Source organism: Sphaeramia orbicularis, chromosome 16 (assembly GCF_902148855.1).
Source record: "Sphaeramia orbicularis chromosome 16, fSphaOr1.1, whole genome shotgun sequence".
NCBI classification, from domain to species: domain Eukaryota; kingdom Metazoa; phylum Chordata; class Actinopteri; order Kurtiformes; family Apogonidae; genus Sphaeramia; species Sphaeramia orbicularis.
In genome coordinates, this window is record NC_043972.1 from 21,723,766 (window position 1) to 21,847,780 (window position 124,015).

General features: G+C 37.7%; 6 protein-coding genes and 1 pseudogene across 9 annotated transcripts; 4 read left to right on the plus strand and 3 right to left on the minus strand.

The window, feature by feature from the left end:
* Positions 1 to 461: 461 nt before the first annotated feature.
* LOC115435457 (gamma-aminobutyric acid type B receptor subunit 2-like) lies at positions 462 to 13,281 on the minus strand. Its single transcript, XM_030157881.1, is given in 18 exon segments — positions 462 to 903; positions 2,139 to 2,268; positions 2,445 to 2,538; positions 3,168 to 3,290; positions 3,905 to 4,132; positions 5,661 to 5,771; positions 6,255 to 6,380; positions 6,665 to 6,763; positions 7,763 to 8,118; positions 8,421 to 8,501; positions 8,589 to 8,649; positions 8,743 to 8,985; positions 9,589 to 9,777; positions 10,457 to 10,522; positions 10,723 to 10,824; positions 11,356 to 11,526; positions 11,976 to 12,113; positions 12,823 to 13,281. Coding segments are annotated over 18 exon segments (2,721 nt in total). The 5' UTR covers positions 13,069 to 13,281; the 3' UTR covers positions 462 to 746.
* Positions 13,282 to 15,671: 2,390 nt separating this feature from the next.
* On the minus strand, positions 15,672 to 18,277 carry rpp25l (ribonuclease P/MRP 25 subunit-like). The gene is made up of 2 exons (XM_030157874.1): positions 18,209 to 18,277; positions 15,672 to 16,992 (listed from the first exon to the last, which is right to left on the minus strand). Exon 2 carries the CDS (start codon positions 16,990 to 16,992, stop codon positions 16,324 to 16,326), a length of 669 nt encoding a protein of 222 aa, XP_030013734.1. The 5' UTR covers positions 18,209 to 18,277; the 3' UTR covers positions 15,672 to 16,323.
* A 1,425-nt stretch (positions 18,278 to 19,702) lies between these two features.
* Positions 19,703 to 33,330, plus strand: mtx1a (metaxin 1a). The gene is made up of 8 exons (XM_030157866.1): positions 19,703 to 19,839; positions 24,090 to 24,159; positions 24,243 to 24,322; positions 27,052 to 27,144; positions 27,230 to 27,412; positions 30,056 to 30,132; positions 30,528 to 30,685; positions 32,833 to 33,330. The coding sequence occupies exons 1-8, from the start codon at positions 19,759 to 19,761 to the stop codon at positions 33,063 to 33,065; spliced, it is 975 nt and encodes a 324-aa protein (XP_030013726.1). The 5' UTR covers positions 19,703 to 19,758; the 3' UTR covers positions 33,066 to 33,330.
* Positions 33,331 to 37,298: 3,968 nt separating this feature from the next.
* On the plus strand, positions 37,299 to 54,676 carry thbs3a (thrombospondin 3a). Its single transcript, XM_030157823.1, has 23 exons — positions 37,299 to 37,740; positions 39,288 to 39,494; positions 42,164 to 42,417; positions 42,964 to 43,066; positions 43,205 to 43,231; positions 43,323 to 43,405; positions 44,258 to 44,309; positions 44,390 to 44,538; positions 45,010 to 45,147; positions 45,816 to 45,890; positions 46,239 to 46,391; positions 46,502 to 46,612; positions 46,731 to 46,838; positions 47,685 to 47,844; positions 47,928 to 48,046; positions 48,402 to 48,454; positions 48,535 to 48,716; positions 49,730 to 49,908; positions 50,469 to 50,517; positions 50,601 to 50,797; positions 51,141 to 51,313; positions 53,859 to 53,998; positions 54,273 to 54,676. The coding sequence occupies exons 1-23, from the start codon at positions 37,653 to 37,655 to the stop codon at positions 54,332 to 54,334; spliced, it is 2,862 nt and encodes a 953-aa protein (XP_030013683.1). The 5' UTR covers positions 37,299 to 37,652; the 3' UTR covers positions 54,335 to 54,676.
* Positions 54,677 to 60,566: 5,890 nt separating this feature from the next.
* hjv (hemojuvelin BMP co-receptor) lies at positions 60,567 to 66,115 on the plus strand. Of its 4 annotated transcripts, none has more exons than XM_030157850.1 (5): positions 60,567 to 60,885; positions 61,383 to 61,563; positions 62,156 to 62,515; positions 63,927 to 64,444; positions 64,665 to 66,115. In XM_030157850.1, exons 3-5 carry the CDS (start codon positions 62,419 to 62,421, stop codon positions 65,286 to 65,288), a joined length of 1,239 nt encoding a protein of 412 aa, XP_030013710.1. In that variant the 5' UTR covers positions 60,567 to 60,885; positions 61,383 to 61,563; positions 62,156 to 62,418; the 3' UTR covers positions 65,289 to 66,115. The 4 variants fall into 4 exon arrangements, with proteins under 4 accessions (XP_030013710.1, XP_030013711.1, XP_030013712.1 ...); XM_030157851.1 differs by having other exon boundaries at positions 62,160 to 62,515; XM_030157852.1 differs by having other exon boundaries at positions 61,383 to 61,503.
* A 13,189-nt stretch (positions 66,116 to 79,304) lies between these two features.
* LOC115435337 (CD82 antigen) lies at positions 79,305 to 86,741 on the minus strand. Its single transcript, XM_030157664.1, has 8 exons — positions 86,650 to 86,741; positions 85,566 to 85,644; positions 84,222 to 84,334; positions 84,061 to 84,135; positions 81,946 to 82,044; positions 80,948 to 81,142; positions 80,209 to 80,292; positions 79,305 to 79,502 (listed from the first exon to the last, which is right to left on the minus strand). The coding sequence occupies exons 1-8, from the start codon at positions 86,713 to 86,715 to the stop codon at positions 79,305 to 79,307; spliced, it is 909 nt and encodes a 302-aa protein (XP_030013524.1). The 5' UTR covers positions 86,716 to 86,741.
* A 24,567-nt stretch (positions 86,742 to 111,308) lies between these two features.
* Positions 111,309 to 124,015, plus strand: part of LOC115435458 (mothers against decapentaplegic homolog 4-like) — a 14,887-nt pseudogene continuing 2,180 nt past the window's right edge.

Here is a 124,015-nt window from a genome sequence, read left to right on the forward strand (position 1 = left end):
AATAACATGAACAAACTGAAATTTCTTAAGAAAATTAAGTGCAATTTGAACAATAATATGTCTCAGTTTGTCATTTTCACATGTGCATTACAATGTACAGATCACAGTGGATCTACAAATACACAAAACATTTAATAACAGGCAGAATATTGTTAAAATTAGACTTCAGACATTTCAAAATGTTCATATTTGTTCAGGTTATTCGTGTTTTTGTGAAATGTTAGTTTGTTTTAGTGTAAATACAGTAAAATGGCATGAAAATTTTTAGATTTACAAAGAGAAAAATTTGGAGTTGTGAGTATTTATAGGTTATTCTGATAGTATTTTAATGATCCGACCCACCGGAGATTAAATTGGTCTGTTTGTGGAACCTGAACTAAAATCATTAATATCTTCAGTGTAATTTTTACATTTCACAAATTCATCCCAGGGGCCAGACTGGACCCTTTGGTGGGCTGGATTTGGCCCCCGGGCCGCATGTTTGACACCTGTGCCTTAAGTTATTATTGGAATACCCAAGACTGCAGTCGGATCCACTCCATGATCTATTCCGCACTTCATCTAAGAAGGAGCCACAATTTTTAAAAAATTTCTCCTGTCTGTTATTGATCTTAAAAAATCAGTTGTTCATAGCTGGCAATTTTAATCATTCCATCCATCCATCCATCCATCCATCCATCCATCCATCCATCCATCCATCAGTCTTTTTAACTGTTTCCTTGTGTTAAACCTGTGGTCTGATTGGCTCAGCAGTGTCGTCTCTGCAGGTTTGAGTCAGTGTCACAGTAAATAAAGGCGTCTTCCCTGCTGAACAGGTCTGAACTGCTGGAAGTGACGCCACCAACGAGGGGGAGATACGAGTGATGGAGGATCGGCAGCTGAACCGAGAGACGGCGGTGGACACTGTGGTGAAAACGGAAAAACAGAAATACTCAATTGAAGGAAGTGGAAGGATGTTTATGTGTAGCATTAATATCAAATGAAGTATCAGACAAAAACATCTTCAGTTTCAGCTGTATCACTGTTTACTGAATATGAGGTGAGGAAACAGAAAATGGAACAAATACAACATCAAAATATGTAGAAGAAATCTGAATTATTTCATATAATAAAAAAAACAAGCAAATAAAAACGTCACAGTATGAAAATCTGTAAAAACACAGACTCTTTACACTCAATGGTGGATCTAGATGATAGTATGTGGGAATTTTCATATATATGTTTTAACTAAAGAGCTACAAAAATTCGTACATTTTCTGCTATCATACCCTGTATTAACCTTTAAAGATCTACAACTATTTTCATGGCTACTTCTAACTTTTCTCCTCATTTAACCCTTCCTAAGTGATTTAATACTACTTATTATAATACTATCCTCTGCATTTTCAGCAAAAATTAGGCATTTTCCTGTACTTAATTCACTGATTGTGTAAATATTAACAAAAGCTCAAAGTAAATTCAAATGTTATTATATTAAAACAGAAAACTGAAGAAAATATAAATGCCTACAACCACTGCCATTTGTCAAACTACATGGGTTTAACTGCTGAATATGACAGTGTTTCCATGTTCACTACGAAGTCTCTGAACATCCAAATGGGGCGTAGATGATGTCGCTGAAAAGCTGAGAAACTGCATTTTACCTGAATAATATAATATAAATACACAAATAGATTAGTGCTTCAAAAGTTAATAAACATTTTAGATAAGTAGATACTTTTGGTGGCAGCTGTTTAGGTCTTTGAGGATTATCATTTATTTTAATTAAGCAGAGAATGTTGTTTTAAACTAAATGAAAGATTGGAAACTCAATAATATGATTCAACATTATACAATGCAAACCTTTAACTCTACAGCTGACCTGTAAATAGAGTTATTATTTAAAGTACATTTTCAGGTGTTTCTTTTCAGATGTTCATGTGCACAGATGCTGAACAGTCACTTCAGTGGAATTATTTTGTAATTCCCAACTAAATCTCATTCTTAATACTGGTTTTGGTTGACTGAATGGTCCGGAAATAAATATATTTATTTCATTATATTTATAACAAATAAACTTTTAGATCTGTTGGAAACTCTTCTCATTTCACATTTATGAAAAGACATGATGTATGTGTTTGTGTTTGTTTTGGACTCACCTTTCAGGACAGTTGATGTAGTCTGGATCTGGCTCTGGACTTGAAGGCCTCCTCTCTGAGTCTCTGTTTGAAGCACAGACCTGAACCACATGAGTCCACATCCCTGATCTGATCTCAGATTGGACCAAAGCTGAAAAACAGACATTTCACATCATAGTTACTGCTGTTCTTCCTCTTATCTGAAGGCAGACACCAGTAGTTCATGTCTTTTACATGTGATGTAGGTTGGACTTGTGGCTGTAGTTTGTGTAGTTCCGGCTATGATCTTAGAGGGCAGCAGTGTCATCTCTATGTATATTTATTTACCGTAGTTTGCATCATCTGTTGAGAGCTGACGGTTTTGATCCAGCTTTGACATCTCACACAGCTGCATGGAGATGGTTTCAATTTCGACGTTCAACTGTCAACGACATCAGATATAAGAGTGATAGATTAATCATTAACAGATTAAATCTTACTTTTGCTCAAAACGTTCTGGGAGTGTGACTGAGAATTGATCTGCTCATGTTTTCAGCTTTTTATGTCACAGAAATATATCCTCCTGAGACCCAGGGGAGTAAAAGTTTTAGATTTTTTACATTAAACAATGATTCAGTACTATATTTTCTCTGGAATGTCCTTAGCAGTTGACAGTGTTGCACTGCTGGATCTCAGGAGGACAGGACTTGATGGATAAAGTTTGGTCAAATGCTGTACTAATGTACTCTGAATATTATTATAATGGTATTATTAATGCATATTTTTATTTTGTTTTTAGTCAGATAACACAACAGGCACAATCTCTCATTCTGCATTCCTGTTTCCAACCCACATTAGCATTAAAAAAAACCCCATTACATTAACAAAACACAACAGAGGAAAAGAAAAGGCAGAAAATTAATAATTATATGACAGAAAAAAAAAAAAAAGGAAAAATAATATCTTATTATTAATATTTTTATAGCACACAAGTGCATGTTTTATAGGTCATGTTTTTAGATCAGTGTATTTCTGTCTGAGCTTGTTGATCTTGTCCAGGTGTGTGTTCACCTGAATGGCTCTGGTCTTCAGGTGCTGGTTTAACCTAAGCAGGTCTGCATTTTTATGCTGCACCTTCAACGGCGGCTGAACCTGAACCTGAAGCTCATCTCTGTCTGACCACATGAACAAACACTGAAAAAAAAACAGGACATGAGGATTATTCAGAACAGGGGTGTACGGCCCATGGACAAAAACTGGGACAGCAAAGGGTTAAATCTGTCCCACAAGATGAATTTTGAGTTGGAGAAATTCAGGGGCCACATACACATACATCCCAATTTGATCTGAAATGAGTCACACCAGTAAAGTAATATTATTATAACCTATAAATGATGACCGCTTGATATTTTTCTCTTTTAGTGTGAAAAACCTAAAATTACATGAAGAATATATTTACATTTACAAACCAATCTTACATTAAAAATATGAATAATCTAAATAACCATGAACAACCTGAAATTTCTTGAGAAAGATATGCGGAATTTTAACAATATTAGGCCTGTTTCTAAAAGTTTTGTGTCTTTGTAGATTAACTGTTATCTGTAAGTTGTAATGCACATGTGTAAATGAGAAGCTGAGGCACAATACTGTGAAAGTTGCCCTATTACTTATTATTATTATTATTATGGTTATCATGCTGTTAATTTACTGGTCTGGCCCACTTGAAATCAAATTGGGTTGTACGCGGCCCCTGAACTATAATGAGCCTGGTATAGAAGGATATGAAGGTGAAGACTCTGACCCACCTTTGGACCAAACAGAGACACCAGGAGGAGGAGGTTACAGCTGAGGATGAGAGAACTGATGAGACAGAACTGAAGAGGTGGATTATGGGATGTCGTCATAGCCGCTGACAGTCCTGACAGACTGAACAGTGTTAGAGCAGACATACTGAAGGTCAGCTGTTTACTGGAGACCAACATGTCATCAGAAAGTCCAGATCTGACACTCCAGGCCACAAAACACCCCAGACCCTGATAACGAAACACAAAAGCACAGCTTTAGCATGAAAATGACAATAAATAGGTGTTCAAATATTAACAACATTTTTGATTCTGTAAAACAACCAAAAAATACCCATTACTTTGCCAAATGTAGTATTTTATCAACCCTCTAAACTTAATAGAAATGGAAACCACTGACAGCATAGGCTGTTGGCTCCAGGTTATATCTATTTTTGGTTGTTTGACTGTAATTCTTGTCATTCTTTGCAGCTTCTGTGTGTCTTTCTTATTACATATTTTCATATTTACCCAAGAATAACTGTCTGAGCTATTGCACATCCTATAATGACATCATCTAGATGGTTTGTTTTTTTGTTGTGGAGCTGTTTTTTGTTTTTATTTTTATGTTTTTATTTTTTGTTTCTGATTTTTGGCCTATTTATTCTTTTTTTCTGTTGTTAGTATTACCATTGTTATTGTAATTGTTTTGTGTTGTGTGCTGTTGTTGATTTTTGTGTTGTTGTGTTGAGTGTATGTACATCCTGTTTGTTGAGTGAGTTGTGGGAAATTGTGGTGCTTTATATATGTGTTGTTGATGACCCCAGGAAGAGTAGCTGCTGTGGTGTGCAGCAGCTAATGGGGATCAAACTAATAAACTAAACTAAACATACTCAAGCAAATTTAGGTACAAAAAAAAAGTCAAACAGGAGGAGGCAATAATATCTTTAGAGATTATAAAGTCATAAAGAAACCAGAAAAAAGATTAAACTTGTAAAAAATACAAGGAAAAAACTCAGAAAGCGGGAAGCGTTTATTGTAATTTATGGCATGATAATCTCAGAGAACATTACATGTTTTTGTTTGTTTTTACACAGTTTGTTATACAAATTTAATCTTGTATTTCTTGAAATTTTACCTGCTTGAAAAAATGTTTTCATTCATCATATCCTTCATTGCATTTGTACTTGTTTGTACTTACCAATTTGTACTAATTTTACTTTTTGTTGTTCTATGACATATGGTTTGTGTTTTTAATGCATGTATGTATGAACATGATCTGTAACCATTTCTGTGAGATACTAAACAACCTGAGGCTCTTTTGGATCAAAAATTCCGACGTTACATTATGTCAGTACACTTGTGTGTTGTTAAAGGCCAATAAAAAGTCTTTGACAGATATCAGTAGTTTCTATTTAATATAAGTTTCTATTCACCGTGACATCTCATTAGCAGAGGGAAAAAGTACAGATAGATCTGAAAATTTATTAGAGGATGTAAAAAAAATAAAAACAATGAAACCAGAATTACTTATTGAGTAAGAATTAACCTCTGACCAAGATTCCTGGACAGATAAAGCATCATGGGATTTGTAGTTGGTGAAGTGTAAAATACATTACTGTGGAACCCAGTGGAACCTGTTGTAAAAAGCAAAAGAAACCTTACATGATAAAAAGCTACATTGTCTGTTTTGTTTCTCAAGTGGTTCCAGATGTCAAGTATGATCCTATAAAATCAGTGTAAATGGAGTGTAAGATGAGCTGCAATGTTGGGTCCTGACCAGGAGGGGGCCTTTGTATCCGCACACAGCTGTTAGCCACAGTTCCATGTTTCTGCTGCTGCACTGTTTGGAGAAGGGCTGGATGATCAAGTCCTGGTCAGAGTCGTCACTCTGAAAAACGCACAACACAGTCACACTTAGACTGTTATAAACTGCCATCTTAGAATAAATAAAAGATGTGCACTCCCAGTAGATCAGTAAGTTGGTCTTAAGAAAATAACACCAACAAGGACTAACTCCCAATTTCTGGAATTTTATCTAAAAATTTACATCTGACGAAAGACAGAGTCACTAGCTTAAATGTCCTAAGTCTATTATTTCTGTTGTAGAGATACATGATGTTCTTCAATGGGAAACGTTACAACTGTTGACAATTGGATTAACAGCTAACAACAGCAGAGGAGAGAAGAGATTTCAAGAAGAGCTGTTACTCTTAAAATGTCACACCTCGAATAAATCCTAAAAATGGCAGTTATATCAGCATGCAGATTTTTGTTCAATCTCAGAAATTATTGCCTCTCTTCCCAGAATTTCCTTGAAAAACAAACAAAACAAAATCAGATCTGAATCTTCCCACTCCTCCTCCTGTTGTACCTGAGCGTTGTGTTGCATCACCACCCATCTGAGAGGGTCCAGGATCTGCCAGGAGGTTAAAACAAACACATCCAACAGGAGGATCCAGAGGAGGACACAGCCAGATCTCTGAAGACCAGTCTGCTGCTGCAACACACATTTAACAACCTTTAAAACCATGTCAGAAGACAGAACAAAATCCTAAGGGTGAGTCAATCTTTAATAAAGAACAGATGAAGGAAGGGGATTAAACAGTAGAATGGGAGGAGTACGGTGAAGATGGACAAAGATCTGAAATAAGAACTAAATGAACTTGGGCAATGAAAACATAGAACGCTGGGAACAATGAGCTTTTCCTGGAGAGGTACAATGTGAATTTTTAATATCATTATTTTTCATGTTAAAATGAGACTTTAGGAGCTTTGTTTTACCTTCTGGTTCATGAGTCCCAGTAAATAAAGCCTCCATGTCTTAGTGAACAGAACAGCGAATGCCACAGTATGTCCAACCGACAGAATCCACAGACGCACCTGCAGCACCAAACCAACCAAGAAATTAGTAAAAAAAAATGTTAGATAAAGAACCTCTTTTTCAACACACTAAATATTGTCATTATTGCCAAGAGTTGTCAATAATACTGTTTCTTTGTGAATTCATCGTGAATTTCATCTTTGACCTTCAATCACAAAAATACTTCCTCAGTCCCTGAGTCTAAATGAATGTGACGTGGAAAACCCGTTTGTCAAAAATAGATTAAATCACTATATTTTAATACCAATTTACTGTAACTTAATACTAAGTCCTTATCCTAATAGAAGTAAAAACTCACACTTGGGGTCAAAAAATAAGAGTTGAGTCAACCAGTCTTCAGAAGCCTTTTTCATGTGTTTATTCACCAATCAAACACACGGGACGCTCCTCTGGAGAAGAGCCGACGTAGCCCTAAACTCACAGCCTTTTATACCCTTTTGCCCATCCTTCTAGAAGGTTTGGGGTATTTTTCCACTGGCAGAAATTATTTTATGATTTCAATCGCCTTCAGAAGCTCTTGTTTTCTTATTAAAATTCTCTTTGGTCAGGCACATCTATTTTGTTTGCAATACCTGCCACATACACACACACTAGGTCACACCAAATCATTTACTTTCTTATATGTCTCCAGTTCTAATCAACAGCACAGCTGTGCAGGGGCACGTGCCGAAGACATGTGCCAACTGTGCCACTAGCAGGTCCGGGCGTACTGCCAATGGCCTTGGGCACACTGCCAACGGTTACATAAGCCCACACCTGCAGGCCACACAACTCATATCTTCAGACTCAGAAATCATTTCATGTCTCACACAGAAATCATGTCACAGACAGAGAATCCTTCTGTCACAAATCTTCTACCATCAGTTACATAAGCTTGCACCTGCACAACGTCATGTCACACACACAGAGAATACACAGAGAATCCTTCTATAAATGTTTGCACCAAATATGATAAAACTGTCAAGCTGTTCCTCAGATTATATTATAATTTTACTCACAGAGCAGAGGAGGTCAAAGGTCCAGTCTGAAAGCAAGGCTTCATCCAGACCAGAGATCAGGACTGAGGAGGAGCAGAGGAGTAGACCCAGCAGGAGCAGCTCATCCTGGAACCCACCACTTGATATGACAGCAACAACAGAAACAACACAAACAGAGTGAGTGTGTGAGCTCTGTCAGGTCTGTCAGGTTCATCTGCAGTCGTACCAGTGTTTATACATGATGACGTTGAAACAGATGACGCTCAGAGTGAGGAAGATGATCACAGCAGCAGCTGAAGACACAGTGGTGTACACCAGGAGGCTGACATATCGATGCTCCAGACGGACCTCGGTCTGGTCTCTGGCTGGTCCTGAACCTGAAGGAATGACATCTATAAGTTCACATGGCCTCTAAAGGTATCACAAACCCTGTTACCAGCAGCAGAAACCATCTCACTAAATGTGATGTATTGTTATGCTGATGACACACTTGTTTATAAGACGATGATACTGGTCATTTTTAATCCTACTTTAGATATTCATATTTTGTATTTTATCAGAGTAAATAGTCCAGGAAGAAAGCCTCTCTCCTCTGAGTCCTATGTTTTCTGTTCATGATTCCTAACAAATGAATAAATGAAGTGAAAATGTAAAATCTGATACGAGTTAATTTTCTGACCTTTAAACTTGAGCAGGTTGTTCGTCAGTTTTAGTTGCTGGGTGCTGGTATTGAACTCACCCACCAACACTCCACCACTACCTGAGGACATACACATATGTTAACATGTATTTAGTACGTCCTTATGTACACATCACATAAACATGCATCAGAGTTTGGCAGAAATACCTTGAAACTGGATCAACTCAATGGTGCTCATTCTCTCCCCATTCCGAAAGAACACTGGACCCTGAAAGCAACACTGTGCTATTAAAATTGTTTAATTTTCATTTCCACATTGTTCCAGGTGTGTGTGTGTGTGTGTGTGTGTGTGTGTGCTCACCGTTACTCCTTCAAACTGTGTGTGCCTCAGGGCCTCCAGGAGCCTCTTTGCAACATTCTCTTCGCTTACGCTCATGTTTCTACGGATGCTGTATTTTTCCTGTTGTTTTACCGTCTCCATCACATGACTCAGAGCTTTGGCAGCGACCCAGATGGCGTCATAGGCAAAGCCATGGAGGGGGCTGACCTTTGACCCTTCATGGACAAGCTGCCTGAGGTAGGCCTCCTCGTATTCCTGAGGAGTCTGAACAGAAGTAGATCATCAAAATTGTAGTAAAACTACAAAACCTGACAAGTCAGTTGACTAGAGATACAAGGGTTCATAATAATATTGTTAAAATGGCACTTGATTTTTTTTTTTTTTTTTTAAGAAATTTCAGGTTGTTATTCACATTGTTGTTCACACGTTGTTCATGTTATTCACATTTTTTAAAGGATAGAAACATTTTCATAATTCAGTTTGACTGATTCACTCTAAAGCATGGAAAAAAGTTTTGAGTTGACATTATTTATTGGTTTTTATGTTATTATTTTACTGGTCTGGCATGTTTGAGGTCACAGTGGGCTGTGGGTAGCCCCTGAACTTAACTGAGTTGGGTTAGAGGATCCAGAGGTTATACTGATCCATTTCCAAGAATCAACAAAATGTTATTTCTCTCCATCTAATGGAGCTAAAAGTTGACTGTTTTCAAAGCTTGTCATGGTCAGTGGACTCATATTTATATTATAAGCAAGTAGATAAAATAGACGTATGAGTCAAAATATTAGTCAAGATTCCAAAAATTGTAATAGAATTACAAAAGAATAAACCCTGAATGATGTGGATCTGAATAATAGATTTTCTGACCCGTCCAGAGATGCCCAGTTTGTTGGTGTTGCTCAAAGGTCTGATCTGCAGTCTGATGGATCCGTCTGCAGCCATAACCAAACTGTTGGCTGTACAACCAGAGACCCGCCAGCCCAGCGTCCAGTCGATGGCTCCTCCTCCTGAGATGATCCACTGATATCGAGACCCGAACAGGTTCAGCCTGTATGCCTGAAAAAAATCACATAAAGAACATCACTGTTTGTTATAGAATTTCAGGTTTCAGGTCTGGGTCTAGGTCTGAATTCAAGCTCTATAACCTCTTAACCCCCTGGTCATTCTGGAGGCTTGAATCTATTTTATCTCTTTTTTTGACAGCGATACCGGATTATAAACCAGAGAAATGACAACAGTAAACAAAAACTGCTTTTATTGCCTTATTTTCATCTCACTTAACAAGAACAGTGAAGCTGCTCTATAAGAAATACAGTGGTGAAAAAAGTTTTTGGACACCCATATATTCATATTGCATACATAATCACTCAAAGTGATTGAACTCTGCCAAGTATTGTTCCATTTTCCAAACCTACATGCTCCCTTCTGGCTGTGCTCTGTTCCATCAAGGTCAAAAGTGGATGTTACAGCAGATAATGAAACACATCTAGGGCATGACATGTTGAAACTGTCAAGAATTTAGATCAGTTGCATTTGTTTGTGTCTGTGTGATGCAGCCACACCTTTTCAAACACAAAAAAGGATATATTTCAAGTATATATTTCAAATATTTCCCGATCATTCTGATTATGTAAAATTTTAAGAGTGTCCTAAACCTGTTTTCTGCTAAAACCACAGAATGAGGACTATATAAGTGCCCACATGCTTTAGGTCACATGGTGTTCAGAATACTCACACAGCAGAAAACCTCTGAGACAGAATCCTCTTCAAATTGTCCAATAAATATCCGGGCATCACTTTCCTGCAAAAAACAAAAACAGATGTAAACTACCTGAATCATGATAACAAACACAACACAGTCTAGTTTACACTTTTTTTGGTTTCCTCCACCTCCTTCCTCTATACTCTTCCTCTGTTTCATGTTCTGCTCTTTTCACTAACTGATTTCTAACTGTCTGTACACAGATGATTTCTGTAAGTCTTGATTTCCTACTTCAGCACCTTTAGTTTCTTCATTTTGCTGCAGGCATCATCTGAAAACCTTTCTGCAGAAACCACGTGAATATTAGCCTTCACCAGCTGTCGGAGCAGATCCTTCTGCATCTGGAAAACAGGTAGACCACAGAAGAAGAAAACAAACATGAGCAGTCGAACGCAGTCATTGGCCTTCTATGTGAAAACATTGTGAAATTTTATTCTATGCTGATGATATAGGTATTTTACTGCAAAGGTTGGATCAGATGTTCTTTAAAGGTTATATTCTGATTTAACCAATGCTGTTTGTAATTGAATGTGTCAAAAGAGTCAATATGTTTTTATTCAAAGGCCACAGTGTAGATCTCATAAGAAGAGTCAGTACTGAGGGGAAATTAAATTTTACATCCAAGGTTTCCATCAGAAATTTTCACTATCAAGTGAAACAGAAAAGCAACCAATCACTATCAATGCTATATGTTTCTTGATAGATGCATATCCGCATTACAGTGTTTTATATAGCTCATTAATGGCAGAGGTGATATTCATACTTCTATTTAACAAGTTTTATAGGTAGGTTTAATCACCAAATAGTTATTTTAAAATTATTTCTAACCTCAAATAAATTCTGAACATGGTAGAATATATTCTGAGTTTTACCTCTGAAGGTCTCAGTCTCTCCTGGGTCAGGATGCCAACTCTGGTCCACCTGTATTTCTGCAGCAGCTTCACAGAGGCCTGGTTCAGAGCCCGGTCTGAAGGCACTGTACTGAACAGGTTACTGTACAACTTCCTGTTAGAAAGATTAGGAGCAGAGGCGGCAAAAGACACCTGAGAAAAGAAAATCAAGGTCATTTAATCAGAGTCAGCATATAGATGATGTAGGTTTGTTTTTAATTTACTAATTGCTCATAATTAGTTCCTTAATTTCTGCTTCAAACAATAACAAACTTTATTCTATGGACAGAAACTCAATTAGACCAGATTAAATGACTGTGAAGTGATGCTTTTGGGCCAAGGAGCTGGTGTGAAGCCGATTAATATAATGCATTTTTGCACAGTTTACCACCTGTACATGCACAAATGACAAATAATCTTTCAGATATTCTAATTTATTTATATTTGACACATTTTACCTACACTTAATTCAGACATTAATGTATAAACAGGAATCTTATCATAAAAATGTGGCAAAAAAAGAGGCTGATCTGAAGCTGAAATGCTGATATGACTTCCTGGTGCTTTATGAGCTACAGGTTCTGATGACCTGTTATTCATACCTGGACCAGGTTCAGGGCTACCAGGGATCGACTGATGAGCGTTGTCACGGATTGACAGACTCCTCCAAACAGCATCAGGTACTTTGGCCCCGCCCACATGGCATCGAACAGGGCTCTGAGTCCACGAGGAGCATCACACTAAGGATACAGAACCAAAACATTGAACACTGAGCTGCTTTAGAGGGTAAGGTATGTGTGTGCAGTGAGGGTGTTTTAAGTTTGGACTTCTGTTCTGTAAAGATGGTGTTCCAGTCTTTACAGAACTGCAATAGATCCATCCACAGTTTCATCTATAGATGTATTCTGTAAACCAACATTTACTCAGATTTTTCCCATTAAACCTGAATCTCATTAAAAGCTTAAACTTCTCTAGTATTTAATGAACAGCCTTAAATCCATAAAGATCCAGAATTATTTTTTGTGTTGAAGTCCAAATGATTTTTTCTCTACATTTAACTATTACCAAATGATTTATCACCATTTATTATAATGTTGTCCTCTGCATTTTTTCAGTGAAAACAGGTATTTTTCTATAGACATCTAATGCTGCTAAAAAGCTGAGAACCTGCATTTTAACTCAGTTATTCACATGTATTGATAGGATTAGTGGTTCAAAAGTTTCACATTTTAGATCAGCAGATGCTTTTGGGTCTTTAAGGGTTAAATATACTTTCTTGTTTATTTTTGTTGGGCTCAGTTAATCACATTTATGGTACACATGCTATTTATTTATCTTATTAATTGATTTTTTTTCATAAAACTCCCTCCAGTGATCCACAATAAACATTATATCTTCTGTCTGTATGTGGTCTTCTGTTCCTTTTTTGGACCTGGATCTGAACCTCACCTGTGAGTCCAGCAGTTGGAGCTGGATTTCGTAGTTCCCCAAAGGTGGTGGTTGTTCCTTCAGGTCCTGCAGAGCCAGTTTAACAGCTGGGATCACAGAGGCTGTCATGTTTTCTATCCCTGATCCTGGACTGACAGGCATCATCCAGAGAACAGGCAGAGGGTGTCGGACCTGGGCCAGGACCAGCTGGAACATGGGTCCGACCAGCATCAAGCTGAGAAGCAGTGGACGTCCACTCAGCTCCATGGCGTCCTGTGACTGTGGACACTTTTCCTGTGAGTGCTGTGGACTGAGTTTAATCCTGTTTAAGCAGCTGAGAAACGAGATCAAAGGCTCACCCGATCTACCAGATGCTCACACAGATCAGTTCACGGCATCCACACCACAAAATGACACAAACAGGTAGTGACACCAGACCCAAACAAACTATGTGTGGACGAAGACTCTGTTCATGTGGGACAATGTGACCAACACTGAGATGTAGACATTTCAATAAAAGGTCAAAAACACAAGTACATCTTCTCCTCCTGCTACAGAAAATAAAACAATTAGAAAGTTAGATAAGAAAGAACATAATAAATACTGAATCAATTAAAAGAATATAGACTCCAGAGCACATCAGAAACAACTGCGTCTTAGTTTATAGGGGTTTGATATGGTGACAAGGACAATGTTTTTTTGTTATTTTTTTTAAACAAACCATTGAACTAAACTGGAGGAACAGTGTTGCAATGATATGTTATACATATGTAATATGATTATATGTAGTAATCAGACTGAGACTGGGTTCATAGAACTGGGCAAATAAAAACCACTGGGTTAAAAAGCTGAAATGCAGCCTGTGGAAAGTAAGGGGATTGATTTTTGTATTAAAGGAGTTTATGCATATTATGCACATTATGCAGTTTATGCCTATTTCTGGCATATATATATATATATATATATATATATATATATATATATATATATATATATATATATATATATATATATATATATGAAAGTTTGAACTTTAGAAACATACGTCAGATGTTAAGATGACCATTACAAAGTTTGAAGCACTTGGTCTTTTCTATGTGATGAGAATGTGTCTCATGTATTGCAGATGCTTGTTATGCCTTTTAAACAATAATTAGGAACTTCTTGAGGATGGTGGGCCGTGAAGTCCAAGGAGATAAATGGACTGCAAAAACTGTTCACCACAACACACAGCAAGATGCCAGTAACTGTGGGAATTTGGTGTTAAAGGTAAAGATTTTAATTGAGTGTTTGTAGTAAACAGGTTTTTTTCCTTTATGTTAGCCAGTCATATGTAACTGAAATGCCATTTTGCAGCTTGCAGAAGGGTTTCTCAACAATGGAAACATCACAAGCAATCAGACGCACCCTGCAAATGTTTTAAAGGCTTGATGGGAAGTAGCCTGTGTCCTCCTACAGGTTGGAAGTCTGTGGAAAGAAACATGAAGCCATCACAGATGGGATAAATACTGAGACCAAATTTCCCTCACAAGATCAAAATAGTGTATATAGTGTGTAGATAGACTGCCTTGGCCCACCACCAAACTAATCCAGTTCATTAAACATCTCCTTAACAGAAAACCTTCTGACTGCTTCAGTGAAGGGGGTTAAACTAATTGAATTTGTCCTGCAAAAGTGGCAGCAACTGGGTTATTCCATCTGAGCATCAGAACAAAGACTGTAGATAAGAACAATGTGGTTTTCTGGTTTTTACACCAACAGTGACTTTTACCTGAGTTAGTTAATTTCAGCAGAAACAAACTGAAGACTTTTCTATTAAATTAGCTGAGGATTCTTGAACCTTATATCGATATGACATTTCCACAGGGTTTGCATGAATCTGTTCTGATGTGTCATTAACTGTGTGTTGATAATGTTCAATAGGCCATTATAAAGAAAAAAATCAACACATGCACATCTGCTTTTAGGCAAGTTATTGTTTAGTCTTTAGTGTTGCATAGTCTTACTTAGCTATTTGTTTTACTCTTTTTTTGTAAACTTGTTCAATAATTTAATCTGTTGTCATCTCCATCACCATTTTCCAACCTGTAAAACACAACCCCAATGGTTTGCACTTCAGTTCAATGGAAGGGCCATGAGTCAATGCAACTTATTGTTTTTGAATAGGTACACTAAACTTCTCCAACATCCAACAGCTGATTTGGGTGAGTACTTTCCTCTCATTGGACATCATTTGTATCATTTAGTCTCATTGTTTCCACAAAATGTCAAGCGAATTTGAGGCAAATATGTGAATATGTGTTTTCATAAACTGGTTCATAGTGAACTAGAAGCACTCGGAGAGCGCAGACCTCCACCAAGGTTGATCAGTGGCCCCCCCTGTGGGCCCCCCCCCCACGCCAAGGAGGTTATGTTTTTGCCAGGGTTTGTTTGTTTGTTTGTCTGTCCGTTAGTGTGCAACATAACTCAAAAAGTTATGGACAGATTTTGATGAAATTTTCAGGGTTTGTTGGAAATGGGCCCCCCCGTGGGCACCCCCACCCCCGATCACCACCAAAATTTAATCATTTCTTCCTTATCCCATTTCCAACAAACCCTGAAAATTTCATCAAACTCTGTCCATAACTTTTTGAGTTATGTTGCACACTAACGGACAGACAAACAGACAGACAGACAAACAAACAAACAAACAAACAAACCCTGGCAAAAACATAACCTCCTTGGCGGAGGTAATAATAATCAGGGCTGTCTTGTGTTGTCAGTAGGTGGCACTGTAGGTCTGTCTTACAAAAGGCTCTAATAAACATATTAGAGGATGCAGAACATTCAGTTGTTTTCCATCTAAAAAGACTGTGATGTCTTTTTGTCAAGGATGAGACAGAACAATAATTCATCTCATCAGTCGAGGTGACCTATCACACAATAAGCTTTCCACTTTACCGCAAATATCTGGGAATATTTGGCAAACAGCTGATGAGTCAGCGGATCAATCATGTGACTTAAATGTTTGCTATAACCTCAGTATCTATTTCAGCTCTTTAATTTTAACTTAGTGACATCTTTCTACATCAATACAGTTTTACAACCACTTGAAGTATTATCATTAATAAAAAAATTTATAAAAGCTGTCTGTCCATGCTGCTGCAGCAACACAGATGAGATACACACTTAATCTCTTCAAGTTTGGCACTTAACAAGAAGACATGTTTAAGTAAGTATGAACATTTGATACTGAGCCCTAAATTGTTTCTGCATTTGCTGTATAGACCTCTGGTGTTCATCAATGTATTCACTGTTAAATAAATGATGATACTGACTATAACATTTTCAGTTAAACCAAATAAAAGTACTTTAATTCACTTATTTTATGTCACAACTCAGAATTTACCAGGTGTAAAAGTAAACCCAGGAAGCTCATCTCTGAGAAGAAAAAACAAAACAAAACAAAATATCCTCTTCAGACGTACAACAAACGTGTCTTGCTTGAGTTCAGTCTTATTACATCCACCTCTCAACACTAAACTAACTCTGTCCTTTAGAGGACTCTCTCGGTCGTCCAGTCTGTCGGTTCGATGCTCCTTTCCCCCTGCTGCTGCCCCCTCCTCCTCCTCCTCCTCCTCCTCCTCTCTTCCTCCGATGCCCCACCCTCTGTCCACTGGCCCCTCCACCCTCCTCTCTGTTGCCACTCTGGGCCCAAAGGGAATCATATCGACCCGGGGCCTGGTATCCCGGCTGTCCTTGGTCCAGTGGTTCAGTGGAAAGGAGGATCCAGATGGAGGGCAGGTTCCTGCTGACTGTCAGACTGTCCAGTCCAGCTGTGGGCTCCAGAGGCTCCCACACTTCCTCCACTGTGCTATACAGCAGCTTTGTCAGCTGGTGCAGCCCCTTCACTCGCCGCTTCACTATCTCAGCACATGTGATGGCTTTGGAAACACCTTTTCCATTCGCTGTGAACACGATCTGTCTGCTCTGCGATTCTTTCTGTTGCTCCACACCGGCTTCCTCCACAGTGGGCGGTCCTTCACCCTCTACTGTGTTGGTTTTCACCTCCATGCGACTCAGAGCGAAACGCAGCAGGTTACGGATCTTGCTGCCATCTTTGACCCGGACCTCAGGGGTGTCAGAGGGAAGACCAGAGAATGGACAAACAGGTGGATGCTCCACCGTCCGAGCCTTCGAGTAGTTCTCCATCTTTGGACAGATGGACAGACAGAGTGTGTTACTGATGTGCAACAAAAACTAGACTTAACTAGACTTAAAATGAAACTTAACTAGTAGTCAAAAATAATGTTGAAATACAAACTGAATAAAGACCATGATGAACATTTGATCCAGAACATCAGGTAAAATCACCTTAGTTTGTGTTTTCTTCCAATGCTCATGGTTCATGATGAACATGAATAAAATGTAAAAATCATATTTGGAGTCATGCGTTCTTCCACTTTGGAACTGAGCAATAAGGCCAAAAACATTAAATCTCAATTTTCTTTCGGTCTACATAAACTCAGGATAAGAACTTGACTGAAGCATTTTTCAAGGTATATGTTACAAAAAATAAACAAGCAGCATTTTTTTTGTGTGTGTAAAATTTTGGTGAACAACAAATGTCTCCAACAGATGCACTGATCTCTGTTTATTAATTTAAAAAAGACCACTTTATCTGCTTTTCCAAATAACTGCTTTCCCTGTAATACCTGAAAATCTCAACTAAATCTAGTCTATTCTTTTAAAGAAAAGTCATGAAACGTTACGTATTTCTCACAGGAACGATACAAATGATCATCTTAAAGAATATGACGTATTGCTGTGTTAAATGTTAACAGTCTCCCAGGAAATTCAGGTGACAAAGAATTTTATTCCATGGTGAAAAAAATATTTGAACCTTTGATATTCACGGAGAGAAACGTCCTTCGTGGCAAAATCCTTGTCAAGTTAAAAACACCAACCATTCACCCAAAATAACAACCACATGTACTGCATATACACCGATCTACTCAATGCATCATAGGAAATCAAGCGGGTATTGAATAAATATCCCTCAGTCTGTACAACCTTAATTCTGAAGGTAAAAAATATTTTAAAAAATTCAACATCTGTAATGGAGATTAGCGTGATGGCTGTAGACTTCGTACAACTCAGCCGACTGATAAATAACAATAGAGTGTATCTTTATTCCGCTATACAGTAGCACAGCACCAACAGTTATATCAAAATAGTTTATATTGAGTTAAAAGTAAACTGAAGGAGTTTTATCTGTTAACATCTCCAGCTACAGGCTAATAACACGATTTGATTACACATCCAGAAAACTGTTAAATGTATAAAACACCATGTTCTCAAATATACGTGAATTTAGCGTCACATGGATTAAATAAAACTGCCTGAAAAAACATATTACAGGTCTTACCAGGCGTTTATTTAGTTACTCAGCTCTGCACATGTTGACTTCACCGACTACACTTTACGGCACCGTGTGTCAAAGCGAAATGCCGTAAATTGCCGGACTTTCTGTAGTTTTCTTTAAGTTCGAGCGCTACAGTGGTTCAGCTAAAGTAAAAACTGAATATAGATGAACAGGATTTGAACAGATATTTATCGGTGCTCATCAGGTAGTTAATAGCAAAAGTTAAGCAACAACAACAAGTCATATTCCAAAAAGTGATATGAAACGTAAACTGACACATGAAATATCGGGTTATTATTTGATTATTTACTTAGATAGTTAATTGATTTTTAATCGGATTTTATTGGAATAACATATATGAGAATATAGAGTGAAAAACGGGAAAAAGAATTGTTTATAAAATTGTTCAGAAAAAGAGGAAATAACTATATAAATGGCAAATTGATCTCACTAAAAAACCAAAATCTAGATATAGGTAGTACGTAGTATGTATACATTTTCCAATCATGTCTTTCAGTTGGAAAAGTTATTTATGAGCACGGTGAAAGTTCATTTGTGTTTGTCCAAAGCTTTTGGTTTGATATTTGTAATTTTGTTGCTAGATACATTGAAAAAGATTTCAAGTTGTTTTGGAGAGATGTGCTTTTTGGCCTCTTTGATATTAATAGAAATAAGACCAATTCTAATGAAACATTCATTATTAACCTTATCATTCTTTTGGTAAAATTCCACATTAACAAATGCAAATTCTCTCATCAAAAAACTTCTTTTATTGCTTTTCACAATGAGATCAAACAGTACATCGACTCAATTAAGTTTTCTCATAATTAAAAGTCTACAAGAACTGTGAACATCTGTAAATATTTTGGCATTTTTTTTGTAAACCCCTACACCCCCTGGCAAGTTATGTGATGTGATTCTCATGTTCTATGTTAATACTGGTAATTTTACATACCTTGCATAGTTTGTTATTATTTGTTGAAGATCTTCACCTTTGTAAAACTGGCAAATGACAAATAAATTATATATATATATATATATATATATATATATATATATGTGTGTGTGTGTGTGTGTGTGTGTGTGTGTGTGTGTGTGTGTGTGTGTGTGTGTGTGTGTCAGGGTAGAGACTGCGATCTGGTAGGATCGGCGATTCTACCAGTAGAGACTCCGATCGTAGTCTCTACCAGTAGAAACTCCGATCAGAGTCTCTACTGGTAGAAACTCCGATCCGAACCCTAACCCTAACCCTAACCCTAACCCTTCTACTGGCAGGATCGGAGTTTCTACCAGTAGAGACTACGATCGGAATCTCTACTGGTAGAATCTCTACTGGTAGAATCGCCGATCCTACCAGATCGCAGTCTCTACCCTTATATATATATATATATATATATATATATATATATATATATATATATATATATATATATATATATATATATATATATATATATATATATATATATATATAAAAGTTCATATGCGTTTTATTTTGAAAGTCCGGTGTTGTAACGTCTTTTCCGGTGTCGAAGGTCACTTTTCCGGTGAAGATGGCGGCGCCGGACGAGTTGTTTTGCTGGGAAGGAGACTGGGGTTTACCGTCCGTCAATACCGACTGTCTGGTGGTTCTGGTGAGTCTCCTGTCGAACCAGCCCGGACCGAGCCGAACTGGGCTAGAGAACTTATTCACGCCCACGAAACCCAGTAAAGATACCCAGAACTAGCTGATCATGTTAGCATGCTAACTGATGAAGAGACACGGACGGACACGATGATCCATGAGACATCTGTCACTGAATGAATTGATCTGTATTGATCACTGCCATAAATATGCCAATAATATGTATTTATGGTCTTAACAGTCAACAGGTTACATGTCGTCAGTTTAATCTAAACCTGTTAATAAAGCCACATGATAAGTTTGTCAGAATTAAAGTTTATCAATGTTTCAGAATAAAAGCTGTTATAGATCAACTGACAACTTCATTTAAACACCGAGAAACATTCAGTCATTCTCATATTTGACTTTTACTATTTTAAGTAACAAGCCAAAGCTATGAAGTATTTCATAAAGCTTTTGACTGTATAGTTTCAACAAAACACGTTACCAAAACTCCTGAAAGTTAAAGTGGTTTTAAAAAAAATGTAAATCACCGAAAATTAATTTAAATAACTACTTTCAAATTAAGTCCAATCAAATTAAGATTGGACAATTACTGGAAAAATCACAGGCTGTGTTTAAACTACAAGGCTCCAGGAGACACGTTTGAGTAATTAGCACAAAGAACTGGGCCACAGGCTTTCATAGCCTTTCGTCACCGTATGGATGTCAAATAACATTTATGCTACAAACAATAATGTTTTCAATAAAATGGACAAAAATGATATGGTAAAGTGAGTCTATTGTTGATGTAAATCTTGAATTTGCCCTTGTGGGACTAATAAAGGAATATCTTATCTTATCTTAGTCTGCTGATGTAACAAAATTGATTTGTACTTGATGTTCATGATAGTCAACAGCTACATCCCACTGAGCATGAGTTTTTATACATCAAGTAGGCTATATTCAATATGTTATTAACCTCATATTAGACTATATTCTGGAATTTCCCTCGGGATCAATAAAGTATCTATCTATCTATCTATCTATCTATCTATCTATCTATCTATCTGAACTTTGCCGATACAAATTCAATCCCCGCTTCTTCTAAATATTCATAAATTCCTCTCTTAGTTTATGTTTATTGATGTGTATTCCTGTCAGAACAGAAAAATAAAAATATGAAAACACGTTATTATACGAAAAGTTGATCATTATTAGTTCAAGATATTTTCTGTCTGATGTGTTTGTGGTTCAGATGCTAGTCTGCCATTGTTTGAATGTTAGGAACATCTTTTAACAAATCTTCACAAAATGTTGCCAGTATTGTTAAAAACGACCTGTTAATAACATAGTTCTTAAAAAATCTTGTTGGCCAAACAGTTTAATTGGGTCTAGCTCTGCTGCCTAAATTGGAATAACATCAGACTGTTTGAGACTTGTTTGAGGCCTTCGCCCATAAATAGCTGTGATACGCTCCAGCGACCCTAGCTGGGATAAAGCGGGTTCAGATAATGAATGAATGAATGAATGAATAGATGAATGAATATTTGAGACAGTGGAGTCTGAAGAACAGATAAATTGAGAAATGCTGTACATTTAATATACAAGACTTAAGTTGTTCTGGTTGTTTCCTCTAGACTGGGTGGCATTCAACTGTTACTGACCTCAGTGGATCATACTGTAATAAGTATTTTTACGCTAAGAATATTTTTAAAAATGCAGTGGAATGTATGGAAAGAAGAATGTGTGGAACTAAATATGTTAATCATAGATTTATTGTTAGAGCATTTCTCTTAACACATCCATGGCCAGTATAATGGAGCCTGTAGTTGACTGAACCCCTTCTTATACTTACTGTTGAGTCACATTCATGGTTGATTAGAATAAGTGATAATTGAATCTCTCCATGTCTCAGTACAACTCTTTGACTTTGTGTTGCACAGTCATACAAGAGTAACTTCAGGACCAAGACACACTATGTCAAAAAATTACGAAAAAAGTTTTTAATTTGTGAAGAACTGTGCATGTACAGTAGCCATATATAGCTGTAGTTATGGATATTGTTCCACTCATACTGGTCTGTCTTAGACCATCACTAGCGCCTCTCCTTGTGTCAGCGATGTTACCATGTGGCTCCAGTGTAGAGCTCTAGATTGGCCAGGAGGTGGAACCATAGATGCATCCTTGGCATCTGATGTGTAAAGTACAAACTGTACACATCAAATAAACTCATTCAGGAGAGGAGTTTTCTATTCTTATCTCTGAATGTGTAACCTGTGATCAGTGATTCAATAAGTAACATGTTTCCTGACAGAGTATCATCTTGTCATCAGTTAACAAAGTTAAAGAATCAAAAACCCATCAAACAGTCTGAGGTGTTTGTGGTTGAGTGGCTGGTTTGTAAAACTTAATAAGTGTTACAGTGCACATGTTAACAGTGTGTTATTGAATAGTGTTTTCCCTTGATTTTCTTAGGGTTTTGATGATGTTTGGGGTAAAGCATTTTGCCTATGATTGTTTGAAGAGGCAAGTAGGTGTTGGTTTTACAAACTGTCAGAACTTGGTAGAAGTTTTAGGCACTAGTGGCTGATAGTTATTATCAGTCTCCTAAATTAGAATTGCTGACTTTTAGGCAAAATTATAGATCAAAAGATAAAAGTCACTCTCACCTAGACTTTTTACAGGAAGTTCTTTGTTCATTTCTACACTTATTGATGGAATACGTTGACTTGCACTTTCAGTTCAACAGTTATCTAGTGTCTAATAAAATAAAAGATTCATTTCAGATTTCAGTATTAGATCTTAAAGTTTCCTCTTCTTTATTTTCGTTTGTTGCTGCTGCTCAGTCATTGTACTGATGATATTTTGTACATTGACCAAAGAAGAAGAAAGTCGTGGATCCAGACCATGAATATATTAAGAAAACTGGATACTGTAGCACCACTCATACTTGATGCCAAATCCCCCCAGTCGTTAGTCATAGAACTGCATTAGAAAAAAATCCCCTTCAGTCCAAAAATGAGTGACCCCACAGAGCTCAGTGATAAAAGAGATGTAATAAAACACTGAGGTTTTTTATGCATTAAGTCTTCTGAATGCCAAGAAAAGGTTTTAAAATGTAAAATGACTCATGAAGCTTGTTATTACATGAAACGGAGATGAAACAGGGGGATGAGCCCTTTGTTTTCAAAGCTCAGTCCGTTAATCAGTCCAAAGAAAACTGGACTGACAGAACGTCTTATGTGTGAAATGTGTCAAAATGCCATTAGACTCTGAAGCTGTTTTGTTAAAAAATACATTTCCATTCCTTTAATGTTGAGTGTTTAAAATATTTCCACACTCAGAGCCTGTCGGCAGAGTTTAATGTGAGTGAGCAGTGAGCCTGTGGGATTGTGGGATGGGGGTTTGGGGGGGTGGGGGGTTATTGTGTGTATTGGACGTTCTCTCTGTGGAACAAACGTCTTCACTCTCATCGTCACAGTCTGACATAACGGCAGTGGGTTTATGAGGAAATTCTTTCTCATATTTTCTGGTTGTAAAAGTTGAACGGAGCTTTTCTTTGAGTTTCCAGTAGATCTGAGTCACTGAACAGGTTTTCCTGAAAGAGCTGAGATCAGCAGTCCAAACACACTCGTAGACTCACTTTTTTATTTATTTAGTTTAGAGCTTCTGTTCCAGAATGAAGAAGAGTCCATTCAGAACTCCAGAGATGTTTACTCTAAGTTAAGACATCACTCCATCCTGTTTCTACCAAATGAAAGCTGTAGCTTTAGGTTCAATTACAGCTCCATCACAGCAAGACACATTTCAGCCTAAATGGCTAAAAACAATAACACAGAGAAAAAAATAATGCTCTGGTGAGCAAATAATCCACTGGTGAAAAGCACACATAAAAAATGTAAAAAGATGAAAAATGTGAAGATACAAGAAAGCAAACATGATGTAAAAGGTATGAGCTGACAGAAGTGTCTTAAAAATGAAAACGATGGCACAGGCGCAACAAGATGTAACTAGATGAAAATGACGTAAAAAGACAGAATGAAACAAAAACATAAGAAATCCATCAGAGAAAAAGAACATTAGAAAGGTCCAGAATTCCAGCAGCTTTTCAGAGATTCAACAGATTCATCTTTGTAATAATGTCATTTTTTTCTGGTAATGTCATGCATACTTTTGTTGGTGTGTGTTCACAAGTTGACAAACAGCTGGTTTGTCAAAAGCAGCTGTTGACGTGCTGATCGTATAGTATGTTACGGTGTATATGTTTTCTCTCTGCAGGCCTACGCCCAGTTTGCAGGAGCTCCACTGAAACTTCACAAGATCTCCAACCCCTGGAGGAGTCCCAGTGGTGAGACAGCACCCACCGTACTGAATAACAACACTATAACAAACCATAACAATATAATAAATAATTATTTTTGTGTTTTGAAGGTTCTCTGCCTGCTCTGAGGACAAATCAAAAAGAGACCATATCCAGACCCTCTGACATCATCATCCACCTTAGAAAACAGGTAACTAAAGCATTTACTCTCATTAAACCTGCTGTGCTTGATATTTTTTAGAGTTAGGAAAAACTTCCATAATTACCTTTCAGCATATTGCAATTCAAGTTATCTGAGAGGATATTAAACTTCAGTATCTACTCTAATTCAGTATTGAGTATTTAATCCCCATTATATGATTGACAGCTTAAATTACAAATCACTGATCAGATTCTGTCAGATGCAACTTGGACATGACTAACTGCTCTACTCGGTGTTATAACATTGAAACATAGAAAAGTCATGTCACATTCCACATTGAACAGCATTGAATAATGTTAGGTCATCTGTATATTTAGTTTGTAGATTTTACTGAGAGCAGGGAGCTGCAGAACGAAGGTGTGTGTTTTCAGATTCTTTGATTTTGGCTCCATTAGACCAAGTTAATGACTTCATACATGCTTTACTGTTTGCTTTGCTGTTGTTTTCTTTTCTGAAATGAATTTACACTTTTGACAGTTTACCATGAGTCATCTTTCAAACTGTCGTGATGTTTGCTGTGCAGACTCGTGCCAATCTAAAGTCATTACATTTATGTTTCTCCACTTAGGCACCACTAAGCAGAACTAAAATGGAATTTTTTTATGGAGACCTAGTACCTCACTGTTGTAACTTGAAATCAAGGTTTGCTTACCAGCCTTGAGTAACAAAACTCTTGCTGTAAGTCAAACTCTGCAGGGAGCCCTACCTGCTCAAAGGCTTTTCATTGATGCAGAGCAAAACCGTGTAATGCTCCAACAGCAGCTGCAGGGACAATATCGTTCATATTTTCTGACAGTGAACTCAGCCGACGTTCAGTCAACATTCAGTCGATGTTTCCCTTCCGTCTCGCTCCTCTGACCCACTTTCTTCTCAGCAGTCATAGCTCCAAACCTTCGTCTGCATTCAGGAGCTAACAGGCAGCTGGAAGCCATTACCCAGCATGCTTGGTGCCTGTGGCTGCGGTAGGTCGGTCAGAAACCGCAGTGAGCGGCTGCAGAGGAAAGTGTCGGCTTCATGCTCCGGTGCACAGATTAACTGTGTTTCAGCTGCTGTTGCTCTGCTTCTGTGCAGAAGAAGAAGAAGAAGAATGAGGCTCGTGATCCTCTTGGACATAGTTCTTTTGGTACAGCTTTCGAAGTATGACCTATGCTAGTTTTGGTGACCTTTGACCTTCCTCGTGACCAGAAATGATGTGGTGAGCAAGTTGTGTTAATCAATTCTTCATGCATCAGGACAGAAACACCATCAGCCAAAACAGTGTAAAGGATAACATTGTAGGTGTGAATGATGGTCAGAGCAGCTGCTCACAGTGAATATGGAGTCTGTAAACCCACCATCCACCTTGTCTTGTCCAGTGTGATGTGGTTTGTGTGTTTAACCCTTCAGGTGTGAAGTCACACCTGTACAAGTCTCTGAGGAGCCAATAAAACCTGAGAAATACCTGGGAGCGTGTGCAGAGCTGTCTCTGAGACCTCCCCAACATCTGGATCTGGATATAAACACAGTGATGACTCTGACGGACACGTGTCAGTCTGACTTTTACAGACATCAGTGTCTTTAGCTTTCTGATCCGATCAGGGTCTCCATAACATAAGATAAAAGCCCTATAATCAGAATTCTTACAATGTTCAAAATGTAAGTTTGACAGGTTTAAAAAAATGCATCACATCATGAAGTTAACATCAGTTTAATTAATTTACATTTTTATTCAATATGGATAAAAAAGATGAAATAAATTCAACGCCAGGCAGTCCTTGTGCAAAGTTAATGCCCATTTCTTACCTCAAATTTTGACAAAGGTTATTTTAAAGGGTAAAGTTTAGGTATACTTTTTTAAATTTTCCTTCATTTAAAGGTGCAGTGTGTAAGATTTACAGGGCTTTAATGACAGAGGATTAGTCTATAATCACCCAAGAATAAGAATCCTTGTGTTTCCCTTACCTTAGAATGAACATTTTATAGCTACAGAGGAGGAGGGCCTCTTTCTTCAAACTTCAGTCATTATCAGTAAGAACTGTGTTGGCAGAAGTTTGCACTGATTGTTACCAACAGATTAGGCTCTAAACTGGAAGTACCGACTGCCAAGGGCAAATGAAAGCAGAAAAATAAAAATCACGAAGACTTACGAGGGCTAGTGTTATATTCAATTCAACATTTATTTTTTAATTACTTAATTGGGATTCTTTTTTTTTATTGAGTCAACGTTTTAATTATTTATTATTTTGATTTAGATGTTCACTCCAACAATTTTCAGTGTCAAATTGTTTTCATGGGGAAGGTCATACTAGCTTTTGATCTTAGAAACTATTGTTATTATGTTGGTCTTCAAAAATCCACCATCGGTCCACCTCTAATTACCTGGATATAAATGATATATTGTGATCAAAATCAGTCCATATGGAAACAAACATAATGTATCTGTGCTGTAATGTGAGCCAGTTCAGTTTAATGAAATCTTAGAATAGAACATGTAGTGCTTGATTGAAAACTTTTTGGAGATTCTATACTGCTTTAAGGTCACTGCACCTTCAGAGATGTTATATATGTAAAGCTGCTATAATAAGAGACCAGCAAACACCTGCCTTTACCAGTCATGTTCTGTCTTCACATTAGGAGCATCAACAGAGTCTGATCTACAGCAACAGGTCTTTATAAAGGTCTTAAACTGAACTGCTCGAAACCTGCTAATTATCTGTGTTCTGGTTTGTGTTTTTCAGAAGTACAACGCAGACTATGACCTGTCAGCGAAGGAAGGTGCTGACAGCCTGGCTTTCATCTCTCTGATGGAGGAGAAGCTGATGCCAGCTCTGGTCAGATTCAGCGACCCATTTCTGTTCTGAATGTGTTCATGTTAAATACAGACAGGTGCCAGATGATCTGTTTCATCCTCTGCAGATCTACGCCTTCTGGGTCGAACCTAAGAACTATGTGGAGGTGACTCGTCGCTGGTACGCCGAGCACATGCCCTTCCCCCTCAATTTCTTCCTACCAGGTCGGATGCAGAGCAGACAGCTGGAAAAACTGCGACTGCTGCGAGGAGACGAGAGTCTGGAGGCTGGAGACGAGCTGGAGAAGGAGGTGAGGCCCGACACGTGTGACGTGAAATGAGGAAAAATCGACTACAGACTACGTTACTACAGAACTGAACAGAAAACCACTGCAGGCAGCAGCGGACGGAACACGTCTGCCTTTAATTGTGCGTCAGATCAGCAGCAACAGTTCTTGGTTTTCCACTCTGTGCTCAGATATGGTTTCCATGTGTTCAAGTCTTCAAGTGGTTGGAACAAATTTCCACAGAGGAAAAACTCCTCAATGGATCTGTGTCCTGGAAATGTGCCACTCAGAGAAGTTCAGAGGTTAGAGAGTGTTCGGGGAAGAGCTCATTCAGAACATCGACTTTTACAAGAAAAATCACAGGCTTAGAGTCAGGTTGAAATCAAACAACATGAGTCCAGGTCAGGGTTGAAGATACTCATCATCACCTCACTGAGCATCACTGGTGACATCTGACCTTTCCTAATCCATCCCCTGAGACTTCCCCTGAGAAAGCAACAACTGGTCAGGAAAAAATATTTATTTTTATTTTAAAGAATCTTTTACATATTAAAGGATATATATATGTACATTTTCTGAACATAAGTTATTTTTTAAGCAGTAGTTTTTTGTTAGCCATGAAATTACATGACCTTATGAAAAGTAATTTTAATTGGTTTGAGTCACAGATACAGTATTTTTTGAGGCCTTGTTGAAACCCGACATTGTCTGGTCCCAGTGAATCCAGTCACATGTTGGTCTCTACTCACTCAGGACACATTCCTACCTGTTGACTTAGGATGTATTCGTAGGCTGTCTTGGACTAATCTGTCCACATTCTCCATCAATCTGAACAGGAATCTGTCCTGAGATGCACTGAAGTTAACACCTAGGGAAGATGCTCTGTGTAACTAGCGTCATATTAAAGTGTTTCAAAGATGTCTGAAATGTTCAAGCTCACAAGATACTCTCTCTACTCACACTTGTTCACCTGTCTCAGTTCTACCTGGTGTCTGAGGCTGTTTTCACACTTGAAAATGTATTTTCTTTCACATTTTTATTTTGAGATCAAACTAATACGTCCTGCCTCTGGATGTCCAAATGGGTCATATATGATGCCGCTGAAAAGCTGAGAAACTGCATTTTATTTGAAGTATATAAATGGATTCATGGGATTAGTGGTTCAGAAGTCATTAAACATTTTAGATCACTAGATGCTTTTGGTTGGAAGGTTAATCTTTTGTAGGGTTGGACCTGATACTAGCTGACATTGGGAGAAGGTGGGATATCCATGTCGCCAGTTCATCACAGAGCTGACTTGTAAAGATAAACAACTGTTCACTCACACATTCACACCTTTGGACAATTTATCTCAATAAATTAACCTACTAAAGTAAACGTGCTGCACACTTTTAATCCCCCTTGGCCAAATATAATGTAAGAGTCTGTTGAAAGTTACTGCCCTATAATTTAGATTAGATTGTCTTTGTGTAAAACTTATTACATACATATTTATATTTGAAAGTGCTCAGATATTATAACTGCACAAGGCCAATGGACCTTGAAAAAGTAGGTCAAGGTCACATATTTTCAATAGGCTTCTGCTCCATGCCAAGATGCATCCAGAGTATAAATTTGGTGCAGGTATCTCACTGCATTCTTCAGATAATGCAATTATGTCATTGAATGGACAAACGACAAGATGATTACTATACCCCTTCGGCCAGAAGTTGGCCAAGAGATAAAAACTAAATAACAAATAAAAATCCAAAAATAATTCATACTACACTGGATCAAAAACAGCAACACAAAAGAAATCTTAAAAACCTTGACATTTTGGTAAGTTAGCCTGTTAAGCATTTTGACCTTTTCATGACCTTTCCATGACCTGTTTAGCAGCTCAGTGACTGGACATTTAAAGGGAAGAATTCAGACTTTCCATACAGACAGATATTTTCCCAGTGACCATAAACTTAAACTTGTTGAATTTGGGGTTGAAAGGGCAAAAACACTTGTTCAGTGTGACCTGTATAACTTATCTGTCAGTCAGTGACCTTTGACCCTGAGGGGCTTATATGCTGCTTGTCTTTAGGGCTCTGTTTGCATCAGTTGCAATAAATTGTATCAGCCAAAGGATGGATTTGTAGGATTTGGTATCATTCAGAAATGGTTGATATTAGTACAACTACTGGCGTAATGGCTTGCAAAACCATAAAACCCTTTTTTTCTTAATCTAACTTGTCTGTTTTTTGCTCTTTATATTTCTGCCATTTTTTCACTCAAAGCAGTTTTAAAACATAAAAAGCAAACCTAATTATTTCACTTTGAGATGGTCAGTTGTTGTAATGAATAATATATATAAAACCCATGTGTAAATGCTGCTGCGCTGACTTTCCTTAAATATTGACGTCTTGTATTAAAAGACATTATGTTTTTTGTTACTTAAGAGAATATAATAAATTCAGTCAGTGCCATTAAAGTATTTAAGTTTAGTTCATAGCCTTAGAGGTGGAGGTGATCAGTGTTTTTACAGAATGAATGTAATCAATTATGGACACATCATTCCTGCCTCAGATCATAGAGAAGCATCACATTTCACACTATTCACCTCTTTTCTTTTGATTCTGTGTGTGTAAGCTGATTGGCTAACGTGTATGTGTTGCATTCTGTGCATGTTATGTTTTTCAGTTGTATCGTGAAGCTGTAGAGTGTATGAACCTGCTGTCCCAGCGCCTTGGATCACACAAGTTCTTTTTCGGAGACTCGTAAGTGTTTTCAGGCTTGTTGAGGAGCCAGGGTCTGTTTTCATAAAGGCTTATAGGATCTTCACTGGGAGCTGATAAACTTCACCGAGCACAGAGGAGACTCTAGATATTTACAAATCCTTCTCCTGAGTTAGATTGTATGGTTTGTATATTTATCCCTTGTGGCCAACTGTAGCTTTGAGTTTGGCTGCAGTTGGCCCCTGTGGCCCTTGTTGATGGTGTCATGTGCTCCAGCTGCATGACGACAACAGCCAGAATCATTTTCCAGAGGGCTTTAAACTAAGTTACTCTATAAATGGTTCATGATGTTGTCCTGTTTCTCAAAAGTCAGACACGTGTGTGTAAGTGTGCACTTCCAGCTGATAAAAGACTGACAGTGAAGTATTTGTCCTCAGGCCTTCTTCTCTGGACGCCTATGTATTCGGTCACTTGGCTCCCATCCTGAAGTCCAAGCTACCCAATGGGAAACTGCAGCAGCATCTGAAGTCTCTGGACAACCTGAACAACTTCTGCACCAACATTCTGCTGCTCTACTTCCCCCGAGACGGACGAGGTGAGGTGGACTGAGCTCAGACCTGTGGAATTCAGCCTGTGAATGAGTCTGAGTGGTTTGAGATCATTAAAGTATCAGTGTCGGAGGTTTTATAGTTGGATACTGTCGACAAATCCCATGGAGAGAATAATGTATGGTGCATATAGGGGATTCTAAAATCTTAGTCAATCATAAAAAGGGACATAATGAATCAATTTTAATTATTTTTTAATAAAGTGTGAGCAGGCAGTGACTTGGAAATAAAGTTCTGTTTACTGTCAAATCACTTCAAGCTCACTTTAGCACAAACAGTGACACTGACAATGAAATAACAAGATTAAGTTAAATGTTATATGTAATTGTAATATCCAAACTATCAATATCATGGGGGAGAATTGAATCAGAACCCACCCACAACTGAAAAAAAAACAGCAATAAATTAACACTGTCTTCACAGACTTTATCACTCACTGAATGAAGTATAAAGATTAATGTTCACACACATTTGTACTACATTGTCATTAAGTTTTCTCCTTCATATGCCAACTCAGACAACAGTGTCTTATAAGTTTCACATTTTGTGTCAGCCAGTAGTTTACTTTCTATCTCTGTTTACTTTTCTTCTCAAAAACTGAAAAAAAGTTGTGTCCAGTGGTAAAAACAGCAGCAATGCTTATTTTTTAAAATTAATTTCTTTGACTTTGAAAGCTGTTTCTAACTGGTTCTCCTTCTCAGTTTGACTTAGCATTTCTTGTCCTCCCCATGGGAGTCACACACTACTCCCTCTAGTGATCACATACATTCACAGTGACATTCCAGCCTGTGGTTGTGATTAAATTCAGTTCACATTTAAACAATACAATAAATTGCTTATATCAATTGTTTACATCTTAACTTTTTATTCTATACTCTAATGATGATTTTAGGTAATTTTGGAATATTTTAAACTATGAATACTACATTTGCTCCTTTAAGTAATAAAGGATCAGCCATGTGATTTAATTATTGTAAGTAAATCCTCTGTCCAGACCAATAACAGCCATGGATTAATGTACCAACAAAACAGGCTACGGCTGCTTAACCTCATGTTATTGGTGTATGCTGTAGAGAGTGTAAAAACATATCACTGAGCCTTGCTGTCAACCCAGATCACATGCAAACACAAAGTCTAATAACGACCATTGCCTTTTACAGTGGAGTTGAATTGACCCTAGGAAAAAGTGACGACCATTGTTTTGTTCATAAAACGACTCTTTAACAGAACGTCTTTGAGCTCTGCAGCATCAGCTCAGTGAAACCTGTTTTCTATCCAGTCAGTCCATCTATCTGCTCAATGAGCTCATATAAACCATGTGAAGATGGAAAATGTTTGGAGCTGATTGAACATGCCTCCTTCGTGTTTGGATTAAACAACTGATGACGCTGTCTCTGTTTCTGACTTAAACTATTCTGGGGTCTGTTCCAGAAAACACGTTTAAGAAAATCTGATGCCAAAGTTACTGAACTCTAAGATGGAAAAATTTGAGTTTCAGAACAGCTGATTAGAGTTTGTTCATTCAGCTGTGAGCTAAGAGAACAGATAATTCAAATTCAATTAGATAAAAACATGAATTAGAAGAACGAAGAGCTGCAGAGAAAAAGATTCAAATAGAGTTTATTTAAAGGCCACAGTGGCAGGATATCACTGGGCTACCTGTACATTGTCAGTTTTTTTTGTAACATCAGAGCTGTAGTGAATGATTACTTTCAATCTTGGTTGGTTGATTTATTGATTAGTTTAATAATTCATAGATGCATTTTTGGTCAATGAAATAAAAAAGGGTGAAAAAGTTTCCCAAAACTCAGAATGATGTCCTCAAATACCTTGTTTAGTTTTAGGACCCAAAGTTATTCAGTTCTTGTCACAGAGTAGGAGGATTAGTGTCCATGTAGGCTGCCATGTTGCTTGGTAATTACTGGTTAACTAAGTGTGTAACATTATGTAACATCACATTACACAGTTAATGACCAGCATCATTGGATCTGGGTATAAACAGATGTATTCCTTGGGTGTTGAAAGTTTGTGCCAAGAAAGTTTTTGATAGTAATTCCTTCTATGCCATAGATGTATCACATTCCCTTCCCAGTCCTGGTTCTAGTCTTTGCTGACTCCATCTCTATCTCCACAGAGACCACCAACCAGAAGCCGTCGACACAGTCTGAAGGCGCAGACTTTGACAATGTCCCCAACAAGCGGAAAAAACAGTTCCTGTCAGCTCTGGTGGCTCTGGGCGCCATGCTGAGCTATGCTCTGCTGACCGGTATGGTGTCCATCCAGCACGTCCACCAGGAAGCACTGGAGGAGCCACCTGACCTGCAGGACCTTGAATCCCACCACCATGAGGATGAGGGCGATGACTGAGGTCAGAGGTCACCACAAGGACTATGAATGAGTTCCATTTGACCAAAGAAAGAAGGAAAAGACACGGGCGTGGATCGATGTGGCGTGTGGACAAGAGGAAGATGTGGTTTTATCAGCAGTTTTGGTTCAAACCTCACACTTTACAGATACATTATTGGCTTTTTTCAGTGAATTAATGTTTTTTTTTTTTACACTGTAATCTGTAAGTTTTTGTTATCATTCATCTGAAATCTAAAATACTAATATAAAATAAAAGTAGAATAAAGGTAAAGATGAAGGAGTTGTTATTTCACATGTAAACATGACAATTTAGCTTTGGTTGTATTGATTGTGAGTTCAATTTTAGAAACATAAATGTCATTTACATTTACAAAGTAATCCACCATTCTTTAACATAATCAACAATGTAAGTACTGGATCATGGTTGTTTGATCATACCTTCATTTTTATTCACAATGAGCAGAAGAGCATCTATCTGAACCTCTCACTGAATAAGTGTCAACTGAACCAAACTCATTTAACCTCTGGTGTGAATAGTTTTGATGTGAGATATTCAAAAGTGAGTGTTTTCCATGGATTTGCAATGCCACGGGTGTGTAAAAGCCTTTATTCTGTCAACATGCAAATATGTAACCTAGTTATACCGAACCCAGTAGGACAGATTCTTGTACCATTGCAGTTCGGAGGAGGGTCTAGTGTGGTGTAAATGTGAAAATACAGAATACAGGCCTGAACTCATGAACACAACACAGCAGCAGGAAACAACAACATCCACATGTGAACAGAATGGAAACTCACTTTAATCTTCCCCGAGCCAAACTGCCCCTCCTGTCCTGACCGGGTCTGGACCCTGGGGATGCACAGCTGCACATGACGCCATCACACAGGAATCTGACTCAGTGTGTGTGTGTGTGTTAATGAGCTGATCTGGAAGCAGTTTGGAAGCTGAATTCTTTGTGGCGACGGTAAAGCGGCAGCCTGCTGCTCGCCAGTGTTCACCTCTGAGTGTTACAGGAAAACAACTTGGTTTAACTCGGAGTGCTGCTGTCGGTGGGTGGGGCCGCCTGCCCCCCTCACCTGCTGTTAAATGCATGTCTCCATGGCAACACTACAGTGTCAGAAACAAACAGCTCCACTGTGACAGACCCAAACCCATTCTGTTCCACTGATTTCACAGCAAAAGATTTTATAAACACAATGTTCACCTCCTTCATCAGGGGCCTGAGGTCTGTCCCAAGGGCCCAGACCCTCAGGGGCCCCAAACACAGCAAGAAAACCAGATCTCTGCCTCCTCCCTCAGGGACCTAGATGCTCATTGGCCCCAAATTCAGCACGAAAACCAGAGCTCCACCTCTGCCATCAAGAGCTCATTGATTAGCTCAGGGGACTGAACCCTTAGGGGCCTCAAATGCAGCAAGGAAATCAGAGCCCCTACCAGGGGCTGTGAATCTGCTTCTAGGATTTTGAACAGTTACGGCACTGTACAACAGATTTTATCTCTAGTGATGTAGCATGTCAGAGCATCCTCTGCAGTAGTCTGCTGTGATGTCTTCACTCATTTAATTTGATTTGAGGCACATTTACCTAAAAAAGTATTAGAAATGTATGAAATCTGCTTGACAGATTATGATGTGTAGTTAAACACATGTAATGACTTAAGCAACAGATTAATACCTAAATGTTTTGGGGAAAGATTTTTCAGCAGAGAATATTTATAGTGTATTTTTACAATAGCAATTGATAATGTAAAAAAAACTAGAAAACTGTCCACAAGCAATTCAGCTCTGACCTGGGAAATACACCAAAGCAACTGATAAAACTGTATTGGCAAAACATAAATCATCATGTTTTCACAGTAACACAATTCAATGAATAGTCACTGTTTTTATAATGTTTGATCACAAAGGTTTTCAGATCACATCGTCCAAAATTTAAGTTCCTGTTATTTCTCCAGAAGATTGTTAAAATAAAGTGTAGGACATGGCAAAAGCAATGCAAAAATCATTTATTCAAATGAAAAGAATTTGTACTTTCTGTTGAGTAGGGTAGGGCTGCATGGCTTTAGTCCTTACCAGGGCATGGCATGCTTGTATCAAATTTGGTAATTCTATGTCAAACCTCATGGGAGCTTGATTTTGAAAATTTGCTGGAGACAGGTTTTTCCACAACTGTGACCATGACCATAATTCTGATGTATTTACTAACTTTTATAAATTTTAACCCATCATTAAGGCATTTCATTCTTAAAAATACACTTTTTACAGATACAATAGGCCTGTTGCACTGGTTACTGTTTTGGTATCTGGATTAAAACTTTTAAAATTATTTATAGTCTGTGACTTCTCATTATCCACCTCAGACTCCATTTGGCGCTTGGGTCTCACCCTCTAGTTCCAGACACTGTTGGATAACTGCAGAACTAAATGGAAGCCCAGAACAAAACATGAATGGACAGCTCAAAGACTCCTGACCTTTGACCTCTGACTTGTAACTAGTAACAGTGGAGACAGGTGTGATGGATAGAGAAGTGTCTTGTTCACTGCTGCTCATTTTTCAATCAATAATTAGTGATTTTCATCTCTCCATTAAAAACTGCTAATTGATCTCTTGATCTTGCAAACTTTAGTTTGGACTTTGGGTCAGATTTTGAGACATAACAGTCGGTAGACATATTGTTTGATTCAGTAACAGTTTCTCGGTGAATTGCAAGAAAATTAATTTCACAGTTTAGACATGGAGTTTTCCACAAACTAATCCAAAAAGATTTGAGCTGTGATGGATCCATAAAAAATGGAAGGGGTGGTGGGGTGCTATACATATGTGATATTCTTCTCCAAATTGTCATATTCCTGCTCAGCAGGACTGCTTGCTTTGTTTACAGAACATACTGTGCACTACAGTCATATTTCACAACAAAACATACATTTTAATCTTAATTAACCCTGAAGCTTAGATGTAAATGTCACATCCCAAAAAGTACTGAGATAATCAGAAATAGGTCAGCCATTAGGCCAACAAAGTTTTAGCTCAATAGGTAATGCTTTGGACTGCAACACTGACAGCTGGGATTTGATTCCCAGTCAAAGGAACAATTTTTTCTGCAGATTTTCAAATGGTGGGTGTGATGTCAAGGGTGCCAGTAGGTAAATCTGTAATTGTTTGAGTGTTAATTTTATTTTATTGAGCCTATTATAAATAATCATCCTTTCATTGTTAAAACACATCTATTAACTAAGAAGTAATATGATATGTGTGTGCTTGTGTGCTTTATCAAAAGGATGGTAAAGCTTTAATATATAGAATGTCATCAATTGATTACCAATAGAAGGGAAAAACAAATATAGTAGCTCAGGATTATAAACCTTAAATTGTAATTTAGTGTCAGAAAGTCTTAATGGGTTGACGCTGAACTTATACACTTTTCCCACATTCTACATAAATGTCTGTTTTTCATTTCTTCATTTGTAACAGGTCAGTACATCTTGTACAGTCTTATCTATATCTATTGTGCCTATTGTCTGGTATTTGGTCTTTGGTTTATATTTTTTGTGTCTTATAAGCCCATGTGAGGGCTGAGCATATTCTTATGCAGGACACAATAATAAAAATTCATTCATTCATTCATTCATTCATTCATAAGTGTATTAACCAGTGGTATCAAAGTTATGGCCTGCCAGCCAAAAACTGTCCCTCCAAAGTGTTCAATCCAGTCCATGAGCTGAATTTGCAAAGTGCAAAAAAATTTCACAGAAGATATTGACAGTCATTGTCTTGGCAAGTATACTGATCATAAAGTTAAATACTCTATTTTTCCGTTCCAAGTGCCTGTTTCTAAAAGTGTTATGCCTTTGTAGATAGACAATTTGCAAATATAAAAATTTTCACAATGTTATTTTACTTTTTATACTAAAACAGAGTTGTCATTATTTATATGTTATTAGTTCCCCCCCCTCCCCTTTTTTTTATTATTATTATTATTATTATTATTTTTTAATGACTTCTGTGTAATTATTTAAAGACTGCATGTAGTGTCTGTCACTGATGAAACTTCATTGCTCATATTAATGCCTTTTATGAAACATTATTTTTTAATGTCTTATTTATTTATTAATACTAATTATAGCTATGAAACTATTTGAAAATGTTAAAAACAACTTCAGTCGTCGCGCGCTTTATGTTAATCGTATCCAGTCACTTAACGCGCACGAGCCGAGTGGAGCGCGCGCCGGCAGCCAGTTTCCAGCTGGGCTCGTGAACCCGGCCGTTAGTCCGTCAGTCAGTCTGTCCGTCGGTCCGCTCCTCAGTCTGTCGGTGCGGAGGCAGTTGGGTCTGCTGTCTCCCCCTCTGAGCTCCGCGTCCCGCCGTCTGTCAGTCTGTACGCCTCGGTCCGTTAGGTTCACCCGCTTCTCCATCCGAACTCCGGCTCAGAGTTTGTTCGGTGCCCGGTTCCAGTCGGTTCTCCTCCGGTAGCCGGCCGCCGGTGTGTGGCTCCTGGAGCCGCTCTTTGACACTTTTCCCACCTTTATCCCCGGTTCTCTGTTGATTCTTCGGGTTTTTCTTCATTCTTTCCCCGGTAACCACTCAAATATGGGCTGGAGGGTCTTGGTCCCGGTTCTGCTGTCAGTCATCGGTGTTCAGTTCACGGCGGGAGTCCCGGACGGACCGGACGTACAAGGTAAGAACCCCTGCACTAAAACACCACAAGTTAAAGGAGCTAAATAAAAGGAAATATCATGGTGTCTAATGTAACTCCTTCTGTTTTATGACTATTATGTCCTAATAATAACCTAGTAATAAATAGTTTCATAATAATGAGTAAGTTTTTCACATTAGTTACGTTTAATGTCATGATATTGTAACATAAAGCTATGATTTGGACAAAATGTTCTAGTGTTATGAGCTGTTATTCACTGTTTTGTGAGAACTTAATTCATGATAGTGATGATTATGAAACAGTTAAAGCAACAAACCCCAAGAGGCTTTGATTTACAGCGATTTTTTTTTTTTTTTACAGCTAAGGGGTTGTTATTCATGACAGGAAGCAGGGTCATTATTTTGATATAGTAAGTCATATTTATGAGATACAACTTACATTGCTTTCATAGTCTTTGGAGACTATAAAAGCAGGAAATGAATCATTATAATGTTAAGTGTAAGCTGACTATGATAGTTCATACAGAGGTTTGTACAAATGTGATCAGCTGGTAGGAAAAGACCCCATATTAAAGGAGAACAGGAGGTGCATGTAAGCATGCTGTCTAACACATTTCTTCTCTCATTGAAGTTTTACCATTAACAAAGTGTAAGGCTACCTCCAGACCAGGTGTGTATGCTCATATCCAGAAGGTTTCATTGAAAACTCAGTCTGCAGTCAGAGGTCAAACCTCCTCTGTGAGTGAGTGTCACTACAACAATCAGTATTTTATTGGTTCTGGTTCATCAGTTAATCTTCACCAGTCAGAAGATAATAAACATGGATGTCATGCTGTATCTCAACCATTCTTGTTGTGCTGTTAATGACCTAGTTACTTTCAGTTTCTGGCAGGTGTTGTGATTGTTAATAGTTGTCATGGTTACTATTGAAACATCAGCAACAGGATGGGAAACGGGTGGTGGATTATCAGCTGTCTTGTTGTTCTTCCTCTGAGGTGTTTGTGTTGGCTTCTGAGTTTCAAGTGTCCAATCAGCTACAGCTTGGAACAGGAAAAAAATCACCTGATAATGTTTTAAATCAGTGTCAGTTTCAAAATAAAAGCCTGAATGTTCAACGAGGAGGTAAAGAGTTCAAATACACCCACATCACCTGTAACCATGGTGACAGCCTATTGTCAATGATAGAGAAACATAAAGAAGTCCAATAATGATAATATTACCTATAAATGAAGGACTTGTATACTGAGTATACAAGTCTGTAAGAAGGTTTTATTAATTTTCCTTTAAATTAATTGAGTAATTTTAGTTTCTACAGTTCTTTAGTTTTATTCTTGAATTTTTCAGGTTTTATGAGGCAATGACTTGATTGTTAGAAGCTGAAAAAGTTTAGATGAAAGAATAAATGTTATCAATTATCTTTTACTAAACCATTGTTTATTGAAGATCCATATTGTACAAAGACATTTTATTCTTCAACATGAGCCATCAACATTTGAGGACAAGACAAACCAAGCCCATCCGTCCATCCATCCATCCATCGACCCATCCCTTTCTTCTCCTCCTCCTCAGTAATTGACGTGTTGAGCCTTCAGGATTCAAAGCAGAGCGTTGCAGCTATAGAGAAGCTCTCAGGTGGTCTGAGCACACTCAGTGATGTGTACGTGGTGTCAACGTTCCGGCTACCAGCGAAGCTGGGCGGAGTCTTGGTGGGTCTCTACAGTAAACAGGACAACAAGAAGTACCTGGAGCTTGCTGTCATGGGGAAAATCAACAAAGGTCAGTTCATCACAGTCTCTTATGATTAATTCTGGGAATTGTAGTCTGGGCTCTGTAGAAAAAGAGTGGTTCATTCATTAAAACCTACAACAAAGAGTTTAAAATAGATGGAATGTTTTTATGGAAAAGAAGCCAAAGAGGTTCTGTCAGTCCTCTAACAGTGGTGTATATACACCTACATTCAACCATAATAGGTCCATAATAAAAATACCTTGCGAATGCTGGTCCATATATGTGCTGCTGATCAGTTGTTCTTTACAGTGAATGATGGGAGAGGGGAAACATGTTTACCACAGTCTAACTAAACACAATGATCATAAGAATCAGTAGTTTCCCACAAACTGGAATAGTATTTTAGAAGTTCCATATGTGAACATGATTTATTTATTAATTTGTTGATTATTTGATGACTTATTCATTTATCAAATAAATAAATATTGCTGAAAAATACTGTGGTGAACTTGGCACGCATAATGATTAGAACTCATGAGGATATGGAGTGAAATGATAATTTGAGGTCTGTCACTGACTTTTGCTAATTGGCACATCTCTATGTACCTGTTTGGTAACCACTTTGTGTCTCCACTGCACAGTCACTGCAGGGATTTTACGCACAAGAGCCACAACAATGAGTTCTATCATATGCATCTACTCTTCTGTCATCACAATTTGTTCTTGAAGTTTTTTTTCAATTACTAGCATTCATGGTCACTAACTAACTGTGAGGCCAAAGTGACCTTGAGGTGTGGCTACCACACTCTAACTCTTCCCTGAGTCCAGGTGAACATTTGCGCCAAATTTTGTGGTGTAGTGGCAAGTTAGCTTGGTGTAGTGGCAAGCCTCCTGTCAAACTTGACTGATCACATTTGAAATATAATGGAGATTCAATGACATGTACATCTATACAAATGAGCAATGGACACATCTAAAAACACTGAAAACAAATTGTATTGGTGGTATTACTAATGGACTGATTGGACGTTTTTCAGTTCCAATACAGATTCTTGGGCTTTCTGTATCTGCCACTCTACAATGCATGACTGGAATAATTCCAGAGGTTTCTTGGGGGCGTAGGTATTGTGGTTGTGGTGCGGGGGTGGAGTTCTGTGGTTCTGGGATTGAATAAAAACTCATTTTAGACATTTTTCCTCAGTTTGTGGAAGACTTTAGTGCATTTTCGACTTTAGTGGCATTGAGGGGTCTGCATGAAAATGTTTTATTTATTTATTTGTTTTATTTCTTACCCTTTCTGCATACAAACCATGGAAAACTTACAGTGGTTAATAACACCAAATCAGTTTAAAATAAAATATGCTAAACAAAACTTGCGAAGACTTGTTGGTCTTGGCTGAAGAATAGCAAATAGGAGAAGTGATTTTACTTGTTTTGATTCTTTGCACTTTGATTGACATTATCTGGCTCTGGCTGAATCTAGAGTGGTTTGAGTGCTGAACCTTATTTGGGCACAGAAAATTGTGTAAAATTTGTAAAGCTGAGTTAAGATTGGACTGAACATCACAACAAAATAGCACATTTACTGAACTATGTGTTTTTAAAATATCCAGATCCATATTCATTAACTTTTTAAAGGATTCTTCACTGTAGGGAAGTATTAAGACACTTTTTGATATTTGTCATTTTCTCAATGATATAGTTATTGCTCTGACAAAGATCACACACACAAAGACAGTATCTATCAACATGGTCCAGAAGACAATCCAGAGCTGAGAGCCCATTTTCATCTCATTTCTAAATCTGGCCCCAGTTCCGAACATAGTAATTTCAGACTTGGTTTTTACATTCATTCAGTCATTCTTTATATATTCATACACTGATATTAGAAATAGAATATAAATAGCTGATATTGGCTAGTATTGATCAGAGGCTAATACTTATCAGCTGAGTCATATTTAAAGTTTTTTCACAAGCTAAATCATCGAATTTGCATTCAAGAAGTGATGATATAATGAAAGACAAACTTTACAACAGCTCACTTATTTTTCATTCTGTTTTTATATGTATGTAATGAAGATTTCCCAGACACAAAAGGGGTAATAAATAACAACGAAAACAGAATTAAGTAACAGAAAATGAGTTGTCATTGCAAATACTGGTATTAGTGTACCCCATGCTGACAATATTGACAATGAAATCACATCCACTTCACTACAGGTATCTGGAAAACTACTGATGATAGAATTAATACAATAATACAGTACACTCTTATGACTGGCTTCAATTCACCACTTCACCGTCTACATCTTTAGGTTCCTCAGTCTGTCTTTAAAATGTGCGTTTGTTGGTCAGAGTTTCCTGACAGGTGCACAAGTTCTCTCGTCAAGCTTGTTTTTATAGATCATAAGTTTTGTATGGAAAGTGTTCCTCTTTCAGGCCTTGTTTTATGTGAACACAGGGGTTATAAATGAGGCTCCAGGTCTGGGCTGGTTCTGTTGTTATTCCTCTGATAATAACAGACTGAGCTGCAGGCCTTCATTTACAGCTCTATAATCTGACCCACAACTTCATTAAGTGCTGTCTATGTGTGTGTATGTTTGGGCACATTGTGCCCTTTAACCCCTCCATGGAACAATGACTTCATTATGATCATTATCATCAAGTAACTCAGTCTTCTTCCTCTTCTCCTTCTCATTCCTCTTCTTGATTTTCAGTGCTGGTTCGTTACGTCCGAGCTGATGGGAAGCTCCATACTGTGAACTTGCAAAACGCTAACTTGGCTGATGGGCGGAGCCATTCTATCATCCTGCGGCTCGGCGGCCTTCATCGTGAACAAATGCAGATGGAGCTGTATGTTGACTGTCGATTGGCTGACTCCAGCCAGGGTCTTCCACCGTTGGTCCCTCTGCCCAGAGAGGCAGACATGGTGGAGATTCGACATGGGCAGAAGGCCTATGCACGACTGCAGGTCATACTTTAGTTTATCTTATTTCAGTTTATGTTCCTGAAACATAGAAACATACAAAATATTGAGTTAGTATGATGTTCTGCCAGTCATACACAAAATAAAATATCAAAACAATATCAGTGCTCAACAAATCTTAGTTTGTCTAATTGTAGCTCTGGTCTGCAAAGGTACTGATGAAGATAATCAAATCCTTGGACAGCCTCAGATAAGCATAAAAAAACATCTTACCTCTCTTCTGAAAATTTCAAAATACATTGTGACAGTCTTTTCAGAGAGCTTTTATATACATGAACATTTTCTAGCAGGCACTCATAGAGTGATGTTTGAATCATCAAGTGTTAAAAACATGTCTATGAAGCTCTAAGGGAGTTATGTGAACTGGATTCTCCAACTTTGACTCTGAACATGTTTTGCCTCTCTATGCAGTCAGATTTTTGTCAGTAACTAGGATGTGGTATGAACTCTCAGGGGGAATTCTAATAAAACATGCTACGCTTTTCGGATGCTGATAGTGAAGGCCCTCTCTTGTCCTGTCCTGAATCTCAGGGTGCAGTGGATTCCCTCAGAATGGTTCTAGGGGGCAGTGTTGCTAAAGCTGGAGCTCTGACTGACTGTCCATTCCAGGGAGACGCATCATCCTCCAACATAGGTCAGCTGACCCCAGATTGACTTTTAACCTTTTGTCTCTTGGGATTCAGACTGTAAAGGGTCATTTTGCTCACATTTCCTGTTACAGAGCATTTTATACTGAACACCATGTGTGTTTTTTTTTTTGTTTTTTTTTCAGTGAATGGCGAGGTCAACTCCATCCTGGGTGAGTTTTTACCTGAGTCACTGCACAGACTAATCAATACCCTGATCAATTCACATGTTCTGAGATCATTTGTTTGATGGTTACCTGTCAGGTGATCACACTAAAGCTCTGATTGGTCAGCTCATCATCTTCAATCAGATCCTGGGTGAGCTTCGACAGGACATTAGAGAACAAGTGAGTCCATATTATTCACCTGTGCTGAGTCTGTATTCAGACTGGTAACAACAGTCAGATGAAGAATTAAAAACTATTAAAAAACTGACTTAAATTAAAATCCATCTGGCCTATCTGTATGGCTATTGATTACTTTATTCCTCTTTTTTTTGGGCTGACATGCACCCTTCACATTTTCAAAAGTCATTTCACGTTTGACTCCAATAAGGACTCTTCAAACCAGGCTTCCTGTGGGCATGAAAAACTTTACAATGACATTTGTCCAGATCGGGGAAAATCATCAGAAGGTCAAATGTATTCATCAATAATTCAAAACTCTGACCTTATATTCACATTTTAAACATGTTATTAAAAAGCTGAGTTTACATCCCTGAATTTTGTCTTTATTGAAATTCACAAAACAAGAAATCAAGTCTGTCAGATTTATTCAAAGACAATGCAGAATAGTTTCCCCTCAGTTTGTGGAGGCTTAGGTGACTGAGGGTGAAAATATAAAAGTATTGAAGTATAGAACTAAAGTAAAAATAATGCATTCTTGCAGAATTTTAGATGTTATTCCAATCTTACTTCTTAACTTAAAGTTTTTCTGAATATTTGAAGTTACTATGACACTTACAATTACAGAATGAAAAAGGTCTACTTCTGTTCATGTAAAAATGCACAGGAACTCAGTAATATTTCTTTTTAACTCAGAGAACCTGCACCTACATTTCACTTAGTGCTTCTGTAAATAGCACCATTGAATCTGTTTCTAAGGCGTGATATTTTATTAACTTGTGATGTATCTCACAGTGTTGGGCTTGTTTTACACACTATGCTGTTTCATTGATGGTTATGTGGCGATGATTTTAGGTGAAGGAAATGTCTCTGATCCGAAACACCATCCTGGAGTGTCAGGTTTGTGGTGAGTCAGATGTTTGTTATTCATCCCACAACAATCTATGTGTTCAGTCTGAGGACCTAATTGAAGCCTACTATCTTCAGGTTTCCATGAGCCTCGTTCCCGCTGCACTCCGAATCCCTGCTATAAGGGTGTGACCTGTATGGACAGTCTGCAGTATCCTGGATACACCTGTGGACCCTGTCCACCTGGGACCACTGGCAACGGGACGCACTGCCAGGACATTGACGAGGTACAAATCATTTACCATCATGTGGAATCTTAAATAAGGGTTATGGTGATTATTCTGTAAATTCAATGCACAAGTGACTCTGTTCACATTAATATGCTTTTCTTTTAAAACTCAGAATTTTTGTTTGTTCACTCCCAGGATCCACAGTACTCCACTTTTACTTGCAGACTGTAAATATATAGTGGATGAGCAGCGACATTACCAATTTGTTTCTGAATTGTCAGTAGTGTGAGTTTGCCAGTAGTTTTTGCCGTCACCATGGTGACTTTTTGAAGCCAGAAGTTACTGAATTTGGTCCAAAGCTTTTAAAAGTTAGCATTTCATACAACAATTTATTACATAATATAGGCAGAAATGAAAAATGGAAATAGAAACAGCTGAATGACAACTCACGTAGTGTGATAATCTGTGTTTGCATAATGATACCTTATTCTTATGTTATTAATGCTGATGTTTCATCTTCATCCTCAGTGTGAGCTGCAGCCCTGTTACTCCCCTGAAGCTTGTGTGAACACTTTGGGCGGGTTCAACTGTAAACCATGTCCTCCGGGACTATGGGGGGCACCGCTGTCTGGAACTGGCCTCGAATACGCCAAGACACACAGACAGGTCACACAAACACACATGCAAAATAGAATAGAAGCAGCCTCTACCTGTGTAGTTTATAGCTGACAGATGTGAGATTTTGTTGTATCTCAGCATGTCCTAATGCTTGTTTATTCGTATATCAAAAACCCAGGAAGACATGACCCTAGTTAATTCAACCACCTGCACAGTAGAATTATCACTCCTGTCCCATCCGACATTAATAATTCCCACTTCCCTCAGCATACAGATGGCTTTTCATGTTTGGGTTTCAGCATTTTCCTTTATCTGACATCCTATATTCAGCTGATTTTGAGCTGTGTTTTGCCACAACCTGCTTTACAAGTATGTACCTGAAGGCCTCATTTCCTAGACCTGTACTTGTTACAATTCCCGATCCTGATTACTTGGTTTCCGTTCTTTCCGAGTCATGTGATAAATAGGAAAATGGATTCCCAACCCACCTATCACATAGGATTTAAACACCAGAATTCCATGATTCATAGAATATCTATAAAACTGCTATTTAAATCTTGAATGATTCATCTGTCATGACTGGTGGTTTTTCTTGATCTGAACAAACACTGAGGATCATAAACTGTACAGACTGAAAACACATGGTGCATTTCAGCTGTTACATTACTGATGTTACTTTAATTGATGATGTTTTTACTCGTATGATACATTTTCAGGAGTGTGCAGATATTGATGAGTGTGTGGATTTACCAGACGCCTGTGTATCAAACTCTGTCTGCATCAACACTGTGGTGAGTTCACGTCTGCTCTCTGTGCTTTTGCTTCTTTACTTTAAATCTGTACATATTTTAAATACTTGCACTTTACTTGAGCTTGACCAGTATTTCCTCTACACCCACTACATCTTAGACAGATATAATTCTTTTTCTTTGCTGAATTTGTCTGATAGCTTTAGGTGTGGGTAGATGTATCAGTAGATGTCAGACTAAGCTGTGGTTAGATAGTGCCCTCTGGTGGACATGCTACTGTAACACCCCAGAGAAAATCATTCAACACTTGCACATTTCAGCTTCTCTAGTGTCACAGTTTGTATTTCTTTTTTGTGTCTTTGTTTATTTGTTTTATTTTTGTACTCTCAGGGCTCATATAAATGCGGAGGCTGTAAACCAGGTTTCCTAGGTAACCAGACTGCAGGCTGCTTCCCCAGAAAGTCGTGTGCGGCATTGACCTTTAACCCCTGTGACAACAATGCCCACTGTGCCATGGAGAGGAATGGAGAGGTTTCCTGTGTAGTAAGTGATCCCAGTCACCTGTGAGTCACTCACTGTTTTGAGTTATACATTACAGTTTCAACATATATATATTTAAACGTGTGTGTGTGTGTGTGTGTGTGTGTGTTCAGTGTAACGTGGGCTGGGCTGGTAACGGGAATACATGTGGCTTTGACACAGACATCGATGGTTACCCAGACCGCTCTCTGCCCTGCATGGACAACAACAAACACTGCAAACAGGTAAGATCACCATGTCTAGTCATGACTTTATTTCACCAGGATGAAACAAGAGGTTGTAGTTTCACATGACATCAACTCTGTTGCATGCTTGGCTGATTGTCTTGTCTCCAACCACCAGGACAACTGTGTCTACACTCCAAACTCTGGACAAGAGGACGCTGACAACGATGGCATCGGAGACCAGTGTGATGAAGATGCAGATGGAGATGGAATCAAAAATGTTGAGGTTAGAGATTGTATAATTAAAGTTCTGATACTTTAGAAATTTGTTTTTGTTTTGTTTCAGTTCAGTTTATGATTTTAGTTTACTTTGAGTTTAAGGTTAACTCACTTTATTGTCCCTATAGGGAAATTCGGTCTCTACATTTTACCCATCCTATTACACACACAGTGACTAGTATTAGCATTAGCACATACCACACATTAGGAGCAGTGAGCTACCACTGAAGGCGCTCAGGTACCAACTCACTGTAGTTTTTAATTTCCCCCTGAAAGGAAAATTCTTATGAAAACAAATGGAAGTTTGTAGCAAAAACTGTACCCACGTCTTTCCCTAGCTAACTACAGGGGTTGGACAAAATAATGGAAACACCTTCACCTCAAGATGATAATGCCCCAATCCATACAGCTAGAATTGTTAAAGAATGGCATGAGGAACATTCTAATGAGGTTGAGCATCTCGTATGGCCGGCACAGTCCCCAGACCACAACATTATTGAGCATTTATGGTCAGTTTTAGAGATTCAAGTAAGACGTCGATTTCCACCGCCATCGTCTCTAAAAGAGTTGGAGGGTATTCTAACTGAAGAATGGCTTAAAATTCCTTTGGAAACAATTCACAAGTTGTATGAATCAATACCTCGGAGAACTGAGGCTGTAATTGCCGCAAAAGGCGGACCTACACCATATTAAATTATATTTTGTTGATTTTTTAAGGTGTTTCCATTATTTTGTCCAACCCCTGTAACTGCATGTTTTTAGTAAATCTATGTAGTAGTTTTTGGTGCCAGAAGATTAGCACTGGTTTTTGTTTTTTGTTAGCTATAATTCTCCTGTGTCCTGTGTCACTCAGGATAACTGTCGCCTGGTTCCAAACAAAGACCAGCAGAACTCTGACAGCGATTCATTTGGAGATGCTTGTGATAACTGTCCCAACGTCCCCAACAGTGATCAGAAGGATACTGACAGCAATGGGCAGGGAGATGCCTGTGACCAGGATATCGATGGAGATGGTGGGACAGAAAAATGTGAACAGAGTCTGCAGCATCCAGAGGTCAGAGGTCAGACCTCTCTCACATGAATGTTTTATGTCCAGGTATCCCAAATGTCCTGGATAATTGTCCGAAAGTTCCCAACCCAATGCAGACGGACCGAGACAGAGATGGAGTGGGAGATGCCTGTGACAGCTGCCCTGAACTCAGCAACCCCATGCAGGTACACTTTTCATATGTTGACGTTTATTGAAAACCATCAGGTAATTGATGGAATAGTTAGAATCTGCCTATGTACAAAGGAATGGACTATTGAATCAAACAACACGAAAACAAATTAAACTGGAAGGACTATGTTTGTATGGGTTTAATTAGTACAATATTTTTGTTAAAGCCCTTGAATTAAAGCTACACTTCAGTCACATCTTGTCTGCTTCATTTCCAGTTCACTGTGATGGTGTACAGAGGCAAAATTACAAAATTTGTGTCACTTTCCAAATACTTATGTTCCAGACTGTACATGAACTTTGTTTTACACAGACAAAAATATTGTCCATCTTGTGTCTCATCCTTTTCAGACTGACGTTGATAATGACCTGGTGGGAGATGTTTGTGACACCAACCAGGACACGTATGTACAGATTATACACACACAGAACACACATGTGCTATTCACATTAGACAAACTTGTGATCTTTGATCTTTTTGTAGGGATGGAGATGGTTTGCAGGACAGCAGAGACAACTGTCCCGACATCCCCAACAGCTCGCAGCTGGACTCGGACAACGACGGCCTTGGAGATGACTGCGACCATGATGATGACAACGATGGCATCCTTGACGATCACGACAACTGCAGACTTATTGTCAACCCCAACCAGAAAGACTCTGACAGTAAGACTGCAACTCTCACAATGCCCAGCTGGACAGGAATATTTATCCAAAACATGTTCTGAGTTTTATTGTTCTACTGTTCTTTATGGATTTTACATCTGAAACTTTAGGTTTGAAAGGATAAGTCTTTATTTTTTATTTTGTATAGCAGAACGTTCATTCAAAGTTTCAACCATCTAGAGCATCTTTCTTAGTTTCAAAATACATATATAACACAATGCATTAATTCCATATTGTAATTGATTTGAATTTATCATTTTAACTTTTATTCTCTGTTTTGCTTTAAATTAGTTTTTAAAGTAAGTTTGTTGGTGTGGTTTACATCTTGAATATTGATTTATTTTGCACATACATAACATTGATCAAAGACATAATGAAACAGTAAAGGTGCATTTTAAAAGAATTCTATCTATTTACAGTGTTAATGGGTTTTCAGAATGTGATTATGACGGAGTATTAGACCAGTTTAAATGAAAAAAGTTAAAACATGATGGAGGGGGTTTATATACAAATGAAGAGCTCCAAATGGCATATTTACAAGGAGACACATTTATAACACAAAACCTTTAATATTCTGTGAGATTCTGAAATTGTAAATTTGCCTTTGCATGAAAATATGAGGCATGTTCTGATATTATTTCCTTTGAGTTTAAAAGGACTTTTAAATTGTTTTTTCCACTATTAGAATCTATCTCTCATCTGACACAAATATTATTCAAAGTTTGGAGTGTTCTTGACATTCTCCCTTGTGATGCCATCTGCTGGTGTGAAACTGAAACAGCTAAAAGACCGATAGATTTAATAACTACCAATAAATAGAAGAATGGACATTTTCTCTGTTCTTTCAGTTTATTTTGGTTAGTTTTATGAACACGCTACAGTTTCAGCAATTTTCTTTTTGTAAAGCTCAGTTTTTATTTTTATTACAATTAATGAAAAGAGATTTTTACAGTCAAATCTGTAATATTTATTAGTTTTCTTTATTGATTGTAACCCATTTCTTTGTCTCTTAGTGAATGGCATTGGCGACGTCTGTGAAAACGACTTTGACAACGATGCAGTGATGGATTTGTTTGACGTTTGTCCAGAGAGTGCTGAGGTCACTCTGACAGACTTCAGAGCCTATCAGACGGTGATCCTTGATCCTGAGGGCGATGCCCAGATTGATCCCAACTGGGTGGTGCTGAACCAGGTGACCTTTGACCCCTGCTGAAGTGATACAGGTGCTCTGATCAGGACTTTTTACAGCCAACATCAATCACAGGGTCTATATTGCCTTGTTTTTCATGTATCCTCATTTAAACTCTTCTTAACAAAATAGTCGCAAAAAATAAAATAGAATGTAGTGTGCACAGCACACCTTATTACTTCAGCACATACTTTACTACATATTTTGGCAAATAGGGTTGCTGTGTGTACAGTGAATGCTGAGTGAACTTTGAAAACTTGTCATATCACTCATTGTATTTCATGACTAACCTTCAGATATCTGATAATATTTGTGATGTTGTCACAGGTGTCATGAGGGATTTCCTTTTAACACACTTGACAAATTTTAAGTTTATTGTCATTTTCGGTCACACCATCAGCTCTTCTAATTAAACTTAAAATAGACTGCAGATCAAAATGTTTAAAACAAATACTGGCTGATAATGATCAGTGACTCATGGTTTGGAGCACCCTTGATAAATAAGATCCTACAAGTCTGTCTTCAGGTCAGACTTTGGTATAAATGGTCTTGTTGTGTCTCAGGGGATGGAGATCATCCAGACAATGAACAGCGACCCAGGTCTCGCTGTGGGTGAGTGTTTTTTTTTTTAAACTTTATGAACCACATCAGACCAGATCCCCAGCCCTTACTGTGAATGCTCTGTGTGTCTGCAGGCTACACAGCATTTAATGGTGTTGACTTTGAGGGAACATTCCACGTCAACACTGTCACCGATGATGACTATGCTGGTTTCATCTTCGGCTACCAAGATTCATCTAGTTTTTATGTGGTGATGTGGAAACAGACAGAGCAGATGTACTGGCAGAGTCTGCCTTTCAGAGCCAATGCCCAGCCTGCCCTGCAGCTCAAGGTAATCTACTATAATCTACTGTATTCTACTATAATCTACTGTAATCTACTATAATCTACTGTATTCTACTATAATCTACTGTCATCTACCATAATCTACTGTATTCTACTATAATCTACTGTCATCTACCCTTCAAGGTTTCTGGAGAGTCTTACATTCATGACAGAAATCAAAACAGTAGTAAAGGGTGTAGCCGTTTATTACAGATCCACCACTTTTGTTATTCACTGTTCTACAAATACTTTATTGCATAGGTACATCAAACCGTGGGTTTGAAAGTCTAATGTCCACATGATGTTTCTAATTGAAAGAAATGTATTGATCTGTATTGTGTGCTCTGCAGGCAGTGAAGTCTGTGACAGGTCCTGGTGAGTTTCTGAGGAACGCCCTGTGGCACACTGGAGACACAACAGGAGAGGTGAAGCTGCTGTGGAAAGACCCCCGAAACCTAGGCTGGAAAGACAAGACCTCGTACCGCTGGCAGCTCAGCCACCGGCCACAGGTGGGCTACATCAGGTAAGATCACACTGGAGAGAAGGGGTCTAAAGATAGGCCACATCAGGTATGACCATACTGGAGGGGAAGGGCCTAAAGGTGGGCATCATCAGGCAAGACTGACATTTGTGTCTGTAACTAAATGTTGTAAAGTTTTACAGGGGTGGTTGTTGTGGCAGTTCTTCATGTGGTGACGCCTGAGGGATCAGATATCTCAGTGTTACACTTGAACCCTTGCCCTTTATGCTCTGAAGTGCATCCAGATTTGTTGAAACTTTTAATTCTGTTCTGCAAAGTAGAAGGTGAAATATTCAAATCTCTTCCTGTCTTTCTTTGAAGACCATTGGCTCTAAACATTTCAAATATTCTCTCACAAATTTGTTGAAAAACTGTTGATACTCAAACCGTCTTTGCTCCTAAAACACCAGACCTTTCCTGGTTGCTGCTTCTGGACAATTGTGATTATTTACCTCTTTACATCACCTGTGTCAAATCAAATTATTTCAACTCATTATTAGATATAAATTGCTCTTGTTCCAACTTTTTCTTGAATGTGTTGAAACCTAAATGTGATTAGTGGATGTATATTTTTACAAATTGAATATGCTGTGCTCCTACAGTGTATACCACATGTGTCTTTAATGACATATAAGTCAAACAATATTTTAATATCAGTTTTTTAGGTTTTAATTTTCATTGTTCATTTGGCCCAAATTTTTCAGACTTTTCCTATTTCTGCAGGAATACAGCAGTATTAGTAATATTCTGTATATTACAGCAGTTTCAGTAGATTTATGTGTATAATACTGCAGTATCAGCAGTATTCTGTATATTACAGTAGTTTGAGTGGTATTACATGTACAATACTGCAGTATCAGTAATAGTATCAGTATGTATTGCAGTCATGTTGGTGGCTGCAGCTGGGTCTCCTGCTCTCGTCTGCCGTTCCTTTCTCTTTACTGCATTCTTTCTCTCTCTAACTTCTTTGTGGACCCCGGGCCCCCCGGTACTCTATTGTACTGGTCGCCATGACGACCAAAGCCCTGGCAAGAATCCGCCTCAGCAACCGTTGATATGCAGATGAGACGTAGAGACAGTGTGGAGCAGAGCTGGACTGATTCTGGTTCTGATGGCGGAATCACAGTGATCAGGACAATGGACGATCGATTAATAATCACCTGATCAGTCTGGAGTTTGTTATTGTGCAAAGAAGGTGTTAAAGGTGCCGTTACAGTTTTTAATTTTTTATTTTGACTTCAGATTGTGAACAGACTGACGGGGTTGAAAGGGTCAGTCCATGTGTTTTACACAGATTAAAAAGTCTGGACTCACATTCTTCAGCTGGGAAAGAGGAGAAAAGAAATGAGGAGGAGGACGAAGGTTTTTACACAGTCTTTTCAAATCGTTCTCTCTCCATTCTCCCTGTACCTCTCTCACTCACTGTATTGTTTCAGAGCTGCTCTCAGTCACAGTCCTCACTGATGTGAATTTAAAGCATACCACAAAGCACATTTTATCTCATATAAAAACACATTGTTTCATGCGCTACTTTTTTTTTTTTTTCACTTGCCCACACTCTCACATGGTTTGCAGCAGTGCATTTTGGTTAACTTGGATTTATTTTTACTGTGTGGAAAGAGAGGAAATGCTCCAAGTTTACAAATTCATCAACTGAATCAGATCAGAGTAAATCAGCTCTCAGTGTAAAAATGCCCTAAATGACTCAATGATGCACAGTATCAGACACACGCATGTTTAAAACAGTCACATTTATTTACTGTATGAACACAATTGAAAACAAAATTTTGATAAAGTTACTGATCTACAGTACCTGTTCTCAAAAATTCACACCACCAAACTTTCAAACTTAACTACCTCTGGATTATGTCATTCACATCTGCTCAAATCGATCAAACCGAGAAACTACAAGGAGTTTTCATCCACCACCAAAGTTGTTCTTAAGGTGGAAAAATCTCAGTTTTCTTCTCAAGTGTCATATATTTGTTCAAATGATTCTACTTTTGAAGACCTAATGGATTGTTAAAAGAATACTATAGATTGTTACCACATGGGGCGCTAAATCCAACACATGGACATCTGGACATTTGTAGGGTTTTTTTCTGACCGTACCTTGTTCCAGATAACCAGTGTAGTCCAATCTCTGAGTTTATTAACCCTCAAACCAGGGCAAATCTGGGTTTTCAGTTTCACAAAGGGAGTTTAGTTTAACCCTGAGTCTGTCACTATGGCAACTTACTCTGTCAACCTAACCTGCTCATGGGCAGGTTTTCTTCATCATATCCTGAGTTTCTGTGGATCTCCTCCCCTTGATGTTTGTATGAGCTCTGTGATTGGCCGCTACCTGATGTAGTGTTTGTTTTCTGACCTGGCATGTCTGGGTGTTGACCTGATGGAGTGTTGGGTTTTTAACTCAGTGTGTTGGGTTTTTAACTCGGAGTGTTGGGTTTTTAACTCAGTGTGTTGGGTTTTTAACTCGGAGTGTTGGGTTTTTAACTCGGAGTGTTGGGTTTTTAATTCGGAGTGTCCCTTTTATCTGCATTGTCAGGATGAAGCTGTTTGAGGGGACTGACCTCGTGGCTGACTCCGGCGTCGTTACTGACACCACGATGAGAGGTGGCAGACTCGGTGTCTTCTGCTTCTCTCAGGAAAACATCATCTGGTCTAACCTGCGCTACCGATGTAACGGTAAGACCACTCGGAAAACTGGGTCACACTTTATTTGGATATTATTAAAGAATATTTGTGACATTTCAATAGTTTACGTTCAGTATTTAATATATCATTGAAAACTGTAAAATCTAAATCTATTTCAATGTTTGCATACTTTGGGACAACAAAAAACATTATTACTTATTTTGTCTTCTCTTGTTGAATGTCAACTAATAAGCTGTTGAAATGTAATGTTTAACACCTGTTTTTGTTGTCTATTCTTTATGATTGGGTTTTTTTTCCTTTTCAGACACGGTGCCTGAAGACTTCCAATCTCATCGTAAACAAGTCCTGATGCACGTTCAGGTCTGAGAGCTGAAAGACTGTATATGTATATACACAAACAAACACACAGATGAGCTCCTCTGAATCCATGTCAACTGTAGTTTGAATGTTTTGTGTGAGTGCTTATATGTGTTTATATGTGTGTTTGTGTGAGTGTGTGTGTATATTTGTGTGTATGTGTGCGTGTGTGTGTATTGTTGTTGAGTTCAGTTTAACCAAAGAACAAACATGGAACACCTTTAACAGCTGAACTAAAAGATGAAAGCTGATTGGCTAGTGTTACAGCAAGAGGTGAAAACAGCAGACTGTACCTTTAAATGTTCTGTACATATCTTTGTTGAAATAAACTCAGTCATGACTTTTCTTAAACTGGCTGTGAGTTGCGATTTTTGCTATTTTTACAGTCATTTTTACTGCCATTTTCTCCATCTGAGCACTGATTTTATTGGAGCCTTGGTTGTTCATTGTACTTTATGTTCTCATGTTTGTTTTTTGTCTATGTTGTCAGTAAAATGTGTGCCCACACAGACGTCTTAAAAACAAACAACTTTTACCTACAGGTACAAATAAAGTAAAGTCTGAGGGCAGTGCAGCTTGTCTCAGCAGGAAGACATGTATTATGTTGGGTTCAGATTCTATGGCGTCCTCTCCCTAACTAAGGATTGGAACCCAAAATAACAAGATGACAAAGACACAAGATGTAGACATGGAAGACTCAACAAGACAAAAACATGATGAAAACAACATAAAAGATGCAACAAGATGAAAATGATGTAAAAGCTTTTACAGTTTGGTATTGAGCCTTATTTCTGGACATTTTTGGAATTAACATGGTTGTCAGCTTCACGTAAGTATCTATTATTTTGTATTTTAAATTTTATTATTTAGTAGTGTTTGACATTTTGCTGACATGTTTTGGCGTAGAACAGGGGTGGCCAACCCTGGTCCTGGAGAGCCACAATCCAGCATGTTTTAGATGTATCCCTCTTCCAACACACCTGAGTCAAATGATGAACCTATCATCAAGCTCTGCAGAAGCCTGATAACGACCATCAGGTGTGCTGGAAGAGGGAAACATCTAAAACATGCTGGATTGTGGCTCTCCAGGACCAGGGTTGGCCACCCCTGGCGTAGAAGTTGAAATCAGTTTTGCAAAATAAATCAGAGGGCCATCAAACTTCTTTAAGATGTTTCTTCTGACTTTTTGTGTTTCCATGTTCACCTTCTTTTTCTTCTTTCCAGTGGTATGTCCATCCTCCTCAGAGGCCGAGGGGGAGAGGGGGAGGGGTCATGGGGTCGTGACCCATGGGCCGGGGAGGCCGGGACGAGTGCAATATTGGAGAGAGACTTGACAACAGTGCACCGCATCCTGGACCTGCCCGCCCCCGGGAGGAAACTCACCTGACACACCTGAAACATGGCCAGGGATGCAGGGTTAACATCGTAACCATGGTAACGACTTTACAACATCTACTGCTGTATTCATTCTTATTGTTTTAGTGTTGTTTTAGTTGATTTTATAAACGTGTCTTTATCACTACAAACTAAATACAACAAAATAACAGTAAAGCAAAATGAACAAGATATTTTTGCTGAGATGTCAAAGATTATGTATTTATGTACTTTAAATCTACAGCCTTTCACTCATAAGAAAAATGATCAATACTGTTAACATAAGCACCATCTGTACGGGCTTACATCCCCATGTCCATGTGGAAATATGTACTATAATATTAATAGAACATAACATAATATTAACACTACAAAACAAGTTAAGAAAAACTCAACTAAAACTAGTCATTTCATACAACTAAAACTAAAAACTAATGAAAGATCAACAAACTGAAAGTCTTAGCAAATGGAGCCAATTTCCTGCCAAAACATAACAACTAAACCATGATTTCCAAATACACAATGATTCATCAACAAAAACAATTAAGAGTGTAAAAGGACAGGATAATCAGATCCTTTTAAATCCTGAAAGTAGACCTGAAAGGACCCACTAGAAGTTATGAAAAGAATCCAAACCAACAGATAAACTTCTTCATATTTTCAGGTATATTTGTTGACAATACACTTGAATTTTCTTCTATAACTACTACATTTATAACCACTTAAAACTGCACTTAATAACACGTAAATAAAAAATTTCACTGAGGAGAAAAACTAACTTTATCTTTTAATTTTGTTATCACTACACTCTGGATATAATGTTTTACTGCTCATCACCTACAGAAACATGTTCTCATCAATTAACTGGTAGAGTGTTGTATTACTATTAAAACTGACCTTATGAAAGAGAAACCATCCAGCTCCCAAAACGTCAGATTTGACAAAAGCCTTTTACTTTAAACAAAAGCAGAATCAGTGTGAACTGATTCTTTGATTATTGATCAGTTATAATGTAAACAGAGCAGTTTAAATATTAATTCATGCTCATATCATGTTGTTTAATATCTTTTTAATATTTAGAGAATTAAAGTTATTATACATCAGGAATAAAGTCATAATGTTTCAAGAGATGGCACTGTAACATTTAAAGAATAAAAGTAGTATTTTAAGAATAGAATCATAATATTTGGGGAAAAGTTGTAGCATTTTATGAGTAAAGTTAAAGACTTTTATGAAAAAAGTAACATTTTGAAAATTAAGTTGCAATATTTCAAGAAGAAAAACATAATATTTTGAGGAAAAACTGTAACATTCCAAGGAAAAATTTACAATATATTAAGAAAAAAAGTGGTAAAATTTCACAAATGAAGTCAGTAAAAATCAAGAATAAAATATTTAGACAAAAGACTGTTTTAATTGGGTTCCTGAATGTGTCAGTGAACTGAAAGATGATTACTCTGGTGGAGTAAGGGTTGATTTTGTCATCAGTAAATAAACTTTATTAATAAAACATGTTTCGAAACCAGAGTTACAAGGTTTCAAAATTATACATTCACAGTAACGCCTGAAATTATTCATGTCATATTTTGATTAATAGCAATTCTTTATTTGACTGACAGGTGCTGGAAATGACAAAGGAAGATAAAATTGAAACTTAATGATATGTTTTTATGTTTAACATTCTTCATACATTTACTTTGAATAATGTTGGAGACTTTTAGTAAAAAAAAAATATAGGTGTAGTTCAGATAGATTCCTTAATTTCTCTGTTGATTTATTGATTCATTCATTATATAAAGAGCTTAAATCCATTATTGTCCCAAAGAGAAACTGAGTCAACCAAGAAAACTGTGTTTCTTCAAAAGGAAGTTGTTGATCAATTTTTAGAAACTGTACTGTAATTAATAATTTAAGTAATCCTTAAATATTAAAACACAGTGTCTAAGATCTAGAAACAGGTTGGTTGTTAGTTTGAATACAGTCAAGACCAAATATAAGTCACAACAGAATCTAATTTATACGTATATCTTAGTTGACCAATAGTTTTTTATCTGACTGGAAATTACATCAACAAGTGATAAGGAAAGTGAGATGGTGTGTTACAGATGTTCGTCTTTGACAAAATTAGACATGAAGGTCAATGAAGTTTACATTTTCTCAAAACTTGGACACTTTTAGTAAAAATCACAGATGTACTGTAGTTCAAATAATTACTTATTAAATAATTCAGTTTTTTGTCCATTAAATAGTAACATGTGGCTCTCATGACTGCAAAGAAAAACCATGCAAACATCAGATTTAACACACAAAAAAACATTTCATTGTCAAGTAAAAGTCCTGTGAATGTGACTCGAAGATGATTGGATTATCTATAATTCCTCATGTGAACGGAACAGGTTCAGATTCATTTAATTTATAGAAAACAATCTGAAATATTCCAGAGCTGATAAATGTGAACTTTAACAGATGCCACTCTTAGTTTGTTCACTTTGATAGAAACAGGTTTTTAGTTTGAATAAAGACAGGAGACAAATGAACTCACCGCCTGCTGCTGCTGCTGCTGCTGCTCTGTGTTCTGGTCTGGTCTGTTCTGGTCTCTGTTCTGGTCATGGTGGTCCAGCTCTATGCCCCCCCTCCACCCTCCTCAGACCAACACAAAGGCTGAGATCTGCTCAGCGAGGCGTGGAGGGGCCCTGGTCCAAACTTAAAGGGCCAACGCCTCCTGAAGCACCGACCGACAATCACACAACATGGGCCATTATGGAAAACTGAGACTGAAAGGAAAAACTTTGAAGTGAAATTAAAGACCATGAAAACTGAATTAAAACTACAATTAGCTGCGAAACATGAAGTAAAACAAATACCTCAGCTCCATTTTCCACAAAGTGTAATTAAATAATTGAAGGAAAAGGAATGAGAACATGGTCAGTCATTTTATAGAAGCTATTCTTAATCATTTAATTAACACTAAATGTGATGTATCATAATCTTAAGGATCAAACTGAGAGGTGGCAAAATAACACAAGAATAAATTTGTATTATGAGTAAAGGAAATGTATATTTCAAGGACAAGTCTTAATATTATTTGATAAAAGTTTTAATATATCAAGAATAAAGTGCAATATTTAGTTTGAACAAAAGTTGTAGTATCTTGAGACAAAAGTTTTAATATTTTGATTGACACAGTTGTGATGTTTTGGTTGAAAAAGGTGTACTATTGAGGAAAAAAGTTATAATATTTACAGAAATGTAGTAATATTTCACTAAAATGATGTAATATCTCAAGAAACAAGCTATGTTTGAAAAAAAAGTCTGAATATTTCCAGAGATAAATTGTAATATTTTGAGAATAAATAGCTGTATATGAGGAAAAAATTTAATTAGTTAATATTTTAAGAATGAAGTCATAATGTTTCACAAATGACATTAGAATATTTTATAAATAAAATTATAATATGATGAAGCAAAAATCAAAATATTTCAAGAACAAATTATGAAAGTAATATCTTGAGAAAGAATTGTAGTATTCAGAGAAAACTAATATTTCTATTTAATAATAGAATGAATCATATTTAGTGAGAAACTTACTTAACTCAAAGGTTGTCAAACTTATAATGTGACTTTTTCTATAAATGTAATTCTTTTCATGACATTAGAGATTAGAGAATATGACACTAACTGATTTAAGATATAGTACAGTTGGATCATGTGACCCATTGTCAGGTGAGCTGTTTCAGGCGAAGAGACAAAATAATCCAGAATAACATGAACTCATTATTTTATACCTCAAAGTTCCACTACTTTTTCTGAAGTGTCAATGCTTCCCCCTAGTGATAGGGTGATGATACTACAGCTAAAGATGAAGACAAACTCAGAAGGCAGAACTTATATTCTTTGATATAAAATCGTAAAATAATGAAAATAAAACTTACAAACCTGCCAAAATGTAATATTGTAAAAAAAAAAAAAAAGATAAAAAGAAAGAATATTCTGTAAGATTTAAGAGGTAAAGTTACAATCAAAAACAATATGAAGTACAGAGTAAATAGAATGAGTTCCAAGAAAGTCTTTGTTTTTTTGTTCCTCATCTGATATGTAATTTTTCCACGTTATTTTTCAATTGGAACTTTTTTACTTAAATCTCAGTCATTTCTTTTGTTATTGTAAATGAGAATTAGTTCTCGACTAACTTACCAGGTTAAATAAAGGTTAAATAAATTAATTAATTAATCAATAAATGAATAGAGAAGTTTAAACCATAAAGACTCAGCGCTACCTTTGTGGCAGTTCCCAAATTAATTTTTCACTATTTTTAACATTTCTTAAGTGATTTATTAGTATTTATTCTAAAGTTATCCTCTGTATTTTGTGTTTTTCAGTGTAAATCATGTATTTTCCTATATTCAATTCACTGATCATATAGATGTCATGACAACTCAGTGTAAATTCAAAGGATATTATATTAGAAACAGTGAAAACTGAAGAAAAAAGTGACTTTTTCAGCAAAGATATCAGTAACTGAATGTAAAAACAAATGGATCCATCCACTGTCATTAATCAAACTCCATTGGTTTTACTGGTGAATCAATGAGAATAGAAGATGACGGTGTTTCCATGTTCACTACGCAGCCTCTGAACGTCCAAATGGGTCATATCTGATGACCATGAAAAGATGACAAACTCCATTTTACACCAAATATTTACATGTATTGATGGGATTAGTGGATCAGAAGTTATTAAATATTTTACTCCAGTAGATGATTTTGGTCACTGGTGGCTGTTTGGGTCTTTTTGGGTTAATTATGAACCAGTTTTTTTATAAATCACACACAAACTGATCTGAGATCTGTGACTCCTATTAAACCACTCAGTGACAGGATACAAATAGACACAGGAGGAACTAAAGTGCACTCTGTGCGTTCAGTGTGTATATGTTTGTGTTCTGTGTGTGTGTTTTCAGTGTGTGTTTGAGAGTCAGTTGTTGGAGCAGCTGTTGGTTGTTGGTGATTTATTTAGAAACACTGAAGCTTCCAGTCGACAGTGAATGCACCACGAGGCGGAGACCACAACCAGGACCACACTGGGACAGGACAGACCTCCATAGTCTGGATCCAGGTCCAAAACCTGAAGAGTCCAGCAGACTGAGGTTTGAGAACGTCTGAGAAGAACTTCATATGAAGCCGCAGGTATTTGAATTCTCTGTCATTGTTAGTATAAATGTCTGAGTTCTCATATTTATAAAGTCTTTTGTATCAATTTCACGATAGACGGATGTCACAAAATTAATTTCCTTTTAAGTATTCAAAAAGTTAAATTTTAAATGTACACTTCAGACTGTTTTTATCTTTAGACACACATATTAGGGTCTGTCCAGGTGCATTGTGGGAAATGTAGACTTTTGTGTTTTAACGTGTTAAATTCAAACTGAACAGAGAAGTTGACTCAGTTTGTGGGTATGTTTGTAAACTGTGTGTGTGTGTGTGTGTGTGTGCGTGTGTGTGTGTGTGTGTGTGTGTGTGTGCATGGATAACTGGGTTTAAATATAACACACACCTGTCAGAGGTCAGCTGACTGCCAGTCGCCTTAAAGGGACAGTTCAACATTTACAGAAAACATCAGTCAGCAATAGACGTAATCGAGCTCACATAAAATTTCCATTCATCTACTGTCTCTCTTTGTTTAGTTGATGATGCCGATCATGTGGACCAATTAATGATGAGCGCTGCAGTTAGCCCCGCCCCCTGCCGCTGTTTGTTCTGCAGACAAACAGATGAGAGTCCACATTTCAACATCAGAGAGAAGAGGTCAACACAGAGCCGCTAAGATTATCAATATGACTGATTATTAGTTATGAACGACTACAGGTAGGCCTCAAACAATCAATCATTAAAGATCCATAATCCAGTCACAAAATGAGTCGTCAAGTTCATTTAACCTGATGTGCAAAATAGACAAACGGCAGTGAATGTAAAGAATGAACAAATTAATTGATTCATTGAATGATTCACTTCAAACTACATAACCTATGGTAGAAACTGTTTAATGGATCATTTTTTCATTAGAGATAAACTGATTCATATTAAATTTTACTCCAACTAAGAGAAGACATTGAAATCAGTATTTAACATAAAAGAGACTAGTATTTATTCCAGAAGAAAATGTATTTACAGCTACAGGCAACGTAGCTGGTCTCACTACCCCTACTATCTCTTCACTTCCAATCCAACCTCCCCATTCCTCAAACAGTTGACCCCAAACACTTCAAATCCTCTGTAGACCTTTTTTTGGACAGGAAGGTTTTTGAAAGTGATATTTTTCAGAACTGTGAAGCTGAGGTTCTGAGTGAAATAGAATATTTATCTTAGCTGCTGAGCAGTTGGTAGTGGTGTGTGGATCGGAACACACGTATGTGAACACCTCAAACCAAATGATGAGGATTCTGTCTCCGTCTGACAGGAAGAAGTTGAGTTGACTCATCACTGACCATCACAATCAATAATTATCAACGGATCTAATTCGGAGGAAGCACGGAGACAGAGAGAGCTGACTGAAAACACTGGCACACTGACCTGAGATCAGTTCTACACACTGCTCTGAACAGTGCCTGCAGGCTCCATCGCTATCACACATCAGACCCGGATCAGGTCTGAGCAAGCGGACCTCATGACTTTTCCATCAGCCTCGGTATCTAATTGGTGCTTCAGGGGTTCATCCTGGTGATGGAGCCTCGGGCTGCTGCCACGCTGCACACAGAGTTACCATGGAAACGCTGCCTCCCTCTAGCCCTGCTGCTGGTTCAGCTGAGCTTCCCCAGAGGTAAACACACAGTTTAATGTTTGATGGTTGCTTTTCACTATGTAGTGCTGTACGGTGTAGAAGAGCAAATGAAGAGGCCTCCATTCAATCAGTGTAAAGCACAGGTGTCAAACATGTGGCCCGGGGGCCAAATCCAGCCCGCCAAAGGGTCCAATGCAGCCCGCGGGATCAATTTGTGAAATGCAAAAATTACACTGAAGATATAAACAATCAATGGTGTCAAAATCATTTTAATTCAGGTTCCATATACAGATACATACAGTCTAATTAGATTTCAAGTGGGTCAGACCAGTAAATATTATCATAATAACCTATAAATAATGACAACCCCACATTTTCTCTTTGTTTTTTTTGCTGTAAAAAAGTAAAATTACATGAAAATGTTTACATTACCAAACTATACTTTTACAAAAAAACGTGAATAACCTGAACAAATACGAACAGATGGAAATGTCTTAAGAAAAGTAAATGCAATTCTACCAATATTCTGCCTGTTACTAAGTGTTTTGTGCGATTGTAATGCACATGTGTAAATGATTAACTGATAAACCGTGCCATAATATTGTTAAAATTGCAATTGTTTTTCTTAAGACAATTCATGTTTTTCAGATTTTTAAGGAAACTTTGTAGATATAAACCTGAATATAATATAATTTTACTTTTTTTCACAGTTATTATTTTACTGGTCCGGCCCACTTGAGATCAAATTGGGCTGAATGTGGCCCCTGAACTAAAATGAGTTTGACCCCCTTGGTGTAAAGGATGGAAGAAGCCCGGGATGTTTGTCTCTTTGCCCCTTGTTTTAGTTGATCTCCACCAAGTGCATGACTCTGATAACTGCTACAAAGTGTTTCAGAGGCTGATGGAGCTGATGAGGGTCTGAATGTCCAGGTGTGCATGTGAGACAAGAGTAGTAGTTCAGGGACATCAGGACAGAACTAAACCCCTGATAGCATGAAAGACCCAACAAAGGTCTGCTTAAAAACATTCATATCACTTTGAGTGGACTGTAGTCCACCTCTAGTTTTTGTTGTATTTTTTGTTACTAATGTAACTCTGGTTAATTCCTCTTATGTTTCTTCTTCTTCAATTGGAGCTTAGTTTCATCAATGATCTAATACTTACTATATTGTTCTTTTGTAACAGACCTACTTTTCAGCTATTATGAGCAGAAAGCACCATAGTTTCATATTTTAGTCCAAACTATGACTTCTTGTTGATAATATTGATGAGATGTAAGTTGATAACAAGTTGACAACTTGTTTAGGGGCTATGCCACTTTGCAGAAATCTGCTTCCTCCATTTTGAACTGAAAATTGAAAACATTTTCCAAAAATCACCAGAGTTTCACTTCTTTGTCTTAAAACTTTTTTGTTTTACTCCTCTAAGGCTGATGTTGATGTCATTTCAGTTGAGGCTTCCTGTCGCATCCTGAGGTGTAATTCTGATTTCGTGGCTGCGACCCTTGACCTCGGCAGCAGTAGTACTGGTTCAGCAGCCCTCAGTCGAGAAGCAGTGAACGCTGGTTACTGCAGCGCCCTTCGCTCTTATGCCACCTGCACCAGGCGCATGGCACGGGCCTGTCGGGGTGACCTGGCCTACCACTCAGCTGTTCAAGGAATTGAAGACCTGCTGATCCAACATCGATGTCCGAGGGCAGGGCCTACTGCTCAGCCCCGCCCCCTGCCGCAGGGTACACTGTCAGGTGACTCATGCCTATACGAGAAGGGCTTCATTGCCCGAGAAGGCCATGACCTGGACTACTTGCACTGTAGTGTGTTTGGAGACCCACATGTCCGAACCTTCAGCCACGACTTCCAGACATGTGGCGTGAAGGGGGCGTGGCCTTTGATCGACAATGAGTACCTGTACATACAGGCCACCAGCTCACCCACAGGACCAGGGTCCAATGGGACAGTGCTCAGCAAGGTGAGTGATGGACAGGTGTCAGATTGGAGACAAACAGACACATTAAAACCACTGCACAGAGAGTCCTGCCCCTTCCACCGCGCCCCATAAGACCCTGTATTCAATGACAACAGATATGTCAATGATTCAATATGATCACTAATCTGTAGTATTCTTTAACAGATTAAAGATTATAGATTATAGATGGTAGATTAGTAATCAGTCCTCTGTGTCTCTACAGATCACCATCATCTTTAAGAGCTGGCGTCACTGTATTGATCAGCAGCTCTACCAGGCTGAGCTTGATAATGTCCCAGCTGCGTTTGCAGATGGCTCTGTGTGGAGCGGGGAACGTCGTGGTCAACATGTCCTAACGGTGCGGACGCAGAGCGCCGGTGTCCATGCAGAAATCCGGGCTGCTCACATTGGGACACTCCTGGTTGTACGTCAGAGTGGCCGCTCACTGAGCCTCGCCATGCGGTCGCCACGTGCTGTTGTTGAGGCCTTCGCCCCTGAGCAAGACCTGCAGTTGTGTGTGTGGGGATGCCCCGCCTCCCAAAGGATTGATAGGCTCCGCCCTCCATCCCCTTCCTCCCCAGCAGTGGCGGTGGCAGCTCAGGCTCACTGCGCTGCTCTGCTTCCTGTCAGGGATGTCTATTACCAGGCCTGTGTGTTTGACCTCCTGACCACTGGAGACCTGAACGCCAGCGCTGCCGCTGTGGCTGCACAGCAGGATGCCCACACCATGATTCCTGATCCTGAATCAGTCCACCTGCTGCCCATCGCCTCTGCCCAGCCATGTCATCTGAGACCGGACCTGCTGCTGCTGCTTGGCATTCTGGGAACTTTAACAAGAGCATGTTGATAGAAAACACGGGTCCAGTCCCAGTCTCCACCATAAAACCTGATCCTAAAATCCTCACCTTAAAGGCAGTAAAACCTTACCCACATGAGGTTACCATACTGACACAAAAACATGGTTGATCAAGACACGACAGTATCTTTATTAATCCTGTCAGGAAGATGAAATTGACATAAAGTCCAAAATGAAATTAAGTCAAAAAACATGTTTCCAATCCATCTTATAGATATAGAAACAGTTCCACTAAATGTTTGGGACTTCCTACATTCTTCTTTAGGTTGCGTTTCTATGTACATATTTTGTACCACATAACAACACTATGAATTGTGGGTAATTCCTTCAGGCAGAGTCTCCAGGTGCAGACTCATGGAAATTATTTATAAAGGATGCCTGTGATCGAGGCCTGAATGACTTGGCAGTTTAACAGTGGAACAAATCTAAACCCTCGGACAGAACCAGAATGAAACTCAGTCTGTGAGGGTGGATGCTAGGACTGGACCACTGTCCCCTCTTCTCATTTCCCAATTTGTAGCTCCTCAACTCCTCTCCCCATCTCAGCCCCTCCCACCTGAGATGTAAGCAGAGGAGTCGAAGAGATAAACATCCTCATCTTGAACCAGCCATTTTCAATACATGTTAAATATGTATGTTACAGAATATACCACTGTATTTTATAATGTCAGATGAGTCTTCACGTGTACTTCTTACTTTTAATTCAGTTCAGAACATCACTGTGTGTCAGCGGACAACACAGGGATGTCAAATTTTTATTTAACACAGAGATTTGATTGTGCACTTGATCATATTAAATAACTAATACAAACTTTGAATGAGGAAAAAAAAAGTCTTGCTCTTCTTTTACATGTTACAGATCTGATTGTTGGAAAAAAAAAAAACAAATGTCATTAAAGTTCATAGCTCAACATCCCCAGTCCTCAGTGACCATTTTAGGACTTGAAACATCTGAGAACACAAAATGACAGACAGAGCTACTAATGTTTCATATTAGTTGTGATATTAATTCACATCAACTTATTCCACGGAACACATATTTGATCAAAACTGCTTGTAAATGACTAAACTGTGTAAACAAACTATGATCCAGGATTAGTGGAGGCATCTGGTTGAAATTATAGTTCTTGTTAACCCATGATTCGAGATCAGGGGTATTGAACTCATTTTAGTTCAGGGTCTAGATACAGTCCAATATAATCTCAAGTGGGCCAGACCCGTAAAATAATAACAGTGAAAGAGTTAAATTACTTTATGAACATGTTTACATCTACAAACTATCCTTTAAAAATGTGAATAACATGAATAACCACAAACAATCTGAAATTTCCTACAAAAAATAAATGCAGTTTTAACAATATTCTGCCTCAGCTTGTCATTTACACATATATGCATTACAACTTACAGATCACAGTTGGTCTGCAAAGACACAAAACATTTATTAACAGGCAGAATATTGTTAAAATTGCACTTCTCCTAAGACATTTCATGCTGTTCATATTAGTTCAGGTTATTACATTTTTTTGTGAAAGATTGTTTGTAAATGTAAACATTCTCATTTAATTTTACTTTTTTACACTAAAAGAGAAAAATTTGGAGTTCTTATTATTCATATGTTATTATGATAGTATTTTACTGGTCCATCCCACTTGAGATTAAAGGGTTTGTCTCCTTTCTGTCCCTACCTGGCCCACTTTCATAGACTTACTCAGAAATAGTTGAATTTTTGATTCCAAGAAGGATAGATGTTATGATGCCATATATTGATATTTTCCAACTATCCAAACCTCCAGATGCTGCTACAGCAGCCGCTGAGCTCACGCCCATTTCCCATCACCTTGCACCAGCAATATTTCCTAAAAATCACATCAAAGCTCTTATGCAATTTTACCAACTTATATATCATTCTTGCATATAATACTAAATAGTGCCTTTAATATGTATCCAGCTCCATATAATGACCAAACATGACCTTTGACCTGGACTCATTTGAATATCAAGTTGGAAAATACAGCAAAATCATTAGATTTAACTTTTAAAATCTAAAAGAACATTCTTGCCCACCTTGTAGATAATATTGCTTGAAATATGTTAAACACTATATTTATACATAAAATATATCAGGCTTTAGAATCTATGAGGAGAGCAAGATGTTCAATTTTAAAGCAAACTAAGAAGGTTTAAAAATTAGACATATACATGCAGAAGTGAATGGAACCTCTCAACTGATCACCTAAACATGTCTTATTTACAAATGTTTGTCATTATTATGATCATAAGTATTAGTTGCTTTCATGGAACTCCTTTCCAGTTCAGTAAATCATGTCATCATTAATACAGAAGAGTTTCATTCTTGGTATTACAGACATTATCAGGCTAAACGGGATCCATTTCGGAGATTCTTGATATTGCTGTTTTGCTTCAGCAACTGAGTCATGCATCACTGAAAATGGTCCAAAATGATTTTCTAGACGTAATTATGCATTTGACTGAGTCAGACACACCTATTTTTAAAATAAATCCAAAGTGGGCAAAACAGATAGGATACCAGAACATGTTCCTGAGCTGCATGTGACCCCTGAACTAAAATAAATTTGACACCTTCGATTTTAAATGTCTTAAGTGTAATTTTTGTATTTCACATATTCATCTCAGGGCCTGGATTGGACCCTTTGGTGAGCTGGTTTTGGTTCAAGGGCCGTATTTTTGACACCCCTGGGCTAGACTAAATCAACCTGCTGACTTTCACCTGTCTGGGAAACAGCCCCTGCAACATCACAATAACTGTCAAAACATTTACACGTGTATTGATGATGGGAGCGTTGGACCTCTGTGCAAAGTCTTCTCCATCACGTCCAGTAGATTGTCAGTGGGGTTCAGGTTTGGACTCAGTGCTGTCCAGTCCATGTGTGAAAATGACGTCTCATCATCCCTGAATCTTTCACAATTTGATCCTGATGAATCCTCATGTTGTCTTCAAGGAATTTTCCTGTGACATCAGCAAAGAAAAAATTCCCATATGTCCTATTCTGGTTATTCACTGTATTCAGGTTGTTGCCCCGAAAGGCAGCTGGAATGGGCTCCAGCACGCCCACGACCCTCTGAGGGATAAAGTGGTTCAGAGGACGAATGAATGACCTGACACACACACAGGAAGAGGAGTGGTTGTAATTACTCACTTCATCTCTGGAAAGCAGAGGTTTCAACAGATAAAACAGACACTGAAATACAGTAAATGTCAGCAGCAGCAGCAAGACAGGTGAGGGGCGGAGCCACATACCTGTCTGTTGGCTCATGTCATAGTACAGTGAGCTTTGACTGGTGTAGAGAAGAGGAAACTAAAGGAGCATTACACAGATAGGATGTTAAATTATAAGCAGTTATTAAACAAAAGCAGAGTATGAGAACAAAGAAGATGTAACGAAAGAAAGACGAGACACAACAAAATTGAAACGATGTAAAAGACACAAGATGAAAAAAATCAGAAAAGACACAAGACAAAAAAAGAAATAAAAACTTTTTCAGACTGTAAAGGTTTTTTATAGCAGTGTACAGAAATTGATCATCAGTCTGTGGGTGTAGGTTGCACATGCTTTTACTTGCCTTAGGTGAGTGTCTGTGTGGGATGCGGGTCGACCTTCCGGTGAAGTCTGAACATGAAAGTTGACATCCTGCCCAACATTCATTCACGTCAATGAAACATTTCCGGCAGCCAAAAATAACTTAATATCCGTTTGCATCATAGACACCAACCTCCATCAACTTCTGCGCTGAAATGTGAAGGAATTCCAGCTGTTATATCACTGTTGAAACAATATTACTGCTGTGGTTTATTTATTTGCACATTACATACAACAAGAGAAATTTAAAAAGACATTAAGGTTCATTTTATAGTCATTCATTTCCATGTTTGCACTAAAGAACATACTCAGGTCCCAGTGCAATAAAGCAAACAGTCAAATAAAAATAAAGCAATGAAGGTTTCTAAAAAACAAACACATGAAGACATTCACCCATGAAAAGTCATTCATTAGTATCAGAGCAAATAAAACACATATGCATGTATGACATAAAGAGCAGCTCAGTGATTTATTTACAATAGTGATGGTAGGGAGTTCATCAGCCTCACAGTCTGTGGAAAGAAGCTGAATTTCAGCCTCGTTGTTTTGGCTTTGAGGCTTGTCGGCCTCCTGCCATAGGGAGGAGGGCAAACAGGTCACTTGGACGGTGGGTGGGGTCCGAGGGGTCCCTCATGATGCAGGAAGCTCTGCTCCTTTATACACATCTGTGTTATGATATCATCAAGTTCTGTTCTTTAATATTCAAAGCCACTTATTTTAATAGTTGGTCAAAATAACACTGTTTCGTACACAGTGTAACGTGCTGCATCATCTGATAGTTTACATTATAGCTCTGTTAGCTTAGCTCTTTTTTTTAGACAGAAAACAGCCACAGTAAAACCACAGATCACTTCTGTTTTCTGTACTATTTGTTTTGTCAATAGCTGCACCAAGATAAAAGTCATAACTATTACAGTTTAGTCTGAGGTACAGATCAACAAATGGCAACTCAGCAAAGATAATAAGATCCCATAATCCCATGTGTCTCCCCCTACTTCCCCCCTTCTCCCCCTCTCCCTCAGTCTCTATCACTCTCTCTTTTTCTCTTTCTTTACTCTCTCTCTTTAACCCCAACTGGTCAAGGCAGATGTCCATCCTCCTGGAGTCTGGCTCTGCTCCAGGTTTCTGCTGTTAAAGGGAAGTTTTTTCTTCCACTGTCACCAGTCACTAGTGTTTGCTCCTGGAGGATTCTGTTGGGTTTCTGTAAATTGGCCTAGAGTCTGGTTTTGACCAACTCTATATATAAAGTGTCATGAGATAACTTTTGTTGTGATCTGGCGCTATATAAATAAAATTTTGATTGATTGATTGATTGATTGATTGATTGATTGATTTGATTGGTTTTCCCCTGTAAGTCGCTTTGGAAAAAAGCATCTGCCAGATGCATAAATGTAAATGAAAATGTAAATAATAACTTTATCAAAGTGGCTACTGACACAGTACTGTGGCATGAAATAAGGGTTTGTCTATTACCACAGAACCAATCAGCACCCTCATTATATCATGTTTAGACTGGTTGTTACATCCTGAAAAGTACCAAGGCAATCAGATAGCAAACAGGTCAGACTGAGATCCAGCAGAGGTTTAGCTCACTTGGTAGTGTGTTGGACCATCATGTGGAAGGCTTGGCGTCAATTCCCAGTCAAGGTAGTCCAGTTAAAACGAGGGGGGCATTGATAGAAATTAATCAGAAAAAGTTGACACTACTTGCACGTCATGTCAGTAGGACAGTTGAGGAAGAAAAAACAGGAAGTGGCATGATGAGCCATTCTTGTTACGTTACATAATCAGTTTGCAGATGTTAGTTTTTGCCAACAACTGACCATTGACAGTTAGTTGGTTACTTTTGCATCATTTTCTATTTGTTGTGTCTTTTGTGTTATTTTGATCTTCAGCATCATTTTCATTTTTATTCAGTTTGTCATGTGATGGATTCTCTTTTATCTTTTTATGTGTAACTGTTTAATCTTTTTAGGTGGAAATGTACAGTCACGGCCACAATACAAATCAGCCCTGATATTGTGATGTATAATGATGCAAAATAAAAATAATAGAAAACTCACATCAACTGCAATGGATTTAACTGATATTTACATTAAAGTTCAGGAAATACTCTGAAAGATTCTGCTGACATCAGCTAAAAAAGCCATAACAGCATGTTGGCTGCAGAAGGAGCCATCCACAATTGGCCTTTTTATTTATCGTAGAAAACATTAGACTGATGGAATGCATGACTTTCACCCTGCGGCTCCAGGAGGAACTGGGAAAAAGGCACTGGAGAAAATGGACAGACTTTACAAACGGTGACAGCACTAATTAAAAATGGTTAATGTTGTTTGTATGATTGATGTTATTATTGTTATTCCTAGACCTCACTTTTATGTTCTTGTTTTGTAAAACTAAAATGTTTATAAATAAAAAGTGTCAAAAAAAAAAAAAAAAGTTCCGTAGGTAGAAGCTAAAAAGAATAAAGCAGAGATAAAACCAGAAGTATTTGTGTTTTGTTATTTTCCACCTCTGATGATGAGAAGGATGAAGGAGTTTTGATGTGTAATATTTCATAACATTTTGATTCATCAGGTTATTTCCGCCTATTGTGTCTCCCTTTTAATTATCTTGTCACGTTAATTATTTGGGTAAATCCTGGGAAGCCTGGTTTTCCTGCTCTGAAACTTGAGTCACAAGACCTGGGTGATGAAATGAGTTCTGCAGAAAAGTGATGATGATGATGATGATGATACATGCAGAATTTTACGCTCACTTAGTGTTGTTGAGTCAGACTAAACAGAAAACTGATGTCAATCTTCAGGGAACCACTGTAATATTCTAAGAACAATTGCAATCTCATATAAATATGAGCATCTGCAGCATGGAGACCACAAGAGTCCACATCCAGGAGGGACCACAGAGAAAAGGAACCAGACCAACAACACAGATTCTTCTTCTCCTTCAACCAAAAAACACAAGTGAGTTTTTAATCTGCTTGTTCTGGATTATCACATGTTTCACTTCATGTCTTATAAAATGCACATTGCAATGATTTGCATCTTTTACAGCATAATCTTTTACATACATTTTAGTTTATTGCATCAAACTAAAAATTCTCAATAACTGATTCACATATGTTTAACTCTTAACACCTAATATCTGTGCACTACTCTATTTTTTAAACTTCTTAAAAATGATTTCTTTCAGTTTTTTAAAGTCAGGTGTGCTGTTCTTTTATGTTTTTGTCTTTTTTTTTTTATTTGCGTGTTTTATCATCTACTATTAACATTTTATCTTGCTTTATGTCTTTATTATTTCATATATTTTAGCCTTTTTAATGGCCTTTTCTGAGTAGCTAATATTTTATTTGATTATTATTTTCAGCTTTCATTTTCTATCTTTAATTGGTCTCCTGTTTGTTTTAGATATTCTATGATGTTTTACTTTCAGTTCAGTTTAATGGTGTGTCACTGGCTTTAGTTTGTGTTCTAACTTGTTCTTCACACTTTTGAAATATGCAGAAATAAAAATTAGGCTTGTTTGGATTGATCTGAAAATGTTAAGTAGTATAGCTGTTAATGAATGAGAAATATTAGATATTTGATCTACCTAGAGTGTATGTAATAAGTCTACTCATATAAACAAGTTTGCTTTAAAATATTAAATGAAAATATGTTCTGTTAGTTTCATCTTTGAATTAACCCATAAAGACCCAGTGCTACTTTTGTGGCAGTTCCTAAGTGAATTTTTCTCTATATTTAACCTTTCTGAAGTGATTTATCACCATTTATTGTAATATTATTTTCTTGATTTTGTGTTTTCTCTGTGAAAATTATGTATTTTCCTACATTTAATTTACTGATCATGTAGATGTTCATAAAAACTCAGAGTAAATTCAGCTTTTGTTATATCAGAAACAGAGAAAACTGAAGAAAAGTTAACTTTTTCCTCAAAATACATCATTAACTGAACATAAACCAAGTGTTTCCATCCACTGTCATTGATCAAACTCCATGGGTTGTAGAAGATGACAGTGTTTCCACGGTAACTATGGAGCCTCTGAATGTCCAAATGGGTCATATCTGATGACCATGAAAAGATGACAAACTGCATTTTATACCAATTATTTACATGTATTGATAGGATTAGTGGATCAATGGTTATTTAACATTTTATATCAATAAATTATTTTAGTTGTTGCTGGATGTTTGGGTCTTTATGGGTTAAAATTTGTAGACATTGTTTTAAGCACAGTCATCTTACAGCGGTTGCTGTGATTTATTTTGGGCAGAATAGTCCGAAAAAATCTTTACTTTTATAAATAATCTGCCACAAAAATGTGAAATTACAACCAAGTAATGGGTCATTGTTTACACAACATTGATGTTTCAGGACTTCACAGTCTACACAAAATATTAATAAAGTTCAGAACAATGCCTTCAATATTAAATAGTTCAAGTGTAAGGTTATGACAAAGCATTTGAGTGACTTATTAAAAGCAACTTTAACAAAATCTGTACGAGTGTTTTTGGTTACACCTCTTTAACATTTTTATCATTATGTCCAAAATATTAGATCAAAATGCAGGTTCTCAAATATGATGTCTATATGCAACTACTTTGTGATTTTCATTTTATTTTTATTTTTTAAGGATTTATTTAGGTTGTCACAGATCAAAAAGCTGACGTCCGTCTCAATTTTTTTTTTCCTTATTTAAAAAGTACAGACGTCCCCCCTGTCTCTCTTTTAGAATGCATCTGGATGTTTATCAGCTGTTATAAGTGAAATGATCTGACTTTGTTATTCCTCTTACAGTGCATTGTGGGTATCTGAGTCTTCTCTTCGTGCTTTGGGCGAAGTTTGTTGCCGCACGAGTTTTACTGTCAACCTCAGACGCCGACCGGCAGAGCATCATCAATGACCTGGAAATGGAGTTGAAGAACTACAACAGCGTGCTCAAAGCAACGGTGAGACAACAAACAAATAAACAAACAAACAAACAAACAAGTATAGAAACTAACAAACATATAAACAAAGACAGGACCTATGGGTGGCACTGCAGAACTACAAAAGCATGGTCAAGGGACAGTGATACATGCACACTAATTCAGATCATTATCTGATTTCTGATTATTATCAGATTATTAAAATGATCCTATAAACAATATAACCTGATATACTTTATCAGATAACAGCAGTAATCTGATTATGAGAAATTGGATAAACACTTCTGGAATTCTCCCCAATACTCCCATTAATCTGATCAACAAATACACACACTGGAAAAAAATCTAAATCTTACCAAGTGTATTTTTCTCATTTCTAGTCAAAATATCTCATCACACTTAAAATAAGATATAATCACCTAAAGAGTAACTTTTCAGTGAGATATAAGAACTTATTTTTAGACAATAGATCTAGAAAATCTTATTTTAAGGAATCTTACCAACATAATTTTTATTTGTTCCATTGGCAGATTTTTTTTTTCTTGAATTAAGCAAAAATAAAAAATAAAAAAATCTGCCAATGGAACAAATAAAAATTATCTTGGTAAGATTCCTTAAAATAAGATTTTCAAGATCTGTTGTCTAAAAATAAGCTCTTTATATCTCACTGAAAACTTACTCTTTAGGTAATTATGTTTTATTTTAAGTGTGATGAGATAGTTTGACTAGAAATGAGAAAAATACACTTGGTAAAATTTAGATTTTTGACGTGCGTACATATACAGAAGCCCTGGAGGTGAACAGAACAGCACTGTGCTCATAGAAACAGTGAGACAATAATCAAATACACAAATTCTTATGTAAACAAACAAATGTAAACAACAACTAACAAATACATAAATGACTGCCAGAGCATGTAAAAAAAAAAACTGTGAGACTGTAAACATAAAATAATACAAACGCAGAGACTCTGACCTGCAGAATTAAAACAGCAAGTGATGAGTCAACAGACAACACAAACAAATGAACACAAACACAAACACAAACTGAACAATATAATGGATGATGACGTGTGCCCACTTCATCACTGCATGTTTATTTACTTTTACATTACTTTACATTTCAATGGTTTTATAAATCTCTGTAGTTTTCCTCTACTTTTTAGCTCATAAGTGTATATTTGTGTATATTTTCTTAATCCTTTATTACTTATTACTGTTTTTTTTTTTTTTTTTTTTTTAATTTTAAAGTGTTTTTATTATCTTAGAGTGTTGTTTTAATTGCAGAGTGATTGAATGCTGCTGTCATTCGTGTCACTTCCTGCAAAGGATCAATAAAGTAGTGGTAGAAAAAAAGTTTTTGGACACCACATGCCTTTTTGACATAGCGCATTAAGAATCACTCTCAAATCACTCACTGTATTGTTTCATTTTTACCAAACCCACATGCTTCCTTCTGCATGTGCTCATTCAATCATTTCCGCAAGATAATGAAACACATCCTGACATGTCGAAACAGTCAAAAGTTTAGTTTTATTATTTTTTCTTGTTAACGATAAACAAAAAGAATTGCATTTGTTTGTGTTTGTCTGATGCAGCGACATCTTTTGAAACATAAAAAAAATATATTTTTCTGCAAATATTTTATGATAATATTTGAGACAAGGCAGCAGCAGAGTTAAGGGACACAGTGTTCATGTAGTTTTGTGTTTATTTATTTGTTTATTTATTTATTGGTGTTTTGCAGACCATCCTGAAGGACCTGCCTGTCATGACCTGCACAGAGACCATAGCTCCGTCAGATCAGGTACAGACACTCGCTGCTCTACATTCAGACTCATCCTCACTTTTAGTTTCCATTGATGACAACCTGTCTAATGGAATGTGTTTGTGTGCAGCCGTCCTTGGTTTCCTCCAAACTGTCCCAGTATCAGGTCTGTGTGGATCCACTGGGGTCTCTGGCTGTGGACGCTTTGTGTCAGGTCGTCAAGTTTAACAACGACCTGCTCGGACACCTGGTCAGTATCTGATAAGGCTCTTCCATGGAAACAGTTACTCTACAACGCTGGCCCCTTAGTGTCGGTAAATCTGAACTGTGTGATTGTGTTTGTGTGTTCATCAGGGTTCAACCAGTGACACTGCAGACTGCCCATCATCCTCCTCTGTCTCACCATATCCAAAAGATTATGACTCCCTGCAGACATGCATGCAGTGTCTTCAATGCTGGATCCAGCAGGTGGAAGCATTAGGCACAAAATCCAGATAAACACGCAGAGTAAACCAGCCTTAACTAAGCTACAGTTCTGTTTGATGAAAATTTAATTTATCTGTGTGAACCAATGTATCAATTGTCCTAAAGCTGATGGCAATTAATTTAATGGTTCAGCAGCAGGTTTGTCAGCTGTGTAGATCATTAACATATTTAAAAAGGTTTATTTTTTATTATTCCACCAAAAACAATATGGTGCTGAAAGCAAAGGTGAACAACAAAGGGGCGCTAGAATATACCTATATACATAATATACACAGAGGTGATACATTTTTAAGCAAAATAATAACATAATAACCTATAAGTAATGTCAACTCCAAATTTCTCTTTTTCATGTCAAAAAGTAAAATCAAAAAATGTGTTTACATTTACAAACTATCCTTTCACCAATAAATGTGATTAGCCAGAACAACCTGAAATTTCTTCAGAAAAATAAGGAAATTCTAACAATATTGTGCCTCAACTTATCATTTACACATGTGCACTACAACTTACAGATGACAGTGGATCTACTAAGGCACAGAACATTTAGTAACAGGCAGAATATTGTTAAAATTTTAGAGTTTGGAATGTAGAGTTGTCATTATTTTAATGCTATTATTTTTACTGGGCCAGTCCACTTGAAATCAAAGTGGGCTGTATGTGGGAACTGAACTAAAAGGAAAAAAATATTTATGGTTGCAGTCAAAGATGGCAAATCCTTATTTAATAAAATATGCTTCTAATGCTCTAGTCAGTCAGCACCATCAACAACAAAAAGGACAATATGTAATTATGTAATTAAAGTAAGTTGAAACTTAAATGTCAGAACTAGTAAAGCCAAAGGAAACATTATTTATTGACCTAAGGGCACAATTTTCAGACATATATGAATTTATCAGGATTCCAGTGTGGATCAGGTATCTGCACTGGTTTTAACCTAAGGACTTTTTTCCCAGGAAACACATTTTTATACTTCTATTTTTGTGATATCAGACTAAATTCAACTCTATTGTAATTTATATTTGTTTTGTTGTATTATGTCCACAAATACATTTGTACTGTATTTTCTACTGATTCTTATTTATTACCTTTTAATTTTATTTTATGTTATTATTTACATTACATGACTTTATTATTATATTACATTAATATGTCTGTTCTGATGCAGTTCTATGTGTGGACACTAGAGGGCACACATGTTATATCTCATGACAATATTAAAATGTGTTTTTTACAGAATTATGTTTTTATATTTATATTTCATTTATTGGCATTTACTGTACTGTACAGTTTTTTTTTAAATAAAGTTTTGTATTGATACTACAGTCACAGCCTCGTGGGTTGTTTCAGCTCCAACCAGGTAAGGTTTACATCCATATATGTCCAGATTCACGTTCAACCATCAGCACAGAAGATGCAAATGAGTATTTAACTAAAACAGCACCCACATATTATGTTTGACTTTTTTTTATTTTGGAAGGGTAGAGTGTGTGTGTGTGTGTGTGTGTGTGTGTGTGTGTGTGTGTGTGTGCGTGTGTGCGTGTGCGTCTGATAAATGCAATGCATCAAATTGCTAATGTGAAGAAAACAATAATTGATCTCATTTTCTGAGAACTCTAATGTGCTTTTCTACAGAAGACAAACAGAGTGATCATATAACCACTTTAACTGTTTTGGACAGAAAAGATTCTGATTCCCTTGAATTTTGAGTATCACAGATCTGATGTAATAATCCAATAAAGACCAGCTGAAGTCATCTTTCCACTGAGCTGCTAGAAACCACTAAGTTAACACTAAGTGCATCTGAACTCAGAGTGTTTAAAGCATCTGACGACCTGGAGCTCCGAAATGGTCACATAGCAGAGTGATATTTTAGAAAAGTGATCACTGTCAGCAAGGCGGTTTTATTCATACACAAAGGTATTTTATTTTGTTTGTTGTGTCAAAAGCAACATTCAGAGGAAAATAAAAATGATGAAATATCAACTATAAATAAATATGTATACCATACAATGACTGATGAACTGCTGGGGATGGCAATTCTTTGATTATCATATATTTATGTAATTGCATTTGTTTATTCTGTACTGTTCATTGTACATTGTTCATGAAGCTGCAAGAAAAGTAGCGGACAATTTGGAATTTCTAGTAAGAATGTTATTATAGATGTGTTTAATTACTGTATAAGAAACACTTTGGACAAATGTTATTATTATGGAGTTCTAATATGGATTTGTTGGGCTTTGAGAAGTATTGGCATCACTATATTAAATGTCTTAAGGGCAATATTTGTTGTGATTTAACACATTAAAATTATTTAATCAATATTTAACAGAAAATCAATTAACAGCTTACTTAGCACTGGCCAACGTAGCTCATAATGTAACCATGTAGCAGATGTCTTTTGTCTGAGTATATCACAGAATTTTTCTATCAGTACCCTGTTTGGATGTGAAGTTAAACAAGACTGTAGCTGACTAACCAGAGCGGTAACACTTAATAATAATGGTACATGAATCATCTGGAATTCATGCATGTAGTACATCATGAATTATTAGTAACGTACATGACGTTATGCATGAATTAAAGAAAGACCAATACATTGGTTTAGGAAATTTAGGAAAGCTTTTGGTAGATGGATTTATCCTTTTATTTTATGAAATTATTCTTATGTTGTTTTATTGTAGTCATTTTATGTACAGCACTTGATTTGATTGCAGTAAAGTTTGTCTTTAACAGTTGTTTGTTAGCAAAACACTTGTCAATGTTTGCTCATTCAGGTGCTTTTTTTTCTGTAGGTCAGTAGCTCCTGATCATTAATGTAAAAAAAAAAAAAAAAAAAAAAGCATCACCTTGAGCTTTTATTTTTCATTACTGTTAGATCACAGTGGAGTTTCTTTTAACAATGTGGTGAACATCAATTAACACTGGCCAATATTAACTCTTGTTCTGTTATTTGCTCCTAAATACCAGATGTACCCTGTTAATGTCAATTATATATTTATAGTAGATTATTAGCTACTATTAGGTCACATACCGTTATTATCTTAGCACTGTACTATCTTCAGGTAAGATCATTGAGAAGTTTGTTTTCTTTTAATGATCTGAATATCAACCTAAAACGTAACCCTTTATATAATATAATTATATTATATTTATATAATACATAATACAGTATATTAAATATTTTGTCTCATGTACGTCTAGTTATGATAGTGATTTGGGTCTACATAATTAGGGTCGTCTTGGTATGGTGCTGGCTGCTCTGAGTCTGTGTAGGCGTAGTTGTCTTCCCCGTAGTCCAGGTTTTCATTGTGGTCAGACTGTGGGGAGGTTCTTTTTAAAGAGGCTTTTTTGCTGAAGGCTTGGTACAGGTACACAGCAACGGTAAACTGAACCACCTGCAGACACACAAAGAGGGCCGGGATTAAAAGTGTTTTTCAACCTTGGGGTCAGGACCACATGTGGGGTCACCTGGAATTCAAATGGGGTCACCTGAAATTTCCACTAATTGATAAATTAACCCCAAAAACTTTCTAATTAAAACATATATGGTGAGTTGACAGAGACACTCACAATCCATAAAAGATATGGCAAACTGTGAAGCTGAAACTGAAGCACTGTGGTACTGTTTATCTTTCAAATGTTCATTGTGGTCAGTTTCAGATGCTGCAGCTCTTTCATAATTCATAGTTTGAGTTCTTGTTTGTTCAGTATTAATTGTCGGCCTTGTAAATCCAAGCTGGACTGACTGTACATATCCTGACCAAGGAAAATCAAATTCTCACTTTGTGCAGTAATCTACACCTGGCTTTTCTGCCTCCGTCCATAAAAATATACATTATATAGACTAAAAGTCATCTAAAATCAATATTTATTTGCAACATAGTATAGCAAACTATTACATGATCAAAAACAAATACATTTTAGCAAAAAAAATGCCGCCATTTTGAATGTCCAGGGTCACCAGAAATTTGTCATGTTAAAATGGGGTCACGAGTCAAAAAAGGTTGGGAACCACTGGATTAAACCTGGCCTCTGACTCCTAGAGGCTGCCGGGGTTGTTACACATCAAAATGCATCAGGTGTTTCAGGTCGTTTTATTACCTGGACAAATATGAGGCTGATGTCCATGCCAATGATGGTCAGACCGTTCTTCGTCAGCCAATCACCGAGCTTTGTTTTACAGCCCTGCAACAACACACAACCGAATGTTAGCACTGGAGTCAAAACCATTTAAATTGACATAAAAAGGCAGCTGTTTTGTGTCTAAATGTAAATTAACTGACCTAATCAAAATAAATGTCAACATCAAATTTTCCCACTGTGAGCGAGCTAATATTCTTGGTGATGTCGTGAAACAAACTGTAGCTATAAAAGTGACGATAACCCTACACAACCCTTATCACCCTAAATACACGGTTTCCCATTAAGTTGGGATCATTTTATTTTCAGACACATTATTCTTTTTATTCCTCTTTACACATATCAGTAATCATCTATAACCAGGTTCAATGATTACATACTGAGTCACTTTATCTATCAAGAATAAATCACATTGTCATCATTTCATGAGAAGAGGTTAAAGTAATTTATTCCAACTTCATGGGCAGCATTTCATGTGAAATTTGGATATGTAAATGTATATAACATTTCTGCCTTTCATTTGATCTCACTATTTGCCAGAAATAAAGCGGTTTGTTTTTTTTCTCAAAAGAGTTGTCATAATAAAAATGTCGATGTTAATATAAATACAGTATTATTAATGACATAGCAGAAAAAAATAAATATCAAAATGAACACTTCTTTCATTGGCATTTTTGTATAATTTGTATGTATTTTGTACCACTGTGTATGAGTTGTTTCCATGTCCAACCGACAGGTCAGTGATGTTCATCAGCCCTGAGCACCAGGATGAGTTACCACTATGATATGAGTCAAAACACGAGCACGGAAGAACGTCAGATGTCAGATTTTGTGTGGAGTTGATGAAAGAGTTTTGCAGCCAATCAGAAGGGCCTGTCAGGCCACAGCACTGCGCCTACAGACAGACAGATGGTTAGTCAGAATCAGTAAAGCAGGGGTCTCAAACTCATTTTCTTTCAGGGGCCACATTCAGCCCGATTTGATCTCAAGTGGGCCGGACCAGTAAAATAATAGCATAATAACTTATAAATAATGACAACTCCAAATTTTTGTCTTTGTTTTAGTGCAAAAAACCCCTTCAATTATGAAAATACTTACTTTTAGAAACTATCCCAATAAAAAAAAGATGTGAATAACCTGAAAAAACTGAAAATTCTTAAGAAAACTAAGTGCAATTTTAACAAGCATTATGGATTGGCTCTACAAAGGCAGCAGTAACAGGCAGGAAATTGTTAAAATTGTGCTTAATTTTCTTTAGACATTTCAGGTTGTTCATAGTTGTTCAGGTTATTCGCATTTTATTGTTACGGAACAGTTTGTAAATGTGAATATTTTCATTATTTAATGTTATTTTTTGCACTAAAACAAAGACAAATATTTGAAGTTGCCATTATTTATAGGCATAATGTAATATTTTTTTCACATCAAACCAAGAAGAAAATATGGAGTCGTTATTTTTTGTAGGTTTTTGTGCTATTATTTTACTGTATATCATATTGGTCTGTATGCAGAACCTGAATTAAAATGAGTTCCACAGCCTTGACTGTGGAATTTTTGCACTTTGCAAATTCATCCCACGGGCCGGATTGGAACCTTTGGCGGGCCGCATTTGGCCCCCGAGCCGCATGTTTGAGACCCCTGCAGTAAAGTGTTGAGTCTTTAATATGGAGTTGAAGTTTGTTCTGGTGATAAACTCACATAGTGTTGCACGTTGTCCAATAATTTGTCTTGACCGTTCTCTGCATCCGGATATTCTCGGATGATCTGATTCACGACATTTTCCAAAGCCTCTGCAATCTGAACATAAACATCACGAATAAAGAATACATAAAGAACACACTTGATGAAGTTTAACATAAATTCTGACCCACAACATTTATTCCTGTCTATCTGGTAAAAATGCAGCAACCAGTTGTTTGATTATTACTAATGTGATCAAATACCACGTTTCCACTTCATGGTACCGGCTCGACTCGACTCAACTCCGTTTTTTTGAGTTTCTATTATGCAAAAGAACCTGGAATCTGGTACCTGGTACTACTGTTTTAGTCCTTGCTTGGGCAAGGTTCCAAAACAGGTGAAGAGATACTAAAATGTCACGTGTAAACCCTGCAGTCCACTGATTGGTCAGAGAGTTGGCTCTGTGTCATTGTGTTATCAATGTGTAACATGCCATTTAAAAAAAAAAAAACTGATTTGGAAGTTTACTGTAAATATACCAGTAGGCTAATCCATGATGACAACCCGCAAAACAACACCGTGGTCGGTTGAGGAAATTCAGACATTTCTGTCCTTGGTGGCCGATGAAAAGTTCCACCGTTAGCTTGACAGGACAAAACGCAAGAAGAGAGTTTATCAACAACTCTCTGAGCAGACGCATGACGTCCAGGTGGCACCACAATTGTGGGGCCCATGAAAGGTTCAGTGGCCCCGCACCCCACATTGTGATCACGGCACTACATTTGAAAAGGTAAATAAGTGCTTTAACTAAAAACAAAAAACATGCACAGCACACAAATCCAAAGTAGGGGACCGGTGACTCCCCCCAGGCTGCCCAAGCAGTCTAAGCACAAGGAAATGTAAGTGCAAATGGGTATTGGGAAAAATAAAAACTATAAAAAGACTTAGTGGGAAAAATAAAAACCATAAAAAAGACTTACTGGATAAAAAAAAACAGAAAAAAATTAGTAGGGGGAAAAAAACAGTAAAAAAATTTAGTGGGAAAAAAACAGGAAAAAAATTTAGTAGGGAAAAAAACTAAAAAATTTAGTGGAGAAAAAAAAAAACTTAGTTGGGGAAAAAAACAAGAAAAAATTTAGTGGGGAAAAAAACCCAGGAAAAAAATTTGTGGGAAAAATAAAATAGGAAAAAAATTTAGTGGGAAAAATAAAAAAAAACAGGAATAAGACTTCTGGATTATTTAGAACTGTCTTCTTCCCTGGAGTCTTTATGGGCTCACAGGTTTTCCCTGGATCCTGTCTGGACCTGCTGCTGTGGTCCTGCCTCTCTCCTACCTTCGTCATCATCATTCACTCATCCATATATGGGGTGTGTTCCATAAGCGCTGTAACGGGCATCAAACCGAAAGTGAAACTTAACTTTGGACATTTGACTCCAGGCTTCTATGCCTCTCTTTTACTCTTACACAAAATGTTCACAACTTCTAACTTATATCCACTTGGCCCCCTGGGAATGCTGGGCCCCATGAAGTTGTCATGTTTACCCCCCCTTTATGATGCCCAGCGACCAGGTACTTTAAAGTCACTAGTGTCCTGTAAAGGAAACAGTCTCCAGAAATAGTATCTGCTACCCAAGTCTAGTTGAGTCAAGCCGGTATCATGTAGTGGAAACATGGCCAAAGTCTGAGGAGTCACAGTGACACAGACTGACACCATGAAATATCACCAAAAAAAAGTGTATTATGTATTTATGTGTTCCCATAAAGAGGTTTGTGGAGAATAAACTAGTGTGTGCAGTGTGGTCAGAGGGTGGCACTGTAAACCCTGTCCATCTGGACCCATCTTAGTCCAGGAACCCTGGGACCAGCTCCAGACCTAAACCAGGAGAATGAACCTAGCATACATGTTTTTGAAGGTGGAGGACACTGGGGGAGCTGGGATGTTTCTCCAAACAGAAAAGATACCAGTGCTATTAGAACTGTGGTTTTGTAAAGGGAGTGTCACTCCACTAGACCACCCAAGAGCCTCAGCTGTTGTTGCCATAGCGATGTGGCCTCCATGCCCCATCAGGTCCATGATATGTTCACTGCCACACTGTGTTACTGTTGGTTCAAGAGAAGTGAAGTCAGCTGACCTTGACACTACTTATGAGCAGCAGCAACGTGATGAAGAGCTGCCCGAGGGTGAGGACGATGATGAAGATCATGTACTGAGGAAGAGGAGGAGCAGAGGTCAGAGGTCAGTGTAGCGTAATGAAAGAGCTCAGGTTACATTTACGCTTACAGACGGACTCACCACTAACAGCAGAAATCTGTTTTCACTGTGAGCCCCTAAACACCCCACGATGCTGACCGCCATCACCACACCGCCAATCATGAGCAGCCCCACCCCCACTGTTTTCAGCTCATCTGGACACAAACAAACACACACGGGTTAACACACAAAGGTAAACGCAAACAAAAAAAGGTAAATGTAAACAGAAAGGTGAATACAAACAGGGAATAAACAGAAGAACAAACAAAAAGTAAACACAAACAAAGAAGTGTTTACTTTTTGAACAAACATGTATACAAAAAACATATGAACAAATGAACAGGTAAAACAGCAAATAAGCTAACAGGTTAAAACAATAAAACAATTGGAAAACAAACAGTTTAGACCAGTGTTTTTCAACCTTGGGGTCGGGCGCCCATGTGGGGTCGCCTGGAATTCAAATGGGGTCACCTGAAATTTCTAGTAATTGATAAAAAATTAAAACTTACTAATAAAAATTTACATTATACAGCCTAAATGTTGCCTAAAATTAATGTTTATTTGCAACATATTATAGCAAACTATTACACGATCAAAAACAAATTAAGTTTACCAAATAAAATGTCTCCGTTTTAACTGTCTGGAGTCGCCTGAAATTTCTAATAATTTCTTAAAAAAAAAAAAAAATTAAAACTTACTAATAAAAATTTAAATTATATAGCCTAAATGTTGTCTAAAATTAATGTTTATTTGCAACATATTATAACAAACTATTACATGATCAAAAACAAATTAATTTTAGCCAAAAAAAAGTCTCTGTTTTGAATGTCTGGGGTTGCCAGAAATTTGTGATGTTAAAATGGGGTCATGAGCCGAAAAAGGTTGGGAACCACTGGTTTAGACTAAAAACTAGGAACAATTAAACTCAAACAAACAAAGAGGTAAACACAAACACACTTCTACGCGCACACAGGTAAAGATGTAAACTCAAAGGAACAGGGAAACATAACCAATCAAATATAAACACAAAAGATGTAAACAAGCATATACATATAGGCTAAAAAAACAAAGAAACAAAACAAAGAAGCAAAAAATCAAACCAGCAATCATAAACACAGAGGAAAACACAGACACACACACACACACACACACAAAACAACAGAATAATAAAAAAAAAAAAGCAAATAAGGAAACAGACATTTAACAAACAGATAAACAAATTTCAAACAGTTCAACACATAAACAAAAGCAGGCAGAAAAGCGAATAGATACACAAACAGATTAACATAAAATAACAAAACAACAGACATCAACATTAACAGAGCATCATGGGAGATGTAGTTTTATGCTGAAAATTCATGTGCAGGACAGAGGTCGTTGTGTTACCAGACGAGAGGATGTTGAGGAAGTTTCCACTGTCGAACAGGATCCACACAGCACATCCCACCAAACTCAACCCCAGAGCCTGCAGGCAAAGGTCAAAGGTCAGCAGCACTCTAGGCATTTTAATTTGATTTGTTCAGGTAAAAATAAACCAGGAACCTGTCTTTTATATTTGTTGTGCACCATCTTTTACATTATTTTTCACCTTTTAAATTTTTTTATTTTGTCTTCATCTTTCACCAAGGACCAAAAATCACCTTTAAACTATATAGAAGATTAATTTGACATTTATCTTGATAATTATCAATATCTACCCATATAAAACTGTTTTTTGTGAGAAGATTTGGGACTGCATCTCCCTGAAACCTAAAGCTAAAACCTCTGAGTATGAGGAAAACCCTGAGCACTAATATCTGAAGCGCAGTTTATTCATTCAGTCATTATCTGAAATGTTCACAGCTGGTCAGGAATGTTTCCTTCAAGGATAATAAACAGGTGGAGGCTGTATTTATTTAGCGCTAATCTAACAGGAAGCATCAGAGCCACTAAATCATACTTAGGTGACCGTAAAACAAGATAAATCAGTCCTTTCCCTGATTTTTAATGGTTTGGACAAATAAAGTTGATTTACAGTTTAAAACAGTGATCAGGTTGTTAATATAAACTAAGACTGGAACTAAAACTAGCAGAGAAAAATAATTCCCCTATAACTAAAAAAAAAAAAAAGTTTTTAAAATAACATATTTTCATTTAGTTTTTCTTCCAAAGTTAATGTTTTATGTTAAACAAGAGTAAAATGTCTTTGTACAATATGGGCCTTTATTACATAATGGTTTTGTAAGTCATATTCCATATCGTTCTTTCTGTTATCTGGCCTTTTTCAGCTTTCTTAGATTAAGTCTTTAAATTGTAAAACTTGGAAAACTCAAACTAAGACTAATACTATAGAAAACTTCAACTAAAACTAGTCAATCTAAATCAAACTTACCTATAAAAGTAACAGAAATTAAACCTGAAACAAACAATAAAGACTCAATACAATTAGCTCGTCTATTGATTAGATAATATAATATAATTGTCTTCTCACCAGGAAGATACAGTTGAACACATCTGAGCAAAACTTCAGGAGCTCAATCTTCACCTCCAGCTTCATGCCTGTTTGTCTTTTTGTTTTTTGTTTGTTTGTCTGTTTTCTCCAGCGTTGTGTGATAGAAACTATTCAGAAACAAGGATCTGAATTCTTCTGACTGAGCAACAGGGAACAGAGTTCACTTCCTTATTGTCTTTACACATTAAACAGACCTGAGGGTCTCCACGGTAACACAAAGTTTAATCTACTTTAATATGATCTTTGACTGATCAGTTTTCATTTTTTGCCTTTTAGTGAAACTTCTTTAAAGTCCATTTAAAGTAGAAATAATTATAGGTTTTTGAATATTTATGCCTTAAGTTGTGTGTGAACTACATTTCCCATAATGATTTGAGGCGCAAGCCCTGAATAATCCATGAAGTCACCCAAAATTAAAACAAAAATGGACAAAAAGGAATAAAACACTCAACAAAATGAACAGAATGATGAACAGAAATTAACAAAAATAATACATATGCTTTATGCGCTCAGTAAACTGCATTTCCCATGATGCATTTCAGGAGTGTCTGTTACTACTGCTGAAAACAAAATGACCGGGAAATAAATGGAAAATCCTCCAATTACACAGAGGCATTGTTAACACATCACAAAGGGGTTAAAACCTGTTTTGTGTCATGTTCATTCAGTTTGTTGTTGAATTTTCATGCAAACTTTTTTTTTTGGGGGGGGGGGGGGGGGGGGGGGGGGCTTGGGAGACATGTGACCTGTTAATGAGCCTGATGGAATTTGTTTGTGTTTAATAAGACCAATATAAATGCAGATCTGTACGAGTCAGGTGTAATACTACAGGAGGAGCAACAGAGGGCAGCATCTGACCTCTGACCTCTGAACTGGATCATGGAGAGTTTAGAGAAAACATCAAACATCTTGAAAATCAAATATTTCTCGGTGAATACAAATGCAATACCAGATGTAGGAAAAGATAATCCACCAATGTATGGTTGAGGACATGAGGCATTATGGGAAATGTAGTTTACCTAAAACAAAAGGTTGCCTCGTGACTATCTAGTTACCATTTTACTTCAGTGACACATCTGTTTGGATTTCTCCTATGAATGAACATGAATCAAATCCTTATGTATCAACAAACCTGTTACATCCAACCCCTGAGCCCAGAAGAGAGACTGCAATTTTGTCTTGAAAATGATATTTTTGCCTCATTTTTAGCCTTTGTCAGTCCTTGCAGTTGAGTCCCAAGTGTAGTCAAAATGGTGACTTTTGGTTGTGCTGGTGTGACAGTGTGGTAAATTTTCAGCGTAAATAACTTCAAGTCCCTGCATTTGTTTTGAGTTACATGTACTAAATTTTGTAGACATATACAGAATATCAGGTCCAGATGCACAACAAAGTCTCTTGAGCCGTGCCCTAAGTCCAAATGTATGTCCACCATTTTGGATTTAATGCCTTTGAGACCTACAACCTTATTAAAACCCCTCAACTGCAGCTCTGGTATTCATGTAGGGTGAGGACCTCATCGTCATTAGTTGCAGCTTTATCAGATGTAATGATGATGATGTTGTACATGGTGATGTTTTTCTTTTTTCTTCACTAATATGAAGCCTGATGAGGTGTGTAGCGTGATGGTACAGAAACATTCACATCTGAGACATTTCCATACAGTGGTGGAAAAAAGTGTTTGGACACCCCATGCATTTGGGATGTATTGCATTAAGAATCACTCTTAAGTCATTGAACTCTGTCAACTATTGTTGTGTTCTCCAAACCCACATGCTTCCTTCTGCACATGCTCTGTTCCATTGTGGTCAAAACTTGATGTTTCAGTAGATAATGAACCACGTCCAGGACATGACATGTGGAAACTGTCTAGAATTTAGCTTTATTTTTTCTTGTCAACAATAAAATTTTAAAAATTGCATATGTTTGTGTCTGTCTAATGCAACCACACCATCTGAAACAGAAAAAACACTTTTCTGCAAATATTTCTTGTCTATATTATATGTCTATATTTCATGTTTGTTGAAACCTGTCCCACACCTGAACATCAGACTAGTGGATCCTCCTGTCACTGACTAAACCCTGAACACCTCAGTGACCACACCGATCCTGGATCAGCTGGACACTAACCTCAGTGTCACTGTGTTGTAACCAAGTGACAGTGATGACACACCAAACGACTGCAGCTGATTGGCTGGCTGCCCATGGTTTTAAACCATCTGCAGTAAAACTTCGCTGTGTTCTGATGAACGTGGGAACAACTCTGTGCTCGTATTCAGCACGACCTTTGACCCCACTGAGACTCACTCTGAATCTGTAACACCTTTCTCTTTAACTCAGGGTCAAAGGGCACGCTAAGTGTTTATATTTATCTTCATTGTAGCAGTGGGGCTCAGTCTGTGGTCCAAGGACCTTCAGGGGTCTGTAAGGACTTTCCAGGGTCGGATTTTAAAGAAAAGGATGAAAATATGTATTATTACGCTTTCATAGTGTAGAATCAGATGAAAATAAGATTCATTTATTGTCTGCTTGTGTAAGTGGTTGATATCTGAGCAGCATGTGGCCTCGATGAGTCCGCCACGTTTGCACTGTAGAACACATCAGACTTCATCACTTGTTATTCTCTTTAGCTTACCGGCCGATAGGCTGTAAGTTATTGCTGTCATGTGGCCTCTGGTGTCTGCGTTGTCTGTCGTCGTCTGTCATTGTCTGTTGTCCGTTACAAAACTTTCAATCATCTTCTTCTCCGAAACTACAATTCCGATTGACTTCAAACTTGGTATACAGCTTCTTTATGATGATGTCAACAAAAGTTAGTGAAATTATTTGGATTCGGCTCTGATTTTGGATTTGGTGCGACTTTGAAAAGTTTACCCATTATAAGAGATATGAAGTGCCGGTAAGCTACAGGGCCTTTGGTCCTAGTTTTGTGATTTATATCAGGTGACACCCCGTGTTAAGGTACATTACAGCCAGGCTTAACATACCCTGAGCTAAAAAAGACCAGAATGGACCAAACAAACAAACGAAGGACCTTCGTTTTTATTCTTTCATCTGCTGTAGGTGAGGATGGTGTTGGGGGGATGATTGGGGGGGTGGGGTTCAGTTGGATTCAGTTTGCAACTTCATCAAATGTCTCTAAATATCACACAACCAGCCATTAAGAATTGACTTCTTTTTTTTTTTACTCAAGTGCAACTCAAGTGCAAACATGGGATTTGATGGCGTTAAACTTTGAGTCCTTTTAATTATCTTGGGATTTGGTTTTGACCTCTGACTTCTTTTTATGATATTGATACGTCTCTGGAAAGCTCTCTGTAACACTAGTAAAGTAAAAGTACTGTATAAATAAAGTTTATGTTAAAACTGCTTGTTGTACACTCACTCACACTGTGTTTCTCAGCAGGAGGAATTCCTGACAGGCAGCTCCATCCATCACCCTCCTCCCCTAGCTGCCCCATGGCATGCTGGGAGTTATCACTGGGACTTCTGGGAGACTGGATTACAGTTGGCATCCAGTTTAGAGAAGACAGTGGATATTCAAGTTGGGGTGGATCCTGGGAGGGAGATAAACCCTGAGTCTGAACTGTCAGGCTGCTTTTACACATCCAAGTTCAGTCTTTTCAGCCAAAACTATGAACAAATTTGCCATAAAATTTATCCTGTAAATTTTACTAACTCTAGATAAGTGGATATTTATTTAGTGGAAATTCAGATGGAACATTGTTTATCCTTTAAGTGACAGAAGAGATTAAATGTTATTTACTCATTTATTAGATATAAACAAGACAATATAATTAACAGACCACTCATTTTGTTGCTTTAATAGGGAAATGAGGCTTTTTAGATTCAAGCAAGGATGTTTTCAAGATAATCCATGACAGAAACTGGGCAAAGATAGAAATTCGGGGGTGGAATGAAATGATCCTGCTGACAAACACACTAAATAAGAAGTTATACTAACTTTCATCCATTTCCTGAAGAGCTGACTTAACTCTTGTCTTAAAACAACTCTTAAACCTCTGATTTAATGATTTATACCACAACTCACTCTGAAGACAGATTTATGTGCCCACAATGCGAGAAACACTCTACATGTTAGAATCTGTCCTGTGGGAATTTTACTTTCTTCATGTGTGACTGCACTGAACAAAACAAACGCTCACGTCACTTTTAACCACTGAAGTGGTGTCAAAAGTCCACACATATTTCACTCCAGTGGAAGATTACATAAAATAAACTGAAGCAAAAAGATTAGCTCTGAAATTGTTGACATTTTTGACATTGTTTTAATTTTGTCACATTGTTCTTTCTTGATCCTCTCCATGTCACCTTCATCCAATTGTGTTGTTTTAATCCATTTTTTTTTCTGCGTGATACTCATCAATTACTAAATGATCCACTGTGGAAATGCAGTGTATTTATGTATTTATATTCTTTTATTTATAAATGGATTTTAGGTTAGCCTGTGTCATATGTACTGGCCTACATTGATCTGACAGACATGAATAATTCTATTTCTTGATTGCCTTTTAAATGTTTTTGCACTGACTTTTATTTGTAGTTTGTTTCAGAGTGGCTGTATGGCTGATATTTCTGTCCTTCTGTAACCTGCTGCTGCTGTCTTGGCCAGGACACTTTTGCAAAAGAGCTTTTTAATCTCAATGACTAATTATTTTTTCCTGGTTAAATGAAAGGTAAATGAAAAAATAACAAGTCTACTTAAACATTTATGTAGCTTTATGTAGTTAAAATCAATAACATTTGCAAAACTTAACATCTTGTGTTTGCTGAAAATATGGCAGTGATGTCTTACTTATTTTTGTCCAAAATCCTTAAAGCCCAGTTATACAGACACTGTGGATCAACTGTCATGTATCTACAGATTAATGTCCTTGTTAATGATATTAGAAACTGGTGTGTATTTGAGGCCCCACCCCCTCTTCTCCCTCTTCTCCCTCTTCTCCATGTCTCTCTCTCCTCTCAGTTTGCATTTGTCTCTCGTCCAGGATGAACTACTGGCCACTCGCTCTCTCGTTCTGCATCGCCCTGCTGATGGTGTCCAGCTGTGGTGAGTGACCTGCGACCTTTGACCTCTCTGTCTGTTGGACAGTCTGGGTTTAGTCAGAGCAACTGAAGTAAAGTTTTAAGTGAACAGTTGTAGTTTAAGAGAAGTGAAACTAACTCTGGAGAATTAAAAATACCTCAGACTGAATGAAATGAAGTGAAAACTGTTTAAATTCTCAATCTACAGTGACTGGAAACAGATTTTATTTTATTTTTTCATGTTTTTGATTCACATTTTAATGTGTTTTAAAAACCAAAGATTTCAGACAGACACAGGTTTAAATCTATGTACATGAAGGTACATGTGATGAACTTCACGAGCCAGAAACAGGACTAAACGTGTTAGAACAGACACGCCACACTTCATTATGTTTCCACACTTTAAAGGAACAGTCCACTAATTTTCTGTTTTCTGGATGTTTTCTTCAAATTGTGTTCAGACTAAAAAGAAAGTCAGTTTATGTGCAGCACAGTTTCATCACTGCAAAGATGCACGATCAAAATATTTCAGTTTGAGTGAAAAATGTATGTGCATTTGTGTGTTACAGAAACTGAACAAACATGAAGTGAAGAAAAGTCAGTGACTCAGTTTTCAGTTGTACTTTACTGGTAATCTATGAATCACAGGATGTTGGAATAATCCTCAACAATGCGACTGTTTGAGTCTTCGCTCTCCTCCCTTCTGTTATCTTCATTTTCCTTCTTGCTATATGAAAAGAACGATAACCTCCAAAAGGCAACATACTGCCATTATTTATAGTTTATTCTATTTTGTTTTACAGGTCTGATCCATTTGAGATCCCATTAGGCTGAATGTGGCTCCTGAACTAAAATGATTTTGACACCCTTGTTATCTTTGGTCTAATTTTTGCATTTCACACATGGGCCAGTTTGGGCCCGCAGACCGTATGTTTGGCACCCCCAGTTCAACCCTCTATTTATGCCTCTATCTGCTGGAGAAACTCAGTTTATTTTGACTTTCACAAAGAAGCTTCATCAAATTTTTCACGAGTTGAAAGTCCCGTTGTCAGACAAATTCACATTTTCACATCTTTACATTGACTTTGTATGTAATTACACTACTTTTGGTCTGGTCTCAGTAAGAAAACGGTGGATGGAGACTAAAACCCACTTTTTGTATTACCTGTGAATCTCATGTAATTTGTAAAAATCTGAGCTCTGTGTGATATGATTTAATCTGGTGAGAATCAGCCATGACTGTAATGTGTAAAGTAAGAATTCCACCACAAATTACCCACCCTGTCTAAGCATACACAGAGGTCCTGTGATAATAGCTGTTTGTACAAATCCACATTTGTAATTTAATGATATTTACAAACATTTTTTGTTTCCTTCGTGCACTGATGCAGCCTGTTACCTGATAGAGGATGATGAAGACTGTGCTAAATGCAAGTTGTAAAAGTGTTTTGGGAGGAAATTCAGGAGGCTCATGTCATAATAATAACAAAAGTATAGAATGGATTTTTACTGAACGAACAAACTTAGAAAACTCAGATGATGATGGATGCATAACAGCATCAGTAAGGAACATGTTTTTATTTTTCAGCAGTGATCTGTAATTACAGCCGGTGAATAAGGTCAGTAAACACACGTAGAAAACAGACTTATCACCTGCAAATGTGTCACATAAAACACAGACATAAGGGGTTAATTACCAGAGGTCCACAAGTTAAACTGTGCAAATAGGTTTTAAGGCTGCTCTTTGGGGAACATGTTTATTACTGCTGTAAAGTTGGACATTTTAAGATGAAGCCCAAAGGGGTTTGACTCACTTTTGAAGCCTCAGGTGGATATTTCAGGATCTGACATGTCGGCTTCATCCTACAGCTGCAGAATCTGACACTAGGTTCATGCAGATCTATTTCATGTGTGGAGCAAGGTTATTATCGTTAACGAAAACTAACGAAATGACGAAAACTAGAATTGAAAAAAACATTTTCGTTGACTGAAAGAAATAAAAACTATAATTAAAAGAAAAAATGATAACTAACTTAAACTGTATTGTGTGCTTACAAAACTAACTAAAACTTATAAAAATTATGGATAAAATTCTTTTCGTTTTCATCTTTGCCAATGTAGGATTGATACAAAATCGATTTTTTTTTTCACTCTAGCAATTTTAGCTAGCGGCACCATAAGAGACTTTACAATCCATCACTTCTTGTCACTTGTCGTTTAGAGTCGTCTTCTCATATTTGCTGCCTGGAAACATGCAGACTAAAGTTGGGAGAAAGCAGCAGAGTCCTGTATGGGATTTATATGAATACGACGACGAAGAAGATAAAAGATACGTCAAAACTAAAACTAATACTAAAACTAAACTAAAACTAAGCATTTAGAAAAAAAATAAAAACTAATAAAAACTAGCAAACGTGCTCTAAAAACAAATTAAAAAACTAACTGAATTAGAGAAAAAAAAAAAGTCAAAACTAAATAAAACTAAACTATAATGAAAAATCCAAAACTATTACAACCTTGGTGTGGAGAGAGACTTGGATGGTTGAGACTACTGCTTACTATTATAAGTCTAATGGAAATATGTTTTTATTGATGAAAATAAGAATTGTGGTTGAATGAGCAGAATTATGAGCAGAACAAAACAGACTTCTTCACAATCATCTTCATCTAGTGTTAAGATGCATTACTTTTGCCTACTGCAGCCCCTTTTCCACCAACATTACAAGGAATTTATTTACCTGGGTAAAAGAATTACCGGTAATCTATGCAGTTTGTCTTTCCACTGCATCTCAGAGTTCTGGAAATGTAATCAAATTCTGCAAATACGTTCAAGTTTTTTCAGGGATGTTTTAACCTGGGCAATTTTGGTGGAAACATGCTGAGGTTTTTCAAAATCCCAGGTAAAGTTAAAGTTCTTGGTACAGTTCCTGCTGTGGAGAAGGGGCTGAATATAGAACAGAATTGATATCACCTGAACTAAAAAGCAGACCAGACAACAGAACGGACAGAACAAAACTAACAGGGAACTTCGACGTTTAGAGGAAGGTGAGACGGGTAATCCATTCATTCCAATCTGCACCTTCACCACTAGATGTCACCAAATCACACTGAAACTTTAAGGACTTCACCATCTTAATGTTAACATTGCGGTAAATATGGAGAAAACTTAGTGGCCAAGGGTGAATTATATATATCAGCGTTCTCCATGGCAGACGACGCCACTGAATTCTAAAATTACACAAACAAACTCAGTTCAACAGACTTGAACCTTAGTGAAACGGCATGAGTTTGAAAATCACCTGGTGTGACAGGAACAGATAAGACTGTGTGAATCACGACTGGATTCGTTTCATTGGTTCTTGGTCGTGTAGATAAAGGAGTATGTGTTGGAGACAAACCCCTCATCCTTTCACTTCAGTAGATCTTTGATTAAGAAACACCCAAAACCTCAGTGGCCAAATCTGCTCTCCATGAACCTATTCTGTGTGGTCTTTTTTTCATTGTTGTACTCGTCTCTACAGATTCTTTGTGGTTTTAATGTTGAAACTTTATCTGCTGGATGTGATTAGACAGACACACAGCTGCTCTGCTTTCATACTCTGTCACTGATGAATCACAACACCTGAAGACGAGAAACCAAAACCTGGACATGAGGCGTCCTGTTCCTTCATACGAACACATCCATCACTACTGGAGCGATGAGGCTTTACGCACCATAGATATCATGGCTCCTTACTGTTCCCAGAAGACTATGGAAAACCACCACCTGGCCTTTATACTTTAAGAGCACATTTTAAAATCTGTTAAATTTTTTCTCTTTAACTTTTATAAACTGATCCAATTGATAGATGTTACAATTTCAGAGGGAATATTTACTCATCTCATCCTTTTACCTAGTTTAATGAACTTCATTTCTATGCACCGCTCAATTAAAGTAAATTAAAACAAAAACCATAATTTCAGTGAGATGTGTTCACTCTCCTTATGACACAATCTATTGATGCAGTTCTCTTATGTTCACGGTCAAAGTGAACTTGACCTTGAGATGTAATCAGTTCATCCTTGCATGCAAGTGAATGTCTGTGGCAAATTTAAAGCCATTTTGTCCAAGCTGTTCCTAAAATACTGCATTTTACACATAACTGGGACCAATTGGACAAACCTTTGTCTAGAGTACAGGTGTCAAGCATATGGCCCACGAGCCAAAACCAGCCCACCAAAGGCTCTCAGTCTGACCCGTTGGATAAATTTGCATAGTGCACAAATTACACTGAGGATATTAATAATCAAGAGTGTCAAAATCATCAAACCAATTTGATCTGAAGCAGGTCAGTAAAATGCTATAATGATAACTCCAAAAATGTATTTTTGTTTTAGTGTGAAAAAAGTAAAATTATATGAAGAAAATGTTTATATTTACAAACTATCCTTTCACAAAAAATGTGAATTGCATGAACAAATACACTGTTGACCACAAAGTTGGAATAAAATGTTTTTACCTCTTCTTATGAAGTGATTATGACATTGTGATTTATTTGTGATAAAGTGTAACTGAGACTCAGTATGTAATCATTGCACTAGGTTAAAGGTGATGAGTAAAAATAGGAATAAAAAGAGGAATGTGCTGAAAACAAAATTATTCCAGCTTTATGGGCTACAGTGTACATGAATAACCTCAAATGTCATAGAAAATAAGTGAAATTTTAACAATATATTTTTACAAAAATTTGTGTATTGGTAGATCCACTGTGATCTGAAAGTTGTAATGCACATGTGTAACTGATGAGCTGAATATTGTTAAAATTATACTAATTTCTCATAAGACATTTCAGGTTGTTCATGTTTATTGATTGCTTTTTTAAAGATAGTTTACAAAAGTAATTTTACTTTTTTGGACTGGAAGTTTTGGAGTTGACATTATTTATAGGTCATTATGTTTTTATTATATGGGTCTGGCCCACTTGAGATCATATTGTGCTGTATTTGACCCTGATCTAGTCTGGTCTAGAGATCAACCGAGGATGAAACAGAACTTTCAAAGATGGGTTGAAATATAGAGGTCTAGCTCTGAGACAAGCGTAGGGTATCTCTCATCAGAGGGAATCTCACAGTGTCAGATACAAAATGCAGGAAAATGATGCTTTTCTTAATAAATACCAATGTCAGTGTGTGTGTGTTAAACTACTAAACTGTACTAAACTAAACTAACCTGTTGCACAAATATAGAAAAGAAAACATAATACCTGCTTCTGCAGTGTAATGGACAGGAAAATAAAGCTGCAGAAAATACTAGAAATGCTCATGTAAAGTACCTTAAATTTACACTGAAGTACAGCACTGCAGTAAAAGTACCCGTTGGCTTATTAGCAGGATTAGTTGTTGATCAGTGTAGAGCTTCTTGTGTGTTCTGAGTCGTTGAGTTCACATTGCAGGCAAGTCCCGACACGTAAAACGGCTCCAGGTGACGAGTTTTTATCTAAACAGACGAGTTCGATTCCAGGAAGTGAGAGTCCAAAAAATGACACCGAAGGTTAAAATCTGTACGTTTATTCTGCAGAAAATATCTGTTAACAGATACTGGTGGATTAGAGAGTACACAAAAACCACCAACTTCTGATGCACACAGGAAAGAATCAGCTCCTGCAATATTTGAACAAAGTACTCAAGTGAATTGTGTTCTTGCAAAAGTTACATATTCAAGTGTAGAGAGATTTGGTTCACTTTATAGTAGCAGAAATATTATCAGACATGCAAATATCTGCTGTAAATGTGTCCTGTTGTGCATGTAAAACAATGAATGGACTTGTACTTTAGAAATAACAAGAAAATCTGAAAAATAAATAAAAAACAAACTGACATATTCTAAAATTGGTGATGAATCTTAAAATTATCTCTCCAGCTACTCAACAAAAATGAAAAAAAGTGAAACTATCTTAAAAAGCAGGGATGTGATAACTCCCATTTTAACTTGTTGTTGGGTAAATCTTTATCAGCGTGACCTGCAGTATAATTAAAACAGAAGGCTTGAAGACTTGTTTCATGTGAGCAATATTATATTCGCCCTGGTAAACCCCTAGGCCAGGGCGTAACATCTTTGTATAGTGTGTGTTTCTGATGTGCAGATATTTTGTTGTTAAAAACAGGAAGTGAGTGTTCAGGCCATCAGCCACAAAACAAGTTATGAGACATGAATCTGCAACTAAAAAAGTCCCAGAATTCCACAAAATGATATGAACTGAACCTGGGCCAGAATTCAGTTCAATCATGTTACAAAATGTTGTGTTTCTTTCTGTTTTTGTAATATTTATTTACACAGAGCCAGATTAAAAGGAAGTCTCAGATTTTCAGAAGTATTAATTAATTATTCCCATTTTATTTCTAACCAGTCAGCCGCTGTTACTGTGTAGAAGTAGCCAATGAAATGTAGAGAATTCATAGAACATAAAGAGAATATCACATAATATTGTATCAGCCTGAATATTAAATACATCTTGAAAATTCATTTAAATTAGCACTGGAATATTTTCACAATGTGTGGTGCAGTGTATGGAAAATACTAACGCAACATATTTTTTAAATCACAAAAGTCCATGTTTTTTTTTGTCACAGACTTAAATAGAGGAACAGTCATCATTTTATTCAAATTCAAATGAAAAAAAAAGTACCAAGGTGTTTTGTTTTGGGGTTTTTCAGATTCGGGAGATGCTGGAAGCCAAGAAGATGATGACTACGACTATGGGACACCGACACCAACGCCTGACTATGATTACACTGCCACCTTCGACTATTACTATGGTGAGCACAAAAATATCAAAATTTTACACTCTACCAGGGTGTCATCAAACACCCCCCCCATCACTACCAAAATTTAATCATTTGTTCCTTGTGCCAGTATTGACATTTCCTGAAAATCCGTCCATAACTTTTTGAGTTATCTTGCTAACAGACAGACAGACAAACCCCGATGAAAACATAACCTCCGCCATTACACTTGGCGGAGGTAATAATAAATCCCATTAAGTATCATTTCCCCTGACCATGTAGTCACTTCAATATGGACAGTTCAGATTATGTCATTTTTTTTGGAACACCCTATATATACTATATATATATATATATATATATATATATATATACACACATATATATATATACATATATATACATACACACTATATTGCCAAAAGTATTCGCTCACCCATCCAAATAATCAGAATCAGGTGTTCCAATCACTTCCATGGCCACAGGTGTATAAAATCAAGCACCTAGGCATGCAGACTGCTTTTACAAACATTTGTGACAGAATGGGTCGCTCTCAGGAGCTCAGTGAATTCCAGTGTGGAACTGTGATAGGATGCCACCTGTGCAAAAAATCCACATAACCACATAATGAAATTTCCTCGCTCCTAAATATTCCACAGTCAACTGTCAGCTGTATTATAAGAAAGTGGAAGTGTTTGGGAACGACAGCAACTCAGCCACGAAGTGTTAGGCCACGTAAACTGACGGAGCGGGGTCAGCGGATGCTGAGGCGCATAGTGCGAAGAGGTCACCAACTTTCTGCAGAGTCAGTGGCTACAGACCTGCAAACTTCATGTGGCCTTCAGATTAGCTCCAGAACAGTGCACAGAGAGCTTCATGGAATGGGTTTCCATGGCCGAGCAGCTGCATCCAAGCCATCCATCACCAAGTGCAATGCAAAGCGCCAGATGCAGTGGTGTAAAGCACGCCGCCACTGGACTCTAGAGCAGTGGAGGCACGTTCTCTGGAGTGACGAATCGCGCTTCTCCATCTGGCGATCTGATGGACGGGTCTGGGTTTGGCGGTCGCCAGGAGAACGATACTTGTGGGACCGCATTGTGCCAAGTGTAAAGTTTGGTGGAGGGGGGATTATGGTGTGGGGTTGTTTTTCAGGAGCTGGGCTTGGCCCCTTAGTTCCAGTGAAAGGAACTGGGAATGCTTCAGCATACCAAGACATTTTGGACAATACCATGCTCCCAACTTTGTGGGAACAGTTTGGAGCTGGCCCCTTCCTCTTCCAACATGACTGTGCACCAGTGCACAAAGCAAGGTCCATAAAGACATGGATGACAGAGTCTGGTGTGGATGAACTGGACTGGCCTGCACAGAGTCCTGACCTCAACCCCATAGAACACCTTTGGGATGAATTAGAGCAGAGACTGAGAGCCAGGCCTTCTGTCCAACATCAGTGTGTGACCTCACAAATGCGCTGCTGGAAGAATGGTCAAAAATTCCCATGAACACACTCCTAAACCTTGTGGACAGCCTTCCCAGAAGAGTTGAAGCTGTTATAGCTGCAAAGGGTGGACCGACATCATATTGAACCCCATAGACTAGGAATGGGATGTCACTTAAATTCATATGCGAGTCAAGGCAGGTGAGCAAATACTTTTGGCAATATAGTGTATATATACACTATAAGCTAGTTACCTCTGCCAGGAGGTATTGTGATCACTTTGCTTTGTGTGCGTGCTTGCGTGTTTGTTTGTTGGCAAGATAACTCAAAAAGTTATGGATGGATTTTCATTAAATTTTCAGGAAATGTTGATACTGGCACAAGGAAGAAATGATTCAATTTGGTGGTGATTGGGGAGGGCAGATCTCTCTTGGCGGAGGTCTGCGCTCTCAGAGTACTTTTCTGGTTCACCTATGACATCACCCACTCCCACATTTTAACCCCTTTTGTAAAATTCCAGCCCCCCCCAAAAAAACAATAAACAAATGAGACAAAACACAAAATACTGCATCAAAACAGTTAAGAAACAAATGGGAGATGAGTAATTATACAGTCTATGGTTTAATATTGAATATTTAAAGAGAAGCATAGGTCTGAATAAATGATAATTGTGAGTACTTTGTGTTTTTTGCAGTGACGGGGTCGTGGCCACATCGTGCAACCACAAAGGTGAGAATCTGTTGGTTTACTTTGTGCAGATTTAAGTTTTCAGTGAAGTTTTGCCATTTAATATCTGAATTCACATGTTCTTTCAGGGTTGTACAATTGGGTAGGGATGCTAGGGACACGCCCCTAGTACCAATATCCAGCCACTACTGTGCAATCATTATTAAGTCCTGCCTCTAGTCTAAATTTCGCTCTCCGATTGGCTCTGCCGGTTTCTCGCTAACATACATGTGATTGGCTGTCCCCGCTGTCATTCCATCTGCTAGTTAAAGCTACTTGCAAACTGCTAGTTGGACAGGACAGGAGGCAGTGCATGGATCTGAAACCACCAATGGAGGATGTCAACATGTTTGGCATTTGTTCTGTCTGGGTCACATCAGCTAAACGGATTTTAATATCAGTGGTGTCATTTACATTTGTATTTGTGTCTGTATGTGTGCATGCTTGGTAATTAGGATTTAAAGGATGTTAAAGAAAAGAAAACTGGACATAAGACAATTCTTTAGCAGTCAAAGTGTAAGTTACTTCAAGGGTATAGAAGTGTAGAGCAGGGGTGTCGAATCCTGGTCCTCGAGGGCCAGTATCCTGCATGTTCTAGATGTTTCCCTCTTCCTGCACACCTGACGGTTGTTGTCAGGCTTCTGCAGAGCTTGATGATAGGCTCATCATGTGAATTAGGTGTGTTGGAAGAGAGATACATCTAACACATGCAGGATACCGGTCCTCGAGGACCAGGATTGGACACCCCTGCTGTAGAGGCTCAACAATACAGATATTGAATAAAAGACAATATTTAATGGCAAACAGATACACTTCTTTGAAGTTATTTTTACTTATTGTCATGTATTTGTGTGGAAGAGAGCAATGGTTTAAAAATCATAAATAAAGACAATTTGTGGGGAAAATACAATAAAACCTCAGATTCTAGATGCTCATGGGATTTTATACATCCATATTTTTGGGGAATAAATTACATGTAATAATTGAAAGTAAAAGCCTTTTTGCTCAGGCAATAATTTTACAGTTAAACTCTTTGATCATTGTATCCCTAATCTGTTCATGTGTCATGCATCAACATGTTTTTGTCAGGTGACAGACAGTACAGAGGCTGGAGCAGATGGAGAAGGAGCCAGAGGAGGTAGAGGAAGAATGGCAGGAGTAGATACAGGAGAAGTAGTTGAAAATTCACAGGTGAGGTTGAATGATGATGGATATGTTTGTCATGAGATTCAGCATTGTGACAAATGTTAATGTAATGATCTGATTAATGATGCTTCACCCATGTGGCTTTAAAATCAGAACTTTATATAAAGTCTGGTGTTCTAAGAGGCCTCATCATGTATTACTAGTGTTACTCTACAGCCCTGCACTACAGAGTAAAGATGAGAACTCCTCAAAGATTCATCTTTCATTAGTTCCTTTAACCTATAACATTGCAGAATGCATTAAATTCTTGTATTCTCTTTAGATATTCAAATATGCATTATAAACATGTCAATTACTTTTTTTTTTTTTTTTTACAATTTTTTTTTTCTCTGTGATTGTTTGCCTGTTTGATCAGCTCTGCATGACCTGAAATTATGATTGCAAATGCAAATAAACATCAACTCTCTGAAGTGCTGCTTTAGAGCACTTTTGTATCCCCACCAGTGTCAAAATCAAACCTACTCCACTGTGGACATTTATGCACCAGTAACACACCATTTACTATCAGCGTTTGTGTTATTAATATTAATATTAGTCATCAGGATACTCGTCTGTCATTCCCACTGTGACCCCCCCTAAATGTAGCACTGTCCTGTCTGTCTGTCAGGCCTCTGCAATTGGTCAGCTGACTCCGACACTCCTCTTGGGATTGGTTGTCTGTCATATGTGGGATTGATGAGGAGGAGGAGCCTGGACCATCTGCAGAGAGGTGACTGTGAAGACAACCCTGTTGTAAAACCTGTCATGACCCACACTAACTGTCACCTTTCAAAGACCAGGATCAATTGTTACTTCACTGAAAATAAAAATCACATAATTTCTGTTTAACAGTTAAAAGTGTCTTTACAGAGAAAAATGAAAGAAAACTACAAAAACACATTATTAGTACTCTTTTTGTTGTCATGTACATTGTTTTAATAAATTAACAGCTAGGAGGAAAATAAAATCAGGGTAATTTCATATAGTTCAATATGTCTGCATTTTTATCAAATCTGACAAGTCTTATTTCTGCAGGGCTGTGACCTCTGACCCCTGACCCCAGCTGCTGTTCACAGATCAGCTGATCAGTTCATCTGTTATTATGGCAATGCACTGCCCTGATTGTCTGACTGCCTGTTTATAGTTTTTATCCTGAAATAAATGATTTTTTATGAACTGATCGAAAAGAATGACTTCAGTTCTTGTAACATTTGACTGTACATCAGGATTTCATCTGAACAGTGCGAGTCCACTCATACAGGAATTATTGTATTACCATCATTATTTACTTACTGCTGACACTTCTGATTAAAGACTTTCATAAACAATGTAATCACAACAAATGCAGGACGAGGAGACCTTCAGATGCATTCTGTTGTATTTGTTCATTAGTTTTTGACTTGTTTGTTGTGTCTTGTTGGTTGTATGTTTCTAGTTGCCTGAAAATTACTTGGTAGAAGTGATTACTGACATTATCAGACTATGCTGTGACTGACAGACAAGTACATTTACTGAACAGTTTTGATGGTGGAAAAGTCAGTAAAAATGTCCACATCATGGCAGTTCATGATACATTTAGGCCCGATGTGGTCACATAACTTATCATTTGGGTCTAGAGCTCCAAAAGTGTAACTGTTTGTTTGTGTCCTGTCTATCATCCTCCACTGACAGCAGACCAATTATAGGAGTTCATGGAGAAAAAAAACCTCAGTGAAACACATGGAGTTTGATGCCCTCTGCTGGTTAAACTAACTAAATACACATGAACCTCAAATCCAGTGATGAAGAGGAAATCACAAGGTTTGATCATCTGTCAGGAGGCAGAGATGTCTAACCTTTACTTCTCAGTGACCTCCAACAGTTTCTGTGGTAAACAGTCTGTTCTATTCAAGTATCAAACATCATATGATTGAGAACCTCATGTTCCACCCAGTTCATTTAAAGTCAGTTTTAGATTTGCTTTGACAATGGATGAATTTCCTAAAGTATAAATAAAAAAAAAAATACAATATGGCATGTTCACTAAGTACACATATACTTCAGGAAAGTGGGTTTTTGTTATTTAGAAAAGTGTTTATAGGTGTTTCAGACTTCAAAATTAATGTCTGTCTACATGAACTCTAACGTTTTCAAGGACTGAATTGGTCAAAACATTTACATAAATTTTGACAGAGTGGACACTTTGTTCTTTAAGGTTATATATACAGGTTATTTGGTAACCAACACAATAATAAAACATAACTAGCCCGCATTCGAAAACCTTTGCCCTTCAGTCCATGCCGAAGTTCTAGCACATACGGACAGACAGGCGGACGACAAACTGATGACAATACACTGCGGCGAGGTCTGAGGGTAAACACTCCATCAAAATCCATGTCTTTGCAGATCATCTACAAACCTCAGTCCAAAATATAGTATAAAATAATTATTTTGTTACGAAATCATTGTGTCAATAAACTGGAAAGGAATGGAAGGGGTTATATGTAGAATTTCTACTTTCAAATACCAAAAACCTTAAAATATCCTCTAAGTGTCTAGAATAAAAACTTGCATTAGATTGTAGATGGATTTGTGTAACCACTAGAGGGAGTAAATGACTCAGTACCGATCTCCAATGGTGAGGAAAACTGACACCACAAGGCCTTTGACCAAAGCATCAGACAGTGACCAGATGGGATGAGAATCACTAAGAAACAACTTATAGAGTAAAAGAAAGTCACCAAGTGATTAAAAACAAGAAGCAGAGTTGTTCTTTTCACCTCTGGACACATCTCTAAATGAAAATAATAGCTGGATGCTGAAATGGCAGCATTTCCTCTACATGGGTAAGTTTGATTATGTGGCTTATGAAGGTATACAGTTATGTGATATCTTTTCAAGTCTCTTGCTGTTTTGTCCAAAAATAGAGTTAACAGAGCTAATGTCAACTGATGCAGTATGTGAAGATTATAACACACAAACATACCATTGATTTGTTGGTGGTTTTGGTCCTAAATGCGTTCTGGTACATGACTTCTCCTGTGGTTGAGAGTTTGCAAAGTACATATAACAGCTTTACCAGTTTTCAAAGTTTTTTCAAAGCAGGACAAATAATGTTTTAACTTTGATGGTGTTTATTACAATAGAAACAAACATAAGTAACATCTCAGAAACACAATGAGATGGTCAGTGAAGCACACAGAGGTGTTGAAACGACCAAAGAAAAGCCGGACATCTAGATTCTCACCTGAGATGTCATCACTTGGATTCAAACATAACTTTCAAACAAACAAACAAACTTTGGTCCTAAATGTTACTTTCCATTATTATCCACCTTCCTCGTCCTCAGTCCCTGAGCATCGTCTGTCCTGCCATCGCCATATACTCATCTAGCTGATCGTCAAGACGCCTCTTGGACTTTGACATATAGTCCTCCAGCTGTTGGTCCAGTCGTGTCTTTGACATTGACATGTACGCATCTAGCTGTGCATCCAGCTGCTGCTTTGTTGGCACAGGGTTTCTGTTGATGCCAGATTGCTTCACGGCAGTGTCTCTGCCCCTTGAAGATCTAAGTTGTCTTTGCCCTGAAGAACAAACAACCTGAATAAGACCGGATGAGCCTGACACAGCAGTTATTTTTAAAGCCAAGATGAATGCAAGAGAGAGGGGAGATGATGTCTTCTAGGTCATGATGGTCAGACCTGACCCTCTGCACTGATTTTGTTTTTAAACAAGCATCCTGTCACCTTTGGACACACATCAACAGGTTAGTCAATGTTAAGTATGAAATCAAGATAAGATAAGACTTTATCACACTGTGGGGAAATTTCAGTTAACAGCAGCAACATACAAGCAAGTGCAGAGAAAAAGACAGGTAGAAAAACTACAAATGAGTGAATGGATGGTGTTGAAACCACTAGAGAAGTCAAAGATCATGACTCTCACAGTGCTACTGGGGGAATCCAGGTGAGAAAGGTCCTGGTGCAGCAGGTATATGACGCCATCATCTGATGCCTGGACAGTATGCAAACTGCAGAGGGTCCAGCACAGAGCTCACCTGGGGGCAGAGGTAGCCAAGGATGATCCTCTCCATGGTCTTCATGAGGTGGGAGGTCAAGGTGACAGGTCTGTAGTAATTCAGTTCACTGCTGTGGGCTTTTTTGGGAACCAGAACCTCACAGGAGGTCTTCCACGAGACTGGGATTTTCTCCAGACTGAAGCTCAGGTTGACCAGGTACAGAACCACCTCACTGAGATGTTTCTGCACATTCCCTCAGCAGTCTGGAGCTGATGCCATCCGGGTGTAGAGATGTGTGAGGGTCAGAAGTGATGGTGGTATCAGCAGGGGGGAGTCTGTCGTTCTGGGGGGGTGAAAGGAGGACGGACATAAAAGGATGGGGGCTGGAGTCGGGACAGAGAGGTGTGAGTGGAGCCGAGGTGACAATGGCAACAACAGGGGGGAAGTTGCCATACTCGAGAGGTGTGAAGAGGGGCCTGGATGGGTGGGGGTCAGAGTCAGGACATTGTCAAACCTTTTGAAATGCAAATTCAGCTCGTTTGCCTGTTCTGATCTCCATTCCCAGAATATCCATCCCTATTTTTCCCATGACCTTTAATGCATTTCAGGCACCTCCACATGTCCCGGACATTGTTGTTCTCCAGGCACTGCTCCAGTTCGCTCCTGTAGCTGTCCTTACACCCCCTGATGCTGTATTTTAGCTCCCTCTGGGCTCTCCGCAGCTCCTAATTGTCCCCAGAGATGAAGGCCCTTTTCTTATCATTCAGAAGGGACTTCAGACAGGGGTCATCCAGGGCTCGTTATTGAGAAAACACTGTACGGTCTTGAAGGGTACAGTGTTTTCCACACAGAAGTTAATAGTCTGTGATGCAGTGGGTCAGACTGTCAATGTCCTCCCCATGTGAGTTACACAGCATGTCCCAGTCCGTGGTGTTAAAAGAATTCCTCAGCCACTCACTCGCCTCCTCAGTCCAGGCCTTCACAGTTTTCTTCTGTGGACGCAGCCTGTGTAACACTGGGTTGTAAAGCTGTTGTAAGCAAATGGACAAGGCTGTGAGAAGAGCGGCCGAGAGGTGGGAGGGGTGGGGTGGGGTGGAGGTGTATGCATCACTGACATTTGCATCCAGTAGGTCCAGTGTTTTATTGTCTGTGTGAAGTTGGGGAGAGTGGGAGAGAGGAAAGGTATGGTTAAAGTCACCAGAAATGATAATTATGGCCTGGGGATGTTGCTTCTGCAGCTTCGACACTCTGGTCTGTATGCACTCACATGCAGCAGCAGCATTGGCCGAGGGAGGGATATACACAGTTAAAAATAAAAATTGTGAAAACTCCTGCGGGATATAATTCAGCCGAATGCTGACTGAGTTATTCTCTTCTACAGAGCTGCTCTTTAACAGTGATGTGCCTTTCCTCTTATTGCTCTCCTCCACAGTCTGGTCCACATGGACGAGAGTGAACCTATCCAGGAAAAGGACGGAGGGCAGTATGTGCCTGTGCAGCAACATTTCCATCAGGGAGATGACACTCACCTGTCTGTACTCCTGTTGCAGCTTCATCAGCGCCAATAGCTTTCCATTTACGGGAGAGGGAACAGGTGTTTCCCATGATAACAGATGGTAAACATGGTTTATACCGGTCTCCTCTCCCAGCACTTGACCCCAGCTCTGCAGCCCTGTCATTTCCTCCATAACTCTGCAGGAATCTCTGGTTTCTCTGCATAGTCCAGTGTGGCTGAGAGCTAACAGCTAACCCCAGGTGTACACAATAGAGTGGTTGAATGGGTCTCCCAAGGCAGTCTCAAATTCCTCAAAACAGTAGTAAAAGTAGCGCAAAAGTTGCATAACATGTACCCCTTGGTGCACAACTCCTGGGGGATTTAGTGAAAATAAAGAAAAGACTACAAAAATACAGATGAATACTAAAAAATGCAAAATAAAGGAAATCACAAGAGCTGTTGCAACTCGTAGCCACTGACATGACGCCATCTCTAAATCAAACTTGTAATTTGTTTTTGTCAACAACTGCAACAACGCAATACTCCAAAAACCTGATAATAGCCTAGATACTCACGGTCACATAAACACACCAATTCAGTGATTTGTTCATACTTACTCCAGTGGGTGGAGACACTTCTGACACTCCGCCTGTATTTCTTCATGAAGCTCCAGAAGCCTCGCTGTCTGGAGGCAGAGAAACACAAACACTTCCGCCGCCATCCAAGACGGGTCCAAACGCTCCGCCTCCTCTGACACTGCTGCTGTGATATCCAAGAAGGGGCAGAGTCAGAACTCTGCATTAGAAGAGAGAGGAGAATATAAATACAATATAGAAAGAGTATAAACCCCATCTGCATCTCATCATCAGTCCACAGCTTTGTCACTCACCTGCAGACCGACCGCTGACACTTCATTGTTCCAGTTGACTACTGTAGACCTGCCGGACAGCAAGTGTGGAAAAGTCACCGTACTGGGCTGGGTCAGCTGGTCCACCAGAATCTGAGAAAAACTGTGGTGGGACATACAAAAAGAAGAGTTTAAAGCTCACTGCAGGTTACCTCAAAATCAGGATGAGAATTTATGAGGCTGGTGAAGCAAATACATCCAAGAAAAATAGCAAATTTTGTACTTTTGTATTGAATTAGGGTTAAAGAAAAATGCAAAAACGAAAGAAAGACTAAAACTAGTTGATTTTTCAAGACCAAACTAAAACTACTAATTTACTGGTGAAACTGACTGTCGCTACACTGAAATCACAAACCAAATTTTCAGATGTGTAGCAATAAAAAAGAACATTTGTTGACATGTTGACAAAAGAAATGAGTGACTTAAGATAGTATGTTTGCAGTGATTAAGAGCCCATAAATACAAATGATTTCTAAGGACTAATGCTTATTACATTTACTTGTTAAGAATCTGCAGTCCGAAACAATATGTAGGCTATATGAAAAATGCCAAGTAACTAAAACCGTTTAACAGATGTAATGGAGTAATTTTCCTCAGAAATAATGAAATATAAAGCTGCAACACATGCTTATACTTCACTATGAGTATTTAAGTACAGCCACTACAAAATATTTCGCCAGTGGTCAACTCTTTCCATAAGCTGTGTGTGTGTGTGTGTGTGTGTGTCTGTGTTTCTCACCGCTCGTTGAGAGACACTGATGAAGTACTTCTCAGATGAAGCTTTACTGGTTTACATTTGATCAGTCTCCTTCTTCTAGGCTTATTCATTCTCCTTCAGTTTACTGAACAAACACAAATCCTGCTTTATAATGACCGAAAAAACAAGACAAACGCCGGTCAAAGGCAGACATTTTCTGATATTTTCATATTTAAATGGAATCTATGGACACCAGTCCAGATTCCAATTATTGAACTATACACTTTGATTTTTTTTAAAAAAAAAAATAAATGACAGCTACTTCGAAGTTTAAATAACAGTAGAATTTATGACGGGGACAAACTCTGGTTCGCTTTTGAGTAACACTGGCGAAAAACAAAATGAAATCAGGCAAATATTTAACTAACCAATAATTGCCGGAAAATTTAATCTGTTGGAATGTGAACGTTTAGCAAGTTACCCCTTAGTCATTGTAATGTTAAGTTAGCAATGCTCCCGAAAAATGTTGCCTATCATTCCCTTTACCTGCTTGAACTTGTCCAAGTGACGCTAATAAACTATGGAGCTAATTAGCATAAAAATGTTAAGCACATTTTGGCGCACTAGCTTATCACATCGCAGAAAATTGACTTTAAGTATAGTCTCTGTGGGCCGAACATCACAATAATTCGTAAAATTATCCGATATGTACATTTAGATCTGCAAGAAATAACAAATGTTGAATTCGTTGGTTAAAATATGTTGAAACGTGACAAGCTAGCGGCGATGCTAATCAGTTAGCATCGTTAGCTTACCTGTTGCAGCTCTTGTTTGACTCGGATAAAACAACTCAGATTGGACACACCTGACCTCAAAACAGAGGTTTTAAAATAGTCACTGTCCAGCTAACAGTTGCAAACAGTGAGTAATCTTTACAAGTTAAACCAAATGTGGAATATTTTTCAGCTAAATACTCCACTGGTACCTATAAGACTGCTCGCTTTTAAGCCACAAACTTAGACTGACGTTTGCCTATTTTAATCAGTCGCTTAATTAGTTGATTTTCCTTTAAGAGTAACTGTCAACATTCTCATTTAGTCTCTCTTTGGGGCAGTGTTAAAAAACCATCTTCAGTATGTTCAAACTCAGATGATTTTGTCGGAAGCTTGTCAAGGCAGAGGACTCTCACTCTCTGTGCTTCTGAGATTACAGAGGTAATCAGTGTTGTGTCGAATTCTACTCCCTGCCGAAAACTGCATCCCCAGCCCAGGGTGATGTAGACTTCGGCAGTATGTGTTTTTATTGTTATATGTATTTGTTTGTTTTCTATTTAAGATTTAACGTTTTAAAGTTTTATATACCTTACAGTTTGCATATTCCTTAATATTAAACAGATTTAAAAAAAAACCGTAAGTGTAGTATCTTACAATATTATTAATTAATTGCTACACTTCTACGATGGTGTTCAGAGGATGAATAAATCACAATTAATTTCATACCCTACAGTCAAAAAAGAAAAAAAAAAAAACTGTGAAAATTAACTAAAGTTAATTCGGTGCACATTGTCCTCTTCATGGCTGATTTAGGAAGGGGGAGCAGTTTTTGGCAGGGAGGAGAATTCGGCACAACAGTTAGTGGATTTGCAGACTATCTAGGGCAGGACGCCATCTTTACCACCTGATGGCGCCAAATGTCTCCGCAAGACAGGAAACCAGGTAGTGTTTCGTGCAAACACACACACACACACACACACACACACACACACACACACACACACACACACACACACACACACACACACACACACACACACACACACACACTCCCTTTTCTTTATCTTTGTGAGGACTCTCAGAAAAAACACATTCATTATCCCTTTACTCTAACTTTACTCACTACAAACATACTAACCGTTAAGTGTTAAACTAAATCTTAACCTTTAAAAACACGTTGAAAGCCACGAGGACAGAAAATGTCCTCACATTGACGGTTAAACTCCAACATTTCTCCGGATAAAGCCTTCAAAATAAAAGCATTATCAGATGCAGCTGGGTGATACTTAAAACTCCCTGAAGACAGTGTATCAGACATCTGGAATTAATTACCTACAGCCAACTTATTTATACACTTATAAACTTTATAATGTATCAGCCATGAGTTAATTTTGATGGACAGAACAGGAATAAACGGTTTGAATGTGCATCTCCATCCATATTTCAAGACCTTGAAAGAGTCAGAACAGTTAGTATGAACTTAAACAGACTTTTTAATGACAGATTATTATGATCTGATGTGTTTTTCCGCAGTGTTTCGGAAGGCTGCTTTTATTTTTATTTTTAGAAAGTGTTGAAGTTGCCTCACTTCCTGTTATGTCTGGCTGTCGGGGTAGCATGACACATCCTCCTCCTCCTCCTCTGCAGACTCAGACAGTCTGGATCAGACGGAGGGACAGACGGACAGACAGACCGACACAGCCAGCAGACCACAGCCGAGCGGAGAGAGCGGAGTCCCGGTGAGTGAAGCCGACACACACCGCTGTCTTCTCTGGTCCCTCTGGTTCTGTAACAGCTGACAACTGTTGATGCAGCAGCAAATGTCTGTTTACCTGTCTACCTGTCTGCCTGTTTTCTCTTATTTCCTCTCTATACATCAGCTACAGTGAAATGATAATTATTCATCAGTCTTGAAAGTGTTGTCTTTTTCCCTACAGTATTTTACTCCAGATTACAGAAACATTTCTTTAAGGTAACCTATAATTTACTGTATTAGCTTAATTAAAGTGTATTAAAAAATATTGTTAATATTCTGGTTTTCCTAAACATTGTTTTGCACTATTGTATGTGAATGCATATAGCGTTAAGTGTATTTTAATCAGAATGGGAAGCAACAAGTACTGCAAACTGTATTTCAGTAGTTTTTCAGTATCTGTACTTAAATGCCTGAGTGTTTGTTTTTCTGATGTCATTTTCCTTTTACTTTCTGCATTTTTACCCAAATATTTATCCTTTCTACGCCTTGCATTTTCAAAACAGGATTTCATTTTAATGCATTTAGAGGGATTATGTATATGATTATTAATATTATTTTACATCTTGAAAAACTTTACAACATCAAGACTGATAATAACCCATGAAGACCCAAACATCCACTGTCTACCAAAATCCTCTGCTGATGTAACTGTTTAATACCTGTTGATCCACTAATCCTATCAATACATGTAAATAATTGGTGTAAAATACAGTCTGTCATCTTTTCATGGTCATCAGATATGACCCATTTGGACATAGAGGCTTCATAGTGAACGTGGAAACACCGTCATCTTCTACAACAGTGATTCACCAGTAAAACCCTTGGAGCTGGATTAATGACAGTGGATGGAGACACTTAGGTTATGTTCAGTTATTGATATCTTTGCTGAAAAAGTCACTTTTTCTTCAGTTTTCTCTGTTTTTGTTGTAATATTCCTTAACTTTACTCTAAGCTTTTAAGAGCATCTACATGATCAGTAAATTAAATGTAGGAAAATATCAGATTTTCACTGGGAAAAACACAAAATACAGAAGATAATATTACAATAAATGGTGCTAAATCACTTAAGTAAGGTTAAATATAGAGAAAAATTCATTTGGGAGCTGACCAAAAAGTAACACTGGGTCCTTATGATTAACCTTAATGGATAAAGCAAAAGCGCCAAGAAAAGATGATGCCCTTGGTGAATCCATTGGTGAATGTCACACATAAGTGCCCAAATATGAAAAGATTTAAACAGTCTTACAGGTAAAATAAGATGAAAACAGCATAAAAATTGAAATAAGATAAAATAAGACAAAAATGACATAAAACACCAAATATGTTAAAATGAGACAAAAGCACAGTGAAAGACAAAATAAGATGAAAAGAGCATTAAAGACTAAGTAAAATGAAAATAATATAAAAGTTGAAATAAGACAAAATAACACATTGGAGACAAAATGTGTTAAAATAAGATGAAAAGACCACAACAAAAAAAATTAAATAAGATGAAAACAACATAAATAAAAAAAAAAGACTAAAACAACATGTTAGACCAAATGAGATAAGTTAGATGAAAACAGTGTAAACAACAAAATTGGCAAAAATCTGACTACGTCAAAGATAAATATGTGAAAAATGTAAATGACTAAATGAGACGAAGACAACATAGACACAAGACAAAATTAAACAAAGGCCACACAAAGACAAAATAAGATAAATTATGACAAAAACAATGTAAAAGACTTCAGAAAAAAATTACATAAATACTAAAATAAGAAAAAAATCAGATGTAAATGAAACAAATGACATGACAAGACAAAATTAATATAAAAGTACGAGATGTAACAACATGGAAAACAGGAAAATGATGTGATTAAAACATATTTAATGCATTTCTAACTTAAGTTACTTAAGACTGTATTCACATTGACACTGCCTATGTGGTCCTCCTGAATTATTTGACATATCTGTTGGTTCAGGTCGTCATGTCGGTCCTCAGCCCCGCCCCCAGCAGCACCGACGCCTGCCTCAGCATCGTCCACAGCCTCATGTGTCACCGCCAAGGAGGAGAGAACGAGGGCTTCGCTAAACGCGCCATCGAGAGCCTGGTGAAGAAGCTGAAGGAGAAGAAGGATGAGCTGGACTCGCTCATCACCGCTGTCACCACCAACGGAGTCCATCCAAGCAAGTGTGTGACCATCCAGAGGACACTGGACGGACGGCTGCAGGTACGTCAAAGCCCTGACCATGACCCTGATACTGTCACAACATCAACACTGAAAACTGGATGAAGGGGGTTTTGAGTTGGAAGCTTTACTGATTTAATGTCCACTGTGAAACACTAAACAAATTGGACCAAAGTTTGATTATTTATTGCATAATTGAACATCAGTATAAGAAGACACCACTGATATCATTTAACATCTTCAGTGATCAGAGGGGATAGGGCTAATGTTCAATTCAGTTAAAGTTTTGTCATATTTTTGGAACGAAAACCAGCTAATATAATTCAAAGCTGTGCATTCCTGTGGGTAACCATGGCAACAAGATGGTATGGCAAAAGTCCAGGGAAACCCAGGGTCTGCTGTATTCTTTAATTATTTAAAAAATTTTGCTTATTTGTTATTTGCAAAAGAAAAAGACATGACTTAGAATGCAACAGACTGTGCAGGTGAGGCTAAACAACCTCAGGAAATTGATATACATATAACCCACCTCAATAAGTATAAACAGTAAGATAAATAATCAGAGAAGATGCAAAAGAATTATCAGCAAATAAAAGTCATATAGATCACAAACGCATCAGTGTCAGTTTAGTGCTGAAATATATTCCAGTATATATTCCACAATAAAATTTTTTGTCCAATATCATGCATCTTCACTTTTTATTCCTTTTCTGACACCACCTATGCGTCAGACTATAAGTAATGATAATAAATACTGAATTAATTACATTATTTAGCCTGTTTGATTTTTTTTTTTATTTGATCTTATACATATAAATAGCAAAAAACCTATAGAATATACGGTACGTGTTTTAGGTGATAGGAGCAGTAAAAAATAACTCCCTCACCTATTTAACTCAGATTCACCAAGTTTATTTCTTGGTGAACAGCTTATACAGAACCTCAGTCTGAAATATAGGTAAAAAAAAAAAAGGAGCCTTTGTCATATCACACTCACGGTCACATGACTTCATCCTGTGTCAGGTGGGTCTTTATTCGTGTTCCTTCCTGTATCTGACAGACGGGTGTGGTCTGCAGTCAGACTCTAATCATCACAGCAGACGGATGTAAACATGGATCACACTTATTATATGAGGAACCAGCGGAACCACATCAGGGACTCCAGGAACCTCTGAAAGAACAAACTCTTTTAACTCCACCAAAAAAAAACCTCCTCTCACTTTTTGTACAGTTTGAATTTCAGTTAATATAAATTTTTTTCACACCTTCGACTTTATGTTCATTTTACAGACATTGACATGATACCAAACATTAATATCAGAAAAAAACCTTCTCAAAAACCTCAGATCCACCTCTGGAACCTTTGATAATCTGTCAGGCTTTCTAACATCCTGTCCAGGCCCAGTTAACACAGATTTGTTTAAAATACATAACTTTGCTGTGTTTAGATCATAGTCTATCTATTTAGTGGACAGAAGAGCTGTGATGTGATGTTTGTGATCTGCTATTTTGATTTGGTCATCATCATCTCGACTTATTGAAGCCCTTAGTGACCATATTTGGTCAAAAGGGGCAGGGCTACAGGAGTCAGAGGTGTCTTATATGAACTAAACACTCGTTTAGTGACTCAGTAAAGTGGTTAATGTAACTTATTTTCCACTGTAGTTGCTCTGTTTTTCTAAATTGGCAACTGTTGCTCACATCTGTCAGTCCACACAGTTATAATAGGTCCAGAATCACTCCTAGGAAAAAAGTTATTGCCTTCAGTGTGACTCTTCAGGAGTCGGGCCTTTTTGAAGTTGCACCTAGTGGTCATCAGTGGTATTGCACTGTGGCATAATAAACCCTGACCCTTATTTTCGATTGTGAAGTGTGGGGCTGTGTTGTGATGTGGACAAAAACACTGTTTTATAGAAGCTATGACATAGACCAGGGGTGTCAAACATACAGCACGTGGGCCAAAACTGGCCCTCCAAAGGGTTCAATCTAGCCCATGGGATGAATTGGCAAAATCCAAAAACTACACAGAGGACTGAGACAGTCAACAAGCTGCTTTTTTTTTCTGTTTTGATCACAAAGTTAATTGTTTGACTGTTGCCTCCGTGATCCAGCCCTGGATAAGCGGAAGAAAATGGATAGATGGATAATTGTTATATTTTTCAGTTCCAGATACATAAATGCTTCTTGCCTTTGTAGATGTACACTGTGATCTATAAATTGTAATGTGTAATCACAAGCTGAGGCACAATATTGTTAAAACTGCACTTCCTAAGAAATTTCAGGTTGTTCATGTTATTCACTTTTTTTTGTGAAAGGATAGTTTGTAAATGTAAAACATTTCATATTCTACTTTTTTTTTTGCACTAAAAGAAAGGGAAAAAAAATTTGGAATTGTTATTATGGCATGATTTTACTGGTCCAGCCCTGTTTGTGGTCAAATTAGGCTGTATGTGGCCACTGAACTAAAATGAGTTTGACACCCATGACACAAACACTTTGTAGTCTTTGCCTGGTAGCTCCTATGGGTCCATGGATGGACTCTATATGGAATCAGTTGTTCATTCACCATGATACTGAATTACAGTTGATTCTGTCTCTGTAACTGCTGTTGTGCAGGTAAATTTTACATTTTATTGTAATGTAACTGACTACATTCACAGCAGATGAGGTGGTTTTTGAGTAATCTGTGATCCTTTGTCCAGTGGTGTAATTAATGCTTCACATTATGTGATGTGTGTGTCAGACATGTTAGAATATTCAGAGATTATTTGTGAAACTTTTGTAAATGCTGATGCAAATCATTTTCACTGATCTGTTTGGAAGAGACTTCTGGAAAACCTCCACACACCACAAGAACTGAAGTGGAAAAGGGAGAAAATATCTGCACTTTCTTGTCCTTACATATTTTTTTCTTTCAAGATGGTCTTATTTTTAAAGCATGGGGAACCATCTGTTTCTTTTATTTTGCATAAATTTGCATCTTCACAACAACATCGATTTCAACCTAAATGGATGAAACTATAACACAAATAGATGTCAGTGAATGTCACACACAACAAACAAAGCAGGGTGAAAACAATAGAAAATAGGAAAAACAAGGCAAAATTAAGAAAATGACAAAAACAACATAAAAATAGTGTAATGAAATATGGAAATAAATAAATGATGTATCAGTAAATGATTTCTATTCACTGAAAAACTAGAGGGCTTTTAATTTGAATCGTTTTTAGGGAACTCTTGAGTTTATATTAATAGAAAAATACAGTACTTTTTATCTTTGCAAACAAGAGTGGATAAAGACAGAGTCTCACCATAAATAGGACCATTTCTACAGATTAAACAGAGGAAATTATAAAAACTTAAATCTCATACCAATAAAAGCCTGGTACCTTCTGTATGAAAGAAATAAAGGCCTGGACATTTACTGAGTTAAAAGTTACCAGTTTGATCAATGAAAAAGTACTGATAGGAGACTTTACAAACTATCAGTAAGAACAGAAACTGGTTCTGATAGTGGTTGATGGTTGATTTATGTAGTAATATTATTTAGTAGTTTGACTTAGTTGATTAGTTCAACACATTTTGATTCAAATCAGAGATGGTTAATTTTTTGCAGTATTGGCCTTTAAAAACCCACTATAGTTTGACCTGAGTAGGGACTGGAGGGAAATGTGAAATGTTTTCTTTTGTATTACTCCTGAACCATTCAGCATGTCTTAAATTTGAACTTTGACCTTGCCGTATGTGCTATGTACTTTAGTGAGGATTGAATCCACAAGTGCTTTAAAGGTTTCTATGACTTTCATCTGGATTAAACAAGGTGTGAATGTTCTGTAACTTTGTGAGATCCACAGGTGGCTTTAGTATCTGTGAAGCATCACCCTGAAACATTTCTGTTAGAACCGTTCTTTTAAACTTCCTACCCAAGCTCACTGGATCATCTGTATCATATGAAACCTCACCAGGGCCTTTTGAGAACCTGTGGAACCTCCAGAGGAACCCTGTGACCCCAGAGTAGAACCCTGGAGCTAATTAAGACTCAGATATACTCTGATCTGTTGGCTCTACTTCTATAAAACAGTGTTTGACCCAGAGAATGTCACAGAGAATGTCTGAAACAAAGCCACAGATGGACAGATTAAACAGTTTCACAGTGTCTGATGTAAAAGAGACTGAACTCAGTGTTTTCACTGTTGAAGGAGCAGGAGGAAGGGCAGGAGGCTTGTTTTGTCTGAAACACAGGAAAGGGGCGGGGCTACATTAAGCCAGACAGACTCTGTGTGTGTGTGTCTGTGTGTGTGTGTCAGACAGGGGAATGTGGACTCGTCTCGGATTCAGACTCAGATCTCACACCACACATTTCTACACTGTAAAAAAAACTCCCTGTGTTCTGATTTTAATGTCTGTCAGTTTTAATAACGTGAGGCTCACAGTTTATTTACTTTTTGCTGCTCAGGGACTAAACAAAGAAGACTGTAAGAATGGAGTTGTATTTTAACTTGAGTACAAATCTGAAGCTCCACAAAAATTAATAATAACATTATTTTTATTAATAGTAGTAGTAATAGTGTCACAGATCATTTTAGCCTTAAATATATACTGCACTGAATCCAGTCATCCATTCAATTTCCACTGTACCTGTACGTCTCCGCTTGTGTCGATATATTCTACTTTTTCCCTTATTCCTTAAAAGACAAATTCCTTGTAGAGAGGCAAAATCCCACCCCTTCTGCTGTGTCTCATGGGACCAAACTTTGGAAAATGTATGCACAGAGGTCAATGGTGAGAGATTAATAAGTTTTATCAATGTAAAAGATAACTTTGCCACAAACAGCGACTTTCTTGATGCATCAAGATGGTGAAGTGGTTTGAGTGATGTCAAGAATAGCTTGAGTGCTGCACCTAAGGCTTATATTGCAGAGAAAATGCAGTGAGTTAATCTATTCAATCTAGGAGAATATGACTGGTTTCTTTAGTAAATAGCTGTGCAATAACGGATAGTGTGCAGTATTATTATGCACATTATAATGAAATAAGCTCAAGGTATACTTCTTTGCTTCTTTAACCCTCAAAGAAATGGAATAGTTTCTGTGATAACTGACCTGTTCTAGAGTATACAGTTTTTTCTAAGCTTTAGTATCAGCATTATCTGATTCAGAACTTCAGGTTTTAGCTGATTCATTTTAAGTCTCACTTACATTTGCTTTGACTTGTCATTAAAAAATGAATGGAATTGAACAAAAAATATGGAAGTTTTACTGAGTAGCTGAGACAGATACTGTAGGAAATGTTTTGTTATTTAGAAAGTTGTATGTCTATGTCTAGAGTGTAGTTCTAGGTCTAGGGACATGATTCTCACTTAGGGTGTGAGAGGTCCTAGGTTCAAATCCTGCATGAGCCCAAGGTTCCATTCATTTCAATCAATAAATATGTACTCTTATGTTTATGTTGTCTACATTGAAAACAGGTACATATAGGATAGTTCTCCTGTCAGGGCCATGAAGACCTGGAGTTGGTCCCCGAGAGCTGTCAGTGGCCGCTCACTGCTCCTAATATGCTAATGGCTCAGGAGGTAGAGCGAGTTGTCCAATAACCAAAGGGTTGGTGGTTCGAATCTTGCTGTCTTGGTCATGTGCCTTTGTGTCTTTGGGCAAGACGCTTCAACCACCAACACCTCATTCATGCTGGTGTATGCCTATGAATGTTCTGTGGTGGTCAGAGGGGCCATTTGGTGTGAATTGGCATCCATCAGCCAGGCTACAAATGTAGTTTACCACCACCAGAGAGTGAATGTGTGAGCGAATGAATAAGGGATCAATAATGTAAAGTGCTTTGGGTGCCTTGGAAAGCGCTATAGAAATCTAATCCATTATTATTATTATGCGTATGTTTATTAGGTTGGGCAAAATGCAGAGAATGAATTCCCCTATGAACAATAAAGGGAGTTAACTTTTATTTAAACTTAAATTAAGAACTGATGGTGAATCAAAGCTACTCAACATTAGGACTTAATCATATTCACCAAGGACCCTCTGAGGGTCCAGATAAGACACTAAGAAACTCCACTTTTAAAGCATGTGGGTGGGTTAAGTGGTTAAAAAGTTAATGAGCATATTTGTAAAATAGCCTTTGCAACCCCAGATGGTGGGCTTGGTATTTGGGGGTCCAAATTTTATAACACTAGGAATAAAGCAATTAGTCAGTCAGTCTGAGGGCAGATCATAGACTGAGAATAAACATGGACACAGAGCAGTGTGACATCTCTAAGGGCTTCACTTTGTGTTGAAAAGCAATCCAGACATGATGCAACATTTTAGGCGAAGCAATGACTAGAGGTGAAGTATTTGATACATTTATTCATTTAATAATAAAAGTAACATGCTGTCAAGTAATAGTCCATGTGCATCAGATAAAACCTGTCATGTGACACTGAGCCAATCCACTCATGATGACATGACCATGTGACCCCTGTTTAGTCTCCGACATGTTGGTTTGGTTTGAGTAGAATACGAGGCAGTGAGTTGTTACGGAGGACGGATGTTTTCCTGCGTAGTATGTGTGTGTTCGTGTGTTTTGTCTACAGTTTTATCCCTGCCCTTCACCTGACCACACAGAACACACTCTGCTCTGATAGGATGATTCACATGAAGAGTTCACTCTGTTTCCGACCTCCAGAAAAAAATCATTTTCCACTGCATCGGTACAATATGTGAAATTCAGATTTAAATTAGTCCACGACTATTTTGATCGTCAAAAATTGGTTTGAGTAATTTATAAAACAAGTAAGTAGAAATTACAGCTTGTTAAATGTGAATATTTTCTGGTTTCTTTCCTCTTCTGTGACTGTAAAGTGAATTTGTTTGGGGTTTGAGCCAAATACAACAGTTTTAGAAAACCAAATAAGCAGTCAGTAAAGTAACAACAGTTCATTTGACAGTGAAAATAATTTTTAGTCTTAATTAATATTGGGAAAATGATGTTAACACATAACCTAAAGAGCTTTTCACTGGCTTATAAATAATGCATTCAGTGTAAAATACCTCATATTTCAGATGATTTGAAGGCTAATATTCATGTTCATAATTACATAGACACTACAGTTTTATTTTTCAGCATCAGACAAATAAATCAAATACTCCATGTTCAAACTAATTTGTTCAGAAAGTAGAGACAGCATTTTTTACAGTGTGTTGAGGCCTGGCTGTTTCTCACACACATAACACTAATCTAACCTAATTCTAACCTTAACACTCTAACCAAGTCTGAACCATCAAACACACACTTAGAGGAGAGACGGCATGTCCTCACAAACCATAATGTCCTCAGAAAGACAGAAACACACAGCAGTGAGGTCAGACATGGTGTCATAGCGGTGGTTTGGCCTGATGGGTTCACACAGTGTTTCCGTGGTAACCGCTGCTCGCCATGACTCAGTGTGTTCTGATGGTTTATTTACATTTCCATGAATGAAGTTTCCTCACTGACTCTCTGACCGTCTGCCTGTCTCTTAACAGCAGTGGTGGAACGTAACTCAGTACTACTGCACTTAAATACACATTTGATGTACTTATACTTCACTTCATTATGTTTTTCCAGCATTTTCTACAGGTTTGTACTTCTGCTGCACTACATTTCAGAGGCAAATGTTAGACTTTTTACTACATCATAAATGTCTGACAATTTTTTTTTCTTTGACTCTAAAGTTCCGTAGTGGTTCTGGAAGATTGACTCACTACTCCCTCTAATGGTCACATAAATCCACTAAACTGTTGGTATAAGTAAATTCCATATCTCCACAATCCAATACAGTGGTTTCTTTGGCATATATCCAGAATTATTTATTCTAAACACTCTCATGACAATTTTAGATAATTTTTAATCATCTGAAAGTTGAAGTACAACATATTGCCCTGTTAAGCCCTAACATCATGCAGTATTTGTTCTAACGTCAATCCAATAAATGCCTTTAACATGCTTATGAAATGTTCCATGTCGACAGAAATTTATTTGAATGTCTAAAACATATATATTCAACTTAAAGAAAGGGTCTGAATACTCCTCTGCATCCACATCTACCTTCCTGTATGTGTTCAGGTCGCAGGTCGTAAAGGTTTCCCTCATGTGATCTACGCTCGTCTGTGGCGTTGGCCTGACCTGCACAAGAACGAACTCAAACATGTCAAGTTCTGTCAGTTCGCCTTCGACCTGAAATACGACAGCGTCTGTGTGAACCCCTACCATTATGAGAGGGTGGTGCCCCCCCCTGCAGGTAAATAAACCATACAGATTCCTCTCCTTATGAGGGGGTGGTCTCCTCCTTCTCTGAGTGTGATCATCTGAACACCCCACCCTGTCCTCCTTCAGGTCCTCAGACTTTGATAAAAGAAGAGTTCGTACAGGACTGTCTTCAGATTGACCTGCCCGCACACTCGGACCCCTATGTTCATCCCCATCCCATCAGTATATATCCCAGCATGCCTCTCTCTCCTCCAGGTGAGTTGACTAGTCTATGTACTATTAGTTGAGCTTCTACTTACATTATATGGAATAATTGCAAAATTATTCATATTCAGAGAATTCTGTTACTTTATTCAAACCAGATCCATTCTTCACGTGTAGACATTATAGTTCCTGTCAACAGTATTTAGAAGAAAAGTTACATTTTCCCTTTCAGCTCATCAGCTCATATTAACTGCTGTTAGTTCACCACCTACTGTTAGTAGGTGTTCATAACTAAAAACGTAATGATTTTCTTAAAATCACACATGCTGCCATAGAGGTTCAAGGATCAAGGTACCTTTATTATCCCCGAAGGGTAATTTATTTTGCAGCCAGCGGAACAATCAGCAAGAAGGCAGACAAAAACAAATACAATAAATACAACAATACAGGAATAAATACTTAGTGTCATTAACCAGCCGGATGGCAGATGGAATAAGTGATTTTTGAACCTATTGGTTCTGCACAGTGGTTGGCTATATCTATGACCTGATGGAAGCAATGTAAATTCATCAGATAATGGATGACTGGAGTCAGCAATAATGCCTCTAGCCTTTTTCAGGGACCTGCTGTTATACAGGGCATGAAGATCAGTTAGGGGAGTGCCAGCAGTTTTAATGCAAATTCTCACAATTCCCTGAAGACAATTTCTCTGTTGAGCCAAAAGTGACCCATGCCAACAGATAAAAGAAAAGGTTAAAATGGATTCAATAAAACAGGAGTAAAACATTCTCATAAAAGTTGTGTTGACATTAAAAGTGTGAAGTTTGTGTGTACTTAAGTATTAGTCACAGAAAATAGTATGTTCCAACATGTATAGAACAAATCAGGTTTCCAGTTCAAAGACAAAGCCTATATAACACAACTATCTTAATAATACAGCATATGTACAATGTACTGTACTAATATAACATACTTACTGTATGTACTGCAGGAGGTGCCGGCTGCAGCAGTGGAGGAGGGGTTACAGAGGCTCAGGGTCTCCTTCAGATCGCCCCACCTTCAAACCTTGGGGGCCGAGCCTCCCCACCCCACCCAAACCCTCCTCACACCCCTCACACCCCAGACCTCCTCAAACTCCTACACCCACCCCGACTCCAACCACGACACAGCAGAGTCCTGAGTACAGCAACACACCTAGACCTGGTACCGTACCTGATGTTAACAGTACTATGTTTATAATAAACCTGTACACCAAAGTACTAAATCTGTACTACACCTGCACACACCTGTTATACACTGAAGTACGCCTCAAACCCCCAGACCACTTTAACTCTCCACCCCACCTACTACACAATAGAGCCCTGAGATAAGCAGCCCAACAACATTCAATACTGTACCTGTAGTACATGGAGTACTGCACCTGGACTACACCTGAACTACATCTGTTCATGCTGATACACAAAGGGCGACATCTGTACATATACACAAAGCACTAAACTTGTACATATGTACCTCTACTACCTCTGTAAAGTACTACACCATACACAGTCTTTTATACATATACTACACTGGATTATACCTGAATTAATTCCAAATACTACTGTATCATCATCATCATCATCAAATAGTAATATATATTCACCTGAATCTGTTTCTGTGTCTCTACAGTCATCTGGACAGGTAATAGTCCCGCCCCCTACAGTCCTGCAGGACCTCATCAGAGTGGGCGGAGCCACCAGCAGCAGCCTCCATTACATCATCACCATGCACCCAATACTCATTTCTGTATGATGTCCTCTTATTGAGTTTTATTTTACCGTACAGTGTGATGTTCCTTTATAATTGATAGCTGATGTTCTACAGGGTCGCAGCATCACAGCACAGCTCCTTATCCACAACCAGTGTCCAATCATCCAGGTACACAAACACAGAAACACACACAAACCATTCAACTCC

What these genes read in the sequence shown, in the direction of transcription:
- rpp25l (XM_030157874.1), bottom strand. Translation starts at nt 16,992, where the DNA reads ATGGAGAACTACTCGAAGGCTCGGACGGTGGAGCATCCACCTGTTTGT.
- mtx1a (XM_030157866.1), top strand. Translation starts at nt 19,759, where the DNA reads ATGGCGGCGCCGGACGAGTTGTTTTGCTGGGAAGGAGACTGGGGTTTA. An exon ending in AGAAGCTGATGCCAGCTCTG is followed by an intron (nt 27,145 to 27,229) that starts GTCAGATTCAGC and finishes CATCCTCTGCAG; the next exon opens with ATCTACGCCTTCTGGGTCGA. An exon ending in GAGACGAGCTGGAGAAGGAG is followed by an intron (nt 27,413 to 30,055) that starts GTGAGGCCCGAC and finishes TATGTTTTTCAG; the next exon opens with TTGTATCGTGAAGCTGTAGA.
- thbs3a (XM_030157823.1), top strand. Translation starts at nt 37,653, where the DNA reads ATGGGCTGGAGGGTCTTGGTCCCGGTTCTGCTGTCAGTCATCGGTGTT. An exon ending in CATGGGGAAAATCAACAAAG is followed by an intron (nt 39,495 to 42,163) that starts GTCAGTTCATCA and finishes CTTGATTTTCAG; the next exon opens with TGCTGGTTCGTTACGTCCGA. An exon ending in CAACCAGAAAGACTCTGACA is followed by an intron (nt 48,717 to 49,729) that starts GTAAGACTGCAA and finishes TTTGTCTCTTAG; the next exon opens with TGAATGGCATTGGCGACGTC.
- hjv (XM_030157850.1), top strand. Translation starts at nt 62,419, where the DNA reads ATGGAGCCTCGGGCTGCTGCCACGCTGCACACAGAGTTACCATGGAAA. An exon ending in TCAGCTGAGCTTCCCCAGAG is followed by an intron (nt 62,516 to 63,926) that starts GTAAACACACAG and finishes ATGTCATTTCAG; the next exon opens with TTGAGGCTTCCTGTCGCATC. An exon ending in ATGGGACAGTGCTCAGCAAG is followed by an intron (nt 64,445 to 64,664) that starts GTGAGTGATGGA and finishes GTGTCTCTACAG; the next exon opens with ATCACCATCATCTTTAAGAG.
- LOC115435337 (XM_030157664.1), bottom strand. Translation starts at nt 86,715, where the DNA reads ATGAAGCTGGAGGTGAAGATTGAGCTCCTGAAGTTTTGCTCAGATGTG. An exon ending in TGCTCATAAGTAGTGTCAAG is followed by an intron (nt 82,045 to 84,060) that starts GTCAGCTGACTT and finishes GTTTATGTTCAG; the next exon opens with ATTGCAGAGGCTTTGGAAAA. An exon ending in TGGACAACGTGCAACACTAT is followed by an intron (nt 81,143 to 81,945) that starts GTGAGTTTATCA and finishes GTCTGTCTGTAG; the next exon opens with GCGCAGTGCTGTGGCCTGAC.